Source organism: Capra hircus, chromosome 11 (genome assembly GCF_001704415.2).
Source record: "Capra hircus breed San Clemente chromosome 11, ASM170441v1, whole genome shotgun sequence".
Classification (NCBI taxonomy): domain Eukaryota; kingdom Metazoa; phylum Chordata; class Mammalia; order Artiodactyla; family Bovidae; genus Capra; species Capra hircus.
In genome coordinates, this window is record NC_030818.1 from 1,806,892 (window position 1) to 1,933,681 (window position 126,790).

Genomic DNA, 126,790 nt, shown 5'->3' on the forward strand with positions numbered 1-126,790 from the left:
TCACAGACAAAGCAGGCGTTCCGAGGACCTAGCTCCACATACCCCGGTGTCACCTGTCATGTACTGCATCTCACAGGATCCGGGGGAGCAGAGCTGCCAGGCAAATCCCTCAAGCCCACAACACTGACAGGCGACAGTGAAGGCGACTCCAAACCACACACGGGGAGTGTCAGGGAAATCCAGGGGGAAGCCCAGCCTGCCAAGGAGGTGTGTCTGCGACAAGAGCACCTGGAGGCAGGGAAGCTTCCCCAGGCAGAGCCAGGGCAGTGATCCGTCAGGTGAGGTGGAGGAGGTGAGGTCTCAGGAGGTTAGGAGGGCCAAGGCATGGCCCTGAAGGTGAGCACCCACTGGACAGTGGCCGCTCTCCTGGTGAGGGATGCTGTGGGTCTGGGCAGTCGAGGGGGTGGTAGGAGAAGAGGGGTGGACAGACAGGCTAGGCTGGGAGAGTGATCCCATGGAAGACAGTGGCTTACGGCATGGATGCTGAGCCAGCACACGAGTATGGCCTCTTACTCAGCCTCACGGCCCTTGCCTGCAGAACAGGAATATTTGTCTTGCCTCACAGGTTGTTGGAAGGATTCAAGGACTTGGTTCAGCTAAGCACCTAAAACCAAGGAAGGCTGAGGGAAGTGCTAGCTGGGCTCATCGTGATGGACACAAAGGAGGGAAAGATCTAGAATGATCCTGTTTCTAACCAGGGCAGATGATGGTTATTGGCATTGTGCTTACTAATTAACCGTGTTCCCCTGACATTGTCATAAATTTGGGTTGATACTTTTGCTTTTCCCCACAAAAGTGAATATTTAGTCAGTAATGACGCACTTTAAAATAGCTTCACCTAGTTTATGACAGATTGAAATCATAAGGAAGTAATCACAGTTCAGCCATACAAAATAGGGCCCATGGCCATCAAGGATCTGGTCTCAGACACAGCCTTGCACCACTGGCAACTTCAACTTTTTTCTGAACGATATCAAACCAAGGACACCAGTTGTTTTTAAACAGTATCTGCCAGCTGCAAACGTGTGGTCTCAAGGTTGTTCCCCCTTCTAACTACACAATAATTTCCGACTCCAGCTGATCCTTACCTCCTGCCAGCTCCAATTGCAATTCTTGATCAGTAACTCACGTAACTAAACTGTGGCCTTGTGGGCTTTCCTTTATAAGTTCTCTCCATTTTGTGGTCTGACACAATTCAATTGCTTCTTGAATCTGGGTCTCCTGGGCTGCAGTCCTAAAAAAACAAACAAACAAACAAACAAATTAATGCCTCTTTTTCCCAATTCACCCATGGCTCAGACAGTAAAGAATCTGCCTGCAATGCTGGAGACAATGCTTCAATCCCTGGGTTGGGAAGATCCCCTGGAGAAGGGAATGGCTACCCACTCGTTGTCTTCTCTGGAGAATCCTATGGATAGAGGAGCCTGGCGGGCTAGAGTCCATGAGGTTGCAAAGAGTTGGACACAATTGAGCAACTAACACACATTTTTCCAATTAAGTCTTCATTCCCCAAATTTTGGTTAACATAGTAAGCCAGATTTTAATCCCTTGGGAAGGAAGTCACTTCTGCCAGAGCCCTCTGACCACTAAGTGAAGGGCACTGGGAAGGCCAGAGTCACAGTCATCTGACCAGACCCTTCAGTCCCTCAGTTGCCCTGGCATGAGTAGCCAGACCTCAGAAGCCTCCCTCCTCCATCCTGGGGGCAGTGCTGGGAGGGGTCTGGGACATTACTGATGCAGAATTGGGGGCTGCAGAAGCCAAGAGACTGGCCAGTGCACCCAATGAGTTGGCACTGGAGCTGGCAATCGGCCACAGGCCTCCCAGTCACCTCCTCTGCCAGCCGCCCACCTTGTTTCCTGCCTCTGCTGCCCGCCTCTTCTCCCTCCCAGTTTTAATAAGATACAATCATCATATAACACTGGACAAGTTCAAAGTGTACAGCATAATGACTGCTCTATATATATGCTGTGAAATGCTACTGCGATTAGTTTAATTAACATCTTAATGGGCTTCCCTGGTGGCTCAGAGGTTAAAGCGTCTGCCTCCAATGCGGGAGACCCGGGTTTGATCCCTGGGCCGGGAAGATCCCCTGGAGAAGGAAATGGTAACCCACTCCAGTATTCTTGCCTGCAGAATCCCATGGACGGAGAAGCCTGGTAGGCTACAGTCCACAGGGTCGCAAAGAGTCGGACACGACTGAGCGACTTCACCTTCACCTTCACTCACACAGTTAACACAATCTTTTCTCCTGGGGATGAGAACTTCGAAGATTTACTCTCTTAATGATTTTCAAATATATAGACGTGTACTGTCATCTATAATCATTATGCTGTAAAATACATGCTTAGGACTTATTTATCTCTTGAGTGGAAATTTGTTCCTTTGACCATTTTCACCCAGTTCTCCCTCCTCTGCCGCCCACAACTGCTGGCAACCATAAATCTGATCTCTGTTTCTACCATTTCCTTTTCTTTTCCTGTTAGTTTCCACATAGAAGTGAGATGATACAGATGTGTTCTTCTCTGTCTGATTTAACTTCTCTTAGCATAAGATAATCACTGTCTCAGAGACATACCGACACCCACCTGTTCACAGCAGAAGCCGAGACACAGAAACAATCTAACTACCCGCTGCCAGGAAACTGAGGGCATTACACCGTCCTCTTTTAGGATCCCACCACTGCTTTCTCCCATATGCACCGTGGCAGGACAGACAGGGAGGAGCTGAATTCACAACCTGCACTGAAGGCAGGGTCAGAGGTCAAAAAGAGCCATCTCTGTGAATGTAGGACAGTGCCCAGGCTCTGGGGCCACTAGCAGACCCTGCGGCCTTCAAACTCTGGGATGAGAACCGATGACAACCTCGTGGATCACCTAAGACCACGTCCAGCAGCAGCTGGTGGAAGGCATGGCCGTCCCTGAGAATCATGTGCAGATCATTTATCTTCCTGTATGACGACAATGTGTCCCCACACCCAACCAGCTCCAACTTTTGGGTGTCCTTCATTCTATACCCCCAGCCTCTGCTTTTTAAGCCAGCAAGCACCTCGCCCAAGAAGACGCCCTGACTGGTTGCTTCTCTGCAGAACCAGCCCACAACAGGACACAGTGAGGCTAGGAAGACTGAGGGACTCTCACCAACTCCTAGGAGAGCAAGTGGCAGAGGGAGGCAAAGGCCCTGGAGGCCCCTCCTATGACTCATTCCTATCACCCAGGTCAGGAAGGGCTGGGAAGCAGGGGGAGTGCAGGTAGACAGACCACATATTTTAGCCAAGCCCTGACTCCTGAAAGCGGGGCAGGGGCCTCCAGTCTCAGCCTGCACCCTGCCTTGGGCAAACAATGACCAGAATGCACCCTGAGATAGCTTGCCTGGGGAGCTGGCCTTGTCGCTTAGATGTTCAGATAGGGCTGCCTGCCCTTCACCCTACTCACCTGAGTCAGGTGGGTTTCCAGCCTTCGATTCTGAGGGAGGGTCTCTGACCCTCTCAGGGGGTCTCCCCATAGGGTGTCCTGTATGCACAGCCCCCTAATGGTACTGGAAGGAACAGGGGTTTCTGGCCTCACCCCCAGGCAGGTGGGGAGGGGTGATGGATGAGAAAGCTGCCCTAAGGTTACCTTAGGGCCCTTCCTGCCCCTCACCACCTGCTCAGCTCTGTCCTTCCTATGTTAAACATGAGGGACCCGAGTGGCCAGCGTGCGTTCTCAATGGGACTGTAGCTAAGAGCTCCCCACCGCTTCTCTGCTGTCATCTCACAGCGATCCTACCAGGCAAACGCTATTACCACTTCCACTGTACAGACTCTGGACCACAGCCAGCTGAGGTCACTGCTAAGAGGCTGAGACCAGTCCTGACCCAGGCAGGCTGAGCAGGTGCCCAGGCAGGGGAACCACCCCTGCAGAAATGTTCCACCCCCCATAGTCCCATGTCTCCTCCAAGATGGGTCTCCCCAACTCCCCCAGCTACATACAGGTTCTCAGATGCCCCTGTTCACCTTTGGAGTTTCAAAGGGCCAGTGTCCCCTGAAGATGCTTGCATTTCAGCACATGCATGCATGCGCGCGCCCTCAGTCATGTCTGACTCTTTGCTACCCCATAAACTGTAGCCCACCAGGCTCCTCTGTCCATGGAATTTTCCAGGAAGTAGGTTGAAATTTCCTTCACCAGGGGATCTCCCTGACCCAGGGATCGAACCCAAGGCTCTCCCATCTCTTGCACTGGCAGGTGGATTATTTTATCACTGTGCTACCAGAGAGTATGTGTGGGCACCAGGACCCCATCCTTCCCACCCCGGATACACTTCCCTCAAGGAGATTGTTCTTCCAGCTGGGGTGAGAGAACAGACCCCCACAGAGTGGACACCCCCTCACAGTCTGGCTAAAAGGACCTTGTATTTTATTTGACACAGCCACACCATCAGATGTGTTCTTAAGTCCCACCGACCTGCCTGGCTCCAGAGTCACCAGGGCCTCAGCCAGCCATGGTGGCTCATGCACGAATTGAAATCGATTTGAAACTCAGGTCTCTTCTCACCTCGCTGTTGGTTACCCACTCCAGTACAGTGAATGACCTCACCTCCTATTTCTAAAAAAAAACTTTTTTAAGGACTAAAAATTTTAAAAGGGAGGAGGAGAAGGAAAAAGGGAATAAGTTGTTTAGAGGTATCTCCTGCTTGGTTGTCCTCGCTGGGTTCTTTGCTTTCTCCTGGTCCTTCCCATAATAGAAACCTACCTCCATCCTCTTGGGCCCTAGGAAGTTGGGGGAGCGGGGGAGGAATGGGGGAGGGGGGAGGAATGGGGGAGGGGGGAGGAATGGGGGCGGGGCCTTCCCTTGCCCAAGCCCCGTCCTCCTCCCAGCATCCCTTGCGGCCCACAACCTTCAGCCGCCCTGCTGAAGTTACACCTGCTCCCTGCTGGGTTACACCTCAGCTCCTGCTTGGGTCCCGCCCCTCCAAACAAGACCAAGGTCAACACCGATGGAGCCACAGAGTAACAGCAAGACCCAAATACAAGAAAACAGCAACAGCCCCAATCAAACCAAAAAGACCCCAAAGCTCTCCGCCCACTGTGCTCTTCCCCTTCACAGCCAGACTTCCGGGAGAATCGTCTCCAGGCCCGTTCAGAGCTCAGCCACTTAGAGCACGACACTGGTCACTACCAACCTATGAGCTCCCCAAGGCAAATAAGCTGGAATTCAGGTGATAGGACTAACCTCTTCTTTTGTGTGAAACCTAGTTTCAGTGGCCTACGGGGAGCCGTGTGCAGATGCCTGGCACCTAACACCTCACCAACACCCTGATTGGCAGCCACCTTGAGGAGAAGCTGCGCCCCGCAGTCAACCCAAGATGGCGGTAGTGGGCCGTGTGCACAGACGCTGCCCCGCCCATCCGTCTGAGGTTCAGGGAGCAGTGCGCCTGCGCCAGACCTCCAGGAACACGCCACGCCCTCCATAGCCCAGAACTTATAAAGTAGTCCCGTCTTTATTGAAAATTATTTCCCTGCAAACATGAAAGAAATTGCAACTCTGAAATCTTGAGTGCAATAGGACAATGCTTCAGACACACACACACACACACACACACACACACACACTCAGATATATATTTGACTCTCATTATTTGCAGTATTTTGGTAAAGTTACCACAGACACTGGCTTAGTAAATAGTGAACTACTTCTCCTAGGGTAAATATAGGATCGGGTTCTGTAAGCCTGTGGTCACTACATTTTCACCAGCAGGTAAATACATCATTTGTTCTGTCTGTTTCTATTTAAAGGTACCTTGTTTAATGTAATTTGTTGATTCATTCACATTGAACTCACGGTCAACAGCACTCTAATTTATTCTTGAATGAACCTTATTAACACAGGCATTTTCTCTGTAAGGCACATTGCAGCTTTTTGGTATTTAGTCAACAGCAGCCAGCATTATGCTTGGGCACTATTTGAAAAAGCAAAATAACCAACACAAGGCACAAAAATGCAAAACACATGGCACTAAATGGACCATAAAAAGGATGCTTGATATCAGGACAAGGGCTGAAACCTGAAGGCAGAGCATCACGTTGTTCAACCTCAGCCAAAAATTGTATATCAGGCAAGTCAAGTTCCTAAGTAGTCTGCACATGTCCACAAACGGCTGTAGAAGTGCCATGAGGGTTGATTTGGGAGTTACAGGTAAATATTAGCAAGTGGGTCAACTCACAGTACAGAACCAGGATTAATGAGAGGCAGTTGCACATATGGCTTCCTTGGTGGTTCAGTGGTAAAGAATCAGCCTTCCAAATGAGAGACACAGGCTCGATCCCTAAGTCAGAAAGATCCCGTGGAGAAGAAAATGGCAGCCCCCTCCGGTACTCTGGCCTGGGAAATCCCATGGACAGAGGAGTCTGGCAGGCTACAGTCCATGGGGTCTCAAAAAGTCAGACACAACTGAGCAACAACAACAATAATTGTACATATCGTTGAGGAATACATGACTGAAGTTGGATTCAAGACATTTGGCAGATACAAGACCTTTGTGAATTTATCCTCCCAGTTTGTGGTTTGGCGTTTTGTTTTCTTAATACGATCTTTTGAAAAGCAGAAGACTTTATATTTATGAAGACAGATTTACCAAAAATCAGTCACCACCTGCTCCCTACTGGGTTACACCTCAGTAATGGCACATTTTTGTGCCGTTTGTGTTTCTAAGACACCTCAGTCTTTGCCTACCCCAAAGTCTTGAAGATTCTTTTTCCTACACTATTTTCTAGAAATTCTATTGATCTAACTTTTATGTTTAGATCTACGTTCAATTTTGAGTTAATTTTTGTGTGTAGCCTAAAGTGAGATCGATTTTTTTTTTTTTTCCTGTACAAATATCCAAGAATTCCAGCAGTACGTGTTGAAAAGACTATGATTTTCCTCATTGAATTACCTTGGCGCCTGGGTCAAAAATCAGTTGGCCATATTTGTCAAAAATGGTTTCACAATATACTTGTAGGTCTATTTCTGGATTCTTCTTTGTGTACCCCCTGATTTGTGCTATCTTTTAGTCAGTACCACACTGTTGTACTTTTATAATAAGCCTTGAAAACAGCTATTGTGAGCCCTCTTTTCCCTTCTTTTTCAACATTGCTTGACTCTTCTAGGTCTTTTACATTTCCATATCAATTTTCTGCCTAAGGAGTCTATGATTGGGATTGCGCTGAATCTACAGATCAATTTTGGGAAAACTGACATCGTAACAATAAGAATCTTCTAATCTTTAAATGTGGCATATCTCTCCATTTATTTAATCTTCTTTAACTTCTCAGCAACTTTTTTTCTTTCTTTTCTTTTATTTTTGATGGTACTGAAGAATTTATTTGCAGGGCAGCAACGGAGAAACTGACATAGAGAACAGACTTACGGACATGGGGAGAGGGAAGGAGGGGCTGAGATGTATGGACAGAGTAACATGGAAACTTGCATTACCATGTGTAAAATAGATAGCCAATGGGAACTTGCTGTATGTCTCAGGAAACTCAAACAGAGGCTCTGTATCAACCTAGAGGGGTGGGATGAGGAGGGAGATGGGAGGGGGGTTCGAGAGGGAGGGGATATACATATACCTATTTGGGGGCTCCAAAATCACCGCAGATGGTGACTGCAGCCATGAAATTAAAAGACGCTTACTCCTTGGGAGGAAAGCTATGATCAACCTAGATAGCATATTCAAAAGCAGAGACATTACTTTGCCGACTAAGGTCCGTCTAGTCGAGGCTATGGTTTTTCCAGTAGTCATGTATGGATGTGAGAGTTGGACTGTGAAGAAGGCTGAGCGCCGAAGAATTGATGCTCTTGAACTGTGGTGTTGGAAAAGACTCTTGAGAGTCCCTTGGACTGCAAGGAGATCCAACCAGTCCATTCTAAAGGAGATCAGCCCTGGGATTTCTTTGGAAGGAATGATGCTAAAGCTGAAACTTCAGTACTTTGGCCACCTCATGTGAAGAGTTGACTCATTGGGAAAGACTGATGCTGGGAGGGATTGGGGGCAGGAGGAGAAGGTGACAACAGAGGATGAGATGGCTGGATGGCATCACTGACTCGATGGACGTGAATCTGAGTGAACTCTGGGAGATGGTGATGAACAGGGAGGCCTGGCGTGCTGCGATTCATGGGATCGCAAAGAGCTGGACACGACTGAGCAACTGAACTGAACTGAGCTGATGGCTGATTCATGTCGAGGTTTGACAGAAAACAACAAAATTCTGTAAAGCAATTATACTTCAATTTAAAAACAAACAAATTTTAAAAAAAGAGAGAGAGAGAGAAACCCGAAAGAAGGAGGGACCCAAGAGGAACTTCCATGGACAGAGAATGTAGAAAGACAGCCGCAGTGTCTGTTTCATGCACCTTCCAGCAGCCCTCTGTGGACTTGGAGGAATGGAAGCAGAGGGCAGACAGCAGAGAAGGGCAGGGCCTGGGTCATACCAACTTGGCATCCATCCTGGTATTGTCCCCCAAAACCTGGAATGATGGATGCCTGCTGGGATCTTGCCAAGCAAACCACAGTGGCCATGCTGTTTTGGGGAAGGTGAGTGTCATCCTTGAAAAAAAAACTTATTTTGAAATAACTTAAGACTTGAAGAAACTGCAAAAATAGTGCAGAGAATTCTCACATTCCCTTCTGTTACGGGCTGACTTGACATGATCTTACACACATTGTCAATATCCTTCCTTTTTATGCTACTATAAATGACATTTTCATTTTAAATGTTTGGTACTATATGTGGAAATGTAATTGATTTTTGTATACTGATCTTGTATGACATTGCTAAGCTCATTTAATAATTCTAGTACTTTTTCATAGATTCTGTGGGCTTTTATATAGATACAATCATGTCATCTGTGAATAAAGACATTTTATTTCTTCCTTTTCAATTTGGATGCCTTTCACTTCTTTTCCTTGCCTTATGACACTGTCTAGGACCTCCATTATAACACTGAATAGTTGTAGTGAGAGTGAGTATTCTTGCTTTGTTTCCAATGTCAGAGAGAAAGCATTCTGTCTTTTACTAGTAAACAAGGTACTTGTTGGAGGTATCTCACAGATGGTTTTGGTCAGGTTAAAGTTGTTGAAGTTTTTGTTTTTTATTTTCTGAGAGATTTAATCATGAAAAGTTGCTGAATTTAGTTAGATTTGTCAAATGCTTTTTCATCATCTGTTGAGATAATCAAATGGGTTTTCTTTAGTCTTTTAATATGGGGAATTACATCAGTTGAGTTTTAAATGTTAAACTAACTTCACATTATAGAATAAGCTCCCGTTGGCCATGATGTATTTTTAATGGATTTGTAGAAAAATGCTTTTTGTTGAATTCAACCTTCTAATATTTGCCAAAGATTTTGTGTCTTTTGTGTTTTGGCTTATAAGGTTTGTTGTTCTATAATAGTCTTGTAATGTGTTTGTCTAGTTTGAATATTAGGGTAAGGCCTGTCCCATAGAATAAGTTGAGAAGTTTTCTCTCCTTTTCCATTTTCTGAGTTCTGCAGGATTAGTATTATTTTCTTTTTAAAATGTTTGGTTAAATTAATCTGCACCTGAAGTTTTATTTGTGTGATAGCTCACATCTATCTGTTCAGTTCAGTTCAGTTGCTCAGTCATGTCCAACTCTTTGCGACCCCATGAATCGCAGCACACCAGGCCTCCCTCTCCATCACCAACTCCCGGAGTTCACTCAGATTCACGTCCATCGAGTCAGTGATGCCATCCAGCCATCTCATCCTCGGTCGTCCCCTTCTCCTCCTGCCCCCAATCCCTCCCAGCATCAGAGTCTTTCCCAATGAGTCAACTCTTCGCATGAGGTGGCCAAAGTCCTGGAGTTTCAGCTTTAGCATCATTCCTTCCAAAGAACACCCAGGACTGATCTCCTTCAGAATGGACTGGTTGGATCTCCTTGCAGTCCAAGGGACTCTCAAGAGTCTTCTCCAACACCACAGTTCAAAAGCATCAGTTCTTCGGCGCTCAGCCTTCTTCACAGTCCAGCTCTCATACCCATACACGACCACAAGGAGGTCTAAAAGCTGCTCAGAAGTTCTAAACTGTGGTCTAGAAATTCAAATGGGGAATCCCCTGGAGGGTCGCTAAAGGATACTGTGGGTGGGCTGTGAAGGAATCTCCACATCACTATCTATCCCAAGAAAGCTACTCCTTTGCAGGTCACTAATTAACTCCTCCTTACTGAATGTAGTTGACCTGAGGTCTTCCTCGACCTCTCATCAGCAGTTGATACCATTGGGCCTCCTCGCTTTGACACTGCTTCCTTCCTGGGCTTCAGTGACTTCACACTGTCCTGTCTCCCATCTATTTCTCTGGCTTGGTGACCTGCAGCATTCCATGTGAAGCTACCTTGCTTTCTGCTCTGTGTCCACATTCTTCCTTGAAGAAATCACTCACACCCGTGGGAAGGATGCCTTAGTCCATTTATCACCTCCCTTTATCTCAGCTCCAGATCTATGGACACAACTGCCTACAGAGTCTTCTAACCCCTGAAAGTCATGCCTCCATTTCATTGAGCTGTTTGTATCTTTCAGTAGAGATTTACTGTTTTCCCCTTAGCAATTCTGCACATTGTGTCTTATGTGTGTTCCTGAGTTCTTTATAATTTGTGTTGCTATCACGGCTAGAATCTCTTTTATGTTACTGGTCATCCTGGGACACTGGCCACTTGACAATTTCCTATGGGGTTGCCTGAATCTGGCCATCCTAAGCCTCCCTTGTATTTGCTGTAAGAGTTTGTCCACTGATCTTCTTGGACTATGTCGGAGGATCATGTCCACTACAAATGAAGACTGGGTCAACCCCAGAGTCAGAACTAATGATGGAGGAGTGGGCATGCATGTCCTATTTCATCCTTAAATGGAGGGAATGTTTCTAAGGCTTCACCCTTAAGTTCCAGGTTTACTCTGGTCTGTACGATGAATCACATTAAGGAAATTCTCTTTCCTCCTAGTTTGCCAAGAGATTCTTTTCAAGAGTGTGTGTAACTTTGATCAGTGTTTCGGGCCTCTCTTGGAGCAATCCCAAGGTTTTCTCTTTTAAGCTGTTACTTGTTACAAAGAGCTGGACACGACCGAAGCAGCTTAGCATGCACGCACTACTAAATTAAACTGATAGACCAGTGAACCAATTCAGAAGCCATTGTTCTGGCAGCCTCCTGGACACCCTAACCCCATCATGTGATGATTTCTCCTTCTCAGGGGATCAGACAGAGAGAATAAGCCAGGGCTCATGTTCTCAGGCTGGTTTCACCAGGATCTGTGGCACTCACATAGCAGCATTGCGTAGATCTGCGCACTTTCCATTTCCGACCAGTCTTTGAAGACCAGGCTTGCTTACTGTTTAGAGAACAGTTTCATTCCTCATGTTCTGAAGGAGGAAGGAGCCAAGGTAGGCTGTGCTCCAGACCTGTGATTTCTGCTTTCAGAAAGCTAGCACTCAGAACACCCCACCCCCACCCTCAGTCATGCCCTTGAGACCTGCCTATGGATTGTAGGCAAACCCCTCCAAGTCCACCTCTGGATCAAGGGTGCCACCGACACTGGAGCCCAGGACATTCAGGCTCAGGAGAAATTGCACCTTGGGTAGAGAGATGGTAGGGATGAGCAGTCCTTTGGCCTCCGTGTCGTGTTGTCTTGAAACTTTGCTCCCAGACAGCAAAGGAATCAAAGAAAACTTTACCCAGAATGAGGAATAATTCCAGCAGGAGCCAACACACTAATGCTGTAGTGTCCTTTATGTAAGCCATAATTTATTTGGGATTTTTCTTTGGATGCACATATGGGGTTGATAGAGTTGTCTTTTTGTGTGTTGCCCAGACTTGGGAAGCTTTAAAGAAATACAGCCCTGGGCCCAAGTCCTGGAGATTCTCATCCATTTGCCCCAAGGTTGATACAAGAATCTGTACTTTTAAGAAGCTGATTAGAGTGTTATTATAATTTTTTAACCATTTTAAAAATGTTATTTTTCATGGCACTGGGTCTCCAGTGCTGCGTGTGGGCTTTCTCTAGTTGCAGAGAGTGGGGCTGCTCTTCATTGCGGTGTTTGGGCTTCTCCTCGTGATGACTTCTCTTGTTGGAGAGCACAGGCTCTAGGCCATGCAGACTTCAGGAGCTGCAGAATGTGGGCTCGGTAGGTGCGGCTCTCAGGCTCTAGAGCACAGGCTCAGTAGTTGAGGCACATACGCTCAGCTGCTCGGTGGCATGAGGTATCTTCCCGGACCAGGAGTCAAACCCCTGTCCCCTGAATTGGCAGGCGGATTCTTATCCACTGCACCACCGGTGAGGTTCATTTTTTAACCACTTTTAAGTGAAGTATAGTTAATTTACAAAGTTGTGTTAGCTTCAGGTGTATAGCAAAGTGATTCAGTTATATATGCATTTGTGTGTGTGTAAATGGCAGCCCACTCCAGTACTCTTGCCTGGAAAATCCCATGGATGGAGGAGCCTAGTGGGCTGCAGTTCATGGGATCGCTAAGAGTCGGCACGACTGAGCGACTTCACTTTCACTTTTCACTTTCATGCACTGGAGAAGGAAATGGCAACCCACTCCAGAGTTCTTGCCTGGAGAATCCCAGGGACGGGGGAGCCTGGTGGGCTGCCGTCTATGGGGTCGCACAGAGTCGGACACGACTGGAGTGACTTAGCAGCAGCAGCAGCATATATATATATGTGCGTGTATATGTGCGTATATGTGGAGTTGGGCAAAAAGTTTGTTTGGGTTTTTCCGTAAGATGTTACAAAATACTTGAACAAACTTGAACTATTTGGCTAACCCAATATATACTTTTTCAGATTCTTTTCCATTATAGGTTATTACAAGACACTGAATATAGTTCCCTGTGCTAGACAATTGGTCCTTGTTGTTTACCTACTTTATACATAGTAGTGTGTATATATTAAGACCAAACTCTTTATTTACCTACCCCCACCCTCTACTATCCTCTCTGATAAGCATACATTTGTTTTCTATGTCTGTGAGTCTACTTCTGTTTTGTAAATAAGTTCACTTATATCATTCGTTTAGCCGCCACATATAAACGATACCATATGATATTTGTCTTTCTCTGTCTGATTTACTTGACTTAATATGATCATCTCTAAGGTCATCCATGTTGCTGCAGATGGCATGACTTCATTTCTTTTTATGGCTGAGTAATATTCTACTGTGGGTGTTTGCGTATACATATATCTCACATCCTTTTTGGAAGGCCCTGATCTCAGCATCGTTATCACTGAAACCTAGAGTTTCACGGAGGGTCTCAGAGATCACCTGAACACCTTACAGCCTGATCCTCTAGGGCCAGCTCTAGCCAGAGTGAAGCAGGAGTGTGTGTGTGTGTGTGTGTGTGTGTGTGTGTGTGTGTGCGCGCACGCACATGCACACTGCCAAGTCCAGCTCTCCTAGAGAGCTGGGGGACTTTCTGATTTTATAAACCTATGGCCCTCACCCCGAGGACCCTGGGGACTGGATCTGAGCATCATCTGTAATTCAAGCTCCTACATGCCCTTCAGTGCTTTTTTTCAGATATGTGTAGATGTCTTTGTGATGCTAACAAGCATCATTTAAAAACGTAACCAAATTCAGAGCAGCTTTCTGTTGGTTTTTATTTTCTCTATCAGCAATCATTAGAACTACATCTACTCTTAGATATATCTCGGGGAAGGAGCCAGTATATGGTTTTTATTTTTTATTTTCCAGATTCTAAATAGAGATCTTCATCCATGGAAAGGCTGGGGATTCAAGGGAAGAAGATCTCCCCAGAATCAGCAATGGCCTTTGAGTTAAGGAGCAGCTGTGTGGCTAGCAGCCATCCCCCCTAGCTCCGCCCCACTGGGGTGACCCACTGGCCAGATGCCATCAAAGATTTGAGCCACACCAGTCTGTGACAGTGAGGGCGTCATAGGAAGGGAGGCTTCGGAAGGGAGGGAGCCATTTGACCCATGCAGGAGAGGGAGGCAACCTGGCGGCCATTCAAGTGGATGCCTCCCCACCCCACTGAGGCTGACTCACATTCTTAGGGGTTTCTCAGCACGCCCAGCTCCTGGGCACTAGCAGCCTCAGCCTGCTGTAAGGCCCCAACACACCGGAATAGGCCCTCACTGCCGAGCAAACTCAAGGCCCCTCTCTAGGTGTGACTGAGCAGTGAATGCAGAGAAACCCAGTGAGCGTAGACTCCCAGGCTCACATCACATGTCCTGGCCACTGGAAGTCCCACGTGGCTTCCTGCTGAGGGGAGGGCAGGCTTTGTCCCTATGAGTCCCAGGACACAGAAGCCCGGACAATGGTGCCATTTGAGAGTAGGCAGCAGTGTGAGTGCGTGTGTGTCTGTGTATACATTTGCACACGTATGTGTAAGTAAAAGACTGTATTTTCCTGAACTGTCTTTTTTCAAAAATACATACTTATTCATTCACTTATTTGGGTATGCCGGATCTAGGTTGTGGCATGCAGGATCTTCCAACTCTGTTGGGGCGTATGGGATCATTTGGCAACCCACTCCAGTATTGTTGCCTGGAGAATTCCATGGACAGAGGAGCCTGGCAGACTGAAGTCCAAGGGGTCGCAAAGAGTCGGACATGACTGAGTGACTGAGCACGGGATCACTGGGCTTCCCAGGTGGCACCAGTGGTAAAGAACCCGCCTGCCAGTGCAGGAGATGCAAGAGACCTGGATTTGATCCCCGGGTCGGGAAGATCCTCTGGAGTAGGAATTGGCAACCTGTTCCAGTATTCTTGCCTGGAAATCCCGTAAACAGAGGAGACTGGTGGGCTACAGTCCATAGAGTCCCAGAGTTGGACACAACTAAGTGACTGAACACACACACACACGGGCTCATTAGTTGCAGCATGCAAACACGTAGTTGCAGCCTGTGGTATCTAGTTCCCTGACCAGGGATTGAACCGCAGCCCCCAATGTTGGGAGCACAGAGTCTTAACCACTGGACCACCCAGAAGTCCCTCCTGAACTGTCTTGAATCTCCACCCTATTCTCACGGCTTTTCCCCCAAGCCCATTCGCTCCAGCTGGGAAATCCTATTTGTCCTGCTGAGCTTCTGAAAAATCATCCCTCCGACCTTCTCAAGGGAACCTCAGGCCTTGTTGTTCTCACCCCTGCCAACCAGTGCTCTGTTTTGGGAAAGCTGGCACGACATATGCTCAGATGGCTGCTCTTGTGTCCACTCTCAGAAGTCTGGTCTCCGAGGATCTCCATTTCCAAATCCTGAAATACTCATTCTTGCTATAGTACTTTGGAGCAGATTTCTTTGGAAGCTGCCCTCCTGCTGTACAGCTTAATAACAGGAATTCCCTCAGGGTTCTTTTTAGCTCAGTAGAAGGGAAGGAGGGACTGGATGGGACCCAGTGTTGGGAGTGGTTTCTTGCTCTGTTGGAAGCTGCCAGCTTTGGGCAGAAGCTACCAGGGAGGGCTACCAAGAAGGCTCTGGGTAGGAGGGAGGCTCTCACCAACCCTGGGAGCAGAGGGTGAGGGCTCTTGGAAGTCTGCTCACAGCTGGTAGGCTTGGAGTAAACAGAAATAAAACCCCCAGGGTGGTGGGTGAGGACAGCTGGAGGTTGGAGAGAAGTCTTGCTCCCCACTAACAGCTCGGGACTCAGAAAGGGAGTGCTACTCACATCCCTGTGGGGCCTCTGGAAAGGGCAGGACAGGTTCAGGAAGGAAGAGACTGCAGATGGCCGGAGAGCACATCACCAAGCGGGACTTCAGAAAGGGGTGCAGTTGTGGGGGTCTCTTCTGAGGACTGCTGTGGTCCCAGCATTGGCAGAGGGCCTGAGGTTAAAGTCCCCTTTAAAATGACACACACAGGTTTCCTGAGAGCCACAGAGAACATGGCTCATGGGCTTCAAGGGATGACCCTGGCTGCAGGGATGGCAATCCCCCTCACCCATGATGCTTCCTGGTAGCTGCCCAGAAGACGTGTCCCGGACCCAGCTCAGGAAGCAGACAGAACATGTACTGGGCCTCTCTCCCTGGCCTTCAGGATGATATGCTTTTAAGAGTGTTTGCTGGTGGCTCAGTGGTGAAGAATCCACCTGCCAGTGTAGGAGACACGGTTTGATCCCTGGTCTGGGAAGTTCCCACGTGCTGTAGAGCAACCAACCCCATGCACCACAACTACAGAGCCTGTGCTCTAGAGCTCTGCAAGAGGAGAAGCCGCTGCACTGGGAAGCCTGTGCACCACAGTTAGAATAACCCCCATCGCTGCAGCCAGAGAAAAGCCCACACAGCTATGACCACCCAGCACAGCCGCAAATAGATAAATATTTTAAAAAAGAGTGTTTGTCAACATGAATCTTAGTAACTGAGCTTCTATGAACCAGAGGTCATCACCACTTCCATAGCAACAGCTCCATTTGTAGGATGAAAAATCTTACCCTGATTGTTTGGTTATATCTGCGATGCTCCCAAAGAGAGAGACTCCTAGTTTAAGTTTACCAGACACTGAGCTCATCCCCAGGAATGAGATGAGACAAAAATACTGCCACCCTGCTGTGTGGGCCCCTACAGATTCCCCCAGAGGCAGGGACAACTTTCTTTCTAAGAAATCACCATTGTCCAAAGTGAAACTTAAGCTCAGGACTTACAGCTGCTTACTCAGGCAGGGCTTCCAGTGAGGGTCTCATGGCTGTGTCAGTCTCCTGAGTGAGGGACCCGGGGTTCTGCCTACTGAGTGTCAGGAACTCTTCCGCATGAGCCTGGAATAGCAGTCTCAGCCCCAGTTAATGAGCCACTTGGTCTACCCTTGTTTTATTTTTAATTTTTTTGCTTTTTTTTTTAAAAAATATGTATTTATTTATTTTTGGCTGCACTGGGTTTTAGTTGCAGCAGGTGGGATCATTCCTCGTGGCGTGCAGGCTTCTCTCTACTTGTGGCATGCCAGTCCAGAGCACGCGGGCTCTGCAGTTGCAGTGCGTGGGCTTTGGTGGCCCACGGAAGGCGGGATCTTAGTGCCCCGACCAGGGATTGAACCCATGTCCCCAGCATTGGAAGGTGAATTCTTAACCGCTGGACCACCAGGGAAGACCTATCTCCTTGTGTTAGACCCTGAGAAGTAACAGCAGCCCCAGCCCACACAGCTGGCTTTTTCTGACTTCTTCATTGACCATACGGCAGAGGTTGGACCGAGTCTTCCATCAGTTGAACAAGGAAAGGTTGTTTTCTTTCTGCCCCTTAGCCCGTAGGCTCTCTCTTTGCATCACTAATCAAAGAAAGAACCTTCTGAAGATTTCCAATGCCACCTAATCACCATTTGCAAGCCCTGCATGAGAGGAAGAGAGGCAAATGGGATTCTTTCAAGACTAGTCTTTGTAGTCTTCCAAACATATTCCAGATCTGGAATATGTTTAACTTGAACTGGGATGCTGCTGCTGCTGCTGCTAAGTCGCTTCAGTCATGTCCAACTCTGCGTGACCCCAGAGATGGCAGCCCACCAGGTTCCCTCATTCCTGGGATTCTTCAGGCAAGAACACTGGAGTGGGTTGCCATTTCCTTCTCCAATGCATGAAAGTGAAAAGTGAAAATGAAATCACTCAGTCGTGTCCTACCCCTAGCGACCCCATGGAGTGCAGCCCACCAGGCTCCTCTGCCCATGGGATTTGCCAGGCAAGAGTACTGGAGTGGGTTGCCATTGCCTTCTCCTAGTAGGGGACTATAGCTCCTAGGAATCCCACATCTAGCAGTTCAAGTTGGAATGATTTACCTGTGTAGTGGGCAAGCATTTCCAACTGCACAATATTTCTTTGAGAAGAGAGATACTTTCTACTAGAATGATCAGTTTCTACAGGGTAGCAGGTACTGCCTCATTCAGTAAACAGAACAGGGACTATTGAGGGAGCTCTGCCTGCCCCCTGGTGGTTGTAACTATAATTTCTTAAATGCATTTTTATTCATTCCGTTTAATCTGAGCTCGGTCTTTTGCTGCGCGTGGGTGCTGCCGTGGGCTTTCTCTAGTTGCAGTGTACGGGCGTCTGGTTGCAGCGGCTTCTCTTGGTGCACAGCGGGGCTCCAGAGCGCAGGCTCAGCAGTTGTGGCCCAGGGCTTAGTTGCTCTGCAGCATGTGGGAGCTTCCCAAACGAGGGATCAAACCTGCATCCCCTGCATTGGCAGCCGGATTCTTGACCACTGGACTACTAGGGTGGTCTCGTAACTAACTTTTTAACCATTTTAACGACGTTTCAATAACAAAGGACACATGTTTAAAGTATACACTTTGGAAAATGTTGACATTGCATGTACAGTGAAACCATCACCAGAGTCAAGATAATAAACATACCTGTTGTTCGCAAAAGTTCCTTATACCCTTCTGTCATCCCTCCCTCCACCCTCTCCTATTCCCAGGCAACCACTGATCTACTTTTTGTTACTATACATTAACTTGCACTTAATAGATTTTTACAAAAAAGGAATCATACAATGAGATAAATCTTGTCTGGCTTGTTTTACTCAACACGGTTATTTTGAGATGCATCCATGTTGGGTATGTATCCTGCTGATCTCTGAGCAGTAATCCTCATGTGGACATAGTCCAGGGTGTGTATACTTTCACCTGTTGAAATATACCTGCATCGGTCCAGGTTTTGCCTATTATGATTAAAGCTGCTATGAACACTTATACTCCAGTCTTGGTAAGGCTTGCTTTCTCTTGAATACATGCCTAGAGGGAGAATGGCCAAGTTGTAAGTGTATCTTTGACACTTAAGCTGTCAAATTGCTTCCAAAGTGGGTGTGCTAGTCTGCATTCCCATCAGCAACGCACAACAGCTTCAGTTGTCCCAGATGCTCACCAACATTTGACAGTAAATCTTAATTTTGGACATCCTAATTGGGGCATAGTGGTATCTTAGTGGTTTTTATTTGCATTTCCCTAATTATTGATAAGGGCTTCCCTGATGGCTCAGTGGTAAAGAATCTGCCTGCCAATGATGCCAATGCAGGAAACGAGGGTTCGATCCCTCGACTGGGAAGATCCCCTGCAGAAGGAAATAAGCAACCCACTCTAGTATTCTTGCCTGGAAAATCCCATGGACAGAGGAATCTGGTGGGCCATATAGTCATGGGGTTGCAAAGGGTTGGACACGACTTAGCAACTAAACAATTCTTAATAAACATCTTTTTAAGCCTGTTTACCGGTGCTATATCTTCTTCGGTGAGGTGTCTGTTCATGTGTCTTGTCCATTTTTTATGGGGTTGTTTCTTTTCTTATTGCGAGTTTTCATAATTCTATATGTATCTGAGTACAAGTCCTTTATTAGACAAGTGATTCGTGAATATTTTCTCCAGCCTGTGGCTTATCTTTTCCACATCCTCAACAGAGTCTTTGAGGAGAAGAAATTCTTAAATTTGATGCAGCTTAATTTACCAGTATTTCATGGATCATGTCTTTGATATTATATCTGAGAAATCTTTGCCTAACCCATGGTCACAAAGATTGTTCCTCTCTTTCCATCTGCAAATTTTGGATTTGGGTATTACAAATAAGTCTAGGAAATATTTTCAGTTAGTTTTTGTATATGGTTTGAAATATGAATCAAAGTTCATTTTTTGTATATGGACATCCAGTTATTGTTGGAAGAGGGTGTTGCTTTAACAGTGCACTCTATGGGCAAAACTCTGTTAGCCTTTGCCCTGCTTCACTCTGTACTCCAAGGCCAAATTTGCCTGTTACTCCAGGTATCTCTTGACTTCCTCCTTTTGCATTCCAGTCCCCTATGATGAAAAGGGATCTTTTTTGGGTGTTAGTTTTAGAAGGTCTTGTAGGTCTTCAGCGTTACTGGTTGGGGCATAGACTTGGATTATTGTCATATTGAATGGTATGCCTTGGAAACGAACAGAGATCATTCTGTCATTTTTGAGATTGCATCCAAATACAGCATTTTAGACCCTTTTCTTGATTTATTATTTGCAGCCAAAGATAGAGAAGCTCTATACATTCAGCGAAAACAAGACTGAGAGCTAACTGTGGCTCAGATCATGAACTCCTTATTGCAAACTTCAGGCTTAAATTGAAGAAAGTAGGGAAAACCACTAGACCATTGAGGTATGACCTAAATAAAATCCCTTAAAATTATACAGTGGAAATGACAAATAGATTCAAGGGATTAGAGCTGATAGACAGCATGCCTAAAGAACTATAGATGGAGGTTCATGATATTGTACAAGAGGCAGTGATCAAAACCATCCCCAAGAAAAAGAAATGCGAAAAGGCAAAATGGTTGTCTCAGGAGGCCTTATTGAGAAAAGAAGAGAAGCTAAAGGCAAAGGAGAAAAGGAAAGATATACCTATTTGAATGCAGAGTTCCAAAGAGTAGCTAAGAGACATAAGAAAGCCTTCCTCAGCGATCAATGCAAAGAAATAGAGGAAAACAATAGAATGGGAAAGACTCAATTTCTTCAAGAAAATTAGAGATAACAAGGGAACATTTCATGCAAAGATGAGCACAATAAAGGACAGAAAAGGTATGGACCTAACAGAAGCAGAAGATATTAAGAAGACGTGGCAAGAATACACAGAAGAACTACACAAAAAAGATTCTCAGGACCCAGATAAACCACAATGCTGTGATCACTCACCTAGAGCCAGACATCTGGAGTGCAATGTCAAGTGTGTCTTAGGAAGCATCACTACAAATAAAGCTAGTGGAGGTGATGGAATTCCAGTTGAACTATTTTAAATCCTAAAAGATGATGCTGTGAAAGTGCTGCACCCAATATGCCAGCAAATTTGGAAAACTCAGCAGTGGTCACAGGACTGGAAAAGGTCAGTTTTCATTCCAATCCCAAAGAAAGGCAATGCCAAAGAATGTTCAAACTACTGCACAATTGCTCTCATCTCACACACTAGCAAAGTAATGCTCAAAATTCTCCAAGCCAGGCTTCAACAGGACGTGAACCGTGAACTTCCAGATGTTCAAGCTGGATTTAGAAAAGGCAGAGGAACCAGAGATCAAATTGCAAACATCCACTGGATCATCGCAAAAGCAAGAGAGTTCCAGAAAAACATCTGCTTCATTGACTACACCAAAGCCTTTGACTGTGTGGATCACAACAAAGTGTGAAAGAGATGGGAATACCAGACCACCTTACCTGCCTCCTGAGAAACCTGTATGCAGGCCAAAAAGCAACAGTTAGAACCGGGCAGGTTCCAACAACAGACTGGTCCCAAACTGGGAAAGAAGTACGTCAAGGCTGTATATTGTCACCCTGCTTATTTAACTTAAATGCAGAGTACATCATGGGAAATGCCAGGCTGGATGAAGCACAAGCTGGAATCAAGCTTGCGGGGAGAAATATATATAACCTCAGATATGCAGATGACACCACCCTTAAGGCAGAAAGGGAAGAGCCTTGATGAAAGTGAAAGAGGAGAGTGAAAAAGCTGGTTTAAAACTCAGCATTCAAAAATGAAGATCATAGCATCCAGTCCCATCACTTCATGGCAAATAGATGGGGAAACAATGAAAACAGTGACAGACTTTATTTTGGGGGCTCCTAAATCACTGCAGATGGTGACTGCAGCCATGAAATTAAAAGATGCTTGTTCCTTGGAAGAAAAGCTATGACCAACTAGACAGCATATTAAAAAGCAGAGACATTACGTTGTCAACAAACGTCCATCTAGTCAAGGCTATGGTTTTTCCAGTGATCGTGTATGGATGTGAGAATAGGACTATAAAGAAAGCTGACCGCTGAAAAATTAATGCTTCTGAGCTGTGGTGTTGGAGAATACTCTTGAGAGTCCTTTAGACTGCAAGGAGATCCGACCAAAGGAAATCAGTCCTGAATGTTCATTGGAAGGACTGATGCTGAAGCTGAAACTCCAATACTATTGCCACCTGATTTGAAGAACTGACTCATTTGAAAAGACCCTGATGTTGCGAAAGATTGAAGGTGGAAAAGAAGGGGACGACAGAGGATGAGATGGTTGGATGACATCACTGACTCAATGGACATGAATTTGAGCAAGCTCTGGGAGTTGGTGATGGCAGGGAGGCCTGGCATGCTGCAGTCCATGGGGTCGCAAAGAGTCAGACATGACTGAGCGACTCAACTGAACTGAACTGAACTGATCCAACTATAATATACCAACACTGCTGGTTATATCTTTTTCTCACTGAATTGCCTTTATATCTTTGTTGAAACTCAACTGATCACATTTGGTGGATGTATTTTTATACTCTATTCTCTTCCATTGATCTATTTGTCTATATTGATGCCAACACCATACATCTCAATTTCTGTAGCTTTTTAGTCTGTGCTGTGTGCTATGCTGAGTCACTCAGCCGTGTCTGACTCTATAGCCTCCCCAGGCTCCTCTGCCCATGGGGATTTTCCAGGCAAGAATACTGGAGTGGATTGCCATGCCCTCCTCCAGGGGATCTTCCCAACCCAGGGATTGAACCCAGGTCTCCCACATTGTAGGCAGATTCTTTACCATCTGAACCACCAGGGAAACCCAGCTTTATAGTCTACTTAATCCCAAATATTTTCTAATTTGCCCAATTTAATTTTCTCACAGCCTTGTGCTATTTACAATATTTTCCAAATATTTGGATTTTTCAGATATTATGATTTCTCATTTAAAACATTTGATCATAAATACACTTTGTATGACTTGAATCCTTTTATACTGGTTGAAACTTGTCTTCTGGACCATAGTGGTAAGTGTCCTAAATATTCTTGAATCTAAATGTAAAACATAAACCTCTTCAGTTCAGTTCAGTTCAGTCACTCAGTCATGTCCGACTCTTTGTGACCCCATGAATCACAGCACACCAGGCCTCCCTGTCTATCACCAACTCCCGGAGTTCACTCAAACTCATTGTCCATCGAGTCAGTGATGCCATCTAGCCATCTTATCTTCTCTCATCCCCTTCTCCTCCTGCCCCCAATCCCTCCCAGCATCAGGGTCTTTTCCAATGAGTCAAATCTTCGCATAAGGTGGCCAAAGTACTGGAGTTTCAGGTTCAGGATCAGTGCTTCCAATGAACACCCAGGACTGATCTCCTTTAGGATGGACTGGTTGGATCTCCTTGCAGTCCAAGGGACTCTCAAGAGTCTTCTCCAACACCACAGTTCAAAAGCATCAATTCTTCGGCACTCAGCTTTCTTCACAGTCCAACTCTCACATCCATACATGACTACTGGGAAAACCATAGGCTTGACTAGATGGACCTTTGTTGGCAAAGTAATGTCTCTGCTTTTGAATATGCTATCTAGGTTGGTTATAACTTTCCTTCCAAGGAGTAAGGGTCTTTTAATTTCATGGCTGCAGTCACCATCTGCAGTGATTCTGGAGCCCAAAAAAATAAAGTCTGACACTGTTTCCACTGTTTCCCCATCTATTTCCCATGAAGTGATGGGACGAGATGCCATGATCTTCGTTTTCTGAATGTTGAGCTTTAAGCCAACTTTTTCACTCTCCTCTTTCACTTTCATCAAGAGGCTTTTGAGTTCCTCTTCACTTTCTGCCATAAGGGCGGTGTCATCTGCATATCTGAGCTGAACAGGCCTCATTCACCGCACAGTCCCAGGAGGCCACCCAAGGGTGGAACGTCCACAGCAGGACTGTATGCACAATGGGGTGATCCACGGAGGAACGCTTCCACCAAGGATGGGTTTCTCCTGGGCTGAGAGATTTTATTTGCTGATGAAAATTCTAGTTCCTTTTTGAAACTGTTTCCTTCCCTAGGATTGCAAGGCCCCTTTTAAGAGTTCAAAGTGAGGCAGCGGGGATGTGCACAGATCATCCTTTGGGTGCATGGTGCTCCAAGCATTGGGTGCTAAGTCACTTCAGTCCCTTCAGTCCCACCCTTTGCAACCCTATAGACTATAGTCCACCAAGCTCCTCTGGCCATGGGATTTCCCAGGCAAGAATACTGGAGCGGGTTGCCACTTCTCTAGAGGAACTTTCCAACCTAGGAATCGAATCCTCATCTCCTGTGTCTCCTGCCCTGGCAGGCAGGTTCTTTACCACTAGTGCTTCCTGGTAAGCTCAGATCAGCCTTTGATTTGGGTCAGATCCCAGGTGCAACTTGCTGGGCAGGTGGCAAATTCTGCTGCAGAGCTACAGGGTCCCACCCCTCTTTGGGACAGGGAGATTGAGTCAGATTGGTCTCAGGGCTGAATGGGGGGACAAGACTAAGTTGAGATATGCTTTATACTATTTAGTTTGATGTAGTTACTTTAAAAAGACAAAAGAAGGGAAAGTATTTTTAATCTTAAATGAGAAGAGGAAAAAACTCTTGAGTTTTTCTTTTTCTACATCCAGAATTCAAACCACCATGGCCTGTGTTTTTTAGCAGGTTTGTCTTCGAGGCAACTAACACCAATTTTTAAAGTTCTGATTCTATGATGAGGCTCATTAACACATACAAGAGAGCAACAGAAGATGAGATGGTTGGATAGCATCACCTATTCAACGGACAAGAACTTGGCAATCTCTGGGAGATGGTGAGGGACAGGGAGGCCTGGCGTGCTGCAGTCCCTGGAGTCGCAAAGAGTTGGACACAACTTAGCGACTGAACAACAACATATACACAATTTTGCCTCTTTCCTCCCATGCCCAGCCTGCCTTTGGCCTTTCCAGCTCTGCCCCAGGAGCCACTCTGGTCCCCACAGAGATCCTAGTCTTTCCAGCCTTCAAGACTCTCCAGGCGCACCTTGCCCCCCCCACCCCTTCTTGCTCAGGCTCTCCTCCCTGTCCTCTCGCAGAACCCATCTGTGCCTGTTTCCTTCTGCCCTGAATGTCTCGGCTCTTCCCCCTGCTCCCCCAGCAGAGTGGCTCTGACCCCCTCAGGGATTGCCATATCTATCCTGCAGCTTCCCAGCGTGATAAACAGGGCCTGACCATCCTCCAGGGCCAGTGCCTGCTGCTCCTCTGCAGGGAAGGCTGCCTCCTCCCTCCAGGTAACCACTGCTCACTCCTCAAGGGTCCCTTCCTCCACAAGCTCCCTGGACCCCGAGCCCGAGCCAGGCTGGGCTGGTGGGTGCTCTTGGGTCTCTCTGCGCTCTCCTGCCAGCATCAAATGAGGTCATGTGAACAAAGAACCTATGGGGTGCTAGGCACTTAGCAAGAACTGGGCAGTGCTGGCTCCCTCCCCGTTCCAAGGTTCAAGGCCGCTGTGACTGCCCTTAATCCATCGCCCAGCAGCTCCAGCGCAGAGTGCAGGGACCACGGGGCAGGGTTCCCAGTGCTGGCTCCTGGGGCTCAGGGAAAGGGGATGGGAAGCCAGAGCGAGTCTCAGCACCGGCCCTGCAGCTGTGGGCAGGACTGGGAACTGGCGCTTCCTGGAGCCTGGAACCAGAGGTCACAGATGCTAACTCACCCAGCAGAGAGACGAAGAAGTCCGCCCTGAGGCCAGCTGGAGCAATGGCGACAGCAGGAGTGCGAAGAAAGGAGTTCTGAGTGCTGGTTTTTGAGAGATCATTCTTAAGGGATGGTGACCATCACTTGCTAAGACCCAAAGTGTGCGAAGCGCCTAGCCGAAGTGGTTTTGTTAGGCTCGGGTTTGGAGGTGGAGCGCAGACCTGGGACGCAGGAGCCAAGTCCCCGCCCCTACTCCCGGGTGGTTCAGGGCGAAGCCCGACGGTCTAGGGCGGTGGCAGGGCCCCGCCGGCAGCAGCCTGCGGCTCCTCTTTCCTTGGCCCCGAAATTCCGGCCTCAACCCTCGCGGGTGCACCCGGCTCCCGGAGCAAATGCTCGGTCAGCGCGGAGCCAGAGACGCGCGCCTCTGATTCCGAGGCGGACACCCGCGCGCCTGCATGGCCGCCGGAACGGCTTCGGGCGGCCGCAGCCTGCCCAGGGGTTCCGCGGTCTTCACCACCTTCCCCGACCTGCTCTTCATCTTCGAGTTTGTGAGTCGCGGAGGACCAGGGAGGGCGGGCTGGGACGGGATGGGGTGGGCAGTGCCGCGCGCGCTCTCCCCTGGAGAGCGCCCTGGTCCGGGCACTGGGCTGGGTAGAGAAGGAGAGTGAGGACTGTCTCTTCCCCACCGCCACACGCAGTCTTCTGGCCCCTTCTAGCCCACGACGACGGGGAGACCGTCACCGGGGCTTAGCTGGAGAAACCGAACACACGGCTCAGTGGTCGGAAGCTGGCCCGGGTCCACCGGCAGCGCGCCGGTACCAAAGCTGCGCTCCCAACTTGCTTCCCATGGGGCTTCTTGGCGATCGACGTCCTTGTAGAGGCGCCCAGCTCTCTCCATGGTTAGGAATTTGTTTTAAAAATATAAAAATCGGCAAAAGAAAGATTAAGTATTACCAAAAGAGGTGTGGAGATAGGGCTGGTGTTGGAGGAGAAACCGAATCCGGATTATTTTCTCTTGGACGTTTCTGGCGAGTGAACGGAATTTTGGCAATCTGGAAATGATAAAAGCGGCGTCGTTTGCTCGCCACAGTCATTGTGCCCAGTGTGAGGGATGGAGGGAGGGAGAGGGGCCTGTGAGAGCCGGGTGACCTTGAGCATCCAAGGGCTCCTTCCCCTGCAGTTGGTTCCTCGTTACACTGGAGCCGCACAGCCTCAACCCGAGGCTGCGGGAACGCACTTCCTCCCCTGGGCTCCTGTGAAGTGCTCCCTGTGGGACTCAGCCTAAACTTCCCAGGGCCTCGCCTTAGGCGGTGGAGGGGTGGCAGGCAGGCTGTATTCCTTCTGTGGCTTTAACGCCAGAAGCCTCGAGTCTCATTTCCCTGCAACCCCACCGCAGAAATGGCCGCCTGGAGAGTCCCTTGGAAAAGAAAACGTCCAAACCTGTTTAGAAACGGGACCCCAGCTTCTTGTCTCCTGATTGTGAAGGAGATGTGAACAGCAAAGGCAGCAGGTTCTGTCTTCCCTGGAGGGTTGGGGGAGATGGCAGAAGGGGTCAAGGTAGCCTGGTCACACCCCTGTGGAGGAGCTGACATCTAGCAGAGGCCCTGGACACCTCTGGAGCTAGCCAGCCACACCATTTGTAGGTGGGGACACTCAGGCCCAGAGTGGAAAGGACTGGCATCCACTAGAATGTTCCTTCCCAGACCACTCATCTCTGCTTCCAGTCAGCACTGAGCCTGTGCTTGCTCAAGGTTTCTGGAAATGATCCTGTAGAACCTAAGACCAGGGAATAAGTAGTGAATGGCTGGTTCCTTCAGAGCCTACTGTATTTACAAAGGCAAGTTTTGTGACCGAAAGAGACCCTGGCTAAAGGTGAGGTGCGGCGGGGCAGAGAGAATTTTTCAGCAACAAAAGGACTTGCTAGTGTCTCGTAGGTTGCCCTGATGAGCGGCTTGCTCTGTCTTTGTAACTGTTTGGGGGGCATTATAACAAGAGTCAGGAGTGTGTTAGTTGGGCTTCACGCAGAAGACTCTGGTGCACCCTCCTCCTCTTGCGCAGACAAGGTCTGGCTCAGGTAGCAGCAAGTGTGTGTGCTGGGGGTAGGGGGATCCTGGCATCACAGAAGGGACCTCCCAGTGCCCTCTGCCTCCTTTGTCATCACAGATTAGTGGATGGAGTGCCAGAGTGAAGGATGAGCCCAGCCTGCTGGGGGGAGTCCTAGGTGATGAGGAGGATCTCCCTAAATCAACAAAAGTAGAAAACCAGGTGTAGGAAATCTCAGCTCTATGGACTACCTGAAATGCATCATTTTGATGCCGGCAGATAGTAGCGGCTTCTAAGAAAAATGTCTCCTTTACCCCAAATACTTCTCTCACACCTGTCTTAGAAGTAATTTTTTTTCTCTTCCCCATCAGCCCCTGCTTTCAGGATCACACCCCTCCCACTTCTAGAGGGCCCCGATGCCTCAGTGTCATCCCAAATTTTTTACTTCCTCCTTGAATTGGGGGTGGGTTCATTGGGTGCCTGGGAGGGCAGAAAAGAAAGCAGATGCCCTTTCTTTATATTTTCGTCTGTACAAGTGGTACACACACAAAGCTGTATGTGTTTTGATGTGTGGAAAGAGAACTAAAGGGCCTAGGAAGGAGCTGGCCAATCTGGGAGGGTTGTTTATGTTTTTTTTAATTATGAACTGTTTCAACAACAAAACATATACAACCCAGTTAAGAAGATGGACAAAGGACTTGAATACACAGTACTCCAAAGAAGACATGCAAATGGTCAATAAGCACGTGAAAAGATACCCATCATCATTCATCATTAGGAAAATGAAATCAAAGCCACAGTGACTACTGACCCATTGTGCGACAGCTACTGAGCCTGCAGGCCCTGGAGCCTGCGCTCCTCAGCTAGAGGAAGCGCTGCCAAGAGCAGGCTGCGCGCTGCAGCTGGAGAGGGGCCCCGCCCCACCACTAGGGAAGAGCTTCCGCAGCAGTGAAAATAAAATGAATGAGTGAAATATTTTAAAAGCACAATGAGCTACTACTCCACGTGAAATTAGGACTACTGTTATCAAAAAACTGGAAAATACGTACTGGCTAAGATGTGGAGAAATTGGGACCCTCAGACTTTGCTGGTGGGAATGTAAATTTGTTCACCTGCTATGAAACACAGTTTGGTAATTCCTCAGAAGTAATTACCAGCCATCATCACGAAAATCTACGACAATGATGGAGAGGGTGTGGAGAGAAGGAAATACCTCCTGCACTGTTGGTGCAAACGTAAATCGGTACAACCTCTATAGAGGACAGTAGTATGGAGACTCCTTAAAAAACTAAAATGAAGCTGCCGTATGATACTGCAATCCCACTCCCGGGCGTATATCTGGAGAAAAACAGGGTCTGAAAGGAAATGTCCACCTCAGTGTTCTTTGCAGCACAGTGTGAAATAGGCAAGAAATGGAAGCAATCTAAGTGTCCATTGACAGATGAATAGGTAAAGAAGATGAGGAAATCCATGCAGTGGAATATTACTCAGCCATTTAAAAGAATGAAATAGTGCCAGCTGCAGCGACATCAGCGGGCCTGGAGATGACCATACGAAGTGAAATAAGTCAGATATCCCATGATATTGCTTATGTGCAAATCTTTTAAAAAGTATACAGATGAACTTATTTATAACAGAAACAGACTCACAGAGAATAAACGGCTACCTGGGGGAAGGGTCGGGGGCAGGGACAGATTGGAAGTTTGGGATGGACATGTACACACTGCTATATTTTAAATAGATAACCAACAAGGACCTACTGTATAACACAGGGAACCCTGCTCAATATTATTTAATAACCTAAATTGGAAAAGAATTCGAAAACGAATAGGTGCATGCATATGTATAGATGAATCACTTTGCTGCACACTCGAAACGAACACAACTTTGTTAATCATCCATCCTCCAATGTAAAATTAAAATTTTTAATTAAAATTTTAAAAACATAATAATAATCACCACATGACCCAGCAAGTCCAAACCTAGGTTTATGACCGAAAGAATTGAATACAGAGAGCTGAATAGGTTCATAAACATGCATGTTTATAGCAGCTCCATTCACAATAACGAACAGGTGGGAATAGCCCAGATGTCCCATCAGCGGGTGAATTAATAAAGAAACTGTGACATTCCATGCAATGGAATATTACTCAGCCTTAGAAACGAATGAAGCACTGATCCAAACTGTAGGCTTAATAAATCTGAAACTGCCATGCTCAGAAACCAACACAAAAGGTCACATGGTGCAGGATCCCATTTATATGAAAGGCACAGAATAGAGAAAGCTATAGACACAGAACACAAATCAGTGGTTTACCAGGGCCTGAGCAGAGAGGGAAACGGGAAGCAGTTTAATGGGCATGGTGCTTCCTTTTGGGGTGATAAAATGTTTTGGAGTTAGAGATGGCGGACTGCACAGCATCATGAATGTATTAAATACCACCGACTGGTCAAGGTGAAATGGTTCATTTCCCGTTGTGTCAATTCCACGTCAGTTTGTTTTTTCCAGGTTCGATGCATGAGACAGGGTGCTCGGCGCTGGTGCACTGGGATGACCCAGAGGGATGGGATGGGGAGGGAGGTGGAAGGGGGGTTCAGGATGGAGAACACAAGTACACCCGTGGCGGATTCATGTCAATGTATGGCAAAACCAATACAATATTGTAAAGTAATTAGCCTCCAAAAATAAAAAAATAAATGAAAAGCTAATCTAAAAATAATAAGAAGAAGAATTTATTTATTTGGGCTGAGCTGGGCCGTCGCTGCTGTGCGGGCTCCTCTGGTTATGGGAGTGGGCTGACTCCCACTGTGGTGTGTGGGCACCTCCTCTTCTCGCCACGCACAGGCTCGAGGGCATGCGGGCCTCAGCCGCGCGGGCTCGAGGGCACAGGCTCAGTAGCGGCCCATGGACTTAAGTGCTCCGAGCCACGAGGGCTCTTCCCAGACCAGAGTTCAAACCGGCCTCTCCTGTATTGGCAGGTGGTTCTTTACCACTGGGCCACCAGGGAAACCCCTCCACTTCAGCTTCTTAAAAATTAAGAACTATTTCAAACATTATAGAAAAGCATATATAATATTTTTGGAGAAGGAAATGGTAACCCACTCCAGTATTCTTGCCTGGAGAATTCCATGGAAAGAGAAGCCTGGCGGGCTACAGTCCATGGGGCTGCAAAGAGCTGGACACAACCAAGTGACTAACACTACACTATATATAATACTTTAATGAATGCCCTTGTACTTATCACTGTTTTGTCAAATCTTAATGTTCCGCTCAGTATTAAGGGAACAGAACTTTCAGATGACATCTAAGCCCCCTGGATACTCTGCTTATTACTGTCTCTTCTTCCAGCTACAGAACCACCCCTAAGCTGAATGTGTGTTCAAGGTTAAAACTTGATTGCACCCCTGACTACCTATGACTACACGTGGTGTGGTTTTGTTTTCTCACTTTATGAAAGTGTTGCTGCCCTGTACATATCCTTCTGCAACAGGCTTTTCATGCAGCCTTGTTCTGAAGTTCGTACGTGTTGACGCTCTTTAGGCATCTTCTGTTGATGGGTGTTTGGGCGATTTCCAATCTGCTTCGTTTTGATATTGCAGACGGCACTGCCAAAGAACATTCTTGGATGTTGGGAATTTCTTTCAGGAACACACACACTGGGTCATAGGGGTTGCCCATCCTCCTATTCCCAAATGTTAGCACATCAGTGTCCAAAAGGGTTATTCCCTGTTCCACAGCCCAAGAGCAGAGTTACCAAGAAGCTAATAAATATTAATTAAGCTCAGACCCCTGCTTGCGCAGACTGTTTCCAAGACTCTGGCTTGCTTTGCATTCTTTTAGAAAGAAGGTTCCTATATTGTATAACCTTCCTGACTCCCACCAGCAGCTTATCAAAGGCTCCATTGTTCCCGGACCTTGCCTCACTTGGTAGAGTCAGACTTTGTAATTTTCTGCTAGTCCAACGGGTGTGAAAGGCTTGATCAGTTTTTTAAATCTGTGGTCCAGTGAGTTGTTGCTTACTCCCAGTCCATATTCCCATATCTGACTTCCCAATAGCCTGGGAGTTGCAGATGCCAGACCTTCAGCCTCCAGGTCAGCAGGGTGGACACCACTCCCCCCGCAAGACCAGGAAACTGCCCGGGAGCAGGGAAGAGTGGGATCTCGGGTGGGGAATGGCAGCTCTCCCCGGGCCTGCACCCCTACCCTGGAGCTCCTGACCTCTGAAGGCTGCAGGGCCATCACAGGAAGAGGGAGACAGGCACGACCGGGTGGTGTAAGCCTGTCTCTCTGAGCCACACACACCACGCAGCTGTTGCCAGAAGTGGGGTCACGGGGGGGGGGGGGGGGGGCGGGGCACTTCCTCTGCAGCTCCCCAGCCCCAGGGCCGAAGGACAGCTGGCAGCAGGAGCAAGGCTCGTGGGGCCGTCTCCTCTCCACCACTGTGGCTCTTCTCCCGGCCATTCTAGAGCCGACCCTACATACGAGGGCAGTGTCATGGTGAGCTGCCTTGCGTCACCTTGTGTAAATGCCTCGCACACGCAGGGGTGTGTGACCTGGGCTCCACAGCCAGCCTGTCGGAGCTGGCACTCAGCCGCTGTGGCGATGTGAGCAGGCAACTGTGCCTCAGTGTTTGCATCAATAAAATGGGGACATGGCAACATAAACCTGTGGGATGCTGTGAGGAATAAGTGAATGTCATATACACAAAGCTCTCAAGACAAGTGATGCACACAGTTACTGCTCAGTAGCAATCAGGTGCAATTATTAATTTATTAATGCCTCAAATGCATGGTCTGAGATCACCTGGCTAGTGTGTGCTGAAAGGGGGCAAGTGGGGAGAGGGCAGGGGCAGTAAGGATGATCCACACCACCTTTTCTTTAGAGGCCCTTCTCAGGCAGGACGCTGAGTAGATTTGGGGGTGGGTGAGGCTGTTGGGGGAACATTCAACTTGTCTCTGGGTCAAGTACCACACAGATAACCTATCTCAATAAGGGCGTCCCAAAGACTCTTCTCCCCAAAGAGGGGAAATGGAGGGCAGAAGTGGGCACGTCCTCTGCCAGGAGCCGCTCTGGCCAGCCTGACCAGGGGTGGTGACCAAGGAGAAGAGGATACTGTGGCTGCCCCTCCGGTCTTGTGCCTTCAGGGTGGCACCAGCACGGTGCCAGGACCCTGGGGAAAGCTCTGTGAATTCTGAGCATGTATTAATAGCAAATAGCTATATCTGCCAGAAGGCATAGGAGCAGTTACCACTGGGCTTGTCTTGTCAATTTATCACCGTCTGGCAGGGCACTGTTTCAGGGCGAGGGCACCCCTGGCACTAAACCTTGTCCCCAATCTCCCAGAGCCTCCGTCGTGCCCTCCAGCTGCCTGCTGATAAGCCAGACACTGTGGATCGAGGGACCTGGCCAGAAGGGGGCCACCCAACCAGCTCTTACGTCTTAGGACTCCTCCCAAGACAGACCAGCCCTCAGTGGCCGCCGTTCACGGTGCCCCACTGTGGGTGCCGGTGCGGCTAAGCCCTTCGTACCCCGCTGACCTGGAAGCCCACTCTGAGAGCACCCTTTTCTGTGCTGCAGGCCAGTCCTGGGGTCTGTTCCCTGCCTGATGCGTGACTCTGCCCATGTCCCTGGCACACACACAGGGCTCTCTGAGACACTAGTTCTCAGCATGTGTCCACACAGAAGAGACTGGCATTTATCTCCTACCTGGCCAAGGTGTATGAAACAGAAGAGAATCCTTGACCACAAGGGCAGAAGGGTAAAACTGATGCCCACACCCTTCCCAAAGAGAGAGCCTGGGGCCCTGCAGAGCAGCGCCGTTGGCTGGGGCGCTCTGCTCGCTGCTGCAGGCGCACTGCTGTGAGCTCACCACGCTGCCGGCCCCCTGGGTGCCTCCCATCAGATCTCCTGTTTTCCTTGCACAGAACCCACTCCTGTCTGATCTAAGCGTCCAAGGATTTTTCTTTTTTTCTTGTCTCTTACGGCTGACATTCATATTTTTCATGAAACTTCTTATTCCTCTGTATCCTGCTGGGTAAAGCCAGTGGGCACAGGGAGGGAAGAAGGTCCATCCAAACGAGGGCAAGCCTGTCTACAAGCCCTTGGCTTTGTGGATCTGAGGTCATGACCTCTACATCTGTCCTTACGCTCCTGGAGCTCCCTGACCCTGAGGACAGCAAGCAGGGTGTCTTCTGGATAATGACGAGGAAAAGAGTACTTCTCTCATGCCTGCCCTAGGTCATCCAAGACCAGGCCCTCTTGGGTCCTTCCCACTCCTGCCACGCCTCCAGTAGATAGAGTGCTTCCTGGACTTGGTCATTTAGGGGCCAACTTTTTTTAATGCTAATAGCATAGTGTAGCTAATTTATTTTGCAAAGTAAAAACCAAAAGGATCAACTAGTCACTACCATTTTATAAAAGAAAGGATATTTTTATATCAAAAATACTTGCTGTTATTCAGTTGCTCAGTCATGTCCGATTCTGTGACCCCATGGAGTACAGCACACCAGGTTTGCCTGTCCTTCACCATCTCTCGGAGTTTGCTCACACTCACGTCCATTGAGTCAATGATGCCATCCAACCACTTCATCCTCTGTCATCCCCTTCTCCTCCTGCCTTCAATCTTTCCAGCATCAGGGTCTTTTCCAATGAGTTGGCTCTTTGCATTGGGGAGCTAAAATATTGGAGCTTCAGCATCAGTTCGGTTCCAATGAGTATTCAGGGTTGACCTCCTTTAGGATGGACTGGTTTGATCTCCTGGCAGTCCAAGAGATTCTCAAGAGTATTCTCCAGCACCACAATTCAAAAGCATCAAGTGTTTGACACTCAGCTTTCTTTATGGTCCAGCTCTCACATCTGTACATGATGACTGGGAAAACTATAGCTTTGACTATATGGGCCTTTGTCAGCAAAGTGATGTCTCTGCTTTCTAATACGCTGTCCAGTTTTGTCATAATTTTTCTTCCAAGGAGCAAGCATCTTTTAAAAGATTTCATGGCTGCAGTCACGGGATTTTGGAGCCCAAGAAAACAAAATCTACAACAGTCTCCACTGTTTCCCCATCTATTTGCCATGAAGTGATGGGACCGGATGCCATGATCTTAGTGTTTTGAATGTTGGGTTTTAAGCCAGCTTTCTCATTCTCCTCTTTTACCTTCATCAAGAGGCTCTTTAGTTCCTCTTTGCTTTCTGCCATCCAAAAATTAGGAAGGATATAACCTCAGAACTAGCTCTTCTAATGGTAAAACTGGATGGCATAAATCCTTTCTAGTGCTAACAAATTTTTACCTTGTATATGACTCAGTTTGCCCATCTCACAAATGGTTCAGTATGAGGATTAACGGAGTTAATATTTGTGAAGAGCCCCGGCTCCCCAGAGTAACCTCTGGGCCTGGGCTCTCCTGGTCTGACCGTCACTCTTTCTCTCCCTCCCTCTGCAGGTCTCTGGGGGGCTGGTGTGGATCCTCATTCTCTTGACCCAGGTGCCTGTCCCCCTGGTCCAGGGCTGGGTCCTGTTCGTGTCTGTGTCCTGCTTCGTAGTCACCACGCTCCTGCTTTTCCTCTACACTGTTGGTGCCCATAAGAACTGGAATTTCTGGATCACCCTGGTGAGTCCAGCCCTGCATGTCTGGGGCAGGGGGTAGTGATGGACGCTCTCCCCCGGGAGGTGGGCTTTCCCAGTGCTGGGTGAGGAGCCCTGTTGGTGTCTCCTGCCCGTCCTCCAAGGCCGAGCGGCCCACAGCAGCCCGGGGCTCCCGCGGCAGGAGGCTGACTGACACTGTCCCTGCCTGGTTCTCCAGGGGCTGCTCTGCCTTCTCCTCTGCCATCACCCCTTTCCTGGAAACCAGCAGCCCAACACCCCTCCCTGTCCCTCCTGCATCTGCCAGGGGTCGGTCGGCCTCTCCCACCACCCAGAAGGGCTGGCTTTCGCCTCCAGGGAGGGGCCGGGGCGCCGGGGGTGGGTCCCGCTGCCCAGTGTGAGGCGTGCTCACTGCCCCGCTCCCGTCCCCGCCTCTAACGCGGGGTCACCAGAGAGGAGCCTGGCCGGGGAAGAGGGATGGCCTGTGATCTCCCTTCCGCATGAATTCTGCCTTGAGGGCCGTGAAGAGGGGAAACTGACACCTGGGCCACCTGCCCTGACCTCCCCTGGATGGGGGTGGGGCCGTCAGCCAGGCCTCTTACTCTCCAAAGGCCTGCAGCCTACACTTTAGAAACCCCCTCCATTCACAACTACTCAAAGCCCCGTTCTAGTACTTTTCTCCTTCTAACTATCTGGAGCCCCACTAAACTACTCCCCAAAACAAGCAACGAAACAACGGACACAGCCTAACCTTTCCACTCTGCACTGGTGCCAAGACCACATCTGAGCTCCGGACTGACCGTGCATAACACACCTCACGTCCAAAACCAATTTCCAACAATCCAAGAGGCCCTCTCCCAGCCCTGACTAGATCTCATCTCAGGTGGAAGTCCCTCCTCCTTTAAAGTCCTTACTCTGGCTCCCAAACCAAGGAGCAGCCCTGGTTAGTTAATCAGTCCTTGTGAGGAGGGGGCTGGGGATGGATCGGAGGTTGGGCGGGGAAGGGGCAAAAGGAAACCACGGAGGGTAACAGAGGGGCCTGGCCAGGCAGGGACAGGTGGGGTCAGTGGGCCCCCCGGGACCATAGCTGCCCATGCCACCACTGGCACCCCATCTCTGATGGCCCTTTCTGACCTGCAGGACACAGCCTACCATTGCCTCGCCGCCCTGTTTTACTTCAGCGCCTCTGCCCTGGAAACTCTGGTCACTATCGGCCTGCAAGACGACATATACAGACATTACAGTGAAAACATCTCCGCTGTGGTGAGTCCTCAGCTCAGCCTCAGTGTCCACAGCTCCGGCTGCCCACCGACAGGGCTTCTGAGCAGAAGGGTTCCTGAGTCCTCCCTGCTGGTTCTTAGTTTGCTTAATTCTCAACCAAGTAAACCTTCCCCCTCGTTTCTGGAAAAACAAAGCCCCAGACGAGGGAACTGATGCGCCCAGACCCCCTCGGGCACAGTCAGAGCTGCAGTGCCCAGGCCCGCGCTAGTCAGGGGTCTGAGCCTGGGCGGGCTTTGACGGGGCAGACGTGGGAGGGGGCGTGACCGTGAGGGCCTGGCACTGTCGGAGCTCCTGTGAACAATCTCATTTTCCCCTCACAGCAGCCCGAGGATGCGGGTGCCGTTATCACACCCATTTCACAGATGGGGAACCAGGGCCCCAAAAGCCTGCACAACCCGCCCTGGGTGACCAGGAACTGGAGGGGCTGGGGGTCCAGGCCAAGTGCTCCGCCACCCACACTCTTAGCACAAGTGTGAGCACACAGTCTGCCCACCTGGGCTCCAGGCTGTCCCTGAGGGTCTTCCAGGGAAGCTCGCGGTCAGGGCAGGGGCAGTGTTGAGACCAGGGACGGGAAACTGAGGGCCAGTGCCTCCCAGGCCCTGGCTCAGGGGCTGCGGGGAGGCCCCTGCAGGCACAGCGTGTGCAGACCTCCAGCTGTGGGCGTCTGCTCCTGGGATTAGCCCTCTGTCTCTTGTCCACGGTATCTCCTTCCTGACTGCTCTGAAAACCTGTGCAGTAAGAGGGTGTGAACCTCACACTCATTCTTTCTGCGAGTCTCGTGCGCCTTCCGAGCCTCAGTTTGCTCACCTATGAAATGAGACAGCAATTCTTTTTGTTTCTCTGGAGGATGAGAGAGCTATTAAACCACTTCCTCCCAAGGCTTCCCAGGTAGCAATGGGTAGAACAGGGGCTGGAACCTCCCTCACCCCATTAGAATAGATGGGGTGAGACTGTGTCTCGGGGGCACCTTGCCTGTAGGTCCCTAAGCTCTAAAAGGAACATCCTCCCACTTCGGGGACAAGACCCCTTAGGGGGCCATGAGTTCATGACCTAATTTTCTCGTTGCTGAAATGGATCAGAATGACAGGGAGTTCAAGAGAGAGGGGACACATGTATAACCTGTGGCTGATTCATGTTGACGTATGGCAGAAACCAACACAATATTGTAAAGCAATTACCCTCCAATTAAAAATACATAAATTAAAAAAAAATAGAATGGCAGGGAATGAGAATGTATTGTTTCCTAGAACTCTTTTCCAGAGTTGTGCTTGTGTAGGCTTGCATCAGGGTGCTAATTCATATGAGATGCATTCCTAACCATAAACATTGTTTAAAAAGCAAGAAAAAGTTGAAGAAACATTACTCCTTACTTAGATTTCTAGGAAATCCTGAGGTCAAATGTGATGACAGACCACAACATGACCATCCCAGGTGCCAAAGCTGTGTCCCCTCACACCTTTTGGGAAGGGTAGATTGGAGGGCAGCAGAGGATGAGATGGTTAGACAGCATCACTGACTCAGCGGACATGAACTTGAGCAAACAGGAGATGGTGAAGGACAAGGAAGCCTGGCGTACTGCAGTCGATGGGATCACAGAGTCGGACACCACTAAGTGAACAACAGAACAGAGATTGAAATAAAACCCACGGGGTGGGCGCCATGGGGCTCTGGGAAGGGGGTTAGTGTGGGTGCCCTTCCTGCTCCCAGAGGAAGGGGTCCCGGGGATAGAGCCTCGAAGCCTGTCTGCTAGCCTCCAGGGGCTCACCCCCTTCCCTGGAGAAGCCACATGCTCCCCTCAGCTCCCAGCCGCTCCCCAGTTCCATTAGCAGGGCCCACTCATGGTCCCTGGGACCCCCCTCAGCTGTCCCACAGAGTGGGAGCCTCTCCCATACGGGTGCATCTCCCAAGCTGGCGCCCAACTACAGCCAGGCAGCACCTGGGCTGCTCCTCCTCCCCTTGGGGGGGTCATCCGCCTCCTCCGTCACCTTCAGATGACTGTTTCCACACCCCCCACAGTAGAGAACCCATAGGTACCTCCCTCATCCCAACCCCAGCAGCTGGAAACTCTTGACCCCACACCCAAGGCCAAGCCAGATGCAGATGTTTGCTTGTGGGCAGGCAGCCCTCGGGGCCAGCCGCTCCGAGCTGGGTGATAGGATAGACGGGGCCCAGGTGAAAAGATGGCAGTCAGGGCCTTGACCAGGCACAGTGTGACCGTTTGCCACATTTCTCAGCCTCTGCTCCCAGCAGCTTTCTCAGTAAGCCCCTTCCTTTCAGTAAAAGCTCAACATTCCTCCTTCCCATGCCAGTCCCTCACTTCCTGTGTCCTGGCTTCCTGGCCTATGCTTGTGAAATTCAGGATCTTAGCGTAAAATTCTGGTGGGGGTCTGAGGATGTCCAGGCAGCAATGAGACCTTAACCAGAGCCAGCAAACCCACGCGGTCATATTCTCTGAGCCAGGCTGCTGGAATCAAAGCTGGGGGACTCTGGTCATCCTGGTGTGCAGGAAGGAAATTTTCCATGAAGAGCAGGGGATATTTGCCTGCAAATATCTTTGGAGGGGTCTCTGAGGGCCCTCGTTTCCAACTGGCACCAAATGGAGATGTGTGATGGCAGATGGTTGACTTTGCATGCCAAGGTCAGGAAATGCAATAGGTCACTGGAGTCGGTGCCTAGAGCATTCTGGGCTACACTTGGGCTCTGAGGGAAAGGATGACTGTGTGAGTGACGGGAAGCAATGGCTGTCCACACACTTCAGGGCCAAGTGTCATGGGAGCAGCCAGCCCAGCTCGGAAGGCCCATGACTCGCCCTCTCACCAGGCACCCCCGTTAATGGTTATTTTTCTTGGTTGCAGGTGTTTTCAATCATAGCCACACTGCTGTACATGGTCCATGCTGTGTTTTCTTTAATCAGATGCAAGGCTTCCTACAGGAACAGAGAACATTCCTGAAAACACAGACAGTGGTCACTAATCAGGCTGTCTTCCAGCAGAACATTTGAGGCTGCAGAATTGCTCTCGATTGTGGAAAAATAAAACAAAAAGCGACGTTCTCTCTCTTTGTGGGTGCTATGTTGACTGTTCATGTACCTTAGTGTCAGGGTAAAAGGCTTGCTACCTTTAGCCTCCAAGAGTTGAGAAGTCTTTCTAGGGTCATTTCCTATTGAAGGCGGTGGTGGCGTGGGAAGTGGGGACTGTGATCTGAGAGACGACAAAACAAGGATCCCCACTGGTCTCTGGACTGAGTCCTTGTTACTGTCAATTGCAATTTTCCATGGGCTCTTTTGAGTATTCATCTTGCAGCGTGTTTCTAGGTCTTCAAGGATATCTTACATCTTCAAGGATATTCTAGTTGTCACAGAGAAGAAAACTCTCCCAGCAAATATTTACCGATGTGCAGGAAGAAACATGATAAACTCTTCAAATAATTTATAAAGTGCCTTTATGGTCAATATCCTCATGGGGTTATTTATTTATTTTTTTTAGTTCTCCCATGTGGGCAACACCATCATGTCAGCTTTCTTTCTAAGGAATCCTTCCTTAGACCAAATCTCAGAAGCAGCATCAAAGGGCAGTTCAGATGACAGCTATTTGTTATTCCAGAGTAACTGTACCAGGAAAGGCCACTTTCACTGAGTCTACTTAAAACTTCAGTTAAAATGTTCCAGTAGGGACTTCCCTGGTAGTCCAGTGATTAACACTTCATGCTGTCAATGCAGGGGGCCCAGGTTCCATCCCTGGTCAGGTAACTAGATCCCACATGCCACAACTAAGACCCAGCACAACCAAATAAATAAATTCTTAAAATGTTGCAGTAAATTAGGGGCAAAAGATTTGATCGGGGCTTGTCCTGAAAATTTTAAACACAAAGAAGTGATAGGAAGTTTGTCACGTTTAACAAAATTTGCAGCCAAGTGTTGACCGAGGAAGTCCCATTTTTTCATCAAGTACCAGTGATGCTAACACAGGCTCATGTTCAACCCCAACAAAAAAAAAGCAACTGCAGGCTCAGCTGCATTTCCCAAGTTTTCTCAAGGCTTTGAAATTTCAGTCATTCTCTTTATGAAGAAGCTGTGGCATGCTCTCTCCCCCTTTGCAGCTGCCAGTGGTCTAACACTAAAGCCTCGTTAGTCCCAAGCTTTGCCGAAGACTCTCTGACGTGACTTTCTCACCCCTCGTATCCCGAGTCATTTTTATAATGCGCAGTTTTATTGGCATTTGATTTGCATCCTCTTCGCACTGGATGTAATGAAGATGGGAAGCCTCAGAAACTGCCCTCCCTGTTCCCCTTCACCCAGACCGCTGGCCTCCCTACCCCCAGCAAACCTGGGTCCAGTCTTCCTGCTGGTGCATCTCATTGCTCAGCTCTGTCTGCATCCAGCTGTTTAGGAAGTGTCTGCAGGTACAAGTTCTGGCCAGTGGGCAGTCCTCCCTGCTAAGTGCAGAGCTCCCAGGAAACCCATGTGGCCTGGCGAAGAGGGCATGTAAGAAGCTGGGCAATAGCAGAAAGGTCCTCAGACCACAGAGTCTGGATGCTGATGGAGCACCTACTCTGTGCTGGGACCTCCAGGTGCGGGGTGCTGTCTGCTCCCCAAGCCCCTCATGGCTAGCATGCCTCAGTTCTTCAGTTCTGCCTCTGGGTCTTGAGCAGGAGGGAACTTCCTCTGGGGCGAAACTCGTTGCCCTCCCCAAGGACAGTGGGACATGCCTCAGAGATTGTCTTCTTGGTCCAGCCCTGTCCTGGACCAAAGGGCCAGTCACACCAAAACTCAAACACAACTGCCCAAAGGACCCACATCTGCACTGTGACCTTGTTGCCTGCCACATTTGGAGCTCTTGCCCTGGGCCAGGCAGCTCCGGCATAGAGCGCCTCCTGTCATCCTCCCCATTGGGCACAGGACACAGCCACAACTGGCCTTTCACAGGCAGGGAGATGGGTGCGCTCGCTGGTGAGAACTGGAGCTGGTGGGGCTGGCCTCCTCTGCCCTTGAAGCTCTGTAGTCACTCCCTGTCCTCAGGTGCCCAGACCTGTCCCCACGAAGGTCTGTCCTCTGGCTTCTCAGGAAGTGACAGTGAGACAAGACCTTGTAGTGGACCTGAGGCCAGTGGGCAGAGGACATCGGCGGGGGGTTGACACCGGGCACAGGGGCAGGCCTGGACCACCAGCAGACTCTGCAGGTGGCCACGCAGCTGGGTCCAGGTCCTGGGCACAGTGCACTTCCTGAAAGGGCTGCCTGCTCTGAGCAGCAGTCAAGGCCAGGCCCGTTCAGGCAACCACCGAGCTCCACATTGCAGCCCCTACGAGGCCAAAGACCCCTGTTCAACCGATGCTTTGTGAAGGTGTATACTTGGGTGTTTTTAAGTTCATGGAACCAAGACCCAAGACCCTCCTTGGGCCAGAGAAAGGAGTCAGAACCTGATGTCTATATGTGACCAAGAGTCAGAGGTCCATATTGCAGCCCGCTAAAATCAAAGCCCCCACCCCCAGTCCAGCTGGTGCTTTGTGAAGAAGGTAACTGCGTGTCTTTAAATTCATGGAACAAAGAGCCAAGTCCCACCCAGCCTGAGCAGCCAGGCCTCAGCACCCTCAGTCTGCCCCACGCCCGCCCTAGGGGACAGCAGTCCCAGGAGGGGCTGGGGCCACTACAGATGGAGAACAGGAGGCTGCGGGGCACCAGACTGGCCAAGTGCGCCCACTGGGTTGGTGCTAGGGCTGGCACTCGCGGCGGGCCTCCTGGGTACCCTCTGCCCGCTGCTCCCTTGTCTTCCCGCCCTACTGCCCTCCATTTGTCCCCTCCAGTTTTACTAAGATCCAGTTGTCACGTAACACTGGAGAAGCCTAAGGTGCACAACATGAGGATTTGCTCAAAAGAAACCAAAGGCCTAAATGTAAGGCCCAAACTTATAAAACTCTGAAGAGAACACAGGGCAAAAGCTTCATGACACTGGATTTAACAATCGTTTCTCATACAGAATGCCCTGCTGCTGCCACCAAGTCGCTTCAGGCGTGTCCGACTCTGTGCGACCCCATAGACGGCAGCCCACCAGGCTCCTCTGTCCCTGGGATTCTCCAGGCAAGAACACTGGAGTGGGTTGCCATTGCCTTCTCCAATAGAATGCCACAGATACATACAATAAAAAACAAAACTAGACTCTATGAAAATTAAAAAATTTTGCACCTCTCCCATCTGGAAACTCATGTGTACCCTTTATCATATCCTTTTATGCCAAACTGGCAGGCAGAAAGTCAGAGCAACTTCTGATTTACAGTCATCAGTCCGAAGCCTAGTAACAACCAGACTTGCGACTGGCTATGAAGTGGGGTGGGCCAGTCCTGGGGAACTGAGCCCTTAGCCAGGGGAGTCTTGACGTAAGCTCCAGGTAGGCAGCGTCAGAACTGAGTTAAATTGTAGGACATCCAGCTGGTGTTGCAGAGGATTGCTCGGGAAGGAAACACTTGTCCACTCCACCCCACATCTAGTATCAGAAGTGTGGGGAGTGTGGCCAGCATGTGAGCAAAGGGGATACACAGCGAGGGCAACCTGGCTTTGCCCCACTCAAAATGACAAAAGGACTCTAGGAATATCAGGAAAGAATGACTGGAAGAGCAAAAACATGGGTCAATAAAATAGGCTTTTCTTCTTCTTGAGTTTCGATATTATGTTTGATGACTGAAGCAAAAGCATAATGACTCTAGTGTGGTTCTCAGTGCACGCAGAGGGAACCCTAAACCAATTACACAAACAGGGGAGGCAAAGGGATTTGAAGACAGGTAAGGTTCATCTCCTCCACTCAAACCAGTACAAAGTCAGCACCAGTAAGTGATATAAGTATAATGTAATACCTAGTGTGCGCACACTAATCCGCCTTAGTCCTGTCCAACTCTTTGCCACCCCTTGGACTGTAGCCCGCCAGGCTCCTCTGTCCATGGGATTCTCCAGGCAAGAATACTGGAGTGGGCTGTCATGCCCTCCTCCAGGGGATCTTCCCAACCCAGGGATCAAACGGGCATCTCCTGGAGCTTCTGCACTGCTGGCAGATTCTTTATCACTAAGCTATTAATAACACCTAGAGCAACCACCCAAACACGGATACATAGGTTTACTAAAAAGAGAATTTCTAGAGTCAAAAAGAACTAAGCTTGCATGTTTTCCTCAGCTTTCTAACTGTGTTACAGTCAAGTAACTGGCTGCACATCATTTTTTATCAGGTCAGACTAGAAGCCCTGCCTCCCCAACGCATTTGATTTTTACTAGTTTAAATAAATATTTGAAGTAGTTTTTAACTAAGACACGTATGTAAAGTTCCTATCACAGTGACTGGGATGTATGATGTGCTCAGTCAATTACATCTGCATTTTTTATTATTCATAAATAAAGAAATGTAAGGTTGGCCTTTCCTTTTTAAAAAAAAAACCAACAATCTCAAGTGTGAGAGAATGAGTCTCTCCCAGGGGCTGGAAGCACCCAGTGCCAGGCTGGCTGAGGCAGGAGGGGGGCCTACATGGCAGCTCTCTTTAAACCTGACCACACAGAGCGCTTCATTCCCTGCATGGCCTTGACGTCGTCCCAGTCCAATTTGATGTCTGGAACCTCATCTTCCGGCTCCGGATCCTTTCTCAAGGCCCCCTGTGGTGAGGCAACCACAATGGGCAGAGGGCCACATTCCTCCCGGAATTCCACAACATGAAGACTCTTCTTATCAGCCAGCTGTTGGTGGGTTTCCTGGGCACAACCAAACGGAGAGAACACCAGGTTAGGTCTGTGAGGCTGGTCTTACGCGGTCTGCCCCTGATGTTCACCTGGTCTGGCAGAACTGTCTGCCTGATTAAAATGTAGCAACTCTTAAGAGTTCATTAACTGAGGGTGATTATTACAGCAGGAAACGTGGCCCAGGTAATATAATATCAGGTTTATTGGCTAACTGAATACATGTAAGAGTGATTGAAAGTAAGATTTTACTTAAAAAAAAAAAGACACAAAAAAATCTGAAGTCTTTAACTCAAAGAGCAGGAACTTCCTGCGGCTATGCTAACGGTGACCTGCTGAGGGCAGCAGCAGCCCACCCCACCTCCCCACCCCCAAGGGCCATGAAGAAAGGGCCTTGGCCTCCGGTCTCCTGTTGCCCCCACCCTCCCAGTCATGTGCCATGCTGCGCCCCAAAGTGAACTTGAATCTCATCATGCCCCTGCTCTAGCTGCCAATTTACAGGACATGCAGGGAGAGAGGACGTCAAGTATCCTCAGATATCCAGCACCAGACTGGGACAAACAACCCGATTTCTTCAACAACAAAAAACGTAGAGAAAAAAGAAAAACAGAGCTTCCAGATTAAAAGTGATTTAAAAGACACAGCAAAGATTTTAAATGTATTGATCTTTTCTGCCATCTGATTCAATGAACTATATAAAAAATGTTTTTTAATCTGACATGGATACATTTCTATGAACACTGACTAGATGTTTGATATTGAGCTACTGGTGATTTTTTAGGCATGATGGTAGTACTGTCTGGTACTTTTTAATCCTTATCTTTTAGAGATACATGATGAAATATTTATGCGCGAGATAAACTGATGTCTGAGATTTGGTTCAAAATGACTGGGGGTGGCTGGGGGTGCACGAGCAGCTAACTGTTGGTGTGTAACAGAGCCGTGAGGATTCGTAACAGATGGTAGCCATAAAAGTCTGGACACAGGGGAGTAAACTCAATAGATGGTTTACAGACAGTATATTAAAATATCTAAAAGATAGTACACCTTGTACTATTCTAATTCTGCATATATTTGAAATTACAAGAGAGAAGTGCTAATTCATAAATAAATAAATAAACTGGAGTGTCTTATCATCAGTGGCACGTCGCTTACACTGGTGTCATTTTTTTTGAGTAGCACAACGCAACTTTTTATAGCTGATGCCATTTTGGAAGAGAGGATACGTAGTCACTGTAGCCTAAGATTCAAAGTACCAACACAAAACAAAATATCACATAGAAGAGCAGGTCTGCTTGACCATAAATATAACCCAAAAACAAATATTTTAAGTTATACCCAACAATTAAGTCTCTAAAAGTAAGTTTAAATTTAGAAGTGCTTTTGAAAGATGTTTTCAGATAGTACTAACACACAGCTGATCAAAAAAGTTCTTTTAGGCAAAACTTTTCTTTCGATTAGTTTTCCTATTTTAAACAGTGACCACTACAATTACTCCCTGGATCACTTTATTCAGAAACAGCCAGCGCACTCTGTCCCCCTGCCGAAGTCCGCAGCAAATGGAGGCCCGTGAATGCCTCTTGAACCTGGCTGTCTTTCTGCTCACTCAGCTCTGCTGAGGTCCACCCAGCCTTTCTTTCAAGGGACAAGCCAGCCCTGCAGACCTGAGGAGGGGCCCCTGCAATGACAGCCCTTCCCCCCTGCCACTGGTGCGACTGTGAGCCCAGCCCAGGCTGAGGGTTAGCTGGGCAGGGGCCCGGTGGCCCCATCTATGTGGAGAAATAACCTGAACCACCGCGTGCACGGCTCCTACTGACTCAGATGTCGCCCTGAACAACCTCTGCCGGCGACATGAAACTGACTCGGGACCACTCTCGAGTGCAAGTGCCCAGGGGTCTCCACCCCAGTTCCAGCTGAAAGGACAGAATTAGCAAAGGGACTTCCTCTTTTTATTTAACATTTTTATGTTGTCGGAGTTTTTGGACAAGCACATACTCTTTCCATAATAAAAGCAGATTATAAGTACTGGCTTTTAAAAATACTTAATTTTAAAACTTCAAAAACCCATGCAGCTTTTTTTTAAAAGGATAATCCTCATGAATTACCTCTTCAGTTGGATTATTAACCTGATGCAGCCAGAGACAAAGAATGCCTGGTCCTCAGGTGGCCCAAGAGCAACTCCAGGACTGCCCAGGAGATGCTGGTCTCAGAGCAGGCCACTGAAATACAAACTGGCTCCTCAGTTTCCGAGCGCAGGGCTGACTTACCTGGTGCGAGAGCCCCTGGAAGAGGCCCCGGGTGAGGTTGAGCATGTTGACGGAGCCAGAGACCTTGGCATACATGTCTTTGATGCCGATGAGCCGGCAGATGGTGGTGATGGCTCGGTGGCAGCGGAGGCCATAGCCTGCAAAGAGGAAAATCAAGTCAAATGCCTGCCCACTTGCCCACAGTGCAGGTGGCGCCACCTGCTGGCTGCACATGGCTTCCAGCTCTGGGTTCAGATGTTGGTTCACATTCTGGGTTCATCACTTCCCAGCTGGGTGACCTTTCACAACTTCCCGAACTTCCAGGATGACACTGATTTAAATGAGATGCTATAAGGACCAAGTAAATAATATATATGTTTCTGGACTTCCCTGCTGGCTCAGTGGTGAAGAATCTGCCTGCTAATGCAGGGACCGTGGGTTTGATCTCTGGTCCAGGAAGATCCCACACGCCTTGGAGCAATTAAGCCTGTGCCCCACAACTCCTGACTGTGTGCACACCGCAGCTACAGAAAGCCCGTGAGGAGCAACAGAGATCCACACAACCAAAAACTAATTAAATGACTAATTTTAAAATATATATACCTATAAGTCTGTTAAACACATGGACAAAAAATAGGGCTGTTAAGACTAACAGAGAGCCTGAAGTTTCTTGGCACCCCATGTCCATGTTAGCTAAGGCTCACCAGGCACACCTGTTCTCACCCTCCTTGAATGGTCAGCTGCACTGAATAGAGACATCATCCACTTCCTCCTTCCGGAAAAACTCTTGGCTTCAGTAACACACCCTCCCCCAGACTGCCTCCTAGTTACTGGCCCGCCCTTCTCACCTCCACGCTGGTCTCTAAATCTTCAGTGGTTCCCTCTCCAGCCACTCACCCTACTCTTGGCTACCTGTAATCCCTTCCCATGTTGTTGCTGGTTAGCTGCTCAGTCACGTCCAGCTCTTCACGACCCCATGGACTGTAGCCCAGTCAGGCTCCTCTGTCCTTGCCATTCTCCAGGCAAGAACACTGGAGTGGGTTGCCACTTCCTTCTCCCAGGTATCTTCCTGACCCAGGGATCGAGCCCGCATTTCCTGCGGCTCCTGCGTTGGCAGGCAGATTCTTTACCACTGCACCACTTGGGAAGTGCTCTAGCACTCTGATTAGCCAGGCATAAAACCCAGCACATATCTTAAAGCTGAGCTGAAAAATACAGCTTTAATCAGAAGACAGCAAAGATTTAAAAAAAAAAAAAGAGTAACTTCTGCAATTAGAACCAGCAGTCTTTCAAAAATCATTCAGATAAAGATGTATCCAAATAACAAGTCTAACAAAAACATTACGCAAGCCACAAATGCAAGCCATATATATGTTTCCAAATTATCCTGCAGAAACATTTGTACTTGAATTACATTTTTACTCCTCAATTACTTGAACAGCTTATCTGGGAACAAAGCCAAAGATTTTGTTTATTGGTGACGTGATTCATAATGCTGGACCTCATCGGGATAAGAAACTCAAGTACTACATCCCGGAAGTTGTTTACACTGGCGTCTACCCGCCTTATGCAGGAGGAGGCGGATTCCTCAAAGAAGCAGATTCCTCTACTCCGGCCACCTGGCCCTGAGACTGTACAGTGTAACTGACCGGGTCCTTCTCTACCCCATCGATGATGTTTATACTAGAATGTGCCTTCAGAAACTTGGCCTCGCTCCAGAGAGACACAAAGGCTTCAGGACATTTGATATAGAAGAAAAAAGCAGGAGTAACATTTGTTCCTATGTAGATTTGACGTTGGTACATAGTAGAAAACCTCAAGAGATGATTGATATTTGGTCTCGGTTGCAGAGTGCTCATTTAAAATGCTGAATTATGTGCAAACTACATTTTACATAGAAATGTATCTCAAATAGTTCCCATTTGTGTTCTCTTCCATTAGAGGTCATTACTATGTAAAACCATCAAAATTGCCTTTATAGGTCATGTCCATTTGACGGCCTCTTTCAGACAGTAAAGCATCTGCCTGCAATGCGGGAGACCTGGGTTCGATCCCTGGGTCAGGAAGATCCTCTGGAGAAGGAAATGGCAACCCACTCCAGTATTCTTGCCTGGAGAATCCCATGAATGGAGGAGCCTAGGGGGGCTACAGTCCATGGGCTTGCAAAGAGTCGGACAGAACTGAGCGACTTCACTCACTCACTCACTCACATATTTAAAAGATTTTTTCAAAGGAGGTATGTCCAAAGCATTATCATTTCTATACGTCATCAATACCATAATATTTTTGAGCTATTCCTTTTTTTTTTTTTTTTTTTTTCATATGGAGCCTTTGAAATCTGGTGGTATCTGACACAGGGGCTCCCAGAAGCCACCTTTCAAGTACTCAAAAGCCAAATGGGACAGCACAGGTTTAAACCTTAATGTCCAAGTGCTCAACTCAATACTTTTTCTAATGATCAATGTTTGTATTATCTGGCATATGAATGATTACTCATGATTTTGAAGCAGAAGGCAAGTTCAGGTGCACTAATATAGTTGGTACTGCATTTGATTTTTTTTTTTCTTTCTTATTTCCATGCCATGACTCTAGCAAAGCTGTACTGAAGCTTTGGCATGAAAAACTTAAATCCTGTGTGCATTCTATCTTCTGAGCCAGACTTTTTCAGATATTACCTAGAGTTACACAAAAACATTTTTACTGTAGAACCACAGGTGAAACACACATCAGAATGTTTAAGAATTCTACTGCCTGAGTATACTGGGCATAACTGGCATAGCCCCATGACCCTAAATTCTGACTGACTACTCTTCCCAAGACAGGACAAGGGCCCATCTCCAGATCCTCAGAGCCTAGTGTAGCACCTGGCTCACCAAAGTTGTTCAATTCACACTTAATGATGAGAGTAAATTAATAGAACTGAATACACTATTGGAAAAGAACCATCTGTAGCACCCATCAGTGAATTCTCTAGGAGTAACCAATGCTTTTGAAGAACTGATGCTTTTGAACTGTGGTGTTGGAGAAGACTTTGGAGAGTCCCTTGGACAGCAAGGAGAGCCAACAATCCATCCTAAAGGAAATCAGTCCTGAATATTCATGGGAAGGACTGATGTTGAAGCTGAAACTCCAATCCTTTGGCCACCTTATGTGAAGAACTGACTCATCAGGAAAAGACCCTGATGCTGGGGAAGACTGAAGGCGGGAGAAGGGGACAAGAGAGGATGAGATGGTTGGATGGCATCACCAACTCAGCAGACGTGAGTCTGAATAAACTCCAGGAGTTGGTGACGGACAGGGAGGCCTGGGCTGCTGCAGTCCATGCGGTTGCAAAGAGTCGGACACCGCTGAGCGACTGAACTGACTGACTGAACCGATGTTCCCACTACAAACTCAACTACTCCTCCAGCTGCTGTGTCCTATTCACTAAGTGCTCTTCCCACCCACCGATACCCCTGGAATGTTTAATCATATGAGTCTAAGTAGGTTGACTACTTTTTTTACAAAAAATCATTGAATTATACATTTAATTCATTTATTTTCTGTCGTGATTTGCAGTACGTGGTATTTCAGTTCCCCAAATGGGGATCGAACCTGAGCCCCCTGCATTGGAAGCTTGAGGTCTTAACCACTGGCCCACCAGGGAAGTCCCAAGGCTAACTGCTTTTTACTTCCCCAAAAACCTAATCTACTTAAATCTAACTTAGCCCTGTCCATTTTGGTGTTTTCAAAATGAGTTCAGGCAAAGGTGAGCAAAAACAGGGGTCAGGATGAAACTGGGACAGTTTCTCTGCTTTCCCTCCAACACATCATAAGAATTTTTTTAGTTACCTCTGGGTTGTTTCTTCATCTTGATATGTGTCCTTTTAAATGTTAAGGAAATATCATGGTATACTGGAGGGTAAAAACAGAAACATAGGAAGGGTTAGGGGTACAGCTTTAATGCCCTTGCAAACACCACAAAGCAACCGACACGACCCTAAGCAGCCATCATGCGTCGGCCACGGATGAGTAACCAACTCTGATTTCACTCATTACTAACCTTCTCAGGAGAGCAATTCTGTTTCCACATTTTATCTATTTATATGAAAGAAGGTAGTAACATGCAGAGAAACACAAAAATACCTACGGAGACATACTGCCACACATAAAGAAACGAGGATAAGCCTGAAAATTTTAAAAGAAAAGATAAACACTCACTGGTATGGTCTTCATATCGTTCTATATAATGCAAATAGTGAACGGCTCTATTCTTTGCCTGAAAGAAAGAAGGAAAATCATTTTCTTAGATCTCTTGTTGGGAATTTACATTTTCTCAGAGATTCAAAAAATACCTTTTATAAAATATTTTATTATGGAAACTGCAAATTTACACCAAAATTTCAGTAGATGCTTCCAAAAGTCAAGGATTTAATTTTGAAAAAAAAAAATAATAATAACATCACTACCACAGCAAAAAAAATAAAAAACCCAAAACCAAAACCAAATCAGTAATTCCTTAATATTGTTTAACATTCTGTCAGTGTTCAAACACTCCCCGCTATCTCATAGTCCCAGTAAGCAATCACAAGGTCAGAAATGATGCAAGAACACAGGCCCTTCTGAAATTGCCTTTTATGACATCAGTAACTTTTGACAGTAAGTATTTTTCTATGGTTCCCACGAAGTCTAGCACAGACATTATTGATCTTTTACTGTTAACAAAGAAAAACATGTACATACTTTTCTGAAAGCATCTGCCCGTTCAGCGGCTTTCCCAATGGCAAAACCTTTTAAAGAAAAAGTAAAAATATCTGAGGTGGCAATTTCACTGCAAGAAATTTCCCCTACTGGCGTACTTGCAAAAGCACAATAGATGACACGCACAAGCAGCTCAGTGTTGGGCTTCTCCGGCGGCCCAGGGGTAAATGATCTGCCTGCGGAAGACGCAGGCATGACCCCTGATCTGGGAAGATCCCACACGCGGTGGAGCCCATGCACCGCAGCTACTGAGTCTGTCCTCTGCAGCCCGGGAGCCACAGCACTGAAGCTCCCACACCCAGAGCCTTCTCTGCAACAAGAGAGGCCGCTGCATGAGGAGCTCGTGCACGGCAACCAGAGAGCGCCACGCTCAACACCGGCAGCGCGAAGCCCGCGCAGCAGCAGAGACCCAGGACGGAAAAAATAGAGAAACCAGGTCACCTCTACAGAAAATATACGGTGGTATAGGACACAGAATTTCTGGGAAGAAAAGGAGCTGTTCAAGAGTCGTTTCCTTTGGCAACATTCTATCTACAGGTATTATAAATACCTGTTTTATAGAGTGTCAGCATGAAAAAAAAAATAAAGTGTCAGTATGGATGTGAATAGGCAGTTTCCCAGTTTTCTTTCCCTTACACATTCACGTGTCCATTTCAAAAACAGATGTTCACTGTGGAAACTTTACTGAAGAGTAAGAAGAAATCTGAAGAACTGGCAAACATACTAATTAAACATTTTTAATCTTTTCAGTGCATACTCTTCCAATCCTTATAGGCTTTTCTTTGCATATAAACATACTTTTTAAAAATGGGATTATGTTAGTCTTATATGAAGTGGTTTTCAGTTTGTCTGTTTGACCTAATGATTCTTTTGTAAGTAATTTCCCATAATTGTTTAATGCTATAAAGTATCACAATGCTTGGTTACATATGCTCTTCTGGTAACCGTATCCCTATTGTGGAATATTTACTGTCTCTCTCCCCACCCCCAGTTTTCTTTCACTATTATACATAATATACCTGTGTCTTAAGCCTTTTAAAATATTCACCGTCCTCATGGGAAAAAGCAGGTGTAGTAAGAGCTCTCTTTTCCCTCTAAGGCATTACTTGGGCTCACCACAAGGTCTGTGAGCCTAAGCCACTAAAAGACAGTCAGTGGAATAAGCCTGAAGCCACTGAGGGCACAGCTGAGCGCAGGCCGTGCCCGTCCAGCCCCAGCACCAGCTCCTCATGCCCTACCCCTCACCTGCGGCTCCTCGGCCGTTCCCCACAGCGACCAGGACGCGGACGGACTTCTTCCTTCCCTCTTTGGCGGTCATGTTGAAAACATTTCTCACCTAGAGGACAAAATGGCCATACATGTTACCCCCTAAGGAAATTCTGGAGTAGGGAACCAGAGGAGCCTACAGACACACAGACACAGACACACACACATACACACACAGACAGACACATACACACACAGACAGACACACACACACACAGTGAACACACACACACAGTGAACACAGACACACACACACACACACACAGTGAACACACACACATGCACACACACACACACAGACACACAGTGAATACACACACACAGTGAACACACACACACAGTGAACACACACACACACACACAGTGAACACACACACCGTCCCTCACTCCCACGAGCACAAACAGCACACTTCCTCCCCAGGAGCCTCCATCTGGGCTCTTTCTTCAGGAGTAAAATGGAAATGGGACTTTCTCTTCTTATTTTACAAGCTGGTTAGACGATCTGACTGAGATAACTTCTAAAGAGATTTGAAACTGTAAAACACAGTCTATCTTATTTTAATGAAGGCACCACATGAAAGAAAAAAAGTTGCTGATTAAACCTGAACACAGTTGGTAACCGACTGACTGACACATCCCAATAGCAGAGATGCTAAAATATGAAAAAGTGTCAATCTTACAAATGATAAAACGCAGGGTTCAGAAATAACCAGCACAGAAGTGGATCTCTATGGATCAGACTCAAGAGAAGACAGAAACTTCTGAAATACCTGATTGCTATGCACTGTAGAAAAATCTACATTTGGGGGCATATTTATACATTCACCAAGAACTACGAAACTGTTAACTGCTTACGTAGTGGCCCCTTTCCCATAAAGTGAACTGAAAGAAAAAGGGAGCTCAAGGAAATCACCCCCACGGACAAAATTCTTCAAAGGAACTAACTTCCACAAGCGGTACACCAAGACCCAAAGACGTAAAGTACTTGTAAATATATTTTAAACTTGAACGTAATTGATACTGAAGAAATAATGTACACAATCAATCACAAACTCAACACATTCCATATGGCATTTAATACCAAGTGAGCTCAAAGGGAAGTTGACGATTTCAGGAAACGCCCTGGAAAAAGCGATTGAAATTGACCTGATACAGACTTCAGTTTCAAGAGCCTATAAGCAGCCCAGCAGAACCTTTCCTCAGCAAGAGCTGGACATTCACAGTAACTCCAAGCTTTCTACCCCTCCCCATGTCTCCCCTCAACCTCTGCTTCCTGAACTAGGTGTCAGATACAGTTGATTCTGAGAGAAGCTGCTACTGCAGCCTTTGCTTTAAGGAGGAAATTTAATGCAGTCTCCCAATTCTGCTATCAACAATACCACTGAAGTCACCTTGCCACGAGACCCTGATGAGCAGCCCCCCAAAAGGGCAGCAGTCAGAAGAGAACTGAAATTGAAGTTTCATCATTTCCTCACACAAAGCAGCCCTACAGCTCAGAAAGCGGCACATCAAAGGCTTTTCTTCACTGTTCCTCCTGCCGCACCCCCTCAATATCTCCTACCGCAACTTCTCCGGAGGCTTAACTCGGTATTTAGTTCAGCATGCCTACCTCAAGTATCCTGGTATCGAAATCATCATACGTTTCTGCAGGGAGAGAAAAAAACAGGAATTTAGGTAAATGAGTCCGTGTAATTAGTACATGACAGCATTTTCTAACAGCGGCACCCTCACTGACGTTTCACTAAGAATCTCAGATATTCTGGCGCCACTGTCAAGGCCGCACCCTGGTCCTCATCACCACCAGAAACTGTTCCACCCCTAACTTCATAAACCCGGCCACCATCTTCCTGACTGCTTTCTCCTACCCCTCCAGCTTGCACTCAGTGACTCAAAAGTACTGGTTCTTGGGGCTTGGCCAGCATCTCCAGACTCTTGACCCCCGTTCCCTTTTCTCCATCACCCCTCTGGTCCTCCAGCCTCTGCCACTCAGTCAAGACACTACCGTCCACCACTTCCGCTAGGTCTTGTGAATGTCCTCAACTCGCTCGCCTCCTCCCCGCTCCACCACACCATCCAGGATGCAGTCAGTGCAGCTGTCTGGCCACACCTGACCTGCTGGGTGTGACAACGGAGAAGTCAAAGCACGGCACACACTGGGGCCACTAAAAACTCACGGTCTCCAATTCAGCTGAGTGCTCTCTGCTGTCTGCGGGCCTTCTACATCCTCTTACTTAGGTCTCTCTCTTCTCACCAGAGCAGCTATTTCAAACACTCCCTGTTCTTTAATTTTGACTATAGAAAATTTACATCCATAGACAATGGAACAACCAGCAAAATGTAAGTTTATGTACCATTAGCTGGCTTCAGTGATTATCAACTCACGTCAATCTCCTTTCCTCTGAGCTCGGACCAATTCCCACTCCACTGGGTAATTCTGAGGCCAGTCCCAGACACGTTGCGTTTGCATCCACACACTCTGGTGGCCACACTTGTCCATGTTCCCCTCTCCTTCTCAAAGACTCAAGGAAGCCTCTGGAGAGACAACACTCACACTGCCAAAATACAGCTCACTGGACTCTGTCCACTGCCCTTTCTTCTGTCACAAGTTCATCCATTTATCTACAGGCTAAATCTGGACCCCCAAGAGGGACTTAAGGTCATGGGTTTTTTTCCTCTCCCCCCATATCGTATTCTCCCAGTGGAAGTATTCTTCTAAGTCCTCAGTGTGCTGGCCTGAGTCTCTCGATCTCAACCTCTCCTCCCCTCTCCTCTTTAAGCCAAACTTAAGAAAGCAGCCAAACTCTTGCCTGCTTTCTCATCTCCTATTCATGGACACGAACAAAATTTTCAGATGGTTTTTACTTCTTTACATACTCAGGAAACAGTGGGGGAGATGACTTTGTTTTCTAATTTCATCTGATAAATATTATCAACTTTTATTTCATGTGTTGTTTTAGGATGCTTAATGACAACTATCCGGTTTCTTCTGTTATCAAAATAGCATTCCCAAGGCATGTTGCTCCATACCAACAGCACTTGGGAAACTGCGTACTATGGGTGACTCGGAATAGGCGTAATGCACACCACCACACCCGAAGGCTCTGAGAAGCCACACAAGGAAGACACCAGAACCCAGTGCTTTGCATCCTATCTGTGGAATACTTCTTGGTTTACAGGCCTCTAGTGTTTCATAAAATACAGTTGGTTAACAATGTGAAGTTATTCCAGTGATATTCAAATTCTTGTTTTAGAAAAGGGCAATCTAAACAGAGGAGTAAACAGAAGCATATTAAAGAATTCCAGAAACTAGCAGTGCCCTCTCCATCACAACATAAGGGAAACCAGGACTCTGCTACCTCCATTGGGACCGGGGTCAGGGGGGCCAAGACTGACGCCACCCCACGAGTTTCCGCTCCATCCTCGCTCCCGTTTAACCTTCATCTTCCTCTTCCGGTCCCACTCTTCTCTCTGTTGGACCATGTCAGCCTCCACCTTTTCTTGCTCTTCCTTGCTTCTTTGAGTGATGGTCTGTATAGCTCCACTTTTCATAAGTGGGGCATTCAGACCAGGCCATAGGAAGCCACGACGCCCTGAAGGTTTAAAAACACACAGAAATAATTCTTTTAAAAGCATTCATTTCTTGAGTATTAAAATGCCAGGCAATGGGCATACAGATAGACACTGCTGGTGGGAGCTTAAACTAATATACTCACTCTACAGGCCACTTGGCACCGTCTACTAAAATTTTAAACATGCCCATCGTAACAGCCAATAATTCCACTTAATGGTACTGCCTAGAGACACACTGCCACTCGGTTATGAAGCATGTGTGTGCTTGGACAAGGGTGTCCACTGAAGTGTTATTTGTAAAGGCCAAAAAGAGAAACAATCTAACTGTCTAACAATATTGAAACAGCAAAATGAACTGTGGCTTATCCAACCCATGAAATACGCTGCATTAAACTCAAAGAATAAGGCAGCCCTGTAGGTCTTGATATGGAATAACTTCTAAGACCTATTACTGAGTGAAAAAAAATGAAGTATAAGAGACTATGTACCATGTGATATGATCTAATAATTTTAAAAGAAAATGTATATTCCTCTTAGGTTATGTATAGAAAAGCATTAGAAATGTTAGGATTGTTAATCGGCTATAACCCGATATAAAATAAAAAGTTTAAATTAAAAAAACCAGAAAATGTCAGAAGGAAACACATCAAAATGAAATCAGTGGTTTCCTTAGCAGAGGCAACTGAGATTAAAGAAAATAAAAAAGGCATCAAGGGACTTCCCTGGTGGTTGAGCAATTAAGACTCCTCACTTTCAATTCAGGGGATCCCCAGTCCACAAACTAAGACTCCCACACACTTGTTTTTGTAAATAGAGTTTTACTGGAACACAGCTATGCCCATTCGGTTATGTATTACCTATAGCTATTCGTCTGCTACAAGAGCAGAGTTGAATGGCTGTAACAGGGACCATGTGGCTCACAAGGCTGAGAATACTTCCTTCCTAACCCTTAGCAGAGAAAGTTGGCTAATTCTAATTTTCTACCACTGAACTGCAAATTCTTTGAGCACAGGGCCTTTCACAGCAGATGCCGCACAAGGGCACTTAAGGCCTGTGGAATAAATAGCTCAATGAATGAATCTCTTTCTATGGGATTTTCTTCCCCTGAATCATGGGGCAATAAGCCATTTGGCTGGACTCTAAAACCACATTTCCTAATGCCCTTCATAAGAAATGTTTTGATGTTTCTAGTTCGTAAAACATTCTATCAAGTTTTGGAGAGAAAAAAAAATCTTAGAAAGCACAATCGCTGTTTTCGTAAGTAAGTTTACCTTCACCAATGATCTGACCCCTGTTCAAATCCTTCCTTCTCTTTCTCTTGGTTCTTTTGCCTCTTCCTTTTCTTGCTCCGGCACCAGTTTCTGCTAAAGCACCTTTCCAGAGCTCGTCTGCTGTCACTGTAAAGAGAGACAGGTGTCACAGAATTTCTTCAAGCAGTGGTTCAGGGCCTACTGATTTATTCCTGTTGGGTAAAAAGGGCTGGAAGAAGGTGGGTCACCTGCATCACTATGGCAATGAAAGCAAAATTAAAACATCCTTTGCACATTCCACATGATTTCCATTTGAAAAACCCAAGATTTGACGCTACTCCTTTTACAGAATACGGCCTCCCCAGCACAAAAGACAACCAACATTTACATCCCAGTTACTTTCCTATAGGTGTGTTCCCTGAACATTTATCACCTGCGTGACAGGGCTCTGCCCTGCCCTCCTGCCTCCACTGTAACTAGCCTAGAGGTTAAAGCGTCTGCCTCCAATGCGGGAGACCTGGGTTCGATCCCTGGGTCGGGAAGATCCTCTGGAGAAGGAAATGGCAACCCACTCCAGTATTCTTGCCTGGAGAATCCCCTGGACGGAGGAGCCTGGTAGGCTACAGTCCGCGGGGTCGCAAAGAGTCGGACACGACTGAGCGGCTGCACCTTCACCTTCAGCCCAAAGAACCAACTCTACAATTTGAACCCATAAAACTTAGTCATTTATTTGTCTGCTCTATTCTGAAAATGCCCTATATTTCTGTATATCCTTCAAAACAAGATGCCCAAATTCGTCTTCAACTCTAATGAAAACCTGACCAACACTTGGGAAAGATGAGCATGCATGGGGTCTGACAGTTAGTTCTCGCCCATGCACGCCTGTACTTCTTAGGTGATTATCTTTTACTGTGATATACAGACCCTGACACCACTGATTTGTTTCCATCTGTGAATTTCTGGGCTCTGCCAACCTTTCCTGCCATACATTGCAGAGAGTATTTTCCCCTCTGTACTTGTGGAATATTCAGATTCTTTACTTCTGATTACTTCTGAATTTTACTGGTATAGCCACGTTGTTTATTAGATTTAAATTGTCTTCACAAGGACTCTGCCTTTCACGTTATCACCAACTGATTTTATGACAACCAGTTATTCCATTACCAATTTAATAAAGAATCAGAGCCATACAAACGCTGTACTAGTCAAAAATCTAAGACACATATATCTACATGCCTGAAATACTAAACACATTCTAGAAGTCAAATGAGCATCTTCATTTTCCTTTTCTTATGAGCCCTTAGGCTTCAAAGGTTCTACCTGCTTGCTTCCTGAAAGGCCTTACACATTGATCCTTTGGTTTGATAAAATGAAAAGAGGAAAATGTTTTGGATTTACAGCATTTTTTAATGTTTTGCATCTATAGAGCATCCTGTTTATTAGAACTCATCTTTGTAACCAAAGCTCAGAAAAATAGGTCAGTTTCCACATCACATGCTGCTTTGTGTATTCCTGATCAAAGCAAAGAGTTAAACTCAAACTTTAGATTAACACTGATTCATTTAAGAGAACCACAGGTTTGAAATAAAATTACCAACCTCAAACTAAACTCTCACTAAGCACTGACTTTTTTTCTTTATTCCTTGAAAAGGATGGTATCTATAAATGCCATCAAAAACTTGAAAGTTCACAGTACAAGCACTTTTAATGGAGATAAATCTGGATTCCAGAAAAACATCTACTTCTGCTTCACTGACTGTGCTAAAGCCTTTGACTGAGAGGATCACAACAAACTGTGGAAAATTCTTCAACAAACGGAAACACCAGACCACCTTACCTGCCTCCTGAGAAACCTGTATGCAGGTTAAGAACCAACAGTAAGAACAGGACATGGAATAATGGACTGGCTGCAAATTGGAAAAGCAGTACATCAAGGCTGTATATTGTCACCCTGCTTATTTAACACACGTCATGCAAAATGCCGGGCTGGATGAAGCACAAGCTGGAATCAAGATTGCTGGGAAAAGTATCAATAAACTTGGACATGCAGATGGCACCACCCTTATGGCAGGAAGCAAAGAGGAACTAAAGAGCCTCTTGATGAAGGTGAAAGAAAGAAAAAGTGGCTTAAAACTCAACATTCAAAAAATGAAGATCATGGCATCCAGTCCCATCACTTCATGGTGCATAGATGGGGAAACAACGCAAACAGTGACAGACTTTATTTTCTTGGGCTCCAAAATCACTGCAGATGGTGACTACAGCCATGAAATTAAAAGGCGGTTGTTCCTTGGAAGAAAAGCTATGACCAACCTAGACAGCATATTAAAAAGCAGAGATATTACTTTGCCAACAAAGGTCCATCTAGTCAAAGCTATGGTTTTTCCAGCAGTCATGTATGGATGTGAGAGTTGGACCATAAAGAAGGCTGAGCACCAAAGAACTGACGCTTTTGAACTATGGTGTTGGAGAAGACTCTTGAGAGTCCCTTGGACTGCAAGGAGATCAAACCAGTCAATCCTAAAGGAAATCAGTCCTGAATATTCATTGGAAGGACTGATGCTGAAGCTGAAGTTCCAATACTTTGGCTACTTAAACGCTGGGAAAGACTGAAGGCAGGAGAAGGGAACGACAGAGGATGAGATGGTTGGATGGCAACACTGACTCAACGGACATGATTTTGAGCAAGCTCTGGGAGTTGGTGACGGACAGGGAAGCCTGGCATGCTGCAGTCCATGGGGTCACTGGACATGACTGAGCGACTAAACAATACAACAAGAACAATCTGGATTTGGCCCCAGACCACTGCAACAAAGTGACCAGCACAGTCAAGTGAGCCACACAAATTTTTGGTTTCCAAGTGCATACAAAAGTTACGTTTACACTATACCACAGTCTTTAGCATGCAATAGGATCACACAGAGTCGGACACGACTGAAGCGACTTAGCAGTAGCAGCAGCAGCATTATGTCTAAAAGCATTATGCCTAAAACAACAGTATACACTTCAATTTTAAAAATACTCTATGGCTAAAAATGTTCATCTTTAGCAAGTCAAAGTAGCAACATCAAAGATCACTGAGCTCATATCACCATGTCAAATATAATAATAACTCAAAAGTTTGAAATATTGCAAGAATTACCAGAATATAACACAAGAGACACAAAGTGAGCAAAGAGTGTTAGAAAAAATGGTGCAGACAGATTTGTCCAACACAGGGTTGCCACAAATCTTAAATGTGCAAAAAATGCAATATCCTCAAAACACAAAAAAGCAAAGTGCAATAAAACGAGGTATGCCTGTACATCATATATTAACCTCTGAAGTGTAAATTCATTTAAGCAGAAGAAAAAGCAGAAAAATTAAGATACCAAAGCACCTTTTATTTTCCTGTTTCATGAAATGGGAAGTTTGTGGCCAGACTACATACATTTAGTGAAGAAACTATAGGATCTGTACTGCTGGGCCGTCGAGTTGCTGGGAGCAGAAACGCAGCACTGTGTCTGTAGCACGCGGGCCAAGCGGGTAAAATGACAGCTATCTCCGGTTCCTGCAGATGACAAAGGGCCTGTAGGTGGGCAAGAGTAAAACTGTTAGATGCTCCACGCCCGCGCAGAAACACTGCCAGCGCCGACAAATTAACTCTTACTGATAAAAACAAGTCACTAAAATGCTGAACTTTTAAGAATCGTATTTTGAGGACAGTTCTTTCTTTAAAAAATTAAAGCAAACTTTTGGACACTGGCTCAGATAATACAGGGAGATCTCTCTGGACCTGTCAGCTTGCTGAGTAAACGGTTCAACTAAAAATAAATAGAAACTAGTGGCTTTTCATTTTAAATAAATTCGGGTCTTCAACAATCACTCTAAATCCCATTACGCTGGGTATGTTTTAGTTTTTCTTGTAACCCCCTCAATCTTCAACAAAATACCAAGGACACATTAATTTATTCTTGCTATTTAATGTTGCAGTCCTTGAAATACTCAGCTCAGCTCAGCTCAGTCACTCACTTGTATCCGACTCTTGCAACCCCATGGACTGTAGCCCACCAGGCTCCTCTGTCCACGGGATTTAGATCGCATCAAAACTGTGCTTGCGTCTACGCTCAGAAAAAGCAGACATGGGGCTTAGTTAAATCTTCAATTAGCATAACGATGTTAACCGGGAAAAGAATAATATACACTATCTATTTGGAAATATAACCAGGTAGAAGTTAAAATAAAGTGTCACTGGAAAATGAGAAGGCCTAGCAAAGGGAAATGGTTTTAAGGTATAAACCTTTTGGTATTCCTTGGAAGTGTAGTATTTTAAGATAGCAGTCTTCAAAGTAGGAACTACTTTCCTCATTTTACACACAAGGAAGCTGAGGGTGTCGTTTGGTCATGGTTGCACAGGCAGAAAAAGAGGAGGACAACTGTGTCTTCATTCCACCAGTCATTACTTTCCTCGCCCCAGAGCCTCCTGCGGGGCTGTCCCCCTAGCAAGAGTGCTGCTTTCTGGCCTTCCTCACAGAACCCTTCTCCAGGCCCTGTATCCGCTCAGGTTGGGACACTGCCGGGCTCAGAGTCAAGGGCAGAGTAGGTAGTTTATGACTGAACGTATCACCTGAACAACAAAGAAACAGATGCAGGAAGAGCCAGGCGCTCGGACCACTTGAACAAGCACAAAGGCGTCTCAACTGCAGGGCTAACAAGATGAAAGGAAGACTAAAGGCAAAGTCCAGCCTGGGGAGGACACAGCGGGATTTCAACTCTGCCCTAACCAGAGACCACGCAGAAGAGGCCATAAGCATAACTGGCCATAAGCATAACATGATATTCCCAGGTGGCTTGCTCAGGTGTAAAGAACCCGCCTGCCAATGTCGGAAGTGGGAGGTCAATCCCTGAGTCGGGAAGATCCCCTGGAGAAGGAACGGCAACCCACTCTAGTACTCTTGCCTGGGAAATCTCATGGACAGAGGAGCCTGGCAGGCTACAGTTTATAGGGTCACAAAGAGGTAAGGTTCGTATACTTCACTCAAACTAATACAAAGTCAACACCAGTAAGTGATATAGGTATAATGTAATACCTAGTATATGCACGCTAAGTCGCCTCAGTCCTGTCCAATTCTTCGCCACCGCGTGGACTATAGCCTTGCCTGCCACTTCCGGCATTGGCAGGCGGGTTCTTTACACCTGAGCAAGCCACCTGGAATATCATGTTATGCTTATGACCAGTGGTCAGAGAGTCAGACACAACTTAGTGACTGAACAACAAGAACAAAGCATAACATGGGCTCAGCAAGCACTGGCTTCCTTCCTTTTTGCAAAGTGAGTGAAGAGAGGGCCCGGCACTGTCAGGAAAGAACAAAAACCTTCTGCAAACACTGTGTTTCAAGGAGACATCACAATATTCAAAACACCTCAGGACCCAGTCCTGCCATTACTGGCTGTGTGACCTGAAGCAAGTCACTTAGCCTCTAAGAGACTCATTTTAGCATCTGTAAAATGGGAATAACAACGCCGTCACTAAAAACTGGTATGACGATTAACCAAGATAACATACTATTAACCTGACACACAAATCATTATTCAATAAATCGTGTTTATTATGTCTTAGAGCCTTGAATTATAACAGCCATTATCATTAAAAATTTCAAAAATACTCTTTAGACCTTACCCACTTCTATTATAAAGAATGTACTTCATTCTTTTACATTTTAGAAACTACACAAAGTACTCTTAACATCAGATCTTAGAAGAAAAGGTAGTTAGATAAATAATCTCACCATTGCTGGGAACGGCCTTCAGTGCCCAAATGGAAGCTGTTGGAAAGGTGTTTAGGTAAAGCTGCCTGGACAATAAATGACCTGAACATAAAAAATATTAAAAAAAAAGGTTGAGATATATTTCTACAAGAAAAGGAACATGTTTAACACCTAAGGAATAGCAACACCTATAGTATAAAAGAACCAAAACAAGTAAATGAAGAGTTTCTGGGCACCATGACCACTTGCCCAAGTAGATTGCATCACATCACACTGGCTGCTTCACACTCACACCTGACCTGTTACCAAGCCTCACACAGTCTCCTCAAAAAAGGGCATTCGTTAACCATCAGGCAAGTGCAAACCAGAACTACACATTTACGCCACGTCACCTCCACTAAGATCACTATAGTTAAAGAGACAGAAAGTAAGTGTTGGCAAGGACGTAGAGAAATAAAAATCCTCACGCTGGTGGGAATGTAAAAAGGTGCAGCGACTTTAGAACACAGTCTAGCAGCTCCTCAAAAAGTGAAACATGGGAGTCTCCATTCAATCAAGCAATTCCACTCCCAGGTACATAGACATGAGAAATGAAAATAGACACACAAAAGCCCTGCACACAAATACTTACAGCAACACTACACATAACAGCCAAAAGGCAGAGACAACCCACATGCTCAAGTGATGAATGGATAAACAAAATGTAGTACATACACAGAAGAGAGTATTATCCTGCCCTAAGAAGGAAGAACTGATTTATGCCACAACATGGACAAATCTGAAAAACACTATGTTAAATGAAAAAAGACAGTCAAAAAAGATCCTGTATTACATGATTTCATTCATACGAAACACCCAGAACATGCAAACAACAGAGGAAAAAAAGTAGATTAGTGGTTTCTGGGGGCTGGGGGAATAGGGAACTGGAGGACATGAAGGGGTAAGGTTCTTTCTGAGGAGACTAAAATGTTTTAAAGTTTATTATGGGGATGGTTACACAGCTCTGTCAGTCAGTCAGTGCAGTCGCTCAGTAGTGTCAGACTCTTTGTGATCCCATAAATGGCAGCACGCCAGGCCTCCCTGTCCATCACCAACTCCCAGAGTCCACCCAAACTCATGTCCGTTGAGTCGGTGATGCCATCCAACCATCTTATCCTCCGTGGTCCCCTTCTCCTCTCACCCTCAATCTTTCCCAGCATCAGGGTCTTTTCAAATGAGTCAGCACTTCACATCAGGTGGCCAAAGAACTGGAGTTTCAGCTTCAACATCAGTCCTTCCAATGAACACCCAGGACTGATTTCCCTCAGGATGGACTTGCTGGACCTCCTTGTAGTCCAAGGGACTCTCAAGAGTCTTCTCCAACACCACAGTTCAAAAGCATCTATTCTTCAGCACTCAGCTTTCTTTATAGTCCAACTCTCATACCCGTACACGACCACTGGAAAAAACATAGCCTTGACTAGACAGACCTTTGTTGACAAAGTAATATCTCTGCCTTTTAATATGCTATCTAGGTTGGTTATAACTTTCCTTCCAAGGAGTAAGCGTCTTTTAATTTCATGGCTGCAATCGCCATCTGCAGTGATTTTGGAGCCCCAAAAAATAAAGTCAGCCACTGTTTCCCCATCTATTTCCCATGAGGTGATGGGACCGGATGCCATGATCTTAGTTTTCTGACAATTGAGCTTTAGGCCAATTTTTTCACTCTCTTCTTTCACTTTCATCAAGAGGCTCTTTAGTTCTTCTTCACTTTCTGCCATAAGGGTGGTGTCTTCTGCATATCTGAGGTTATTGATATTTCTCCTGGCAATCTTGATTCCAGCGTGTGCTTCATCCACCCCAGCGTTTCTCATGATGTACTCTGCGTATAAGTTAAATAAGCAGGGTGACAATATACAGCCTTGATGTACTCCTTTTCCTATTTGGAACCAGTCTGTTGTTCCATGTCCAGTTCTAACTGTTGCTTCCTGATCTGCATACAGATTTCTCAAGAGGCAGGTCAGGTGGTCTGGTATTCCCATCTCTCAGAATTTTCCACAGTTTATTGTGATCCACACAGTCAGAGGCTTTGGCATAGTCAATAAAGCAGAAATAGATGTTTTTCTGAAACTCTCTTGGTTTTCCCATGATCCAGCAGATGTTGGCAATTTGATCTCTGGTTCCTCTGCCTTTTCTAAAACCAGCTTGAACATCTGGAAGTTCATGGTTCACGTATTGCTGAAGCCTGGCTTGGAGAATTTTGAGCATTACTTTACTAGCGTGTGAGATGAGTGCAATTGTGTGGTAGTTTGAGCATTCTCTGGCATTGCCTTTCTTTGGGATTGAAATGAAAACTGACCTTTTCTAGTCCTGTGGCCACGGCTGAGTTTTCCAAATTTGCTGGCATATTGAGTGCAGCACTTTCATAGCATCACCCTTTAGGATTTGAAATAGCTCAACTGGAATTCCATCACCTCCACTAGCTTTGTTCATAATGATGCTTCCTAAGGCCCACTTGACTTCACATTAGAGCATGTCTGGCTCTAGGTGAGTGATCACACCATTGTGATTATCTGGGTCGTGAAGATCTTTTTTGTACAGCTCTGTAAATATACCAAAAACCACTGAACTGTATAGTTTAACAAGGTGAATCACATAGTGTGTAAGTTACATCCCAATAAAACCACTATCAAAAAAAAAATTTATACACTAGAAAAAGAAAGAAAAAGGCTCTAGAACCAGGTGGTATGGCTAGAAAAACCTGACATCCTTCCAGTCTAACCTTGAACAAGTTTCTCAACCTGTGTGTCCTAATTCCCTAATCTGTATGGGAATGTAAAGGTATCTATCTCATAAAGACATCGTGAAGATGAAGGAAAAAAGCATAAAGAGCTTAAGACAGACCCTGCTACACATAAGAACTCACGGAAGAAAGTTGCAGATGCTAGGTGCTATTTGAACAGGACTTTGAAAAAAGAGGAGGTGGTCATAAACAAAAGTAAAAATATTTCTCAGGTCAGATTTTCCGACAAAGGATTTCAGGTCAAGTTTCCTAACAAAACAAGTTACAAAAAAGAACTTTTCGATTTTCACAGATCTTTAGATCTCACAATTACGAATGCTGGATTGCAGGTTTATAATAAAATAAAATAGAGCGATCAGAGGTCAGGTCAATCGTATACTGGTTCCTAGAGATAAACGTTGCGCTGGAGGATAGTAGGCTGCCTCTCCTCGGGCTGCAAACAACGAACATGGGGTGGGGGACACTACCAACATCCTTCTTTTTAATAAAGAGCTTTGATCACCCCGAAATCTAAAAGAACTGACACTAATCCTATCCGACTCAAGCTGGAGGACAGCCTATTTCCCTTTCGAGCTTCTCTGGCCTCGATCTACCCGCAAGTCGCGCCCGCGGGGAAGGCGATGCTGGCTTGCAACGATCCTCCTCACTTAGCCGAGCATGCACCAGCCGCCTGGTGAACTGGAAGGGACCCTGGACCTCGTGCAGTCCATCCTCACTTTACACACCCAGGCCCTGTGCGAACGCACGCAAGGTCACACAGCAGACCCCAGTGAGCCGGTAACCCGGCGCGAGGGGCCAGGAGCTGCGGCTTCTTGCTTTTCCCCGCCCGGGCGAATGCAGGCCCCGGGAGAGCCGCCCCCACCCCCGCTCCCTCTCGGCTCAAAGCTCCGGCTCCCAGCGTCCCGGCTCTCACCCGCCGAAGCGCCGCACAGAGCAGGGAGGAATCGCGCAGCGCGTATCGCCGCCGCCATGGTGGAGGCCCACGAGCGCCTCCGGCCGAGCAGCCTTCCTACCGCCTGTCGTGACTGCTCTCCATCCACCGGCAGCGGACCTCCGCCCGAGACTGAACCCCCAACGTCCGGGGGCCGCGCCGCAGCGCAGGCCCGAGTGAGGGCGTGTCCGGACAGGCAGCGGGGTGTGGCGAACCCGGCCTCGCTGCGGACAGCCCCCCGCGGGGTCCTCGCGTTAGGACCCAGGGGCGGGGCTTGGGCCGGCCGCCGGGGTGGGCGGGGCTGGCGCGCTGTCTTCTGCCAGCGGGACCCTCGGGATCTAAAGAACTGCGAGCGGCGTGGACCGCAGACAGAGCTCTCTCACTGAATGAAGCTGATGCTGTGGACTCTTCCCAAACCGAAATGAGAGGTACGGACGAGCACGGAGCGGGGTCTAAGTGAAGGTCGAAGCGGGGAATGGTGCACACGGAAGAATAAAAAAGCCGTTCACAGCCAACTCCAGCAGCGCTGTGGATTTGGGAGAAGCACTGCGGGCGATGAAGGCGAATCCATATCCAGAGTGTCAGAACAAGCGGCTGCTCCTTTCTTAGTAGAACTGGCCCGATGTGGTCAGTCTGCAGCAAGTTAGCTGACTGAGCCTTCGGGGTGTTCTGTCTTACTGAGGGCTCAGTGTTGGTCTCTGCTGTTAGGATATTGAACGCTCGACAGTGGCTATAGCCATATTGGCCCTAGTCAGGGAAAGTCTGTGTTGTTGAGCTCAAACATAACTTCCATCCCTAGTGCATTGCCCGTGAGTCCATTTGGCTGGGGGAGGAAGCAGACTGACATTCTCACGTTGGTTATTCTGTCTACCTCATTAAAATCCTCCTCTTTGGTAAGCATTCATATGGAACATAATTAAGTTCACATTCTGTGCCAAATTAGAGAAGTCTGTCCACACCCTCTTCCCCACATCTCCTTGAATTTTCTAATCCCATTCCTTTCAAGTACCTGATCATCCAGCCCAGCCATTAGCCATGGTCCATGAAAAAGTATAGATCTATACATCTGATCGGGCAAAATGAACAACCAAGTGCACTGCTCAAAGTTCTGTCCACTGAGAGGATTTTCCTCCACCTCTGTTCCTCAGAGCTTTCCCAAGGTGGAATGTTGTGCAGCTGTGTCCTTTTAGGCCATGCCTACATACCTTGCAGAACCTAAGAATTTTGTTCTTCAGGCACCTGGTCGCATGGAAGTTACCGTGAAGCTGTAGGTGGGGGTTGAAGAGAGAAGATAATACAGCAAGAGTAGAGGCCATGGTCATGGCACTCAAGAGTAGAGGGCCCCAGTTCATGATGGACAGCTCAGATTACAAGGGAATTTGACCCATAGCCAAGCATTCAGGTTCTGCTTTGTTTTTTCTTTTATTTTAAAATAATGATAGATTTATAGGGAGCTGTAGAAATAGTACAGAAAGGGCTCCTGCACCTTTCACCCAGTTATTTCCAACGGTAACATCTTCTACAGTCATCCCTCAGTAGCCACAGAGGATGGGTTTAGGACCTTCCATGGAATCCAAGATCCATGGGTGCTCAGGTCCCATAGTCGGTATTCTGAATTCATGGTTCCATATCCATGGATTCAGCCAACTGCCTGTCATGTTTTTGTTGTTTAGTCGCTAAGTTGTGTCCCATTCTTTTGTGATCCCATGGACTGTAGCCTGCCAGGCTCCTCTGCCCATGGGATTTCCCAGGCAAGAATACTGAAACAGGTTGTCATTTCCTTCTCCAGGAGATCTTCCCGACCCAGGGATCAAACCCACATCTCCTGGGTTGGAGATTGGCAGGCAGATTCTATACCACTGAGCCACCAAGGAAGCATATCATGTAGTACGACAATATTTATTGAAAAATTGTGCATATAAGTGGACCGATGCAGTCCAAACCCGTGTTGTTCAAGGGTCTACTATGATACAGTATCAAAACCCTTGTACATATTGATAAAATTCACAGAATTCGTTTGGATTCTGTCAGTTTACATGCATTCGTGGGGTGGGGGTGATGTGGGTGTGTATGTAGTTCTATACAGTTTTTGTCACGTGTGGATTTCTGTAACCACCACAATCATGGTAGAACTGTCATCACAAAGATCCCTTATGCTTTCTCTTAAGAGTCACTTTCTCCCTCTTTTGTCTTCCTCCACCATCCCTAACCCTTGGCAACCACTAATATGTTCTCCGTGTTTAAAATTTTGTCATTTTGGGAATGTTATGTAAATGGAATTAGTTACATGTCCTTTGGAGATTACAGCATAATACCCTTGATGTCTTTCCAAGTTGTTGAATGCATCAGTAGTTTCTTCCTTTTTGTTTAACCATTCATCATTATAGAATATGTATATAGTTTATCTTCAGTTTTTGGCTATTTCAAACAAAGCTGCTATGAACATTCATGTACATTTTTGACATTTAAAAAATTTTGTTATAAAATATGCATAACATAAAATTTACCATCATAACCAAGTGTACACTTCAGAGGCATTGAGTCCGTTCACATTGTTGTGTGGCCATCCCTATGATTCATCTCCAGAACTCTTTTCATCTTGAAAAGATGAAAAACAGGAACTCTGTACCTATTAAGCAGTAATTCACCATTCCTTTCTCTCTCCAGTCTCTGGCAAACATCATTCTATTCTTTGTCTCTATGAATTGGATTAATTATCTCATATAAGTGGACTCATACAGTGTTTGTCCTCTTGTGACTGGTTTATTAAACTTAGCATTATGTCCTCAAGGTTCATCCATGTGTAGTGTGTGTTAGAATTTCCTTCCTTTTTTAAGGCCAGGTAATATTCCACTGTGGGGCTTCTCAGGTGGCTCAGTGGGTAAAGAACCTTCGTACAATGCGGGAGATGCTGGAGATACAGGTTCAGTTCCTGGGTCGGGAAGATCCCCTGGAGGAGGGCACAGAAACCCACTCCAGTATTCTTGCCTGGTGAGCTCCATGGACAGAGGAGCCTGGTGGGCTACAGTCCATGGGGTCACAAAGGATCAGACATGACTGAAGTGATTGAGCACAGCACAGCATAATATTCCACTGTATACCGTATTGTTTATTCATCTGCCGATGGACAGTTGGGTTGCTTCTACCTTTTCACTCTTGTGAATAATATTACTGTGAACATGGGGTGTGTGTTCGGTCATGTAAATACTCGAAAATAGCTTTTCTAGTCCCTGCTTTCAATACTTAGAGGTATATACCCATCATGTGGGCTTCCCTGGTGGCTCAGTGGTAAAGAATGCCTGTCAGTGCAGGAGACATGGGTTTGACCCCTGGCGAGGGATCCCACATGCCGCAACGAAGACCCAGCACAGCCAAATAAACAAATGATTTTAAAATGAACTACAACCTAAAGAACTTCAGTTGCTCCTGTTACCTAGAGAGGTAGCTCTTATAAGGGCCTCGGTTCATGTGAAAAAGATAATATGGAAGTGAAAGGAAATTCTCTAGCAGATCACGATGCCAAACAAACTGCCTTCACCTAGGTGAGAGTCCTAACTGAACCCTCAAAGGGTAAATCTCTGGAGGAATTCAGAGAGACCATTATGAAACATCAGCATTTATCCTCTGATTCTGAAAAAGAAGAATGTTTTTTAAAAAATGTAACCTTCACTCATGGGCTTCCCAGTTGACACAATGGGAAAGAATCCACCTGCCAGTGTAGGGACGCAGGAGATGCGGGTTCGTTCCCTGGATCAGGAAGATGCCCTGGAAGAGGAAATGGAAACCCACTCCAGTATTCTTGCCTGGAGAATTTCACGGACACAGGAGCCTGGTGGGCTACACTCCATGGAACTGAGACAGAGGAGCCTGGTGGGCTACACTCCATGGAACTGAGAAAGAGTCAAACATAACTGAGGATGCAGGTAACTTTCACTCAGGTCATTACTGGCGCTCCCAAGACGGCCACTTGGAGGCGCCAGAGGATTTCAGATGGATACCAGCTAAAAATTTTTTTTTTTCCCCCATAAAACTTTACATCATGATACAGACAAATTGGTTACTATCTTAAATTAACATTGATAAATAAACTTAAAAAAAAAACTTATAACAACTTATATTTAGGTCATGTGTCACGTGTAAATATAATCTTTGAAGAACTAAAAGTGGAACATGGCCAGCAACCAAGGCCTCAGAGATCCCTGAACACTTTCAGATGGATTTTATCCAGCTTCTACCTTTCATGAAATTAGAATGAGTTTTACTTTTTTTTTTTTTTTTTCGGTTACAGCTCAGTTTTATTTGGCAAGCAAAGGAAAATACTTCCTCAAGGCATGAAGGCAGGCCAACCCAAAAGAAGTGCGGCTCAACTTTGGCTCCTCTCTTTCTGTTTTTCTCCTTCCCCTGAGCCTGCCCTATGTAAATTGGGCTAGCCTGGAGGCCTCTTTGCTTCACCTGAAGTTCTCACTCTGGTCCTTGGACCTTCCTTGTTCTACTTTCGTGGGCTTTTTCCTCTTTGTCTTCTAGCCACTGCTATTTTGGACTCCTTTTTCCTATTCTACGTACCTAACATTCCCTGCTCAAGAGAGGGGAGGCCCAATTCTTTGGCAGTAGGGGTGTTGAGGTCTCTCTGGCTTCTTACTGCTGAACTGGGACAGCGAGGGCGTTTGGGCCTCCCCCTCTTGCTAATCTCAAGCCTCAGAGTCCTTATGGCGGTGTTCATCTACAGGTGAGTGACATCTTCCATGGTCGACTGTTTTACATATTCTTGTTGAACTGGCACTGCGTGTTGTAGCTTGTTGACCTGAGCAGAGACAAAACAGGTTAGACAATTGATAATACATGGAGCAATCATAAGCAGCATCAGTATGGTGATAACAGGGAATAGTAGGGACATTCAGTTCAGTTCAGTTGCTCAGTCATGTCCGACTCTTTCGACCCCATGAATCGCAGCACACCAGGCCTCCCTGTCCATCACCAACTCCCGGAGTTCACTCAAACGCATGTCCATCGAGTCGGTGATGCCATCCAGCCATCTCATCCTCTGTCATCCCCTTCTCCTCCTGCTCCCAATCCGTCCCAGCATCAAGGTCTCTTCCAATGAGTCAACTCTTCACATGAGGTGGCCAAAGTATTGGAATTTCAGCTTTAGCATCAGTCCTTCCAATTTATACCCAGGACTGATCTCCTTTAGGGTGGACTGGTAGGACCTTGTAACCTAAGGGACTCTCAAGAGTCATCTCCAACACCACAATTCAAAAGCAACAATTCTTCGGTGCTCAGCTTTCTTCACAGTCCAACTCTCACATCCATACATGACCACTGGAAAAACCATAGCCTTGACTAGACGAGTCTTTGTTGGCAAAGTAATATCTCTGCTTTTTAATATGCTATCTAGGTTGGTCATAACTTTCCTTCCAAGGAGTAAGCATCTTTTAATTGCATGCCTGCAATCAAAATCTGCAGTGATTTTCGAGCCCCAAAAAATAAAGTCTGACACTGTTTCCACTGTTTCCCCACCTTTTTGCCATGAAGTGATGGGACCGGATGCCATGATCTTCGTTTTCTGACTATTGAGCTTTAGGCCAACTTTTTCACACTCTTCTTTCACTTTCATCAAGAGGCTCTTTAGTTCCTCTTCACTTTCTGCCATAAGGGTGGTGTCTTCTGCATATCTGAGGTTATTGCTATTTCTCCCAGCAATCTTGATTCCAGCTTGTGCTTCTTCTATCCCAGCATTTCTCATGATGTACTCTGCATATAAGTTAAATAAGCAGGGTGACAATATACAGCCTTGATGTACTCCTTTTCCTATTTGGAACCAGTCTGTTGTTCCATGTCCAGTTCTAACTGTTGCTTCCTGACCTGCATACAGATTTCTCAAGAGGCAGGTCAGGTGGTCTGGTATTCCCATCTCTCAGAATTTTCCACAGTTTATTGTGATCCACACAGTCAGAGGCTTTGGCATAGTCAATAAAGCAGAAATAGATGTTTTTCTGGAACTCTCTTGGTTTTTCCATGATCCAGTGGATATTGGCAATTTGATCTCTGGTTCCTCTGCCTCTGGTTCCAGCTTGAACATCTGGAAGTTCACAGTTCATGTATTGCTGAAGCCTGGCTTGGAGAATTTTGAGCATTACTTTACTAGCATGTGAGATGAGTGCAATTGTGTGGTAGTTTGAGCATTCTTTTGCATTGCCTTTCTTTGGGATTGGAATAAAAACTGACCTTTTCCAGTCCTGTGGCCACTGCTGAGTTTTCCAAATTTGCTGGCATATTGAGTGCAGCACTTTCACAGCATCATCTTTCAGGATTTGAAATAGCTTAACTGGGATACCATCACCTCCACTAGCTTTGTTCGTAGTGATGCTTTCTAAGGCCCGCTTGACTTCGCATTCCAGGATGTCTGGCTCTAGGTGAGTGATCACACCATCGTGATTATTTTGGTTGTGAAGCTCTTTTTTGTACAGTTCTTCTGTGTATTCTTGCCACCTCTTCTTAATATCTTCTGCTTCTGTTAGATCCATACCATATCTGTCCTTTATCGAGCCCATCTTTGCATGAAATGTTCCCTTGGTATCTCTACTTTTCTTGAAGAGACCTCTAGTCTTTCCCATTCTGTTGTTTTCCTCTATTTCTTTGCACTGATCACTGATGAAGGCTTTCTTCTCTCTCTGTGCTCTTCTTTGGAACTCTGCATTCAGATGCTTATATCTTTCCTTTTCTCCTTTGCTTTTCGCTTCTCTTCTTTTCACAGCTATTTGTAAGGCCTCCCCAGACAGCCATTTTGCATTTTTGCATTTCTTTTCCATGGGGATGGTCTTGATCCCTGTCTCCTGTACAGTGTCACAAACCTCCATCCATAGTTCATCAGGCACTCTGTCTATCAGATCTAGTCCCTTAAATCTATTTCTCACTTCCACTGTATAATCATAAGGGATTTGATTTAGGTCATACCTGAATAGTCTAGTGGTTTCCCCTACTTTCTTCAATTTAAGTCTGAATTTGGCAATAAGGATTTAATGATCTGAGCCACAGTCAGCTCCCGGTCTTGTTTTTGCTGACTGTATAGAGCTTCTCCATCTTTGGCTGCAAACAATATAATCAGTCTGATTTCGGTGTTGACCATCTGGTGATGTCCATGTGTAGAGTCTTCTCTTCTGTTGTTGGAAGAGGGTGTTTGCTATGACCAGTGCGTTCACTTGGCAAAACTCTATTAGGCTTTGCCCTGCCTCATTCTGTTCTCCAAGGCCAAATTTGCCTGTTACTCCAGGTGTTTCTTGACTTCCAACTTTTGCATTCCAGTCCCCAATAATGAAAAGGACATCTTTTTTGAGTGTTAGTTCTAAAAGGTCTCGTAGGTCTTCATAGAACCGTTCAACTTCAGCTTCTTCAGCATTACTGGTTGGGGCACAGACTTGGATTACTGTGATATTGAATGGTTTGCCTTGGAGATGAACAGAGATCATTCTGTCGTTTTTGAGACTGCATCCAAGTACTACATTTTGGACTCTTTTGTTGACTATGATGGCTACTTCTAAGGGATTCCTGCCCGCAGTAGTAGATATAATGGTCATCTGAGTTAAATTCACCCATTCCAGTCCATTTTAGTTCACTGATTCCTAGAATGTCAACGTTCATTCTTGCCATCTCCTGTTTGACCATTTCCAATTTGCCTTGATTCATGGACCTGACATTGCAGTTTCCTATGCAATACTGCTCTTTACAGCATCGGACCTTGCTTCTATCACCAGTCACATCCACAATTGGGTATTGTTTTTGCTTTGGCTCCATCCCTTCATTCTTTCTGGAGTTATTTCTCCACTGATCTTCAGTAGCATATTGGGCACCTACTGACGCAGGGAATTCCTCTTTCAGTATCCTATCGTTTTGCCTTTTCATACTGTTCATGAGGTTCTCAAGGCAAGAATACTGAAGTGGCTTGCCATTCCCTTCTCCAATGGACCACATTGTGTTAGACCTCTCCACCATAGGAGAGGGTGGCCCCATTGAGTTAGACAGGGCTGTAGTCCATGTGATCAGATTGGCTAGTTTTCTGTGATTATGGTTTCAGTGTGTCTGCCCTCTGATGCCCTCTCGCAACACCTACCATCTTACTTGGGTTTCTCTTACCTTGGACGTGCGGTATCTCTTCAGAGCTGCTCCAGCAAAGTGCAGCCGCTGCTCCTTACCTTGGATGCAGGATATCTCCTCACGGCCGCCCCTCCTGACCTTGAAGGTGGAGTAGCTCCTCTCGGCCCTCCTGCGCCAGGGCAGCCACTGCTCCCTGGACATGGGGTTGCTCCTCTTGGCCGCCTCCAATGCCAAATTCCCCATTGCGAGAAGAAGGATCCCCCAAAGAGAGACTGTAGCCACCCTAAGGACTCTCCATCTCGTTCCTGTAGATGTGCATGTCTTTCTTGAGATTGTGAGACTTAATTTAACTTAGCTGGAGGTATTTACCCAGAAACAACACGTCTCATTCAAGATGGATCAAGTCCCTCCTTGTACAGGGGTCAGATCTATCTCCTGTCTATTTTGGGGTACAACCCCTGCCAAGCTGTGTTGGCTCTTTAGAGCTATCCTGAGAAATCCTATCCCCAGAAACTTGATTTTGGGGATGGCACTCATTTGTAGTCCTGAATAGGTATCTGACACCTCCCAGGGGCTCACAGGTGTATCGAGTATCCTCTTCGGTTTTCTTCCATGGCTTGACTCATGAGTAGTGAATCCAGGAGTCATGTCCTGGTACCTTGACTGCTATGGGGGTAGAAAGTATTACAGGGTAGGGGCCCTTCCATGTGGGCTGGAGTTGGGCCTTTGGGGACCCATCTTTCTGGACTTTAATTAGGACTTGAGTCCCTGGAGCATCTACTGGTGGCTCTTTAGAATCTTTTGGGTTCTGGCTGACATCCTACAAGCATATATCCTGTTGGAATTGCACAATGGCCATGGCATAAGACCGGAGGGTCTGAGCCTCTGGATCTAGGAAGAGGTCATTGACATCAACAAAAGGTCTGCCATATAGCATCTCATAAGGACTAAGACCAACCTGTTCCTTAGGGGCAATGTGGGTACAGAGGAGAGCTATTGGTAAAGCCTCCTTCCATCTCAGGGAGGTCTCCTGGGTTATCTTTTTTATTGCCGATTTTAAGAATTGGTTGGCTCTTTCTACTTTTCCTGAAGACTGAGGCCTCTGGGCACAATGGAGATAAGAAGAACTGTACGAAAAAGATCTTCATGACCCAGATAATCATGATGGTGTGATCACTCACCTAGAGCCAGACATCCTAGAATGTGAAGTCAAGTGGGCCTTAGAAAACATCACTAGGAGCAAAGCTAGTGGAGGTGATGGAATTCCAGTTAAGCTATTTCAAATCTGGAAAAGATGATGCTGTGAAAGTACTGCACTCAATATGCCAGCAAATTTGGAAAACTCAGCAGTGGCCACAGGACTGGAAAAGGTCAGTTTTTATTCCAATCCCAAAGAAAGGCAATGCAAAAGAATGCTCAAACTACCACACAATTGCACTCATCTCACACGCTAGTAAAGTAATGCTCAAAATTCTCCAAGCCAGGCTTCAGCAATACATGAACCGTGAACTTCCAGATGTTCAAGCTGGTTTTAGAAAAGGCACAGGAACCAGAGATCAAATTGCCAACATCTGCTGGATCATGGAAAAACCAAGAGAGTTTCAGAAAAACATCTATTTCTGCTTTATTGTCTATGCCAAAGCCTTTGACTGTGTGGATCACAATAAACTGTGGAAAATTCTGAGAGATGGGAATACCAGACCACCTAACCTGCCTCTTGAGAAACCTATATGCAGGTCAGGAAGCAACAGTTAGAGCTGGACATGAAACAACAGACTGGTTCCAAATACAAAAAGGAGTATATCAAGGCTGTATATTGTCACCCTGCTTATTTAACTTATATGCAGAGTACATCATGAGAAACCCTGGGATAGAAGAAGCACAAGCTGGAATCAAGATTGCTGGGAGAAATATTAATAACCTCAGATATGCAGATGACACCACCCTTATGGCAGAAAGTGAAGAGGAACTAAAGAGCCTCTTGATGAAAGTGAAAGAGGAGAGTGAAAAAGTTGGCCTAAAGCTCAGTAGTCAGAAAATGAAGATCATGGTATCCGGTCCCATCACTTTTGGGGGCTTGAAAATCACTGCAGATGGTGATTGTAGCCATGAAATTAAAAGACACTTACTCCTTGGAAGGAAAGTTATGACCAACCTAGATAGCATATTAAAAAGCAGAGATATTACTTTGCCAATAAAGACCCATCTAGTCAAGGCTATGGTTTTCCCAGTGGTCATGTATGGATGCGAGAGTTGGACTGTGAAGAAAGCTGAGTGCCGAAGAATTGTTGCTTTTGAACTGTGGTGTTGGAGACGACTCTTGAGAGTCCCTTGGACTGCAAGGAGACCCAACCAGTCCATCCTAAAGGAGATCAGTCCTGGGTGTTCATTGGAAGGACTGATGCTAAAGCTGAAATTCCAATACTTTGGCCACCTCATGTGAAGAGTTGACTCCTTTGAAAAGACCTTGATGCTGGGAGGGATTGGGAGCAGGAGGAGAAGGGGATGACAGAGGATGAGATGGCTGGATGGCATCACCCACTCAATGGACGTGAGTCTGAGTGAACTCCAGGAGTTGGTGATGGACAGGGAGGCCTGGCATCCTGCAATTCTTGGGGTCACAGAGTCGGACATGACTAGCGACTAAACTGAACTGCATGACCTTAGAAGTAAGTGATGTCCCATTGTCCGTTTGTAGTGACCTGGGAAGACCAAATCTCACATTGATTTCATGGAGCAGTTTTTTTTACCACCTCCTCGGCCTTCTTCAGGTGGGAAAGCCTTCAATCCATCCTGTGAATGTATCTATCATGACTAATAGATAGTCATACCCTTGAGAAACTGGCATCTGTGTAAAGTCCCTCTGCCAATCCTCTCCTGGGTAGGTCCCACGAGTGTTTTACTTTTTAATATGTCTGTTTTAATGGTGGACTGAAGGATCTAATAGCCATGAAAAGCTATAGTCCTTCCTAAAAACTGCTTGATTTTGTGTTTCCAATCTAGGACAGCCCATTTTTTATATCAAGGGGTCAAGGCACACACTTCACAGAAATCAGTGGCATTATTAACATTAGCAAAAATCTCAGAACTCTTTTGCTGCCTGGTGAAGGGTACTCTCACAAGCACCTTATGGCCATATGGTTCACTCCCTTGGGAATACATCAGTTGTCTAAGAAATGAACAGTTATTTGGAAATTCCACTTCCAATACTAAACTACCCTGCTGCATGCAGACATGGCAAAAATATTACAGGGGATTCATATATATCCAGTCCTGTCATCAGTAGGTTAAGGACAGCTTCCCACAGCGTCTTCCTAAATAGCCTCTTTGTGATCCTCAACCATGAGATTTTTTTTGTAAGACATCAGAGAGAAACTGCTCTTGAGCATTACTGTATGGAACCTTATCAGATACTGTTAACTAATGCAGCAGTGAACCTCCAGAATGTCAATTCTTCCATACATATCTTACAGCTAAAGAAGAGTCTCAGAAATGACACAACTGGAAGTCTATTCCAGCAGAGGACTTCAGACTGAGGATTTTCCAAGGTGCTCTAAAGCAGCTGGTCTCCAAACCAGCTGACCGAAGACCTTCGGAATAAATAGAGGACTTCAGATAAGGGATAGCTTCTGCCCAAGATGTCAGACCAACGCCTGTGGTAAAGCCCTGTTTTGTCTACCATGATACTGTAAATCAATTTTATTTCCAAAAAAAAAAGGAACCCAAAAAACCCCTATTTTATTTTTCATCTGCTTGCCCATAGTTACTCTTCTCATTTCTATTGATCCCTAGTTGTTATCCATCCATAATGACCTTTTTCCTCTTTTCTTTCCTCTTTGTTAGGTCAGAGCATACTCATTTGAATACCATTTTTCATGCTTATATCATGCTCACACGCTCAGTCATGTCTGACTCTTTGCAACTCCATTGATGGCTCCTCTGTCCATAGGGTTCTCCAGGCAAGAATACTAGAGTGGGGTGTCATTTCCTCCTCCAGGGTATCTTCCCCATTCTTAGATTATCCTAAATAATTGCCACTGCTCGAAATCTTACCGACTTCTGGGTATGCCATCCATTGGCAGATCACCATGACAAATATATTTGAACAGTTCTAGTCTCACCAAATGACACAATGGAGAATTAAAGCCAGTGGCTTTTCCATTATCATCTACAGGGACAAATTATCTTAAACAAATCAACCTGTGACTTTGCTAATGTCCCTCTCTCCCAGTCTTGAGGGGGACTATATCCTTAACCTGTGGCATTTAACCCAACACTGGTAGTTGGAATGAGATTTTATAAATAAAATTGCAATAAATTTTCATGCACAAATCCAACAAGCTACCCATAAAACGCAGAACAATACTAACCTATACCTGAATTTGAAAAATAATTACAGGAAGCAACATTGTATTTTTTTAAGAAAATATTTAATTGGTAGTTTTCTAGAAGGAAAGATTTTTATCTAGTACGAAAATTTGTAGTCAGAGTACCAAGAAAACATGGGCAATACAAGTTGTTTTTCAAGTTAACACATGATTAGTAAGCATCTATTGGGTGCTCATTTCTGAGAGGAAGTATGAGAAATGACCTGAAGCAGCTGATAATCTGGTTCAGGAGACAAGAAAATGGCAAGTAATAAACAACCAATGATTTAAATAGATTAAGACACTGATAAGAACTACTCCAAGTCGAGATATCTTTCACTCGCAAATGTTATGGAGGACTAACCTGGTAACACAGTGGATAGGAATCTGCCTGCCAGTACAGGGGACACAGGTTTGATCCCTGGTGGGAGAAGATTCCAGTTCAGTTGCTCAGCTGTGTCCAACTCTACGACCCCATGGACTGCAGCACGCCAGACCTCCCTGTCTATCACCAACTCCCAGAGTTTGCTCAAACTCATGTCCATTGAGTCAGTGATGCCATCCAACCATCTCATCCTTTGTCATCCCCTTCTCCTTCCACCTTCAATCTTTCCCAGCATCAGGGTCTTTTCAAATGAGTCAGTTCCTCGCTCAGGTAGCCAAAGTATTGTAGTTTCAGCTTCAATATCAGTCCTTCCGATGAATATTCAGGACTGATTTCCTTTAGGATGGACTGGTGGATCTCCTTGCTGTCCAAGGGACTCTCGAGTCTTCTCCAACACCACAGTTCAAAAGCATCAATTCTTCGGTGCTCAGCTTTCTTTATAGTCCAACTCTCACATCCATACGTGACCACTGGAAAAACCACAGCCTTGACTGGACAGACCTTTGTTGGCAAAGTAATGTCTCTGCTTTTTAATATGCTATCTAGGTTGGTCATAACTTTCCTTCCAAGGAGTAAGCATCTTTTAATTTCATGGCTGCAGTCACCATCTGCAGTGATTTTGGAGCCCCCCAAAATAAAGTCTGACACTGTTTCCACTCTTTCCCCATCTATTTCCCATGAAGTGATGGGACCGGATGCCATGATCTTAGTTTTCTGAATGTCGAGCTTTAAGCGAACGTCTTCACTCTCCTCTTTCACTTTCATCAAGAGGCTCTTTAGTACTTCTTCATTTTCTGCCATAAGGGTGGTGTCATCTGCATATCTGAGGTTATTGATATTTCTCCTGGCAATCTTGATTCCAGCTTGTGCTTCCTCCAGCCCAGTGTTTCTCATGATGTACTCTGCATATAAGTTAAATAAGCAGGGTGACAATAGACAGCCTTGACGTACTCCTTTTCGTATTTGGAACCAGTCTGTTGTTCCATGTCCAGTTCTAACTGTTGCTTCCTGACCTGCATACAGATTTCTCAAGAGGCAGATCAGGTGGCCTGGTATTCCTATCTCTTTCGGTATTTTCCAGTTTGTTGTGATCCACACAGTCAAAGGCTTTGGCATAGACAATAAAGCAGAAATAGATGTTTTTCTGGAACTCTTGCTTTTTCAATTATTGAAACAGGAGATGGCAAGAGTGAACGTCGACATTTTAGGAATCAGTGAACTAAAATGAACTGGAATGGATGAATTTAACTCAGATGACCATTATATTCACTACTATGGGCAATGATCCCTTAGAAGAAATGGAGTAGCCATCATAGTCAACAAAAGAGTCCAAAATGCAGTACTTGGATGCATTCTCAAAAATGATAGAATGATCTCTGTTTGTTTCCAAGGCAAACTATTCAATATCGTGGTAGTCCAAGTCTATGCCCCAACCAGTAATGCTGAAGAAGCTGAAGTTGAATGGTTCTATGAAGACCTATAAGACCTTCTAGAACTAACACCCCAAAAAGATGTCCTTTTCATTATAGGGGACTGGAATGAGAAGATTCCACATGCCAACTAAGCCCGTGCACCACAACTACTAAGGCCATGCTCTAGTGTCAACAACTATTGAGCCCAAGCACTGCAACTACTGAAGCATGCATGCTCTGAGGTTTGAGAGCCACAATTAATGAGCCCCTGTGCTTCAGCTACTAGAGCCTACACGCCCTAGAACCCTCACAGCACAACTACGGAGTCTTCATGCTACAGCTACTGAAGCCCATACCCCTAGACCCTATGCTCCACAATAAGAAGCCACCACAGTGTGAAGACCGTGCACCACAACTAGAGAGTAGCCTCCACTCTCTAGAACTAGAGAAAGCCTGTGTGCAGCAATGAAGATCCAGCACAATCAGAAGTCAGTAATTAAAAATAATACTTACGGAAAAACAGATGCTTTTACAATTGCAATTGAGTTAAGATCTGACTTCCCATCAGTATTCAAGAGAATTCTTCCCAGATGAAGGGACATTTGAATAGGGTTCTGACTGATCACCAGGCTTTAGACAGTGGAGAGGGCATTCCAGGCTGGTGGAACAGCTTAGGCAGAACAGCCCAGGCTAGGAAGTGTGGACACATGTTTGAGGTATGGCAAGCAAGCTAGTTTGTCTGAAATGGAGGTTCTTGTCAGGAACAGCAGGAGGTTAGGGCAGACTGAAGAGGGCATTGAATGTCAAACTGAGAGGTGAGCCTTTATCCTATAGGCAAAACAGAGGCTTTGGGAGCAGGACGGGGTGGCAGGATAGGTGCCCACTGATGAGAATGATTAACATGGCCAGAGATACGTAAGACAAAGGGACTATGTTAGGCAAAAACCAGCTACAAAGTTGCGGGCATCCAGGCATATAAAGTGACCCGAGTGAGGGCTAGAGAAGGACAGTTGGGGAAAAAGATACATACATGGGGCCTCCCTGGTGGCTCAGCTGGTAAAGAATCCGCCTGCAATGCAGGAGACCTGGGTTCAATCCCTGGGTTGGGAACATCCCCTGAAGAAGGGAAAGGCTTACCCACTCCAGTATTCTGGCCTGGAGAATTCCATGGACTGTATAGTCCATGGGGTCACAAAGAGTCAGACACGACTGAGCAACTTTCACTTCACTTTGCCCTTTGAAAGAAAACTTAACCTGTTACTAATGTAAAATATGTATGAGTTATCTGGCGTTGTTTCGGGGATTTTCGTTTGCTTTTGAAACACTATGTGACTGAAGCCTGTGCTATACTGATTACACTGATGAGGCTCCCCCCCAGTATAAATTCTCCCATGTATGGAGACTTCCCTGGTGGTCTAGTGGTTAAGACTTCACCTTCCAAAGCAGGGGGTGTGGGTTCAATTCCTGGTCAGGGAGTTAAGATCCCACATGCCTCATGGCCAGAAAACCAAAACATAAAACAGAAACAATATTGTAACAAATTCAATAACGACTTTAAAAATGGTTCATATAAAAAAATCTTAAAAATAATAAATTATCTGATGTTGAATGTGTGACCCACTAACTAAAGCCTTTCCAAACCCATGATATTCACAGTTTCTTACTGGTTTGAATTCTCTCGTGTTTGGTAAGGGAGGAGGTATGATGAAAGCCCACCCACTCTTAATAGAGCTTCGGTTTGGTGTGCCCTGTCTGATGTTGAACAAAATGTGTCCTGTGTCCTCTGACCAAAAGTCTTCCCACATCCATTGCACTCCTAGGATCGCTTTCTAATATATAATTCAGTACATTCTCTGAGGTTTAGTGGTGTGTGTTTTCCAGCTGAAAGCCTTCCTGCACTGGCTGAATTCGTAGGGTTTTTTTCCCAGCATGACTTTTCTGATGTTTAATAAGGGAGGCAGTGTGAGCAAAGGCTCTCCCACACTCATTACATTTGTAGGGTTTCTCTCCAGTATGGTGTCTGTAATGCTGAGTGAGAGAGGAACTCTGGCTGAAGGCTCTCCCACACCTGTTACATTTGTAGGGTTTCTCTCCTGTATGAAATCTGTAGTGTACAACGAGAGAGGAACTCTGGCTGAAGGTTCTCCCACATTCTCTGCATTCATAGGGCTTCTCTCCAGTGTGAGTTCTCTGATGTTTAATAAGAGATGAAGTATGACCAAAGGCCCTTCCACATTCATTGCATTTGTAGGGTTTCTCTCCTGTATGAAATCTGTAATGTAGAACAAGAGAGGAACTCTGGCTGAAGGCTCTTCCGCATTCGCTGCATTCATAGGGCTTCTCTCCAGTATGAGTTCTCTGATGTTTAATAAGGGATGAAATATGACCAAAGGCTCTTCCACATTCATTGCACTCATAGGGCTTTTCTCCAGTGTGACATCTCTGATGGCGCTGAAGTTCTGACTGGAAATGGAACACCTTCCCACATTCACTGCATTTGCAAGATTTCTTCCCTGGTTGGGTTCTCCGAGAGTTACTGCTCCCTGAAGTCTGTCTGAATTCTGTATCACAATTATAGTATCCTTCTCCTGTGGGAACATGGTGTTGGTTAATAGGGACTGATCTTAAACCTGAACTGGTCCCAAATTCACTCCATTTATGACCTCCCTTAAGGGTGGGAGGAGATTTTTGAGTGAGTGACGTTTCTTTCAGATGTCTCTCCTGTTTTTTGGGATGCATCCCTATCTGGTCATCCCGACCACAGGTTGCTTTCAGTCTGGAGGTCCTGAGTTCATCGCTAATGTATTTCTCCACTGATGCTCTCTGAAATAATTCTTCTTTGGAAAGTCCCTGACTTAGCATAGGTTCCTTGGCTTGAGGCCTCCTCTCCCAGTCTGGAAAAAAAAAAACAAAAAAGACAGGCTGGTATTACCTGTTCTATGTGCCCAGAGGAAGTAAAGTCCTATGATAGACGTAAGATCATTAACCTTTAAAATAATACCTAAAAGAGGGTACAGTCTCTTCCAAGAATGGTGTATGTCTGAAGAACATTTTGGAAGTGCCAAGAATAAGATAAGCAGGTAACTGGAGATTAGAAAAACCTGAGAGAACAGTGTTGGGACTCCAGTACACAAGGTAAGGGCTTCCCTGGTGGCTCAGTGGTAAAGAATCAGCCTGCAGTGAAGAGATGCAGGTCCAGTCCCTGTTCAGGAAGGTCCTCTGGGAAGGAAATGGCAACCCACTCCAATATTCTTGCCTGGGAAAGCCCGTGGACAGAGAGGAGCCTTGAGGGCTACAGTCCATGGAGCTGCAGTCGGACATGACTTAGCTACTGAACAACAGTGACACAAGGTAAATCCAAAGACTGTAAAGATGAGAGGAGGGTAGGAAGATGCCCTCCACAAAATCTTCCCTCAACACCTCAGTCCACACCACACATTATTGTGTATTATATACATAGTATAATATACATACTGTATACATTTAACATCTATTACTGCATGTAACTGTGATAGCAGAATAATTATCCCCCAAAGATGTCCAAGTCCATCTGAACATATTTATGTATTCAAATCCCAGGAACATATAAACATGTTACTTTAAATGGCAGAAGAGACTTTGCAGATGTGATTAAAGGCACAGACCCTGAGGCCAGGAGATTATCATGAGTCATTCAGGTGGGCCCAGTCTAATCACATGAGTTCTCAAAACCAGAGACAGTTCCTGGCTGAGTCAGAGAGATGTGGTGTGAGAAAGACTTGACCCATCACTTCTGGCTCTGAAGGTGGAGGAAGGGACGCACGGGCCAAGGAATGTAGTAGTCTTTAGAAGCTGGGAATGCTCCTCAGCTTATAGCCAGCAAGAAAATGAGAAACTCGGTCTGACCACTGTAAGGAATTGGTTCTGCCAACAACACAGATGAACAAGAAACAGACTGTCCCTAGACACTCCAGAAAGGAACTCAGCCGTGCTGATACCTTGATTTTAACAGTGTGAGACTCATACTTGATTCTGAATTGTGAACTATGAGATAATAAACTTGTGTTGATTGAAGCCGCTAAGTTTGTGACAATTTGTTTCAGCAACAATAGCTAATACAATAATAGTGACCCTTCTGAACAGAGAAATGACTGGCAATGCCTAAGCAGGGCTCCCACAGGCCAGATTTTAAGCCAGTAGGTCTTGTGGGGATCCTGAGGATCTGAATGTTTAACAAGCTCCCCTAGAGATTCTGAAACACACTATATTTGTAGAACACTGTAAACAGACAGATACTGATGATGAGACTAGATCCAGATGCCGGACCCTTGCCCTCATTCTGGAAGGAAACACGATCAAGAGAGTACCAATACAGAGATCAGCATCTTCTCTGTCTGTCCTCTTCTGGAGTCTTGAGGCCCAGACTGCGCTCTCAGGATTTGAGCCCTGCTTTGGGGAGCTTCAGCTCTGGCCTGAGGCTGATTCTGTTTCAAAGATGGACATGGACACAGACTGTCATCTCCTGCAGTATGCTTGGGTTGCACATAGCAGGCAGGAGAGCTTTGTGTCCGGAATTTTGTCCCAAGGGGTGGAGCCTACCACCCCGAGGACTCAAGTCACCTAGGAATTCAAAGAGATGCCATCAAGAGCTGGTAAGACGTGGTCTTTGTTCTTAGAACCACCTCTGTTGTAGTTCAACTTAATAAAGCCTGAAGTGTCTTCACCTTGATCTTCCTGACGTCATCTGTCAGGATGTCCTTGCTGGTAGCCCTTTAGTTTCTGGGCTACTTAACCATTCTGTTTGATCTGCTGCTAACTCTTTGTTCTCCTTGCTGATATAGGACTTAACAACTGTTGGTCCTTAGACTCCATCTAACACTGATCGTGTGACATCTACTGATGACGCATAGTCCCAAGAACCCTGAAGGGTGGGCAGAGATGGGCAGATGTTTATTTCTTATCCACATTACTCACAAGAAACAAAGGAAAGATAAACACTAGAGAAGAAAATGGACATCTTTTCATACCAGAACACATTATAGAAGCCTACAAGTATTCAGAATACTGGAGTGGAGGGCTCTTGGCAAGCAACTTCACCTTTTCAAAGAAAAGGGCTCCTGGCAAGTGACCACACCTTCTCAAAGAAGAGGCCCCTGACCAACGGTTTAAAGGAACTTTCCAGTCACAGTTGGCCCTTATGATGTGTACTCTTGTTTTAGCCTGACTCTCACCTGAGTGGACACCTGTTGAGATTGCTCTTTCTAAAATACAGGGCTCTTCCCCTTCCTCCAACTGGCAGATCATATATGGTTTGGACACTGGAAACCCTGGTGGTAGAGAAGGAAAAGGATCATAGTATGGGTATGTAAGAGGCCAATGCTTGTGGACAGCCTGCAACTAAGCATGGTGAAGTCATAAAGCTTCTTACTCTGATCTCGCATACAGCTGGACTTTCCTACGAGGAGAAGAAATACTGAATCTCCTGGGCCCCAAGAGAAAATAAATGTCTAATTCTGGAATTTCAGGGCAAACGCCAGCCAACAGGCCCAGACACCCCTAGCTTTTAAACACCAAGGAACTAAAGATGGCCTGATGGGCAGGCTCTGGGCTTTGGAGGAGCTGAGCTCACCCAGGGAGGCCAGGTTCTTGAAATTCTCCAGCATCACCTCCCGATACAGGTCCTTCTGAGTAGGGTCCAACTGCCCCCACTCCCACCAGGTGAATTCCACAGCCACATCCTCAAATGTCATCAGGTCCTGAAACACAGAAGACAATCTTGCACCCTCAGAGAGTACACTCATGGCCCTGGGAGGAGACGGGTGTCTGAATAGAACCTTAGGGTGTACAAAAAAGGCCAAGAGTTCCTGGCTATCACAATGCCAGGTTTTATCACCTGAAAAATATTTTAAGCTGCTCCAGGGACTGTGTCATCCTTACTACTCAGTATCCCACACAATGCCCACAGATCTCAACGTCCAACTGCTTAGAAATATAATCAGGGCCTCAGGAAAATCAAACCTTTAGGGACACTCCACTTATGTGAGAGAAATAAATACAATCCATTTCCTCAATTTTCAGAATGTCTCACAATTTAGTGACATTTAAATAGAATCAATAAAAAAAAACTGATTAAAATAAAAATAACAAACTCTGCATTCTAAGTGTATTATAGTGTCAACAGTCTTCTAATTAAGTATTTTTGAAACTTGTGGCCTAGGATTTCTATGATAATTCTTACCAAGGCCAAATAAAATCATTTGGGGCTTAGAATAACTTATCCCATAACAGCTGCCAGCATACAGTTCAGTGAAAGTATGTAAAATGGACTTACAGTGAATTAGTAAGTCTTTTGTGAGTCTGATTACTATAAATCATCTCCCCAAAAAGCCTAATCATTTTTCAGTTTCTAAATGTGCAAAGTTGAGAGTGAGAACCCCAGATCTCAGGGCCTCACAAGGTACAACCATTCTGTGGGTCCCAGCCAGAACTATCCTGTCAGCCTCTATAATGAAAATACTCTCAATTGACTTACATTGTACAATAAGCTATAAACTATGAACTAAAAAGCAAATAAGTGAAGGTAGTATAAACTCCTTTTACTTTCCCCTCAAAATGTTTAAAAGTCAAATCCCATTTAGATACTGATTCCCCAGAATAAGCCAAACTAACAATTTTATATTAAAGGCAGTCCAAAATAATCAAATGTGGAAAACTCACTACCTTAGTGACCCAAATAATAGATTGTACTATTTGTGCAAAATATTCATTGGCCCTCCCTACAGAATTGATTTTCCTACCCCACTGACTCAGGTGTAGTCAAGTCATTCACTTTCACATTTGGAATGTGAAGCAAGTGACATGAGCTACTTATGAGCAAAAGCTTTCCCAGTCAGCTTCTACAATTGCTGCTCTGAGAATGGCAAATGATCCCAGAGTGAAGATGTGGGGCAAAACCACAGCTTGCATGTAACGTGGACAAGAAATAAACCGTTGTTGGTGTAAGCATCTCAGGATTCGCTGTGTTATCACAGTATAGCCTCAACGGACGCATTTAAAAAGCTGGTACTCCAGGTGTTCTGCCATAATAAAAAAGCCTAAAATGCGTGATAGTGGCTTCAGGGCCAGGCAGTAGAAAACACTGGCAAGATGGCAACCCATATAGTTTGGTGGTGAACTTTGTGGTAAAACTTGATGCAATAACTTGAAAGAGGAACAATGCAAGCATGAGCAGGTGATGCGATGAGACAAGGAGGGAGGCATAGCGTCAGCGGTATGAGCTGGGTGTCACTGGCTACACGTGGCAAAAGCATGACACACACACACAAACTAGTCTAAGAGTTTGCTGATTTGCAAAATTAAAATGTAAGGCAAAGAAAGTGTCCAGAGGGGCTTCCCTGGCTGCCCAGTGGTTAAGACTCTGGGCTTCCAATTCAGGGGAAGTGGGTTCAATCCCTGGTTGGGGAACTAAGATCCCACATGCCACATGGCATAGCAAAAAATCATATATATATTTTTTTTCAAATATTTTAAAAGAAGAAGAAAGTGTCCCAGAAATTCCAGGACTTGCAAGGTTGGAGACAATGAATACTCATTTCCAACTGGTCAAAGACAAAATAGATATAGCTTTTGCATGACAAAAGATGATTAAAACCCCGCCTAATGGCAAGGACTAAGTCATGAGTGTGATTGTCAGACCTTTTGTTTCAGTTCAGTTATGGCTCCCAGTAAATCCTCTCAGTGGGACCGAATTGCTCAGGGTGACTAAAAGTAAGGTTTTGCCAAGGAAACCCCAGAAGCTCCACAATTAAGTCTAAAGAGAGGGGCATATTTCAATAACAACTGTGGGAAAAGCTGCTGATATATGGAGCTAATGGAAGCAAATGCACAAAACGCTGGTCAGGTTTTTCAGAGTCACACTGAAGGTGCAAGACTTGAAACAATCCTTGGGCCATCAAACTACTCAGGATAAAAAAGCTGCTTAGCCCTCAAAAAAAGTTTAGTATCATCTTCATATGCAACCAAGGGAGATACTGCAAAAGGAAGAAACTTCTGGAGGGCAGAGCCAAGAGCCAAGGAGAACACTGGACTGGGAGCTGTACTCAGACAGCAAAATGAGGACACATAAAAGACACCCCCCCCCCAATCCCAAGGCCAGGATCCTCAGTGTGTTACCACACTAATCCAGGAAGATAACAGGTGCACAGGGGCCCAGTCTCACTCAGCAGAGAGCCCTGGGGCAAGGAGACCAGCAAAAGCCTTGATGGGCTCTGCCTCCTGCAGAGCAGGAATTGGGTCCAGTTCCCTTTGGCTCCAGAGAAAAGGAAGCAAAACTCTCCATAGTTCAGGTATTTGAGAAAAACTTAAAGAGAACCCCAACTCACCTGCGGTCTGGCTTTCAGGAATAAACTGGCTGTTCCCTTTTCTCCTAGGCATCTCTCTGGAGGAAGAGCAGGGTCCTGAGAAGGGAGAACTAGGAAGGTAAAAGGAAGGTAGTAAGGCTAACCCTCATGAGATTTACAGCTCCCAGACTCCCCCAGTCAGTGTGTCGGCCCCATGGTTTCTGGGGATAAGGCTGGACCTACGGGAGCTGAGGGACAGGCTACAGGCTGCCTGTGCACACTGCTGCATGAGGCCCCCCCTTGTCCATAGGCCACAACAAGCTGTAGGTAGCTGGAGGGTGACCAGTTTGGCCACTCCTTTGTGGTCACTGGATCTCCAATATGCAGGTCCTATATTAGGCCTTTTGAAAATATAAACATGGAGAAGTACTTCAAGGAACTTTAAATGTCACCTGAGGGTATAAAACAGGTTAACAAGACAAAATAAGGCCTAGGACAAGACCACATAAAGATATGGGACTTTGCGGAAGTCACACCTCTCCTTGGGAAGTAGTGCAGAGGCCAGGTCTTCCTGAGACGCTTTCCTGAATGTTCTAAAGCATCATTAGGTCTCTGAAGCATATTTTAAGAGCCCCTTTATTATAAGGCCAGGGCTTCCCAGGTGGCTCAGTGCTAAAGAATCCGCCTGCCAATGCAGGAGACTCGGGCTCAACCCCTGGGTTCCGAGAAGGAAATGGCAACGCACTCCAATATTCTTGCCTGGGAAATCCCAAGGACAGACTCTGCCCCGCCAGTGGGACTCCCTGCCCCCATCCTATGGTCCTCCTTCTCCTCCTAGACCCAGACTGACTCCCCAGAAGGGTTCCGGCCCGCGGCACCCTTGAGAGCCAAACCTGAAACTCTGGAGTCCATAGCTGGGGCTAGTCCTTTCACTAGGTCCAAATCTCTGTCATTCTGTGGCGGCCCTGCGATCCTCCCGGGGCTCAGGGAGCCGGGAGCGAGCCGGATGACACCGAGCATCCCCACTTCGCGCAGGGACGCCCAGCTGACCCGCAGGACCCAGAGCTGGGCTGTCAAACCCAGACTGGCGTCCCAGCTGAGCGCAGTGCGGCTGCGGCTGTGGCTGCGGGGGGAGATGCTCTTTCCCCTCTCGGACTCCCAGACGCCTCAGAAGCCCGGCCGCCGCCTTCCTTCTGGAGACTGGACTCTGGGACCCAGCTCCCACGGAGACCACTAGGAAATGGCCACAGCCATACCCTAGATCTCGGTGACCCGCGCTCCTCCAGAATTGCTTCTGCAGAGCTCACAGGGAACCGATGGGCCCTGCAACTCTGAGCCCAGTTCCAGGCCTCCTCAGCCCCTCGCGGGCGGGCAGACGGAGGAACACTTCGCACTCTGTCACTGGCTCAGGGCGCAATGCCCATGGCTGGCCTGCGCACCAAGAGTAGCTGAATCCACAAAGATCCAAGCAACACCCGGGTTCCAGCCCCGCCTCCCGAGACCCGTCCTGAGCCTGCGCGAGAGGAAGGCCACCACGCCGGGGTCCCCAGAACAAGCGTCGGGGGCGGGTCTGCGGGGGGAGGTCGAACGAGCGGCGCCTGCGCACTGGCAGCTTGGGAACCTTGGGTGCTCTGCTCTGGCAAATTGCAGGCTGGGCAAGTGCGCACCAGCTACCTGGACAGAGGTTTCACTCTGCCCCTAACTCCTTTTCACACAGACACACACACACAGACACAGACACACACACACACAGACACACACACACACAGACAGACAGACACACACACACACACACACACACACACACACACACACACCCCCCACCCCGCTACGGGCTAGGAACCGGAAGCAATCCCCTTATTGGAAGTGCCTTTAGCAACTGGGCCCAACAGCCGGGTTTGGGGCAGTTCAACAGAAGCCACTGGAGTTTAAAAAAAAAAAAAAAAAAATTCCTGGCCTAAACACCGAGCCTGCCAAACAAGAATTTCTAGGAGGGTCTCCAGAAATGTGAATTTCTTATAAAATGTCCAGGAGATCCTGACAGGCTGTTCCCTACCTCTCCGTCTTTCTCCCATTGCTCCCCGCCCGCCTCCCCCCAAGTTTAGGTTCAGCGAAGGATGAACCCAAAGAGAGAACTTTGGACACCTTCCTCCTCTAGAAGCGAGGATCATTTCGGACCTAAAAGAAATAGAGAAATGATCTGGATATTAAAACGATGTTTCTCCGGGGGCACTTCGACCAGAGAGGAGACTTGAGGACTGAGAGGTTGGTGAAGGAGTCTTTCGGCTTAGAAAGAAGATAAAGACCTCAAAGGCCTCAGGCCTGAAAAAAGAAGATAAAGACCTCAAGGGCCCTTGCTGAACCACCTGACTTCCAGGATGATAAAACTGAACTTTAAGTCCCACCCCATACTCCCGGCAGATTGCGTTATCCTGGGACCCTCCACCCCAGGCCGGGACCCTCCACCCCTGTTCATTCGCCTGACTAAATCTTCCCGTATCACTTCTGCAAAACTTCCCCTTAAATATGAAGCTCCCCTGATCCTGCACACGCTCGGCTTGGTCGTTAGACCGACTGTGGCCCCTCCTTGCCTGAATAAAGGTAACCTGTCTCCATTGAGGTCGTCTTCCTTCTTCACTGCCTTGTCTCTAATTATACCTTACAGTTGGGACAAATAACCTATCAGGGCAAAAGGCCTTTTCTCCTTTCTTGCTCTTTTAATGTTTCACCTTTCTGCCAGCACTTCTGGTGACACAGATGGCCAAGATGGTTCAGCAAGTGCCCAGCAAGTAAGCCCTCCTACTCCGGAGCCAGAGTGAAGAAAGGGGCAGCGCTGCCTGGGAACCATGGCTGGCACCGGAGTTTCTGTTCTCTTCTGTGCTCTGGAACCAAAAAAGGTGAGGGTATGAACACATGAGACGAGTGTCATCTCATTGGTGGCTGACATAACCAGAAATTAAACTGCTTCAGATTCTTTGTACTTTTATCCTCTAGCCTATATCTTTGCTGGTCCTATACTCTCTGCCTAAGTTGCTTTTTTCTTAAAGAAAAGTAAAAAGGTAATTACTTTGGAAAACTCAGCAGTGGCCACAGGACTGGAAAAGGTCAGTTTTCATTCCAATCCCAAAGAAAGGCAATGCCAAAGAATGCTCAAACTACCACACAATTGCACTCATCTCACACGCTAGTAAAGTAATGCTCAAAATTCTCCAAGCCAGGCTTCAGCAATACATGAACTGTGAACTTCCAGATGTTCAAGCTGGTTTTAGAAAAGGCAGAGGAACCAGAGATCAAATTGCCAACATCCACTGGATCATCAAAAAAGCAAGAGAGTTCCAGAAAAACATCTATTTCTGCTTTATTGACTATGCCAAAGCCTTTGACTGTGTGGATCACAATAAACTGTGGAAAATTCTGAAAGAGATGGGAATACCAGACCACCTGACCTGCTTCTTGAGAAACCTGTCAGGAAGCAACAGTTAGAACTGGACATGGAACAACAGACTGGTTCCAAATACGAAACGGAGTATATCAAGGCTGTATATTGTTACCCTGCTTATTTAACTTATATGCAGAGTACATCATGAGAAACGCTGGGCTGGAAGAAGCACAAGCTGGAATCTAGATTGCCGGGAGAAATATCAATAACCTCAGATATGCAGATGACACCATCCTTATGGCAGAAAGTGAAGAAGTAAAGAGCCTCTTGATGAAAGTGAAAGAGGAGAGTGAAAATGTTCACTTAAAGCTCGACATTCAGAAATCTAAGATCATGGCATCTGGTCCCATCACTTCATGGCAAATAGATGGGGAAACAGTGGCTGACTTTATTTTTCTGGGCTCCAAAATCACTGCAGATGGTGATTGCAGCCATGAAATTAAAAGACGCTTACTCCTTGGAAGGAAAGATATGACCAATTTAGATAGCATATTCAAAAGCAGAGACATTTCTTTGTCAAAAAAGGTCTGTCTAGTCAAGGCTATGGTTTTTCCAGTGGTCATCTATGGATGTGAGAGTTGGACTGTAAAGAAAGCTGAGCACCAAAGAATTGATGCTTTTGAACTGTGGTGTTGGAGAAGACTCTTGAGAGTCCCTTGGACTGCAAGGAGATCCAACCAGTCCACCCTAAAGGAGATCAGTCCTGGGTGTTCATTGGAAGGACTGATGTTGAAGCTGAAACTCCAATACTCTGGCACCTGATGCGAAGGGCTGACTCATTTGAAAAGACCCTGATGCTGGGAATGATTGAGGGCAGGAGGAGAAGGGAACTAGAGAGGATGAGATGGTTGGATGGCATCACCGACTCAATGGACATGGGTTTGGGTGGGCTCCGGGAGTTGGTGATGAACAGGGAGGCCTAGCGTGCTGTGATTCATGGGGGTCGCAAAGAGATGGACACGACTGAGCAACTGAACTGAACTGAACTAATGTTAAGAAGGTAATTAATCATCAAGTGTACCAGTTAGAGGAAGCCTTTTCCCAACTTTCTCAGCCATAATTTATTGCTTCTTCCATTCTACTCCCATAGTGTCTTGGACATGACATAATTGTAGCACACACTGCTTTGTGTTGTAATAATTCCAAATTCTGATTTGTCCATTGGACCATGAGTTCCTTTGGGGGCAGTAACTGTGTTTTATTTGTACCAATGCCTTGACTATTGTAGGCAATTTAGGGTTTCTTTTTAGTTTAAGTGTAGACTTGTTCCTGACTGTAGACTTTATCACATTTTTGGGGGTATAATTCAAGTCTTCCCTGGAGCTATAGATCAGTGGTCTTAGCTTTAGCTGCACATTAGGATCACTTGCATACAGAGAAATTTGTATGCAGGTCAAGAAGCAACAGTTAGAACTGAACATGGAACAACAGACTGGTTCCAAATTGGGAAAGGAGTACATCAAGGCTGTATATTGTCACCCTGCTTATTTAACTTATACACAGATTAGATCATGAGAAACGCTGAGCTGGATGAAGCACAAGCTGGAATCAAGATTGCCAGGAGAAATATCAATAACCTCAGATATGCAGATGATACCACCCTTATGGCAGAAAACAAAGAACTAAAGAGTCTCTTGATGAAAGTGAAAGAGGAGAGCGAAAAAGGTGGCTTAAAAATTAACATTCAGAAAACTAAGATCATGGCATCTGGTCCCATCACTTCATGGCAAATAGATGGGGAAACAAAGGAAACACTGAAAGACTCTATTTGGTCGGGGGCGGGGGGCCTCCAATATCACTGCAGATGGTGACTGCAGCCATGAAATTAAAAGACGCTTACTCCTTGGAAGAAAAGTTATGACCAACCTAGGCAGCATATTAACAAGCAGAGACATTACTTTACCAACAAAGGTCTGTCTAGTTAAAGCTATGGTTTTTCCAGTAATCATGTATGGATGTGACAGTTGGACTATAAAGAAAACTGAGCGCTGAAGAATTGATCCTTTTGAACTGCGGCGTTGGAGAAGACTCTTGAGGGTACCTTGGACGGCAAGGAAATCCAACCAGTCAATCTTAAAGGAAATCAGTCCTGAATATTCATTCAGGAAGGACTGATGCTGAAACTGAACTTCCAACTTTGGCCATCTGATGCAAAGAACTGACTCATTGGAAAAGACCCTGATGCTGGGAAAGATTGAAAGCAGGAGAAGAAGGGGATGAGAGAGGATGAGATGGTTGGATGGCATCACTGACTGGATGGACATGGGTCTGAGTAAACTCTGGGAGTTGATGATGGACAGGGAAGCCTGGTGTGCTGCAGTCCATGGGGTCGCAAATAGTCGGACTTGACTGGGCGACTGAACTTGCAGATCTTTTCAAACTCTCTTCAGAAGGAGGCCCAGGCATCAATAAGTTAAAGCTCTTCAGGTGATTCTGGCATGCAGCTACGGTTGAAAATCCCTACGATGTCTCCAACGAGGGTCCTTCCAGTAGCACCTTGGAAGGCTGGCTCCTGCATGCTCAAAATGTAGGGAGTCCGCACTGCTGCCCAACTAAATACACGTGTATCTTGAGTTCGCTCTTAAGCAGAAGAATGTGCACATGCGCAGCCCCATCCTCAGACCCAAAGTCTGCGTCTCTCCTGCCCAACTTTATAACCGACAGTTAAAAAACAACCTGACGCAGAAACACGGCCCTTCGGAAATCCTTCTCAGTAGGGATGAGTCCCAAGGCTGAGAGACATATTTCTTTAGGACGGCCCTCCCATCGGAGGTCCAGAGGGACGTGACGTCACACATAAGCAGCACTTCCAGGGGGAACAGAAGCCTCACAAGCATCCAAGACCGGTTGCTTTTTCATGACCAAGCTGCCGCACTAGCACGTAGGATTCGGTCCAGCGCCGCCAACTCGTCTCAGAAGGGTACGCTCGCTCAGATCTTTAAACGTCATATTAAGGCGCTCCCACCGCTGAGACGTCTGGGAAATGGAGTCCCCAAGGCCAAACTATGGTTGGGAGCGCGGGCGTCAGAGCGCTCTGCGCAGGCGCACTGGTTTCCCGACCCGAAGAGGCGCCGTCTTCCTGGGTCCTGAGCAGTCTGTGCCGGAGGTGAGAGCTGCGGGTGTGTGCTATTGAGCCGCCGAGAGAGCGCAGCGGCAGAGAGAATGGGATACTGAGAACTTGGGGGAGGTGCAGTAGGAGTAGAAGAGGTGAAGCGGGCGGAGCCAGCCTGTTGTGCGTGCGGCGACGTCCCTGCTCGGACAAGTGCGGACTAGGAAAGTTGTACCCGCATCCCAGTGTGTGCGTGTCTCGTGTGGGCACTGTTAGCAGTGGCCTTTCGGCGTGCCCCCACTATATGTCAGATCCCGGCTCTGCGGTTGGAAGTTTGGAGGCTTCATTCGCCCCTCCGGTACCTTCTTCTCATAACAATTGCTTAATAAACGTGGGTGGAATTGACACTAAATCTAGGGTTCCGCCCACTCCAGTTCCTCTCTTTTCCAAAAAGCGCCTCAGATTGTCTCGTTTAGCTCCCTTCCCTAGACCTCTGTACGAGTGATCAGGGGGCCTTCGTGGCGGAGGCAGGATTTGCTGTGGGAAAAAAAAAAAATACGAAAGAAGTAGCGAAGTGATAGGCAGATTTGAGAAGGAAATGCTTTTTATAAGAGTGAAGCGTAGAGGAATAGTGGGAGACAAGGATGGGGAAAAGCACACTGTGGTCAGGGCATAGAGGATCAGGACAAGACATGGTCAGCAGGATGGATTTTATGGGGCTGATCGGGGATTGACAGGAATAAAGCTAATTTTGGTGCTTTTATTCTAGAGGTCACATTCATAATTAGAGAGGGGAAGGGACTAGTGTAGGGAGCCAGTCAGGAATGCTTGGTAGTGGTCATAGTGCTGAATCAAGCTGTCATGAGCCTGAATTATGATGGTGTCAGTGGTAGGGAAAGATACAAATGACATTGCAAAAGAAGAGTCTGAAGGACCTGGTAACTTTGGGAGTTAAGAGAGCCAGGAGAGAGTTTGAATTTGGGGCACCTGGGAAAATAATAAAACATCTGCTGTAAGTGTAAGGGCTTCCTTGTGGCTCAGCAGTAAAGAATCTGCCTGCCAACACCGAAGACGCAGGTTCAGTCCCCGGGCTGGAAAGATCCCCTGGAGGAAGAAATGGCAACCCACTCCAGTATTCTTGCCTGTAGAATCCCAGGGACAGAGGAGACCGGCAGACTATAATCCATGGGGTCACAAAGAATCAGACTCAACTTACTGACTAAACAATAAGGAGAACTGTAAGGGCAGGGAAAGGAATTGATGTGGGGAACTGCATAGGGATAGATGGTTTTAAGATGCTGACAGAATGCCTAACTCGAAATACTTAGTCATTTGGAAATGCAGGATGAGTTTGGAAGAGAGATTGGGACTAGATTCAAGAAGCATTTCTGTAGAGGTGGAAAATTAAGTGCCAGGTGTGCATGGACTTTCTGCGAGACAGCAAGAACACTGTACACGGTCTGAGCTCTGGGCAGCGTGAGAAACTTGCCAAAACAGTCAAAAAGCTTCAGAGAAATAAAGAGAAGAGGACTATTGGAATCAGAGCTCATAAATGCCTTGGCAGTTTTCAAGCGTACAGTTTCAGGTGTGTGCAGGGTTTGTCCAGTACTCTGTGACCCCGTGGACTGCAGCACACCAGGCTTTCCTGTTCTTCACTGCCTTCTGAAGTTCGCTCATGTCCATTGAGTCAGTGATGTCATCCAACCATCTCACCCTCTGTCGCCTCCCTTCTCCTCCTGCCCTCAATCTTTCTCAGCATCAGGATTTTTTCCAGTGAGACAGTTCTTTGAATCAGGTGGCTAAGGTATTGGAGCTTCAGCATGAGTCCTTCCAATGAATATTCAGGACTGATTTCCTTTAGGATTGACAGATTTGATCTCCTTGCAGTCCAAAGGACTCTCAAGAGTCTTCTCGAGCACCACTATTTGAAAGCATCAATTCTCCAGCACTCAGCCTTCTCAGTCGGCAAAGAATTTGCCTGCAGTGCAGGAGACCTGGGTTCAATCCCTGGGTTGGGAAGATCCCCTGGAGAAGGAAATGGCAACCCACTCCAGTATCCTTGCCTGGAAAATCTCATGGACAGAGGAAGCTGGTGGATTGCAATCCATGGGGTCGCAAAGAGTCGGGGACAACTGAGCGACTAACACACAACACACAGCCTTCTTTATGGTCCAACTGTCACACCCATACATGACTACTGGAGAAAGCATAGCTTTGACTTTGCAGACTTTGTCGGCAAAGTGATATCTTTGCTTTTTAAATATGCTGTCTAGGTTTGTCATAGCTTTTCTTGCAAGGAGCAAGCATCTTTTAATTTCATGGCTGTAGTCACCACCTAGAGTGATTTTGGAGCCCAAGAAAAGAAAATCTGTCATTGCTTCTACTTTTTTCATCTTCTGTTTGCCATGTATCTTAATCAATGTGTAAATACTCAAGACACACATATATAAAATTGCAATTTATCCTATCAATGAACATGCAAGTTGTTTGTAGTTTACCCTAGTGATCTTTTCCCCACTTCAGATTTGTGTTGCCACTGCAGTCATATATCAAGGTTTCCTACATACTTGGATGTGTTTGGGGATTTTCTAGTTTATCAGTCTGTTATTTACATGGCTATCTTTTTCATGAAAATAAATCATTATACTGTAGAGATTTAAAAGTGCTAGCTGTTCCTGGGCTCAAATTCTGCCTCAGCCTCTTACAAAGCCTAAATTTCCTAATCTGTAAAACAGTACCTACCTTACTAATTTACGAACATGCAATTCAACTGTTCTTGTAAAGAGTACTTAGCATAGTGCCTGGTAAGTAGCAAAAGTTCAGTAAATGCTAGTTATTACTAATATATCATAAAATAATATTTTAATATGATACCATTACTATATTAACATGATAATATCAGTGGTATTCCATTGTGTGTATGAACTGGACCATACACACAAAGGCATCAAATCCTGTATTTTAGAAACTTAAGATATTTCAAGTTTTTGCTCTTCTAGGACTTCCCTGGTGGTCCACTGGTTAAGAATCCACCTTGCAATGCAGGGGACACCAATTCAATCCTTGCTTCAGGAAGATTTCACATGCCATGGGGCAGCTAAGCCTGTGCACAACTACTGAGCCCAAGCTCTAAAGCCCATACTCCACCATAAGAGTAGCCCCCACTTGCCACAGCTAGAGAAAGCTCGTGCACTGCAACCAAGACCCAGTGCAGCCAAAAATAAGTAAAATTTTTTTTTTGCTCTTCTGTAGATTAAATGAGATGACATATAGAGTGCTTAGGAGGTTGCCTCACATGGCACTCAGTAAAGGTTAGCGTTAATGATAGTTAATAAAAAGCTTTGTGTATGTTTTTCCTTAGGAAAGACTCCAAAGAAGTTGCTGGGTCAAAAGTATGTGTTTTAAGGCCCCTGATAGAAATTACAAATTCTCCAGGCCAGAATACTGGAGTGGGTAGGCTTTCCCTTCTCCAAGGGATCTTCCCAACCCAGGGATCGAACCCAGGTCTCCCACATTGCAGGCGGATTCTTTACCAACTGCGCCACCAGGGAAGCCCTTCTGGTAAGGTCAGAGCCTTATGGAATTCTAAGAATAAATACAGCTAGTCTACATGCAAATTGGGGTCCAGGCTGATGCTGGGGTGAAGTAGGGTTTCAGGGGCCAGGGATTCTTGGGGCTTTGCTTTCAATGCTTCACCACCAACATACCATCCTGTGTTAGTCTATTACAGCCTGTTCTCTACTCCGTGCCCCCCACATACTCATGGATTCTGCCTCCTGGTACCTTTGGTTCCTCTGACCCTCATGGCTACTTCTGTCCTTCATGATATACTTTCAGCTCATTGCCCACTGGTGGAACTAGGTTCCTTTTATTTTGTGAAAGCCTCTTAGGCTTTGTGTGAATCTTTGTAATTAAACTTTACTTGAGTTAACTGAGTATATCTCAGTTTCTCACATAAAGGGTCTAATTAAGACATAGCCAAATCAAGCATTTGGGGGATTCATAAGTGGGGCGTGGGGATTGTATGGTCCTGAGAAGGAAGAGGGAAAGATGTGTCTGAGGCTTGCCTAGTACTGTCCTGCAGTCAAGGCAGTGTATTCATTGATCCTTGTTATGCATTTGCCCATCTAACTTGTGGTCCTGGCATTTCTTAGTTCATGATCCTGAGGATGGATGTCATCTTTTGAAGCCAGACCACAAATCAGTCCACGGGTCAGCCTCTGGACTGCCCACCTGTGGCCTAATCAGCATGGCCCCAGGGTTGAGACTCAGGGTCATGTGGAACAAGCTGTGGCTGCCCCAGTGTTGCTCCATTAGCGCCGGGTGTTGCTGTGAATGGGGTATTTTTCTTTTGAAGAGGCTGTAGGTGTTTCCTTGACAGGACTTGCCCATATAGCCATTCATAAAACTTCTTATACTTTTTGTCTGATTAATCATGATGAACAATCTGATCTGATCTCAGATGCTCAGTCATGTCTGACTCTTTGCAACCTCGTGGACTATAGCCAGCCAGGCTCCTCTGTCCGTGGGATTCTCTAGGAAAGAATGCTAGAGTGGGGTGCCATTTCCTCCTCCTTCAGCACCACCTGGGAAGCCCCATGATGAACAATATTTAATGTGAATTTATAAAGACAATATGAGCCTTAATATATTCTCAACTGCCAGGAATAGAACTTTACCTCTAAGATCGTGGTAAAACCAAGCACCACACTGCTTTCTGCACAGCCTTGCACTCCATTTCTGGGATGGGGTGGGCTTGCTCTTGGCCTTGCTTTTCTTTGCTTTCCCTTTGTGTAGGGTGTTGAGGATGAGGGTGGGTACATAACTCACTGGTGAGTGGAGATTTCTTGCTTCATGGGTCACAAAACTACTAAACGAGACTGGTCTTTCTCACATCCTGCTTCTCATCCCACCTCTCTACCTCATTAGGACTCAGCTCTTCTCTGCAAGGACGCTGGAGGGAATGGCTGCTGTGTCTCCAACGAGATGCCAGGTGAGGTAGACTCTTGTGTTTCTGAAATACTGTTAGGCTCCAGAATGTAACCACTTTTCTTTCCGTCTTGGGGCTTCTTGGCTTCTTTGCTCAAACCCAACCAGGTGGAGAAAGGACTCCATAAGGAATGTCTCCTTCCCATTTGACTTGTGTTGGTATCTTTCAGTGACCCCTTCTTGCCTTGAATATGTGCCTGCTAGCCTGTCACCAGGGACACAGCCTCCATTGCCTTCACTCTGAATCCGCCTGCCAATGCTAGATGCTGGAGATTTGGGTTCGATCCTTGGGTCAGGGAGATTCCCTGAAGGAGGAAATGGCCACCCACTCCAGTATTCTTGCCTGGAAAATTCCATGGACAGAGGAACCTGGCAGGCTACATTCCATGGGGTCACAAAGAGCTGGACACGACTGAGCGACTAGGCACGCATGTACACACACTCACATAAAGACAGTTGGTGCAACTGGACTAGGTTTATAGATTAGATAATGTCACTCCTCTCCTGATTTTTACAATTATACTGTCATTATACAAGAGAATATCCTTGTTTTTACAAAATATACACTGAAACATTAATGAGTAAAAAGGCATCATGTTTACAAGTTACTTTAAAGAAATTTGGAGAAAAGATAGGCAAATGTGTATATTCTGAGACAAAGATAAAACCAATGTGGAAAATGTTAGCATTTGGGGATGCTGGGTGAAGGGTCTTTGTTCTATTCTTCCAAGTTTTCTGTAAGTCTGATAAAAGAGCCCCTGATACTCCGAGGCTCAGCTAGAAAGGTAGTGTGGGGTTATGCCCAAAAAGTCATGCCTCAGGGCTTTATGGCACTTTCCCCAAATGCTTCAAAACTGTTCTTTGTCAGAACCATTTTCTTTCCACTCCCCCAGCATCCTCCAAGCTATTGTCATATATGACAGTTTAGTCTGGTCCATGTAAGAGAAGGATTATGAATAAGGGAGAACATGATTATGTTTCCAGGACCCAGTGACATTCGAGGATGTGGCCGTAGTCTTCACAGATGAAGAGTGGAGGAGTCTGGTCCCTACTCAGAGAGACCTCTACAAGGAGGTGATGCTGGAGAACTACAAGAGCATCGTCTCATTGGGTAAGGAGAGCTTTCCACCAGAAGTAGACCCTGTACGGAGTTGATGTGGAGTTGAGAGGCTAATATATTGACATCTCTTCTTCTCCCACCTGAGTTGGAACCCCTGAGAGACAAGATGAAGGAGCAGAGGGATGTGACTTAGCGGTTACAGTGACAGTGGCTTTCTTAATCCTGAACCCCAGCCTGCAAGGGGTCCTTGAGCTGTAAGCAGACTGGACAACCACAGGCCCCCCTCACTGAGCAGCCTAGCCATGCACCACAGAGGGCTCACCACAACTAGAGAAAAGCCTGCACAGCAATACAGACCCAGCACAGCCACAAATAAATAAAAATTTTTTTAATGGTGAGGCAGAGCTGTGCTAATTAAAATAATAGTTTAAATTTATTATTATGTGAAAAAAATCAAGTTTACAGTTCAGCATTATTTCATTATCCAATTTTTTTAAACCATCTGAGCCACCAGGGAAGGCCTCCAGTTTTAACTTTTGTTTTTTAATTGGGAGACTTCTGCCTAAAATGATCTTTTACATATAAAAGGGTCTGGCGTGTATTACATACAATAAGTCATGATGGATTTAGAAATTACCAACTTGCAGATATCAAAATAAATCAAATAGAAATTATTTTAGATGGGGTAGCCTTATTTTCCAAATAATGCTCTCCAGTAGTTTTTTTTCCCCAAAAATTGAGATATAATTGTCATTATTCAGTTTTTAACAAAGTATATCTATAGGTATCTTTCTGTATTACAGTGAATAGAAAGAAAGAAATAGGGACTTCCCTGGTGGTCCAGGGGTTAAGATTTCACCTCACAAAGCAGAGGGCGCCAGTTCAATCCCCGGTCCGGTTTGATCCCTGGTCTGAGGGGTAAGATCCCACATGCCTCAAGCCAAAACACTGAAACGTAAAACAGAAGCAGTACTGTAGCAGGTTCAATAAAGACCAAAAATGGTCCACAGCAAAAAAAAAGAAAGAAATGAATACAAAATACAAAAGGTGATTTTTTTTTATTGTCTATGCCTCTAGTTTTCCTACAGTGAACACAATCCAATTGTTTAAGTAAAATCATACTTAATATGTTTATGTTAGTTGCTCAGTTGTATCCAAAAATAATTGTACTAAAGCATAAATAAGCAAAAATGGGCACCTACATTACACATTCTTATTCAAGGTAATCTTTTTTCATTCTCATCTTCCCTGAGGTAAGGACTCTTCCTGCCATCCTACCAGTGCTAGAGCTAGAAGCATCCCAGTCACTTCATGGGGGAAGAATAAACACATTAATTCAAATAGAGTCTATCCACTCTGACTAGATGCTACTTGTTCCCTTTTAGAACCTTAGTCTTGACCTCCATTCAGAGGTTCCTGCACTTCTGCATACCTCATGTGCACTTCCTGCCTTTTGCATTTTCTCTCTGAAATACTTAAGAGGCTGGAATTTGCTTTGGAATCGTTGTGTATTTTCATCACATATGACCACCTGGCTTGTTTCTTTCTCCACAAGCAGGACTTCCAATACCCGGACCTGATGTGATTTTTCAGTTGAAGAGAGGGGACGAGCCTTGGCTAGTGGAATGTCATGAATTTGAGGGAAAAGAAGGTGCAGAGAATGTCTCTCTAGGTAATCAAGTATGAACTGGGCAGGAGAGTTGTTTTGCTTTGTGTTTGGTATTTGGGTGCATGTGGGAGGGAGTATTGAGTATCATATTTTTCCTCAAATTCAAGTCTTCTCGTATATTTTTTATTCTCTGTCACCCACAAGTTTTCTTTTTTCCCCGTCTATACCTTGAAGTATTGTTCACCTTCATTCACCAAATGTTTACTTTTTCAGACCTGTCATGTTGTCCATTCAAACCCTTCCACTTAGCTGACACTCCTGATTAATCTGGCTCTTTCCTGATGGAAATTCTCCTCTTTTTTGAGATTTTTCACTACCAGTGCTATTCCTTGTTTCAGTCCCAGGTCTTGGTTTCTCCCTGGAGTGCAATACTATTTGTGGAAGCAAGCAAAGTGACTGTCATTACTTTTCAGATTTATCACAGTATCCATCCTTTCTGTGCTAACATTTCCTAACCCAGGAAAGAAACATGCATCTGTATTTTCTATCCATTCCAGATTGGGAGACTAAGCCTGAGATTCAAGGTGCTTCAGAAGAAGGAAAATCAGAAGGATCATTGAAGGAAAAGCTTGGAAGAAAAGGTCCTCCATCTCCGAAATTTGAAGTTTATGTACTGGATGGCAGGTTGGGAACAGAGAAGGAAAGCCCTACAGTTGAGGCCTGCAAGAAACCCCCTTCTCTGGAAGAAAGCTTGCAGCACAGGGCAACCCCTCCCAAGAAATTTCTCACTAAAGAGAGAGACCAGGAATGCAGCAACTGTGGGAAGACCTTTTTTGACCACTCCTCCCTCATCCGCCATCAGAGGACTCACACTGGTGAGAAGCCCTATGACTGTCCCGAGTGTGGGAAAGCCTTCAGCCACAGGAGCAGTCTCAGTAGACACCTGATGTCACACACAGGAGAGAGCCCCTACGAGTGCAATGCCTGTGGGAAAGCTTTTTTCGACCGTTCGTCCTTGACTGTACATCAGCGAATTCATACTGGAGAGAAACCCTTCAAATGCAGCGAGTGTGGAAAAGCCTTCTTTGACCGCTCATCCCTTACCCGCCACCAGAGAATCCATACTGGAGAAAGTCCTTATGAATGTAACCAGTGCGGGAAAGCCTTTAGCCAGAAAAGTATTCTTACGCGACACCAGCTAATCCACACAGGCCGGAAGCCGTATGAATGTAATGAGTGTGGGAAAGCCTTCTATGGGGTCTCATCACTGAACAGACATCAGAAAGCCCATGCTGGAGAGCCTCGCTACCAGTGCAGCGAGTGTGGGAAGGCTTTCTTTGACCGCTCCTCCCTGACTCAGCACCAGAAGATTCACACTGGAGACAAGCCATACGAATGCAGCGAATGTGGGAAAGCCTTCAGCCAGAGGTGCCGGCTCACCCGACACCAGAGAGTTCACACAGGAGAGAAGCCGTTTGAATGCAGCGTGTGTGGGAAAGTCTTCAGTTCTAAATCATCAGTTATTCAGCATCAACGGCGTTATGCCAAACAGGGAATAGACTGAGTGGGGTGAAAGCTTTAGTCCAAGGATCTCCACGAAAACTCAAGATAGGTCTTCCCCCTCTTAAATCCATCACCTGGTCGTCACACCTATGCTGGCTACCCCTCTCCTTTTTCTGCCTCTCTGCAGCCACAGTGTTTGAAGAAACACTGTCCATCCACTGTGTTACAGAGGTGATGTGGGATGCCGGAAATTAGGATGTGACTTTAAAGAGTCAGCATTCTGAAGACATTTGTCAGACACTAGGGACAAAGGTTAGGAGGCAGTCCTCAGACAAACCTCTTGTCCAAAGCCCCAGGCATCTCTGCACTTTATATAACTGGAGGCCACAGCTGGACAGGAAAGGCACCCTTTATGTCAGAGCACCACTGTTGTTTCCAGAAGTTCTTTTTTTATAGCCGTTAGTCCCTCTCTCAGAGGATTTTGGGCACTGACCTTGTCCTGTTGTGTCTCATCATCTAGATCTCTTAATACTACTGCTAGTAGCTAGCACTTATTGAGCGCTTATTATGGATTAAGCACTCAGCTGAGAGTTTTGCAAGAAGTAAATTATTTGGTCCTTTCAACAACCCTTTGAAGTAGGTACTGTTGACTCCCCACAATTTACAGATGAACAAACTGACATTTAAAGAGATTAAATAACTTGTCCAATGTAACAGCTAGTACAAGGAAAGTCAGGTCTTAAATACAGGTCTTCCTTCAAAATCTCTACCATAAGGCTATAGGGTTTGCTTTATTATTTATGTATGTGTATTATCTCCTCAACTAGATTGTAAGCAGAGACATGACTTATGTCTTTGTATCTCACACAGTGCCTTGCAAATAATAGGTGCTCAATAAATATTTATCTGAATTAATAACTTTTTTACTACCAAATTCTATTTAAAACACCTCTTAGAGTCACAGCCTTTCTCTGAATTTCAGTCTCACCTGTACTTTTGTCATCTTGGGCTTCTATTACTGTAGTAGTCACTCCCTGGTCTGAATTCTTTCCTCCTGTTTATTGAGGAGGGGGATATCAAGCTATGGCCCAATAATAGGCAAACCCCAACTAAACCAAGATTCATTTCTCACATAAAATCAGATGTGAGTCAGTCTTTCTTCCTCACTTTCATCATTTAGAATATGTTGCCTCCAATGTCCAGAAAAGGCAATGGCACCCCACTCCAGTACTCTTGCCTGGAAAATCCCATGGGCGGAGGAGCCTGGTAGGCTGCAGTCCATGGGGTCGCAAAGAGTCAGACACAACTGAGCAACTTCACTTTCACGCTTTGGAGAAGGCAATGGCAACCCACTCCAGTGTTCTTGCCTGGAGAATCCCAGGGAGCGGGGAGCCTGGTAGGCCGCCGTCTATGGGGTTGCAGAGTCAGACACGACTGAAGCAACTTAGCAGCAGTAGCCTCCAGTGTCATCATGGGGGATATTCTGGGATATTTTTAAGGGCCAGCACTTATATCTCATCAATCAGAACCCAGCACCAAAAGGCTAGAAGGTCAACAGGCACCTCAATAATTGGTTAATATCGACAGCCCCTGTCACAAGTTACATCTTTCCATATCACTGTTAGGTCAGCCTTTCCAAGTGACCCCCTTCCTGCCCACCATTGCCTTATTCAAGACCTAAAATAGCTCCCTGTTTAATGAAGGTGTCTCTGAATATTTAAAGTCTGCCCTGACATGACCCTGCATTACTCAACTTGAAGCCCTGACTCCCCAGATCCTTCTGTTCCCTGTTGTTTAGTCACTAAGTCATGTCTGACTCTTTTGACCCCATGGACTGTAGCCCGCCAGGCTCCTCTGTCCATGGGATTTCCCAGGCAAGAATACTGCAACGGGTTGCCATTTCCTTCTCCAGGGGATCTTCCCAACCCAGATATAGAACCCATGTCTCCTGCACTGCAGGGGGAGTCTTTACCACTGAGCCACCAGGGAAGCTCTATTTCCTGGGCCCTGCCCTATATTTTTATTTTCTTGAAGGGGAGGCACCAGGCAACTTTGACTCCAGGCATCTGCATTCCCTTTCTGTTTACTTAAGGTGAAGCTCAGAAGACCTGATTCTGAAAGACTGGAATGTAGCTACCCTGCATGAACCCTAATGGACCAAGATCCATTTCTCCCTGGGAATTGAAATCTAGTTCAAGAAACTGGATTGCCAAACAGACCCTTCCCTAATCTACTCAACCCTACTGGTCTGTCTGAAAGCAGATGAGCAGCAGGGAAGACTTTTCACATGCAGACTTTCAAAGCAACTTGAGTTAAAACCAGAGTGCAGAATCTGTTGGAGTGGATAATATGTGCTATTATTTAATAATGTCAAGTAGAAAATAAAAGGAACTACTGCCAAACTTTTGGCTGACGACTGTTCTCTGAGAGTTCTGAATCTTAATTGCCTTGTTAAAAGTAAGCTGAAGGTCCAGTATTTCCCTAAGATGCTCTGCCATTGTCAGCAAGATCAGACAAGAATGAATTCAGAATTCTAATCGACATTTGGGTAAAGTGATAATTGAAACAGAGTGGGAACATAAATTCAGCAGTTCTCCTTTTGTTACCTTTTAAAACTTGGGAGATGTGCAGAGCATTTTTAAAAGGTAAAGTACCTTTCCATCTCCTGCCAACAATTCTGAGGAAAGGGCCATTTACCTCTTAACTGATACCTCCCAATAGGACATGGAGTAATGGAGGCTTTCCATTTTGAGGTTTTAGCTTCACCAGATGGCCACTAATAAGACCAAATCTTGGAATCAGAAATTGGCATTCTGAGCATATAAGGCAAAAGACTTGGTAGTGTTTGTAGGGTTTTAGCCTAAGATTTTAAAAGTGGTTTTGAAGAAATGAAATAATTTCTCTGGTGCTTAAATAAGCCCTAAGTTTTAAGAAAGAACTGAAAACTTACCATACAGATTACCAGAAGCACTCCAGGAATCAACTCTTCAAAGAAAAGGATGAACTCTGAGATAAAGTGAATATGGTAGAGCAAACCTGTGCAGCAAAGCCTGGGGCAGATAACTGGTGGGACTACTAATCCCAGAAATTTATCTGGGATGCCAGGATGGCCAGGTTGGCCAGCTTCTGAGCTCTGCAGCACTCACTCCCTCACTCATCCCCAGGCCTGTGCTACTAAGAATACATTAACCCCCACAACTCATATGAATAACCAGAGGTGAGGAGGAGCTGGAGAACAAGGTTACCAGGTGCCAGTCACTAGGTAACATGTTGATAAAGCCAGAATCGTGATTCCTCAAGAAGTCGAAGAGAAGAACGGCTGTGGATGTTAAATTCCTAAGTGGTCTCTGCTACTGAGGCGGGACTTCTATGGTAAAAAAGCAGAAAGTAGTTGAAGTGGCCCATGTTGAGCTGAGGTGATCCTTTCCAGTTTTTCCCTCTTCCATGGTGATTCACTGGTTCCCTGTTTACCTCTCTTAATATCAACTTTCACGTCAAAGTTACTGGCCTCTGATGGCACTGGAGCTTCTTAAGGAAGACAGGGATGCTTTATTGGAACGATGTTGTGCTAAACACAAAGACAGACTAGAAGGCAACAGTGACCCTCAAATTTAAATTTAGGAAATCTAATAAATTTATAACTCAAGGTCAATCCACCGTTAAAACAATGAGGACTCACTGGGGACCAAGGGATTCCAACTCCACTCTGCTGTTTTGTGAGACGAAGATCTAATTTTTGAGATTCTACTTTTCCTTATTCCAAGGTGCTGCCTGGTTACTTGAGGTAATCTGTCTCCACCCCACCCCCACCCCAAGCCGCAATGGTGTGGAGGCGCTGTAGAGGGGAAGCGACCGAGTGGAGTGAACAGCCGTTGGGATGCGGGCGCCTACCCTCCGACGGAGCACAGTGGCCAGAGAGAAATGCTGGTGGGTGGGTGGCGCCCTCTGCCAGTTACAGTTGCGGAGCGAGTGTCCCTCTCAAGGCGGGTTTTGGCTCGGTAGCCCAGAATAGACACTGAGGAAGCGGCGGCCCCTGTGGCGTCCAGGAAGGAGCTCTCCGAGGGGCTGAGCACCTCTAGAGACCCAGCACAACCGCGAGGTTCCACGGATGCCCAGCCCCGAGCGCAGAATGCAGCCTGGCCAGCGGCCCGCGGGGTCCTCTGGGAAGCAGCATCCGGTAATGCGCGCCGCGCCCCGCGGAGGATTCTGGGAATTGTAGTTCAGCAGCGAGTTCGGGCCGGCGCCACTCGCCCCGCAGGCTCCTAGATGCCTTTGTCGCCCGCCGAGCTTACTCAGTGTTGTTCATGAGGTCGAGCCTGGGGTCCGGGAGGACTGAGTGCGTGTTCTCTTGAGTCTGAGTGCCCCGAAGGGGGGCCGGGGAAGGCCCCGGGGTGGAGGGCGCCGAGCTGCCCAGCGAGGGTCGCGCGAGCGTTCCCGGGCCTCTAGGTGGACCCGCGCGGTGGACCCCAGGCCCCTCGCAGCTTCCCCGCTCCCTTTTCCCGCAGTCGTCACCAGCGCTAGCGTGGAGGGAGTCACCGTGGAGCCGAAGGGCAGAGGTGAGGATTTCAGAGGGATGCCGCCTGCTGGAGAGAAAAAAGGAGAAAGGCTGCCCTCTGGCTGGGGCAGGCTCAGTAAGAACGCACAGAACGTCTCCTACGAGTTGATCTCACTTTGGGGTTTAAGGCCCCGACCTGCATTGCCCTCCCGGTCTTTCGGGTGCCCTGCCGTTTCTAAGTTGATGTATGCCTTCTTTGCCCACGAAATCGACAGATCTGAACATTTGGCTTTTTGATAATGACATTTGTTCTCACAGGAGCCCCGTAAGGCTGTTGTAGAGGAAGGAGAATATCCAAACGGACCCATTTGGCAGATGGGGAAAGTGAGGATTTGAGAAGTCACAGGATTTGTTTAGTACCCTGGATTTTTTTCCCACATGGCCCATTGCTTTTCTGAGAAAGCCAGTACTCAAAAAGAATTTAACTAGTCTTTCATCCTGTAAACCTGGAATAGAACAGGAATGACTCATTAAGTGAGGCAGGGATTGACATAAGCGGGACTCCGCGTTTATTTTGACTGTCACTCAGCAGATAAGAGATATAAATAAATGTCTTTAAGTGTCCAGGATCTTACAGCAACATTCTGCTGGAATTTAAAGGCAGAGTAGCGGTTTCATGCATTGGAGAAGGAAATGGCAACCCACTCCAGTGTTCTTGCCTGGAGAATCCCAGGGACGGGGGAGCCTGGTGGGCTGCCGTCTGTGGGTTCGCACAGAGTCGGACACGACTGAAGCGACTTAGCAGCAGCAGCAGCAGCAGCGGTAGGAGATTCCTGAGGCAGCCATGGTCATGGCTGTCTTGCTTCAGAGATGTGGAATTGTCCGTTGGTTCCCTGTGTTGATTCTTCCTAGGTAACAAGTAGTTGTGTCTGGCAGTTTCTGGGAGTTTACTGCAAACAAGAGTAGTCACCCTGGTTCCTGTTTCTATTTATAGGGTCACTTTCTGAGGATTCAGACCTTTGTCAGGCTGGAAACCCCAAAGAAAATGGCCTGACCACTGTGCTGCTGACCCGGGCATCCCAGGTGGGTTTAAATTTCTTATTTTTTTCTGTTCTCAGGACATGAATATGATTTCCAGCATTGTTATGGATTTGCTCAGCCCTGATTCCTGGCCCACTGGCTTCATTCTGATAAACTGATGAGTGATGAACCTGATAGTAATTGCTCCTGTCTTATGCAGAACTTTCCCTCCTGGCGTGACTTCGCTGTCTGCTTAGTACTAGATGTGCACATGCTATTCTGTGCTGTAATTGGCCTGCTGATGAGATGCAAAGGAATAAAAGCCAGTTGCCTCTGCCTCCTGAAGTTTACTGAGGAAACAAGGTATAGATAAGGAAGACAGTTAAACAGGGGCTTCCCTGGTGGTCCAATGGTTAAGAATCCACCTTGTGATACAAGGGACACTAGTTGAATCTGTGGCCAGGGAAGATCCCACGTGCCTTGGGGCAGCTAAGCCCTTGCACTGCAACTAATGAGCCCATGTGCCACAACTACCGAAGCCTGCACACCCTGGAGCCTGTGCTCTGCAACGAGAGAAATGATCACAATGAGAAGCCCTCACTCTGCAACTAGAGAGTACCCCTCGCCTAACACAATTAGAGAAAGCCTGCATGCAGCAACAAACACCTAGCACAACCAAAAAAAAAAAATAAATATTTCTTAAAAAATAATTAAACAGCAAGAAGAAATACTTATTTTTCTAAATGCAGAAAATTGTTAAATACTGAAATTACTAGTACAACAAAGCATTAGCTCCAGTTAAAAATAAATTGATCAATTACAAAAAATTTCACTTCCGACCACAGACTCTACATTGCCTTGTAAGAGTGGTGGCCACCAAAAGAACATCATTTCCTTTCATTAGTTGTGTATAAGGATTTAATTCTTAACTGTAAGATAGTAAGATTTTTAAATAAATAAACTTTTCAAAATAAAAAAGAATAGAAATAAATTACTAGTACAGACAAGTCATCATAGGCCTTGAAGAGGTTTTTCATCCTCTATTTAGGGGGGGAAGTGCTGGCATAAAAGCTGCATTTTGAAAGACAAGAGAGAGTACATAGTTGGAAAATAGAATATAGGAATATTCCAAGAGAGAGAACAGCTTTGGATAAAAGTCTCCAAGTGATGAGAGAGTCAGAGATTTTCAGAGGAAATGTGTGTCACTGTGGAGTAAGCTGGATGGAGTGTGGTGAGAAAAGCACATGCCTGCCGTAGCCAGACCACAGGAAAGTCTGCACAGGATCTTTTTTAACTTTTCATTTATTTTTTGAAATTTATGCTTGGTTGTGCTGGGTCTTTGTTGCTGCGCTCGGGCCTACTCTGGTTGCCACAGTGGAAGCTACTTTTTGTTGTGGCACACGGGCTTCTCATTGTGGCGGCTGCTCTCATTGCAGAGCACGGGTTCTAGGTGTTTGGGCTTCAGTAGTTATGGCTCAGAGGCTCGGTGGTGGTGGTGCACGGGCTTAGTTGCTCCTTGGTGTGTGGACTCTTCCTGAGTCAGGTATCAAATCCGTGTCCCCTGCATCGGCAGGCAAATTCTTAACCACTGGAAAGGGTTAACCACCCTTCCTAACCACCAGGGAAATCTCACACAGGATCTTATTCCAGAGACAGATAAAGCCCCATGAAAGTTTTTAGAGTCCCAGCAAGACAAAACATGCCATGACTGATTAAACAGAGAAGATGAGTCAAGGTGCCCTGTAGGATCTGGAGCAGGACCCTGGGAGAACAGGAGACCTTGTGATAAGGCATTGGGACTGCCCATCACCCTCATACCCGCCTCACAGCATCCAGGTGCTGACGATTTATGCAAAACTCTGGGAGGAAACACCAGTACTGATTCAGACCTGAATGGGTAGATGTCTTTCAGAGGAGGAGAAGTAGGTGACAGAGGATGAGATGGTTGGGTGGCATCGCCAACTCAATGGACATGAGTTTGAGCAAGCTCCAGGAGACTGTGAAGCACAGGGAAGCCTGGTGTGCCGCAGTCCATGGGGTTGCAAAGGGTCCGACACAACTGAGAGACTGAGCAACAACAGCTTTCAGAGGAAAGAGGGGAGATCTGCTGCCTCCTGGGCGGTGCATGATTGGTTTACTTACCCTGCGGGCCCCACCCAGGCACTCTGAGCAGCAGTTCCCTCCAAAAATGAGTTTGGTCGCTGAGGTTTTCTCAGAACTAAAGCCTGAAGGGAAGTGCTAGGTAGTCTGTCTCTGCTACTTTGCTTGCAAAAAGACACTATGAATTATATTGCCTGTGCTGAACACTCCTGAAGCATATGACCTTAAGGGACCCTAACTTAAAATGGGAATGATTTCATAGTTAGAAAATAGTGTTAGAAAAATAGTTCACTTATTTTGAGCAGAGAATATTCAAGTAGGTAGTTCTTTTAACTTTATTTCATTATGTGAATTACTTTACCAGTTGTTTTTGGAGGATATATATACATATGTGTGTGTGTGTGTGTAGTCATAATTGGGGCTTAAAATGCTGTTTTATAAATAAATCTATATGTGTAGCAAACATCTTAATATTTTTTAATATATACACACTGAACAAACTTTTTAGCCAGTCCAATACATTTATATTCAAGGGGCTGTGGCAAAAGTGATGTTTCAGAGAAACCCATAACTGGTTCATTTGCTAGCATCCCAGGGATTGGTCTGTTTCAATGTGTCTCCTTTAACTTGAAGTTGTATAAAAAAAGTTTTAATAGAATTAGAAAAATTATGAGACATTTGTCATTCATGAACAGATTCAGGTGTAGATTCAAAGGAACATTACCCACCCTGCTCACTCTCCCTACATTTGAGTGAACAATCTAAACTTTTTGCCTGTCATCTAGGTCAAGGAAAGGTAAAGTAAACATTTCTGCAGTGTTTTCAACATTTGATAAACTTCCGTTCCCCTCCCACCTCTGTCCCCATGCACACTTTCATAGAACACCCCATTTAAACTTGTTTCTATTCATTCTTGTTCAAACATTCCTCCCTTCAGCTCATTGACAAATATTTACAGTGTTCCTGCTCTGTGCCAGAGACTAGGGCTGCTTCATTGAGCCAAATTAAACCTGGTCTCCACTCCTGTGGAGATTAGTGTCTAATGGGACAGACAGATGTTCATCACAGAGTCCTCTCACCATGTGCATAACCCAGGAAAAGGGAAAACCCATGGTGCTACAACCTAGAGAGTCAGGGAAGGCTTCCCTGAGCTGAGAGCCAAAGTGTGAGTAGGATCGAAATAGCTGGAAGGGGGACTTCCCTGGTGATCCAGTGGTTAAGACTCCATGCTTCCAAAGCAAGGGGCACAGGTCCGATCCCTGGTATGGAAACTAAGATCCCCCATGCCACATGGCATAGCCAAAAAATTTAAAAAATTAATACAATTTTTTAAAAAAACAGCTGAAAGTATGGGGCAAAGGGGGCACTTTCAGGAACAGGAAGCAACGTGTATAAAGGGGCAGAAGTAGCTGTGGTCCACATTTCAGGCGGCCACCAGCTGGAGCACAGAGAATATAGGAGTGGAGTGAGATGGGACAGAGAGTAGATGGTGGGGCTGGGTGGCAGAGCAGTCAGACTGATTGGGGAGAAATGGCGAAAACACTAGGAACTCATAATAATTGGGGCTTAAAATGCTGTTTTATAAATAAATCTATATACTGTGACACGTGTAGCAAGCATCCTAATTTTTTTTAATATATTGGACTGGTTATATTGTCAAAGGAAAACTAGAAAGAAAAGTAATTCCTATTTATTGAATCTCTTGTATTTTTAAACCCTACCATAAAGAAAGTGCTTAATTTATAATTATATTTCCTCTACTCTCCCACGTCTAAATAGTAAGGATTTCTATAGTTCTATCATTTAACTTGTCGATACATAAACTAGGAACTTGGTATCCTCGGATTTTACCCTGAAGGTGTTCCTTCCCAGCTGCAGGTTATATTCGATTCTGGTGCATGGAGGTCAGGAACGAGTCTGTGGTTGTAAATACATCAGTGTTGGAATGGTAGAGGCCATTTTGCCTAGCCTTCATATTCTCCCTGTCTTCCTTCTCCTATGCCATCTTCTTGAGTCCTGCCCAGAGGCTTCTGGTAGGAGGTCCCTTGGTGAGCACTGATGTGGTTGGTTTTCAGGGATCGACGATCAGGGACATGGCCGAGGCTCTCACCCAGTGGGAACAGCTGAACTCTCCGCAGGGAGGTGAGCCTGAGAAGCCTAGGAATCTGGTCTTGCTCGGTAAGCAGCACTCCCACCCCACCCCCACCCTGTGAAATTACCCAGTGTGGTACCTTGGCTTCCTCAGTTCCTAGGAGCTCTGAGGTTCTTAGATGCAGTGATTCCTAATCCTGGTGTAAGGCAGGTATCTGCTACTCTTTTGTTTCTAAACACAAGCTTAACACTTTTAGAATCAGAAATGAACACCTTTTAAAAACTGTATTTACCAAGGCAGTAGCCATCCTTCTTCCCTATTTCTTAACTGAGGATGCTGAGACAAAGCTCTAGGAGAAATACCTCTTAAGAAATGGGTATGGAGAAGGAACGGCAACCCGCTCCGGTATTCTTGCCTGGGAAATCCCATGGACACAGGAGCCTGGTGGGCTATAGTCTATGGGGTCGCAAAGAGTTGGACACTTGGCAACTAAACCGCAAATACTATCAATTAGATTGTGATCTGGGAAGTATTTCTTCATGAAAATGGTACATAAAATGGAGAGTGAAGTGACCTAGTAATATGGAATATAGAATTTTATAAGAAATTTGTATAGAATAATAGTTGCAAATATTCAAATAATGAATCTGTGGCTAAAGGGGAAAAAAAGGAAATGGGTGCTTATTCTTTTAATAGGGAGAGGTGAAAACAAGTGATTCACTGGTTCTGAACTCAAGTAGACCCCGTATCAATCTTCCTAACTTCTTCAGAGAAATCCTGTCTTACCCTGTTCTCTCTGACAAGCAAGTTGCTAACACTGAACATATATACTGAGACTCCTTTTTCTTTCCCTGTAAACAGGGCTTCCAATTTCCAAGCCTGATGTAATCTCTCAGTTGGAGAGTGGGGAGGTGCTGGAAAGAAAAGTCTCAAAAGCAGCTAATCCAGGTGAGTGACTGTTAGAAACCATGAACAGAAAACCCAGATGGGAACAGCATCTTAGAAATGCTTGATTTTGCTAGACCCAAGGAAAGGTTAAAATGCCATTCTCCTGGGCCTCATTGTATCTCTGTGGATAATGATCTGTTATAAAATCGTAGGTTTATTTTTTGGAAAACAAATACTTTCCATCATTTCAAATTAGTTCTCTTCTCCAAATAAGGTGAAGTGAAGTCAACTCTTAAATATTTATTAATAATTTGGGTACAAGGCTCTAAACCAGGCTTTTTAATATATGCTATTTTATTAATATCTCTTCAGGATAAGTTGACTTTTTGACTCAGACCAGTGACCATAAATTGGTCTCTGAGTTTTCCCTTGCCTAACTGTCTATCTAAATGGGGGCAGCATAGCATGGTGGTTAAGAGTGCAGACTTTGGAACCACTTTTCCTGGGTTCAAAGCCAATTTGAACTACTCATCAGCTCTAACCTCTAACAGGTGAATTATCCATTTGTTTGTTTAGTCAATAGGTTGTACTGAGCTCTTTTGCTACCCATGGACTATAGCCTGCCAGGCTTCTCTGTCCATGGGGGATTTCTGGACAAGAATACTGCAGTGGGTTGCCATTTCCTTCTCCAGGGGATCTTTCCAACCAAGGGACTGAACCCATGTCTCCTGCATTGGCAGGTAGATTCTTAGCCGTCTGAGCCATCTGGGAATTATCCATTCTGTGACTCAAATTTCCCAACAGTAAAATGGGGAATATGTAACGCAGATAACAATAGCTCTTAACTCATAGGGTAGTTGTGAGGATCAAATGAAAGAGTCTAAGAGAAATGCTTAGAACAGTACCTGGCTATATGCTAAGCAAATGGTAACTAAGGATTTGGTCCTGCTAACTCTTTAAAAGATTTGAGCCTGTCTCTTCTATCAAACTGGATGCTGTGATAGACCACCAGCTAATTATACTTTGTTTAATTTTTAATTTTATTTTCTTATCCCTGTCTACTTAGGCAGCATATTACTGCCAGATTCCCCACGGTGAGGTACTTAACTCTTCCAGTTCCGTATTCCTCTTCCCGCCCTCAAGACCTTTGCTAATCTACCTGCCTTGTCATTGTACCTTCTCTCTTCAGCTTGAACCCTTAACACCAGACAGGCAAGACTCTGACTACCCTGCACTAACCACGTGTTCTCTATGAATGTTTGGGGCTTCGGTTCTTCCACTCCCCTTAACTGAAAGTCCGTCTGCCTTTAACCTGTTTCTACCTACTTGTCCTTAAAAATCCCAGCACTTCCCTGATTATATGTCATTGAGAACATTGTATTGTATTGATTTATGTCATGTAAAGTCTTGGTTGTAATGGATACTGATGACCATTTAAGCCTGGAATATTTAAACATTGCTAGCGGTCCCCTCCCCGTCCCCTCCCCCAAACTGTTACTAAAAAGTCTAGAATTTGAGGCTCAGCCTGGACTAATCTGAGTCTGTGAGGGGTTTGAACTTCCCCTCCCCACACACTGCTCGTTTTTTGAAAAAACTTGATTCTGGCTTACTCTTTCAAGTGTTTTCAGTGTGGAGTGATCAGAGCTGCTAAGTTGCCTTTCAATTACTAATTTAATTTGTAGATCTGGACTACCTTGAATGCTAGCTTCTAGGATTTGTGTCACACTCTGAGACAGTGGAACCAGCAAAGATTTTTGTGTTAAGAGGTATGGTTTTAGAAGTTCAGTCTGCTAGCAGTGATTGGGACATACTAGAACAAGAAAAGATTGGTGGGAAGGTCAGCTGACAATGGACATTCTCAGAACGTGATGCTCTGATAAGGTTGTGACAGTGGGCAGTCCCTGGAAGACCATCCCTCTCTGATCCCAGCCCAGTCTCCACCAGACCATGTTTGTTATCTGCTGTTTTCCGCATCACCTCTGTTTTGTCTTGTTCTATTTCTCTTTCTCATTTCCTCCTCTGCTAGACACAGGACTGTTGAGTACCTGCTCACCTCTCCCTTTATGCTTCTGCACCCCTTTGCCCAGTCATTTTTCTTTTCTCATACTCTCTCAAGATTGCAAGGCTATTTGTGAGAACTTCCAAGCTCCTCTGTTCCCTGTAAGCAATTTTTGTTTGCTTCATTATTTTCCTTTCACAGCAATTATTTTTCTCCCAGTGTAAGAAATGATAACATTGTAGTTTTGTTTATTTCAGACTGGGGTACAGGACCAGAGAGCAAGGAGGTAATCCCAGAGCAGGATATTTCTGAAGAAGAATCAACCCCTGGGGTGTTAGTAGAGAGATTTGCAAAGGAAAGTTCCAGTGAATGTGAAGATTCTTTAAAGAATCAGCAGGAAAACCATGAGAAACATTTAATACAAGAGGTTGGCCCTCAGACGAAACCTTCTGGGGAGAGAAGCTACCAGTGTGATGAATTTGGAAGAAATTTTAGTCGGAGGTCATTACTCGTCCAACAGCAAGGAGAGAGACCACACAGCCGTGATTCATTTAAAAAGCACTTGAAGCAAAATTCAGATCTAATGAAACATGAAAAAATCTGTGCAGGAAAGAAACCTTGGAAGTGTAATGAGTGTGAGAAGGCCTTTAGTTATTACTCAGCTTTTGTCTTGCATCAGCGAATTCACACGGGAGAAAAGCCCTATGAGTGTAATGAATGTGGGAAAGCCTTCAGTCAGAGCATACACTTGACTCTGCACCAGAGGATTCACACAGGAGAGAAACCTTACAGATGTCACGAATGTGGGAAAGCCTTCAGTCACCGCTCAGCCCTTATTAGGCATCATATAATTCATACTGGGGAGAAACCTTATGAATGCAACGAATGCGGGAAGGCCTTCAATCAGAGTTCATACCTCACTCAACATCAGCGAATTCATACTGGAGAGAAACCGTACGAGTGTAATGAATGTGGGAAGGCCTTCAGCCAAAGCACATTCCTTACCCAGCATCAGGTCATCCACACTGGAGAGAAGCCCTATAAATGTAATGAGTGTGGAAAAGCTTTCAGTGATCGCTCAGGCCTCATTCAGCACCAGAGAACTCATACCGGGGAGAGGCCTTATGAGTGTAACGAATGTGGGAAGGCCTTTGGCTACTGCTCAGCCCTGACTCAGCACCAGAGAACTCACACTGGGGAGAAACCCTACAAGTGCAACGATTGTGCCAAAGCCTTCAGTGACCGTTCAGCCCTTATCCGTCATCAGAGAACACACACTGGAGAGAAACCTTACAAGTGTAAGGACTGTGGAAAAGCCTTCAGCCAGAGCTCATCTCTTACAAAGCATCAGAAAACTCACACTGGAGAAAAACCCTATAGGTGTAAGGAATGTGGAAAGGCTTTCAGCCAGAGTTCATCCCTTTCTCAACATCAGAAAACTCATTCTGGAGGGAAAGTCAGGGAATATGGAAAAGCCTTTAGTGAGCATTCAGCCTTCAACCAGCAAAAGAGAATTGATACTGGATAAAAGCAATGTAAATGCAATACATTCAGAACATCCTTACTGAGCAATTACTATAATGCTGTGAGGGCTACAAAGGAATTAAGAATATGTTACAAAAGAGATTTAATTGAGAAGTCATTGGTGATATGGGACATAGCTTACTCAGAATGTGAGAAAAGGGTTTTGCATTTTTAAAAAATATCCTGACAGAGGACACTGAATTTCCCTAGGGAGAGAGGAAAATTATTTCCAACACCCTGATGTGTATGTAAGCTACCAAATCCTTGCCCAAGAAACAGGGTGTGCCACGATGGAAAGAGGACATCTTGACTGGGCTAGATGTTCTCATAATACTAAGGGGATGATATTTTAAAGGGATAAATGGTCCTTTTAGGCAAATTGAATAGAAATCAGAGGTTGGCAATTTGCATTGTCTGTCCAGAGTTGAGAGTGGTGGTGGAAGAGACATTGTCCTTGGTCTTAAATACAAGAATTAAGTGTGTGCTCAGTTGCTAAGTCGTGTCTAACTCTTTGCAACCCCTTGGACTGTAGCCCGCCAGGCTCCTCTGCCCGTGGGACTTCCCAGGCAAGAAGACTGGAGTGGGTTGCCATTTCCTTCTCCAGGGAATCTTCCCAACCCAGGGATCAAACCTGTATCTCCTGCATTGGGAGGCAGATTCTTTACCACTGAGCCACCTGGGAAGCCCTATCTAATATATAGTCAGTTTTATTTCATCCACAGGTATCCCAAAATGTCATTTACAGCTCCACCATCCATTTTCAATCAATGATAACACATTGAATTTCTTTGCCCTACCTCTGTAGGCAGCTTCAGTCTAGAATGATCTTTCAACCTCTTTTTGTCTTTCATGACATTAACATTTTGAGGAGTCAAGGCCAGTCATTTTGTGGAATGTCCCACAATCTGTATTTTCTGATTATTTTCTCATTATTAGAACCAGATTAAGCATTTTTAGCAAGAAAGCTACCTGACTTGTGTAATCCTCAAATCATATCATGAAACTCAAAATGCCAGTTTATCCTGCTGTTCCTAGTTTGATTACTTTGTTCACATGTTTGTCCAAATTCCCTCATTGTAATTAATCATCTCTCCTTTTTGACTTAATAAGTCATCTGAATGTATTACTTCCCAACAAAAGTTCACCTCGTGTTTTGGACTCCACTGAAGATCCTTGCCCGAATCAGTTATTACATTGTGCATTAGTGCTAAGTCCCTTCAGTCGTGTCAGACTCTTAGTGACCCCATGGACTGCAGCCTGCCAGGCTCCTCTGTCCATGGCATTCTCCAGGCAAGGATACTCGAGTGGGTTGCCGTGCCCTCTTCCGGGGGATCTTCCCGACCCAGGGATCGGACCTGCGTCTCTCATGTCTCCTGCATTGGCAGGCAGGTTCTTTACCACTAGTGCCACCTGGGAAGCCCGACTATCTTGTATGCATCAGTAACTTGTTCTTTTCCACTGACAGAATAGTATTCCATTGTATGACTATACTACAATCCGTTCTACTGTTGACAGATATTCGAGTTGTTTCTAGTTTGGCGCTATCATAAATATAACTGCTATGAACACTCCTGTTAGGCCTGTGCTTTTCTGTTGAGCGTATACCTAGGAGGAAAATTCCCGAGTCATGGAGCAGACGTATTTAGCTTTAGAAGATAATGTCAAATGGTTTCCAGACAACTTTTGCCAACTTAAAACAGCTCTGTCATGAAAGCATGAGCGTTCCAGTTTGTCTACCCTCTAATTTTAGTCTTTAAATTTTTTAACAATCTGGGTCATGTGTAGTGGTCTCTCGTGGTGGTTTTAATTTTCATTTTTCTGATAACTAATGATACTGATCACTTTTTCAAATGCTAATTGAACATTTGGATATCTCTTTTTTAAGTGACTATCTTACCAAGTCCAAGCTACTATGACTTGCCAAAATGACAGGGAAATAAATCTAGAGACGAGTTGTTGGGGCAAGGAGTAATGGCTTGTTCAGAAAGCCAGCAGACCAAGAAGATGGTAGACTAATGCCCCAAAGAACCATCTTCCCTGAGTTAGAATTCAGGCCTCTTTTATACTAATAGGCGAGGATGTAAAGTCTGATTCTGGCCAGACTCCAGCGCAGACTGTTAATTTCTTCCTGCTTGTAGCCATTCACAGGTGGGTATGGTCAGGATGTTTACTGTGAGCTAAACAAAGGTATTGTCACTGGAAACTCATTACCAGGGAGGCAGGGTTCTCAGAGACTGTTGTTTAGTCACTCAGTCGAGTCCAGCTCCTTTTTGACCCCGTGGACTGTAGCCCTGCCAGGCTCCTCTGTCCATGGGATTTCCTAGGCAGGAATACTGGAGTGGGTTGCCATATCATTCTCCAAGGGGTCTCCCCAGCCCAGGGATCGATCCTGCACCTTCTGCCTTGGCATGTGGATTCTTTACCACCGAGCCACCTGGGAAGCCCCTCTCAGAGATGGACCAGTAGATATGATTTAATTTATAGGCAGCATCCCTTTAGTGATTGACTTAATAATAGAACACAAAGTTTCCTCCCTATTACAACTATTTAAGTCATTTGTTCATTAAAAATTCTGATTCATTGGTGGAAGTTCTTTATATGTATTCTTGATATAAGTTCTTTGTTAGTTATCTTTATTAGGAATATTATCTCCCATCATTTTGTTATAATAAAATGTGGAAAGTGAGAATCCTTCTTGCTGGCTGCTCCATCCTTAGTCTGACATGGAAGGGGTTCCAGACTTACTTTTTTTCTTTTCTTGTACCAAATCAGAAACCAGCCTTTCTCCAAAGATCCTTGGTTTTTTTTAGTAAGAAGTCCTTCTTCTTTTGGTTTTGATGTCTGAAGGTAGCTCTTACATTTTTATAAGCAGACCTATGATGTTTTAATCCACCATTTCCATTTGTGTAGGGATTTTATTTTTAAAATATTTACTTATCTATTTTTGACTGTGTTGGGTCTTAGTTGTGGCACAAGGGATCTTTCTTATGAAGTGAAGGCTTCTCTCCAGTTGTGGCCTGTGGGCTCTGTAGTTCCCACATGCAGGCTTATTTGCCCCATGGCATGTGGGATCTTAGTTTCCTGTCCAGGGATCGAACCCATGTCCCCTGCATTGGAAGGCAGATCCTTAACCAGTGGACCACCAGGAAAGTCTCTGTGCAGGGAGTTTTAGAAAGAAAAGCTGCCTCATCAAACCTTGATGTAATAGTTTACATGAACGCGGGAACGCTCATTCTTGTTTTGCGGCTCACGTAGAACTGGACTTCTCCAAACTGGAAATAAAAGGAAACTCATATACTGTTGATGGGAAGGTGAAAATGCTACCACCACTTTGGAAAAATGGCTTAGCAGATTCTTAGAAAGTTAAACTTGTACCTACCCATTGACCCGGAAATCTGACTCCTGAATATTTACCCAAGAGAAATGAAAACACTTGTTCACAAAAACACTTACACAAGATTGTTCCTAGTAGTGTTATTTTTAGCACTCAAAACTGGAAACAGCCCAAATGTCACCATCAGTACAATGGAAAACTAAATTAAGGCTTATTCACACAATGGACTACTGTTCAACAATAAAAAGAATGAGCTACAGACGTATGGGGGCTTCCTAGGTGGCTCAGTGGTAAAGAATCCACCTGTAATGCAGGAGACGAACTGCAATGAAGAGACCCGGTTCAGTCCCTGGGTCAAGAAGATCCCCCAGAGGAAAAACTGGAAACCCACTCCAGTATTCTTGCTTGGAAAATCCCATAGAGGAACCTGGTGGGCTACAGTCCACCGGGTCACAAATCAGTCAGACAGCACTCAGCCACTAAACTAAAACCACTGTCCTTTTAAGAACTTCCCTGTAGTTCCCTTTGTCTTCACCGGGTGGCAGTGTCATACCAACCAGTCTGGAGCTGGGACAGGTCAGCTCACTGGAGACACCTGTGGTCTCCAGAGCCCCTAAGGACCTTAGAACAGGTTTTGTTATCATCATCGTCCACTTTGGGGCAGATGATATTACTCATCCCGATTACCTATTTAACTTACCAGCCTCAGCAGAAAATGCCTTTCATCTTTTTCCAGCCTGCGGAGGAGTCTGGAAAACGATTTACCTCCACAGAGCCATGCCCCTGCGATTTTCAATTTATTAATGAGCCCCAGACTCATTATACTGGTAATTACCAACCTTTGTTGAGCGTTTGCCACGCGGCAGGGACTGTGGAAGTGCTGAATATACAAGAAATCATTTCTGCTTTCAGAGGGAGGGACTATTCATAGACCAAACTTTCAGGTTACAAAACAGATGAAAAGGAGTCCTTGTGATGTCCCAATGTTGGGAAGAGGGGAGCTGGGCGTGGCCCCAGCAGTTGGGCTCCAAGTGCATGGTCAAGGCCTGGGCCTCTCCAAAGCAACAAGAGAAAGGTTTTAGTTGGCGTTCCTATGACGGGACTTGCCTTTTCATCCCTTCCAAACGCTGGGGTGGCCTCCCCACTTCAATGCTTGTCAAGGTTAGTGCTTCCTGTGGGCTTGCCAACAGGATTTTCAGTATGTCTGCTTCAAAGAGGAATAAAGTGGTATGTCTCGTTAGAAGCCTTGTCTATGGAGAAACAGCATCGAGAAAACTGATTCTCTCTTGTCATCACAGAGCACACCTCCTCCCTGCTCCCTTCCCTCCACGCCCTGTATCGTCAGGGAACAGAGTTGCAGAAATATTCCTCCACATACCCGTGCTACCAGCTCTCAGCACAGTGGCAGGTACACAGTGGGTACTCAGCGAAGGTTGGTGGACCTAAAGGGCTTTTGGCAAAACACACCTGAAATTATTTTTAGCTCTATAATTCTAGCTTGCCTCATTATGTGGGATATCCTGTTCTCTGTTGGACTAATTGGGTTTGAAAGATGCATTTTTCTCCGGGGACGACTTCAAGTCACATTTAGGACTTATGGTTTTAGATTTTCGAAGCACAGCTTTGTCCAAGGTTTCTGTTAAGGACTCTAAATTCTAGCTCTTTGTTTCAGCTTTTTACACACACGCACACACCCCAGAGGTTGTAAATGGTCCTTTTCCCGTTCAGTACACACGTTTGTTCAGCCGGGGCGGGCTGCTGCTTTCTGCTCCTGTGGCCTCTCCAGGCCAACAGTGGCTCATGGCTCATCACCCAGCCTCCCACAGAGTCAGGTCTGTAAAGCTGTTGCCATAGAAATGACTGGAGGCCCCAGGAGAGGGGGCAGAACACAACCTGCAGTGGGGAAATGGCTCTGGCCCCGGCGTTTCAGTGGGGAAGAATGAGGCCCCTGTGCCTTGAGCTGAGGCTCCTTCTGACTGTGCATAGGAGGGAGGCCCAAGACCCCTTGCCTGGAAACGGGCCCCTGAGTGGTTCTGCCCCCAGCAAAGCCTTCCCATGGAAACCCAGCCCAGCATCCCCATGAGCCTGCCCTGAGTCCTCCCGGTGGTGTAGACTCATTTCTCAGGAACATGAGTCAAGTGGAGGGAGGAGCAGAAACAATTGCTCTCAGGGGAGAGGTCTGGCCATGGACACTCGGGCCCTGGCCTCGCTGGGTGATGCAATCCGACGCTTGGCTGTTGTTTTTAGTCACTTGGTTGTGTCCGATTCTGTGACCCCATGGACTGTGGCCCTCTAGTCTCCTCTGTCCATGGGATTCTCCAGGCAAGAGTACTGGAGTGGGTCGCCATTTCCTTCTCCAGGGGATCTTCCTGACCCAGGGATTGAACCCATATCTCCTTCCTTGGCAGGTGGATACTTTAGTACTGAGCCACCAGGGAAGCCCAAGTCTGAGGCTTAGTCACTGAGAACTTCAGGAGGGCGCTAGTTCAGGGACACAGTCTGTTCATCGGCAGAGAAACAGGCACAAAGCCCTGGCAGGTTGGGGGCAGGGCAACTTCAGTGAGGCCGTCGGGGGATGCAAGGGCACAGCAGATGTCACTGGAGATAGTAGTCCCCTGGGAGAGGTCTGACCAGCCTTCAAAGAGGTGGGAGACTGCCTGATCCGCTGGGGGCTGTATTCAGTAAGGAGCCTAGATCTCAGTGCTTAATCTAACAAGGATGCGTTTTTCAGGCTGGTGGCTGAGGTTGGGGGTATGTGGTCTGGGGCAGGAGTGGAGGGGTGTTGGGTTTGGCAGCTCTGGTATCCAAACTGATGGAGGGGCCACTTGCGTGTCACACCTTCTCAACACCATGTGGCCGCAGGGCCCCACCCGGTGAGAGAGTCTTGGGACCTGCCCTCCTGGGCTGTGGCCAGGAAGTGACTTCCTCTGCTTCTGCTCACAGCCCGTCCACCGTGGCCAACCAATCACACGGCCTCAGCCCAGCTACAGGGGAGGCTGGGAAATGCAGTCTTCCCAGAGGCCTCCGGGAGAGGAGGCTGAATGGGGCTGGTGAACACAGAAGTTGTCTTTGGTGCAGCATCTGACCAGCACTGGGGACAGAATGTTACTAGGGGCATGAGCAGCCCTGAAGTGTTGCAAGGAGGGAAGTGCTGTGACCAGATGGGGTCCCCGCTGGGCTCAGCCAAGGTCTGGGTGGTCCTCCTCTGCCTTTGGCCCCGGGATGAGCAGAGGGTATGCAGGTGCTGCTGAATCACAAGGATGTTCACCGGCCAGAGAAGCAGGAGAGGGATTCCCGCTGTTCCCACTTCCCTGGGCAATCATGCTGATGCTCATGGACTGTAGCCCACCAGGCTCTTCTGTCCATGGGATTCTCCAGGCAAGAGTACCGGAATGGGTGGCCATTTCCTACTCTAGGGGATCTTCCCAACACAGGGATTGAACCCAAGTCTCTTGCATCTCCTGCATTGGCAGGCGGATTCTTTACCAACTGCCCCACCGGGGAAGCCCCTCTCTGACCTGAAACAAAGGCCGTGTCTCCCTGAAAGTGTCCAGGTGCTTCTGGTTGCCCGACATCTACCCAAGAGGAGCCCCATTGGGCCCGAGGCTTTTCATGGGGACTTGGGTTTGGTGGAACCTGGGTTCTTGAGCTGACCCTGGAGGGCTCTCCACAGGCTCCAGAGTCAGGGCCTCCTTCTCCCTGCTGCCCTGGGTCAGCTTTCCTGCCCTGGATGCCTGCTACCTGCCTGCTGAGACTTGTGTTCGCCTGCCAGAGCCTTGATACCTGCGCTCACCTGGGTGCCCCCTGTATCTAATTCTTGCTGTGCTTAGCCTGATGCTACTGTGTTTTATCTGTTTTTGTTTTTTTGACTGCACCCTGCTGCCTGCAGGGGATCTTAGTTCCCTAACCAGGGACTGAACCTGTGGCCTCGACAATGAAAGTGCAGAGTCCCAACCGCAGGGCCGCCGGAGAATTCCGTATTGCCATCTCTTGATGCCGAACTTCTGCCCTTCGCTGGTTGACCACCTCATTGTCTCACTGACTCTGACTCCATACGTCCTGCCTGGCTCCCAGTTTAACCTAGATCCTTGGTTCCAGAGCATTCCCTCAGCTCTTCCTCTCGTTGCACCCACACCCCCACTTTCTCCCACCTCCTTTTCAAGGACCAGTCTGCTCTGGGGCACAGCATCCCCATCACCAAGGTGCACTCCTGACCTGGTCCCCCAGAAGCAGTCCCAGTGTGCAGTCATTTATCCCACGGGTCACAGGGCTTCAGCATTCAGCCCCTCCTTTGATGCCCTGATGTTCTCTGTCTCTTGGGCTTTCACCCCTCCTCCCTCTGGGCCAGGAAGACCCAGGCTCTGTCCCCTTCAGCCCTGAAAAGGAGTGTCCTTGCCTCTAGTTCCAGGCCTGCCTCCTCTTTGGGATGATGCTGTCTGGGCCAGGACTCACCCTCCTGGCCATCAGCAGAAATCAGCTGTCAGTCACTTTGTCAGGCTGAAGGGCCAACCTCAGCAATTAAGCAAAACCAAACCTCCCTTCTGCGTTTGAGATCCTTAGAGGTTAACGAGGCTGAAGTGGGAGGCCAGGACCAGAGTCAGCCTCTCTGGTGTGATGTGTCCGTGAAGTGTC

At 46.2% G+C, this 126,790-nt stretch overlaps 4 protein-coding genes and 1 long non-coding RNA gene across 12 annotated transcripts; 3 read left to right on the forward strand and 2 right to left on the reverse strand.

Annotated features, from left to right (window-relative positions):
- LOC102172271 (myelin and lymphocyte protein) lies at positions 25,709–39,695 on the forward strand. Of its 4 annotated transcripts, XM_018054821.1 has the most exons (4): positions 25,726–25,888; positions 34,824–34,991; positions 36,104–36,226; positions 39,100–39,695. In XM_018054821.1, the coding sequence occupies exons 1-4, from the start codon at positions 25,796–25,798 to the stop codon at positions 39,193–39,195; spliced, it is 480 nt and encodes a 159-aa protein (XP_017910310.1). In that variant the 5' UTR covers positions 25,726–25,795; the 3' UTR covers positions 39,196–39,695. The 4 variants fall into 4 exon arrangements, with proteins under 4 accessions (XP_017910313.1, XP_017910311.1, XP_017910312.1 ...); XM_018054822.1 differs by lacking the exon at positions 36,104–36,226 and having other exon boundaries at positions 25,710–25,888; XM_018054823.1 differs by lacking the exon at positions 34,824–34,991 and having other exon boundaries at positions 25,724–25,888.
- MRPS5 (mitochondrial ribosomal protein S5) lies at positions 43,578–66,732 on the reverse strand. The gene is made up of 12 exons (XM_018054825.1): positions 66,467–66,732; positions 62,793–62,873; positions 60,455–60,592; positions 57,046–57,171; positions 55,561–55,794; positions 53,814–53,848; positions 52,184–52,274; positions 50,921–50,967; positions 50,399–50,456; positions 50,030–50,092; positions 46,220–46,356; positions 43,578–43,967 (listed from the first exon to the last, which is right to left on the reverse strand). Exons 1-12 carry the CDS (start codon positions 66,522–66,524, stop codon positions 43,743–43,745), a joined length of 1,293 nt encoding a protein of 430 aa, XP_017910314.1. The 5' UTR covers positions 66,525–66,732; the 3' UTR covers positions 43,578–43,742.
- Positions 66,775–79,406, forward strand: LOC102173309. The gene is made up of 3 exons (XR_001918762.1): positions 66,775–66,912; positions 70,773–71,210; positions 78,049–79,406. It is a non-coding gene; the product is annotated as an uncharacterized LOC102173309 (long non-coding RNA).
- On the reverse strand, positions 81,210–89,182 carry ZNF514 (zinc finger protein 514). The gene is made up of 4 exons (XM_018054826.1): positions 89,100–89,182; positions 86,348–86,474; positions 85,950–86,045; positions 81,210–83,633 (listed from the first exon to the last, which is right to left on the reverse strand). The coding sequence occupies exons 2-4, from the start codon at positions 86,466–86,468 to the stop codon at positions 82,600–82,602; spliced, it is 1,251 nt and encodes a 416-aa protein (XP_017910315.1). The 5' UTR covers positions 86,469–86,474; positions 89,100–89,182; the 3' UTR covers positions 81,210–82,599.
- On the forward strand, positions 95,552–119,308 carry ZNF2 (zinc finger protein 2). Of its 5 annotated transcripts, XM_018054830.1 has the most exons (7): positions 95,552–95,602; positions 100,475–100,538; positions 101,519–101,645; positions 103,150–103,266; positions 103,761–104,708; positions 113,560–113,571; positions 117,879–119,308. In XM_018054830.1, exons 2-7 carry the CDS (start codon positions 100,509–100,511, stop codon positions 118,826–118,828), a joined length of 2,184 nt encoding a protein of 727 aa, XP_017910319.1. In that variant the 5' UTR covers positions 95,552–95,602; positions 100,475–100,508; the 3' UTR covers positions 118,829–119,308. The 5 variants fall into 5 exon arrangements, with proteins under 5 accessions (XP_017910319.1, XP_005686301.1, XP_017910318.1 ...); XM_005686244.3 differs by lacking the exons at positions 113,560–113,571; positions 117,879–119,308 and having other exon boundaries at positions 103,153–103,266; positions 103,761–105,624; XM_005686242.3 differs by lacking the exons at positions 95,552–95,602; positions 100,475–100,538; positions 101,519–101,645; ... (1 more) ...; positions 103,761–104,708; positions 113,560–113,571 and adding exons at positions 107,807–109,262; positions 110,196–110,284; positions 114,397–114,499; positions 115,275–115,361 and having other exon boundaries at positions 117,558–119,308.

What these genes read in the sequence shown, in the direction of transcription:
- LOC102172271 (XM_018054821.1), top strand. Translation starts at nt 25,796, where the DNA reads ATGGCCGCCGGAACGGCTTCGGGCGGCCGCAGCCTGCCCAGGGGTTCC. An exon ending in TGCTCTTCATCTTCGAGTTT is followed by an intron (nt 25,889 to 34,823) that starts GTGAGTCGCGGA and finishes CTCCCTCTGCAG; the next exon opens with GTCTCTGGGGGGCTGGTGTG. An exon ending in GGAATTTCTGGATCACCCTG is followed by an intron (nt 34,992 to 36,103) that starts GTGAGTCCAGCC and finishes TCTGACCTGCAG; the next exon opens with GACACAGCCTACCATTGCCT.
- MRPS5 (XM_018054825.1), bottom strand. Translation starts at nt 66,524, where the DNA reads ATGGCGGCGGCGATACGCGCTGCGCGATTCCTCCCTGCTCTGTGCGGC. An exon ending in CTATAGTTTCTTCACTAAAT is followed by an intron (nt 57,172 to 60,454) that starts GTATGTAGTCTG and finishes CTCTCTTTACAG; the next exon opens with TGACAGCAGACGAGCTCTGG. An exon ending in TGACCCCGGTCCCAATGGAG is followed by an intron (nt 53,849 to 55,560) that starts GTAGCAGAGTCC and finishes CTCTCCCTGCAG; the next exon opens with AAACGTATGATGATTTCGAT.
- ZNF514 (XM_018054826.1), bottom strand. Translation starts at nt 86,468, where the DNA reads ATGACATTTGAGGATGTGGCTGTGGAATTCACCTGGTGGGAGTGGGGG. An exon ending in CAAGAACCTGGCCTCCCTGG is followed by an intron (nt 86,046 to 86,347) that starts GTGAGCTCAGCT and finishes CTCTACCACCAG; the next exon opens with GGTTTCCAGTGTCCAAACCA. An exon ending in CTCAACAGGTGTCCACTCAG is followed by an intron (nt 83,634 to 85,949) that starts GTGAGAGTCAGG and finishes TTTTTTTTCCAG; the next exon opens with ACTGGGAGAGGAGGCCTCAA.
- ZNF2 (XM_018054830.1), top strand. Translation starts at nt 100,509, where the DNA reads ATGGCTGCTGTGTCTCCAACGAGATGCCAG. An exon ending in CAAGAGCATCGTCTCATTGG is followed by an intron (nt 101,646 to 103,149) that starts GTAAGGAGAGCT and finishes TTTCTCCACAAG; the next exon opens with CAGGACTTCCAATACCCGGA. An exon ending in TGCAGAGAATGTCTCTCTAG is followed by an intron (nt 103,267 to 103,760) that starts GTAATCAAGTAT and finishes TATCCATTCCAG; the next exon opens with ATTGGGAGACTAAGCCTGAG.